This window comes from Calliphora vicina, chromosome X (genome assembly GCF_958450345.1).
Source record: "Calliphora vicina chromosome X, idCalVici1.1, whole genome shotgun sequence".
NCBI lineage: Eukaryota > Metazoa > Arthropoda > Insecta > Diptera > Calliphoridae > Calliphora > Calliphora vicina.
The window spans coordinates 1,409,083-1,553,261 of NC_088785.1; the positions used below are offsets into that span (position 1 = coordinate 1,409,083).

A 144,179-nucleotide genomic window follows, 5' to 3' on the forward strand; every position below is an offset into this window, starting at 1 on the left:
GACTTATTTCATTTTAAAAATTGGTGTCCAATTTATATGAAATAAGACCCCAATAATGGGGTGTTATTTCATTTCGTTGGGGTCTTATTTCATTTTCAAAATTGGGGTTTTATTGCATATGAAATAATACGCCAAATTTTGGGGGGTTATTTCATTTTATTTTTGGGGGGTTATTTCATGCCGCCAATAAGTTACATGGATGAGAAAAACACCTGTTTGGCCAAAATGTAAAATGTTTACTAACTCAGAGAGTGCTTCACCGATTTTGTTGAAAAATTGTGTCTAAACTATTATCCAATACGAGTAACCTGGTGCAAAGTACTGTTGAAATTAATTCAATTAATTGCTACAGTAAAACCAGGATATTGCTTCAAAATCTTCAATGTTCTCTTAAATAAATGTTCTCCTAAATATTTAAAATTAGCAACAAGTGTAACAAAATTATGTTTTTTTTCTTTTTTATAGATACTTTAAGTTATATAAACAACTAGTTGACAATGCTTTCACCGAAAGCCAATCAAAATAGCTCAAGTTTGAGCAACTGCGAAACGGACCTACCAGATCAACAACAACATAACCACAGACACCCAACAGTAAACGGAAATAGTCACTTGCGGACGCACAATGAACAGAAATTTCAACAGTCACAATCACAGCAACATTTGTCTTCGAACATCAATCGACGAGGAAGTTCGAGCAATGTCTTACCGCCACACATGACAACTTTGTCAAGCAGTGGTGGTAGTGTTACGAATTCAACACTGCGTCGCAAATCATCATCGTGTTATCAACAACAATTACTTGGCAGTAATGCAATTAATTGCAGTACAGATACATTGAACGACTGCAACAATGACACTTCACTAACACGTTATAGCCCACACCCAAATGATTTATTTCTACAACATCAACTTTATCATCACCATAGGAAGCCGAGTTTACAGCCTATTGAACGGTTTGAAGATTCTCTGGCATGTTGTTTACCACCACCATCACCGGCGCCTAACAGTGACCGTTTTATTGAGGGCACATGTGTAATAATACCACCAAGTAGCGGTGGTACGGGACAAGTGGAAACACAAAACGCATCCCAAAATCATCAGCAACAAACAATTTCGTCTTCAACATCTAATTCTTCGATGTCTACGGGCGTCGGTAGTTCGTCGTCTTCGACAGCATCCGCTTTTCAACCAGCGCCTAGTCATCATAGTTTAAAATACAGTGCAAACCAATCAATAAATGCTATGCAACGTTCAATTTCGCCCAGTACAACACGTTTTCGAATAAATAATGATCGCTATCGTGACATAAATTCAGCAAATTCCTCGCCATCTGTAAACACTGCCCCGGGTTCAAGTTCGGTTGTATTGCCTTCATCGACTAGGTTTGTGAATTTATCTTCACATTTTCCCTATCAAAACTGTACTACGCCTTCGTTAGTGTCAACAGACACCTATTCCTATTTGACCTCAACTGTTCATACACCTGTCAAGCGCTATGTGCCAACTCCACCACCCCCAAATCAGTTATATGTTTCTGATCAACATCATGTGCATCATCAAATGAACATGCAAACCCCGACTCAAATACCAGCAAATTCAGGCGCAACTACAACAAAAAATAGTAGTTCAATGAACACAAGCTCAGGATCATCAGTAGGGACTTCCACTTCCGCTGCTATACCATATCGTGTACACACTATTAAATGTTGTGCACCAGACCAGGTGAATGATCAGCAGGCTACGTTAAATTTAAATCAGCCAAATGAATTTTACAGCTCATCGCCTCGATTGCGCAATTCGTATAATTGTAGCAAAACAGCTGCTAAAGATCCCCCTATGATTGTAAACTTTAATGAATCACAAACAGCTCAGCCATCCCTTAGCAAAAGTTCGAATATGATGGCTTCACAGAACTGCTCAACTACACAAAAGCATATGATAGCGACTATAATGGGATGTGGTAATGGAAATGGCGGCGTAACTTCACCGTCAACAAATTTAAATTCATCGGTTGGATCAAGGTCACAAATGCCAACGTATACATCACGGAATGGTCTTTGTTCCCTTTTAAATGACTTGCAAGAGCCATTGAATTCAACAATTCAAAATATGAATGATGCAAGTCAAACTAACACCTGTACCAATGCATTAAGAAGTGAAGATATTTCAAATTCGACGGGTATTTCAATTGGATCGGGAACGTCATCAACGTGCCTGCATTGCAAAACCGTACGACGAACTACCGGCGTTCATCAGACTACACAAACAACAGGACCCATTAGCCCAGTGCCTCAAATGGCGCCACTAATTACTACCAACAATAATACCGCCAATCAAGGATTTAGCAATGAACGGATGACCAACATTACAATGACATTAGCCCCCACGCCAACGGAGACCTCAAACCATTTAACTCCTCCAACCACTTCTATGAGCCCATCAAATCGTTTACTTTACAAAAAGCTGGATATTTCGCCGGACCAAATATTTTCAAACCAATTGAAGTCCAACAGTAACAACAATCAAATAATACAGGCACATATAAGTGAACCAAATCAACCACAATCTTCGAATTTGGAACACTTTTTACCAACAGCACGCTCGTTAAACCAACAAATACTGCCATCAAATCAGCCAATATCTCAACCGCCAAACAATTCATTGCAACAGCAGCAGCAACAACAACAGCGATACTCCTGTAAAAAACGTTTTACTCAGTATATGCGCCGTGAAGTGTTGCGCTTCTTCGGTATCGAACAATCCACCGAGGCTGAAGACTACGGTGTATGGCAAGGACGACAAAGACGTCTGGCTATACGACGTTTTGGTAGCCTCAAAACTGAAAGTGAACTCCAGGTAATTGCAAAATTGATTATTGAAATCTAAAGACATTAATATTCGAAATACAAAAATACATATTCGACATATTTTACAAAAATATATTAAAAATTTTGAGAGGCAAACAAGAAAACAGCTGATTTTAGGCCAACAAAATTATTTGCATCAATCAAAAGTGTTCTCATTGTGAACATAGTGTGACCACTGAATGGCAAATATTTTCTTCATTTTTGGGCAAATAATTATTTGATGTTTACAAAATTTCTTATGATCAAATAATGGCAAACAAAATTTGATAAATATTAAACAAAATGGCATAATGAATGTTTTTAATAATATTATAGAATATTTTGACAATATTTATGGCTATAAAAAATTTTTAAAATTATTATAAATTATATAGATTAATATTTTATCAAATAATATAACGGTATAACAGTAATTTTAATATTATTTACATATATATGTAAAGAGTAACGTTACTGACTGACTGATTCATCATCGCATATCCCATACTGGCTGAAGCTAAAAGCATGATGTTCCTCCATCCCCAAAATGATCCACTAAGAAGGGAACGTTTATGGGTTAAAAACGGGTAAATTCGGTAACATTATATCTTCAAAACTTATAAATATACAAAAAAACTTAAAATTACATGTTACTCCATTAAAAAAAAAGCTGACAGGTAATTGTTACTTTTTCAAAATTCGAATCTTTTAGGGGAGAAAACGGATATAAACTGTATTTTGGTACTTTTTTGGCACTCTATGCATCTTTTAACCCACTAAACATGGAAACAAATTCAAATCGTATTCTTTACTTATCAAAGAATAACAAATATGAATTTGGCACTTTTTGAAAATTCGAACCTTTATTGTGTTTATTTTTGGTACATTTTTCATAAAATATGTTTTTCTATAAATTGACATAAATATACGAATATTTTATTATGAGATCCCACCACGAAATAGAAATTTATTTGAAAAAAGGGGATAAAACAGGAAAATACATTTTATTTGAAATTATAAAGCCAATTTTGATAATTTGTTTAACATTGGTTCCTGGATTCATACTAAAATTAACTAACAGGGTGTTATTTGGAACTCGGGTGCCAACATTTTTAAAACATTTTTTTTAATCGTTTGAGACATGTCTGTATCACAAACATTTTTGGCAAGATGGCGTATTTTTAAATTTCAAACTTGACAGGTGCTCAAGAAGGAAAAGGGAAGTTGGTACTTTTCTCCTTATGGTACTTTTTTAATAATATTTAGCTTATTGACATTAAAGTTAGCTGATATGTATCTGAGTAAAGATAGAGTGCATAGGTACCAAAATGTGAGAACTGAACTATAGGTATTTTTTCGTCCTTCTTTCTAATGGTACTTTTTCTTGAATAATGTACCTAGAAATATGAAATTAAGCATATATGGTACTGAGTGAATAAGAATCCAAGTGGGAGACTTTATTGTACTTTTTTATTCTAATGGTACTTTTTGAATACATTTATAATAATGAACCTGGAATTATGAAATTTGGCACATATGATCCTAAATGAGTTCTGAGTGAATGAAAATTCAATGAAGAGTCTTATTTATTCACTTATTTTGTTCACTAATGAAACTAGAAAATTAAATACAGCTTATAACGCTACACAAGTGGAAGCGTTATTTTCATCCTAGATAAGTTAGAATTCACAGCGGGGACTCTTTATTCGGATGTAACTTTTTGTATTTTCTTCAGCAATGATCATAGAAACTTAAGCTAGTGGCGAGTGGAAATCTAAGAAATTTTAATTTTATATAGACATTTTTCATCAAAATGTCATACAAGAGTGGTTTTAATTTGTTAAAAGCAGCTAAGCGATTAGAGAAAATTTGGCATAAATTTGCAATTTACAGAAAAAATAAGTCCAATTCGGAAGGCTCTGAAACGCGCAGTTCTACAAATTTTTAAATTTACTTTTATAGTACTCCCCAAAATGTTATCTTTGAGAAAAATAAAAACACATTATATATTTGGTTTTCCCTTTCGTTTAACTAAACATTAATGCAAGTACTTATTTCGAAAAAAATTGCGAAAGAACTATATTTTTAATTTAAATGCACATAACTTTTGATTTAGATTTTGAAATAATTATTTTTTCCTAATACTAATATACATATGTATATGTTGGTAATTCAAAAATATATATTTAAACAAAATCGGTAGAGATTTCGATCCGCTATTAGCAAAAATCCAGACTAAGGTAGGTAAAAAACTTGAAATTTTAATTTTCAAATGTGAATATCTCATAGTGCAAACCATGTTTTTTGTAGTTTTCTTCTTGTAAAAATCTTTTTAATCGGTTGAAGAACAAAAATTTGGCATCATTTTTAATTTTTCATATACCGGAGATACCCTACTTTGGGACCTTGTAGCTCCGCCCCACCTTCGAGTTTAAAGTCCAAATTCACAACTTAAACTTAGCTACATCACCTCTATAGTCGTTATTAACATCGGACTATTAGTTTAGAAGTTACAGATTTATTTCCAATTTTTTTTCATTTCCTCATATTCGTTTGAATTTTTATAAAAATAATTTTATATTTTCTGACAGTTTGAACAAATATTTTTATGAGGCAAATATTTGTGAATGTGTGACCACAAGTCATACATCCCAGCAAAAATTTTGTGAATTTTTGTAATGACAACTAGTTATTTCATGCATTCTTTTGTAAGGAGTGGTGGTTACCCAGCACATTTTTTTATTTACTAGAATAAGTACTTATTTTTATACAGGCTGGTAATGAAATTTTGCATTTACCTCAGCTATCTAGTGTGTTTGACTGGAAAACGGGAGGTTAGTGGTTCGCCACCTGTCAAAGCCATTAATTTTTTTGTTCATATCATATTCATTTATATGTTGATGTTAAAACTATTGTTAACTTCCATAAAAAATAACTCGTACATGGAGCAGTGAGTTAGCAGCTTGACTATCAAACACAAGCAAATAATGTGACTGTTCGATTCCCACACAAGGCAATATTTTTTGTGTTTTTTTTTAGCTACATATTCTTGTGAATTTACTACTTATTTCTCAACTGATTGTAAGTACATTTGTAAGCTTGACCCCTGAATTTTTTAAAAATCTCGAACAGTGGTAAGTAGTTTTTCAGTCAAATAATAAGTAGTTATCGCTTTGCTCCAATTATACTTGCTGGCTTACTAGGTAAGTAAAGTTTTTGCTGGGATGTTTTCCCATATGTGTATTTGACAATATTTAATGTCTGTTTTATCAAACAAAAATGGGCAAACAAAAGTGCGTAGTGTGACCAGAAAATAAAATTTGTATCTCCCATATAAGGACCACTTGCGAAAAACACATTAACCTACATAAATATCTAAAAAATATCAATATCAAAACAAAATTTTACACAAATCGTAATTTATATTTAGAAATCATACTACAGGATTTTTGAATATCGGTCCATATTTGACCATAGCTCCCATATAAGGTCCGAAAATCAGTTAAGTAGTCAAAAATATCTTATAAATACCTTTATCGTGCTAAAATTCGACATAAATAATACTCATATACATATAAATCACTGTACCAAATTTTACGCAGATTGGCCTATAATTGGTCATAGCTCCCCTATAAGGCCCATTTCCGAAAAAGATATAAAACTTAATTAATATTTAAAACAAATCGATATCAAAATGAAATTACGCACAGATCAGTAATTTTTATCCAACAATCATACTACTGGATTTTGTGAATATCGGTCCATATTTAATCATATCTCCCATATAAGGTCCACTCCCGTAAATCACTAAAATCCTTATAAATTTCTTACAAATAAAGTTATCAATTCAAAACAAATTTGTTCAATATATACAAAAATCGAAGTACCAAAAGTTGGGATGATAGGCCCATAATTGGTCATAGCCTACATACCAGCACAAATATCCAAAATAATCTGTACTGAACCAAAATTTTACACCAATCAGTAGTTTGTATCCAAGAATCGTACTACAAGACTTTTTAAATATTGGTCCATAAATCGGCATAGCTCCCATATAAGCTCCACTCTTGTTAATAGCGTTTTTTACGTGAAATTCTACAAGAATAGCCCTCAAATACTTAGGACCATAATAGCATCCATATATTGAACCAAAATAGTACACAGATCAGTAATTTGTATTCAAAAATCATAATACTGAATTATCGGTCCATAATTGGCCACAGTTCCCACATAAATACATAAAAATCACGTTAAAATATTTTATGACAATCGAATCATAATATGTAGGTCATAGCTCCCATATATGGCTCTTATATATAAGTCCCACAACAAAATATTTTGAAATTTGTCTAAATATATTTGTATACCCTTTTTATACCCTTTACCATTGTGAGAATATAAGTGTATATATAAGTTTGTCATTCCGTTTGTAATTTCTACATTTTCCATTTCCGACCCTATAAAGTATATATTGTTACGAAATTGTACTTGAATTCAAATATAACGATTTTAACGGCTGATTTAAAAGTAGCATAATGCTTTCAAGTAACAGTGCTGTAAAACTGTAACATATCTGTGGGCATTGTTAAATAAAAGCTTTCAGTTGATTTGATTGTAAGTTGGCAACGCTGTATTCGAGTTCGAATAATCAGTTAAAGAACATTGTAGAAAGTACACCACAGATGGCGTATGATCTAGAATATTCGAACTTTGACAGTTAAAGAGCTTTCTAGATGGTAATGCAGTGTTATAAATAGTGGCAGAGGTTGCAGCCGTTAGTGAGTTTATCAGAGACGCTTTTCGAATAAACATCATCTAAGTGCCTTAAAGTGTGTTGTGTTTTTCAAGTAAATTCGTGTACATTATAAATTGTGTCGGTAATTCTGAGAATTTATAAACCTGTATAAAAAAACATTGAGTGGCTATTTAATTACATTTTAAATAAATAAAGAGTTGTTTCAATTTTTAAACTACTAAACGGCTTTTATTTGCAATCAAAAGTATCCGGTTTATTTAAAGGAAATAAACCAGCGTTTTGAAAAGGTTAAAACGTAACAATTGGTGTCAGAAGTGGGATTGCAAATTAATAAGCATGAAGTTTGAGGAACTAAAAGTTGAACAACTCAAGAAAGAATTGAGTAAGTTGGTGTTACCAACAGCAGGTAATAATGCGGAATTGCAGAAGAGGCTGATAGACGAATTCAAGCGGCGTGATATTGACATCGGTGCTTACGAATTCGAGTATAAGGAAGAAATGGAAGTTTCTACACGTTCAGCAACAAGCAGCATGTATTTAAGCACAATGTTTGCGGCTATGATGGAAAAGATGGAGGGAATGCAAATGAAACTTCAAGAAACTTCTAAAGTAAACAACGAGAACCTGGAAGCGAAAATGAACGAAAATTCGAAACAGCTTGCGGAAGTTAAAACTGAACTTCTAGCTGAAGTCAAAGAAGAATTTCAAGAAACTTCTAGAGTCAACAATGAAAAATTATTAGCTGAAGTTCAAGTCGAGAAAATTCAGGAAATGTCTGAAGCTTTTAAGAGCAGAGTGGATGGTATTGACCAGAAGGTGTCAGATTTAGAAAATGGTGTTGATCAAAAATTGCATGACCTAGAAACAAAGGTTAATAATCTTCAATGCCAAGATGGACCGGTACGAATTATTCCAGAATCCTCTAGTAGAATAAAGGCCCCTAGTTTTGATGGCACCACACCATTTAATGTTTTCAAGTTCCAGTTTGATACTGTTGCCATTAGAAACATGTGGAACAATGAAGAAAAAGCTATAGAGTTGATATTGGCCTTAAAAGGGAATGCAGCAGTAGTTCTTGAAAGCGTGCCAGCAAGCAACAGAAATTGTTATGATGACATAATGGAGGCGCTACAACGTAAGTACTGTGGCGAACATAAAAAAGAATTATACCGAATGGAATTGCGTGGTAGAGTGCAGAAACCCAATGAGACGCTACAAGATTTTGCGTTGGAAATCGAGCGTTTGCTACAGCTTACTTATCCAGGGGAGAACAACCCATTTTTGGACAATATAAAGATAGAGGCATTCGTCAATGGCATTCGCGATCCTGAAATAAAACATGCGGTTTGTGCTACACCTAAACCATCATTTGCTGAAACAGTCTCATTTGCACTGGCGCAAGAAACGGCGAAAATAATTTCAAAGCCGCAAATATGCAAGGTGCGCAATATCGAGGTTGTTGCTGAAGACGAGAGAAATATAGTCGATGAATTAAAAAAGGTCTTGGAGGCGTTTAATGATAAGCATAGCAAAGCCAGAGTAAAATGTTATAATTGCGGTAAATCTGGTCATATTCAGCGAAACTGCAAAGCACCGAGAAAACGAACCAGATCTGTTTCGCCTCCAAGAAACAACCAGCCGGCAAATCATCAATCGTCATAAGAATCACCTTTAAACTAAAACGAGCTAGCACTATGGGGCAAGAGCTAGCTCCCACATCTGAGGGCCCCACAATCTCCATATCAGTAATGCAGCAGAAAAATAGCAATCTTACGGCTAGTGGATACATCAACGGTCAGAAGCACATTTTTACTATAGACACAGGAGCGTCGCAGTCCATAGTCAAGCCCGATTTAGTCAAAAACACAATTGAACCATTACGTGGGGTAAGTGGGGTACCGTCGAGCATCAGAGACTACCACCACAGTCAGAAACTTTAGTACGGGCCTGTATGGAGGGAGATTGTGAGGACAACAGTTTGTGGGTGGTAGAACCAACAGAAATAAAAAGTGATCTTATAACAGCAAAAGCCCTCGTTAAACACTGCAACAACAAAATAGTTCCTGTAAGAGTGCTTAACCTGTCCAGCTCTGTAAAAATCGTTAAGCCAAATTCCGAAATAGGTCGATGTACTTCAGCAGAGGCAGTAATCAATTGCGAGAAAAACCCGGAACATGCCAATAAATCCACCAAGGAACACGAGCTACTAGCGGAATATGTGGGGAAATGGGTAGGAGGATTAGCGCCGCCCGATAGAAATAAGGCCAAACAGCTTCTGAAGAAACATACCTCGGTCTTCGCCTTAAAAAGTCAAAGCCAAGGTAGAACGGCAATTGTAAAGCATCAAATAAATACTGGCGAAGCGAGGCCCATAAAGCAGGCGCCCAGAAGTATTCCTCTAGCAAAACGAAGTGAGGTGAAGGAGTTGGTTAACGAAATGGAGCGGGATGGAGTAATCGAACCATCTTCAAGTCCTTGGAGCTCGCCTGTTGTGTTAGTTAAAAAGAAAGACGGCAGCCCTAGGTTTTGCGTCGATTATAGAAAGCTGAACGACGTTACCAAAAAAGACAGCTACCCGCTTCCAAGAATTGACGACACCCTGGACACATTAGCTGGAACAAAATGGTTCTCCACATTGGACTTGCAAAGTGGTTATTGGCAGGTAGAGATTGCAGAAAAAGACAAAGAGAAAACTGCGTTTAGTGCTAGTGATGGATTATGGCAGCTTAATGTGATGCCCTTTTGACTCTGCAATGCTCCAGCCACATTCGAGCGTTTAATGGAACATGTGTTGAAAGGACTTCACTGGAAGACATGCTTGGTGTACCTCGATGACATAATTGTCATGGGGAAGTCTTTCGATGAACACTTGAAAAACCTTGAAGAAGTCTTTAAACGAATAGCAGCGGCTGGACTAAAACTTAGCGTAAAGAAATGTGCATTGTTCCAGAAAGAAGTTAAGTATTTAGGGCATCGCGTAACAGCAGACGGCATATCAACAGATGAGGATAAAATTCGAGCCGTAAAGGACTGGCCTCGTCCGAGAAATCTTCACGAATTGCGCAGTTTTCTAGGCCTTTGCACGTACTACCGACGATTTGTACCGAATTTTGCCAGTGTTGCCGCAAACCTACATGAGCTAACGCAGAAGTCGCGAGCGTTCCTGTGGAGTGAATCTCAAGAACAGGCATTCCTTCAGTTAAAGGAATTGTTGTGTACAGCACCAATTTTGGCATATCCCATCCCAGGGGCGAAGTTTGTGCTAGACAGCGATGCGAGTGGATACGGAATAGGCGGTGTGCTTTCGCATGTGATCAACGGGACGGAAAAGGTCATAGGCTACTACAGCCGAATACTTTCCAAGCCTGAGAGAAATTACTGCGTAACGCCACGTGACCTCCTAGCAGTATTAGAGTGTGTGAAGCATTTCCACAAGTATTTGTATGGTCAGCACTTCCAACTGAGAACCGATCATTTGCCCTCAGGTGGTTGTTGCAATTTAAACAACCTGAAGGGTAACTGGCTCGTTGGATTGAGCGGCTTCAGAGATATGACTTTAGCATCGAGCACCGGAAGGGTTTGAAACACGGCAATGCGGACGCGCTCTCAAGACGGCCTTGCAACGTGGAATGCAAGCATTGCACAAAAGCCGAGAGAAAGGAATGTGTAATTGACGTTCGACTAATGCATATAGAGTCCAGTGCAGATTGGTCTGTATCGCAGAGAAATGACCCCATACTGTCAAAAATAATATCGGCTTAAGAAGAAGGCAGAAGGCCAGCCCGCAATGAAATATCGGCCGAAAGTCCACTGATGAAATCATATTGGGCCCTATGGAATAGTCTACAATTGTTAAATGGCTGCTTATACCGCATATGGGAAAGTGCTGACGGTAAAACAGTGACAAATCTAATTGTTGTACCATCCTCTAAAATAAACGAAGTAATGAAAGAGTTTCATGACGGTACCAGTGGTGGTCATCTTGGTGTGACAAAAACCTTAGAGAAGCTAAAACAACGTTTTTATTGGGTGGGTTGTCAGCAAGCAGTAGCCGATTGGATTTGAATTGTCCACAATGCATAGCAGCGAAGGGCCCAGTAAGAAGAAGTCGTGGACAACTTCAGCAGTATAACTCAGGTGCGCCATTCGAGCGGATTGCGATGGATGTAGCAGGCCCTTTCCCTGTCAGTGATGCTGGAAACCGTTACGTTCTAGTGGTTATGGATTATTTCAGCAAATGGCCAGAGGTATATGCAATATCCAATCAGGAAGCTAAAACGGTTATAAGCGTATTTGTGAACAACTGGGTGTGTCGCTATGGTGTTCCACTGGAGTTGCACTCGGATCAGGGTAGAAATTTTGAATCCGCCGTATTCAAGGAAATGTGCGACTTATACGGAATAAGATAAACCAGAACAACGCCACTGCATCCTCAATCTGATGGCATGGTCGAAAGATTCAATCGCACCCTGGAGGAATATTTAAGAAAAGTGGTCAGTGCACACCAGAAGGACTGGGATGAACACATACCAAAATTTCTATTGGCATACAGGTCAGCTGTTCATGACTCAACCTCTCGAACACCTGCAAAAATTGTCTTCGGGACAGAACTTAAGTTACCTGGTGATTTAGAATTCGGTATTAAGCCCTCATCAAATAATGAAAACACTTCCCAAGAGCAAGATAACCTTAACGAACTTCACGAATTCGTACGCAGACGAATAAAAATGACCAGCGACAAAATAAAAGCCAGATACGATCGAGCAGCGAATTCTGAGGGATTTAATGAAGGCCAACTTGTACTGCTGTATAACCCACAACGCAAGAAAGGACTGTCTCCCAAACTACAAACCCATTGGAATGGACCATACAAGGTGATTAAGAAATTAAACGACGTGGTGTACAGAATACAGAAAGAAAAGAGCCCGAGATCTAAAATGAAAGTCGTACATCTAAAACGACTAGCTGCCTATGGGAGAAGTGAATCTATGCCTATTCGGGACGAACAGGCTTAAGCGGGGGCCAGTATTACGAAATTGTACTTGAATTCAAATATAACGATTTTAACGGCTGATTTAAAAGTAGCATAATGCTTTCAAGTAACAGTGCTGTAAAACTGTAACATATCTGTGGGCATTGTTAAATAAAAGCTTTCAGTTGATTTGATTGTAAGTTGGCAACGCTGTATTCGAGTTCGAATAATCAGTTAAAGAACATTGTAGAAAGTACACCACAGATGGCGTATGATCTAGAATATTCGAACTTTGACAGTTAAAGAGCTTTCTAGATGGTAATGCAGTGTTATAAATAGTGGCAGAGGTTGCAGTCGTTAGTGAGTTTATCAGAGACGCTTTTCGAATAAACATCATCTAAGTGCCTTAAAGTGTGTTGTGTTTTTCAAGTAAATTCGTGTACATTATAAATTGTGTCGGTAATTCTGAGAATTTATAAACCTGTATAAAAAAAACATTGAGTGGCTATTTAATTCTGTGGTTGTTGTACATTTTAAATAAATAAAGAGTTGTTACAATTTTTAAACTACTAAACGGCTTTTATTTGCAATCAAAAGTATCCGGTTTATTTAAAGGAAATAAACCAGCGTTTTGAAAAGGTTAAAACGTAACAATATATTCTGGATTCTTATAGATAGCGGAGTCGATTAAGCCATGTCCGTCTGTCTGTCTGTTGAAATCAATTTTCTGAAGACGACAGATATCTTCGGGATCCAAATCTTCAATAATTCTGTCAGACATGCTTTCGAGAAGCTTGCTATTTAAAATCTGCAAAATCGGTCCACAAATGGCTGAGATATGAGGAAAAAACCAGGACAAACTCGATTTTTGACCTATATCTGGATATAGATATAGATAATATAGACAATATGGATATCTAATGATAGATATTTCAAAGACTTTTGCAATGACGTATATAAAACCATAGTAAGTTGGACCTACAATGGCTCAAAATTGGAAAAATATTTTTTAACCCGATTTTTTTTCACCAAAATTTTTTTTTCGCTAAATATTAAAAAAAAAATTTTTAAATTTTAAAGAAATTTCAAAAAAACAATTCGAAATTTTTTTTTTCCAAAAACTGCAAAAAAAATTAATTTTGTTTACCTAAAAAATATTTAAAATTTTTATTTTGAAATATAAATTGGTGAAGGGTATATAAGATTCGGCACAGCCGAATATAGCTCTCTTACTTGTTTTACACTCTGTTTCTTCACTTGAGGTTAAAAATGAAAAATGTTGATCCAAACGTATTAACTAATTATAAAGTATATACATTGTTCTAATAGGAATTTCAATTATAACTTGCTGAATTAGATAAAAGTTTTTTGTACATTTGAAATACAATTTCTTCTGCGTAAACTAGTCTTTCTAACAATTGTTAAGTATATTATTTCAGTTCTTATACCATCATATTTAGGTGGAGGGTATTTAAGATTAGTCACGGCTTCTCACATTCCCTTTTGCTTTTGTACTAAAAATATCTCACCTTAGCTTATAATAACTCACAAGATCACTCTAGTTTGAATATTAAACAGTGTAACATTAAAACATAAGTTGTAACTCCTACAAAAAACAAAAATTGTGACCCTATAAATCAAAACAATAAAATAGTGAATAACACAAAAAACATTAAACAAACACAATTGTATTAAGTAAAAAACAAAAATATTAAAAAAAAACAAATAATACAAATTAAAATCAAAAACGAACAAAAAGTGTTCTATTTAAAACGAAAGACAAACAACAAAAAGAACCAGCAAACAAACATCCAACAACAAACATTTGGTCCTTCGAACCGGATATAGTGGAAAAACAAAAGTGTAGTGCTAGTGCAAGTGAAGTGTAATTTTTGCCAATCAATCCTACCTATAGAGAATGATGCTTCATTCATAAGGTTGAAACCATGTGCCACCGACGCATTTTTTGGGGATTATAAAGTATGACCCAGCGTTTCGTTTGACCCAAAAAACTGGTTGCGATGCCAGATATGTAATTTATCACGTCCCTTTAACGAAAAATTTAGTTGACCGTTAGGAAAACAAATGGATGCAAGTTAATGAGCAATACAAAATTATTTTGGATTTACCCTATACCACTATAGATTCAGGAGCCTCAATTAAAAAATTGCATCGGACAATAAATGATTGCAGACAGACAGACTCTAGGAACATTAGGCATTGACACGTCAAAATGGGAATCATTTTTCATTAATATCTGCTCACAAAAACTTCCCAGCCCCTCCTTCAAGAGTTTGAAAAACATTTACACTCTTTTGAAACTACTACCACAAATCCTCAAAATGGGTCACAATATAAACGACACTCCAAATTCAATAAGGCTAATGAAAATGACTCGAATTACATATGTCAACATTGTAAAGAGTCTCACCACTTGTGGTCTTGTCCAAAATTTCTCGAACAAAATGTTAATTACAGAATTAATATAGTAAGGGTTACAAACAGGGTTTCGAAGAACTACTAAAAGCAGTCGCATTTTACTGAATAGTTAACTTTTTACAGTCTCATGCTTAAAAAAAAGTAACTAGTTTCAGTTTTTGATCACATGGTTACTGAAAACAGTTGACTGTGCACACACATTACAACAGCAAGCAGCAATCGATTTTGTTTTTTTCCAGCAGCCAAACGAATCAGCAGCCGCCATGTTTCAGTTTTCAACTCTACCGAACTGATTACACGACTTCAGCAGCAAAAACATTTCTGTGTGTGCTGCTTACGCATTGTCAGTTTCGAGTTTTGTTTTTCGTACTACGCAGCGCACAGTGGGGTCAAATGCCCCTTTTTTACGGATTTATTAATAGCTCAACAACAATAATAGCGACACTCGCAAAATTTTACGTGGGTAACCCTTAGACCAATCCGCATATTGTAACAAAATTTTAGGGATATAGGAGGGGGAAGTCAATTACCCACCATATAAACTAATTATTAACTGTGCTATATCTATAGAACTACAATAGTTATGCACACTAAATTTACTGAGGAGAACTCTAAAAACAAACTGCACGTTCCGCCAAAATCGGAAGGGTATACAAGGGTGGAATCGGGTTCCCCCCATACAAATGAATTATTAATTCTCCTATATCTATAGAACTACATCAGTGAGACACACTAAATTTATGCATGTTATTGATAAAAAGACTACCATATTGTTTTAAAATGATATCATTATATTAATTTGTAATGGGAGGTTGAATAATAGAGATCTTTCCCAACTCCTGCCACTAAAAGACTTGCAAAGTTTAAATGCACTGCTTTGCAATTTATACAACACAATATTTGAAATGAGACAATACTGCAGATCTGAACGTGAGTGATATAAAACTTAAAAATTCTCGCGATCGCGCTCACTAACATGATTTTTTTATTAATCTAAATTGCCTGCTATCGGATGACTTCGTATTAACCACAAGAAAAAGCTTCGAATTAATCAAAAAAAAAACTTTTAAACAAGCATATACAAGCGTGAGTGCATGAGAGTTAAATTGTTAAAATTCCGCGTGCTATTCATTCACGATTAGAAAATCAATGGATGGAAAACTAAACTGAAATAAAGGAAAGTAATTGGTAAAAGTTTATTATTATTTATCTCATTATAATACAAGAATATAGCCACGTCCAGGCCTGACTCACACGTGACTCTCGTATTATTAATCACAACACTTGCACATCTCTTATAAAACAAAAAAAAACAATGATAATAACAACAACAACGACAGCAATAAAACGTTTATCAGAATCGCAAAGTGCTTTTTGATGGTAGACTTAAAGGGTGAAGCTTTTACTAATTTACATATAACTTATGAGGCGCAGCGATGCGCAACCTAATTTTTTCTGAAACAACGCCTAACTGTCCAGGCTTTTAAATTATATTAAATTCTTTGCCCAGCTGAGCCCAGCTAATAACTTTATGTCCATTTTAACTGACAAAATCCTTTTTTTTTTGCACTTCCAATATAAAAACTAATATCAAAGCCACTTCCACAAATAATTCAAATTTAAATTTAACCAAAACATATCAATAAATGCCTGAACTTGATGTTTGCATAATTAGATTTGTTAATTTTTTTAAATTACCTATCACAAATAGTATTTATTTGCGTAATTTTTTATTTTTTTTTTTATCAATTTTTTAGGTTTTTTTCTCACAATATGTAATTTCAACACGTGACTATAAAAATACCTTTTAATATTTCACATTAAGTTTTTGCCTGCTGATGTAGAATTTTGTGCTCTTTAAGCTGGCACTTTCAGTTTTCACGATACTTGAAATTTGTTTTTTCAATTAATCCGCAAAATTAGTATGTTTGGCCCCTCTGTGCAGCGTAACAAAAACTGCTAGCTCGACTGAATAGTACGACTGGCTAGTTTGGCTGGTTGGTTAGAATTTTGTGTTGTATACACTTTGTGAAGATAGGTAGAATCGTAAGATTTTTTGGTTTTTTGTGTTTACATATCACAGAGGAAATTTAAATGTTATTATTTTCAATAGAAATAAATGGGAAATACTTATATTTTCTCTTAATTAAAAATACTGCTTATTAAAAAATAATTTAATAAAATTATTAATTAACAAATTGTAATAAAAAAATATTGATATTTTTTTTATTATATTTTATATTGAGCAATAACTTGATGTGATCTGAGGAAAACATAAGTTTTAAAGTAATGGAAAATCGAAAAATAGCTCTTCATTATTTTTTCACTTACTTTGTGATTTTTGGAATATATTTCCTAAATGATACATGATAAATATGCTAACATCTTCCATTTGGAAAAGTAAGCCGACATATCTAATAAAATGTAATGCCTTATTTTCATTAAAAACTGAAATATCATTTACATATTTAGTACATAGATACCAGATATGGTGGATAAAAAATCACTTAAATTTACATTAAAATGTGCCAAAATTGTTTTAATAACTCGACTGACCAAAAAATAACAAATTTTTCTATTTTTTTTTACTTTTTAACAATGTTTCCTTATTTTCGTATCTACATTTTTTAGCGATGTTTAAAATATTTTTGTGAAATAAAATGTAAAGGTAGGGTCACACACGGCAAATATTTGCTCAAAAAAGCGTAACCACTTTTTTTAGCACAAATTAGTTTGACGTGTTTACTCTTACAAATGTTTTGTAAGATCAAACAGCATCAAATAAAATAAAACTATTTTTTTTTTGTTTTGAATTATCATCATGGGATGTATCAAAAACTAGCTTCGCTCTCAAACGACTTTTTGCAGATAGGTTTTAAAATATTTCAAAAAGCCGATTTTCATTTCAAACCAGAGTAGAAAATTGTTGCGACCTGGCAAAGGTCGACAATTCAAAAATAATCTTTTCTGAGCGAAACCGTTTTTTGATACACCCATTGCCATAGGCCGGCAATGCAAAAAAATAGTTTGGCAAGCGAAGCCGATTTTTGATACACCTCAAAGAGAAAACATTTCCGTTCACCCAAAGACCGACAATGGTACACATATTTTCTGAGCTACTTTAAATTTGTGGGAGTTTTTAGTATGCGAAGCCGGTTTTTAATACACTTCAAAGGAGAACACCATTGCAAACAAATTTTAGTAAAGCCGGTCTTCGAAGAAATAACCCAAAGTAGAACCCAACAAAAATTAAATAACTCCTAATATGTAGATATTTTCTCTTTGATGAAATAACTCCCAATGCAGTGAAATAAATCATAATTGCCAAAATAAAATAAAAACCAACAAAAATTTCATTGGAAGTTATTTCATTATGAAATAATATTAAAACTTTCAAAAATACCAAATACGTCTTTGTAATTTGTTAAATTCAAATGCGCCTCCTTTATGACTTATTTCTTAATGGTTTTATAACATAATTGCTTCTCTATTAAAGTTATTTGTCAATACTGAATATAACCAAATATCAATAATTGAATATTTCAATTATTTTAAAAGAATTTTTAATAAACGTTATTAATCTAATATGATTTTCAATGTATTAGGGTTATTTTACATTAAAGTCAAATTAATTGTTCAAGGAAACTTTAAGAAATTTATTAACAAAAAAAAAAAATATATACATATGTATGTAATTTTAATAATTTATTTTATTAATACTATGTACATATACTTTAATTTTTTCTGAAAATATAAGAATTTCCCATTTATTTCTATTAACAATAATAACATTTAAATTTCCTCTGTGATATGTAAACACAAAAACCAAAAAATCATACGATTGAACCTAGCTTCATAAAGTGTATACAACAACACATTCTAACCAACCAGTCAAACTATCCAGTAGGACTATCCAGTCGTACTATTCAGTCGAGATAGCAGTTTTTGTTACGCTGCGTAGTAGGAAAAACAAAACTCGAAACTGACAATGCGTAAGCAGCACACACAGAAATGTTTTTGCTGCTGAAGTCGTGTAATCAGTTCGGTAGAGTTGAAAACTGAAACATGGCGGCTGCTGATTCGTTTGGCTGCTGGAAAAAAACAAAATCGATTGCTGCTTACTGTTGTAATGTGTGTGCACAGTCAACTGTTTTCAGTAAGCAAATTGTTGAAATTGAAGACTTAAACTTTTTTCAGTTCAGTCGTTACATGCGACTATTTATTTTGGTGCTGAATATTAAACCCTGGTTACAAATTCATGTTACAATTGCCTCTCTATTGACCACAGTGTCAGGGACTGTAAAAGTAAATACAGTTGTAGATTATGCAATCAAAGACACAACACTTTATTACATAAGGGATCAGAAACCCAATCCACAGTTCAAAATTGTGATGCGACACGTTCAAGTACAAGCTCAGCAGCACAAAACCACAACATACAGTCCACACCCAATTGAAATGTTTCTATCCCAAATATCACATCCTTGACACTACAAGAGAGCAAACAGTTCAACCAATTTCACAACGAGATAGAGACTTATGTGCTGTTTTTCTATAGCGAACGAGTGCTTTGAGTGGAAATTTTACGCGTATTTTGTTTTTGTTTCCACTCAACGTACTCGTTCACTATAGAAAAACAGCACATTAATTATTTACTGCAATAGTAGAGATCGAAACTAGAGGCGAAATGTAAGAGTAATCATCGACCCTGGTTCACAATCAACTTTTATGACGGAAAAGTTAAAAATAAATTTAACCAACCAAACGGAATTTAGTTCACGTCACAGACTTAAGCCAAACAGTTTCAGAGACATCAACAAAATCCTGTTTATTCAATCTTTGCTCTAAGGTGGATTCACAGTTTAAATTAGAAGTATGGGCACCAGTCCTGAAGACATTTCTGTCTAATTTACCACCCCAGTCTTTGGATTTGCATCATTTCAATGAGAATGCTAAATTAGAACTTGCAGATCCTCAATTCAATCAAAGCAGACCCATCGACCTACTTATATGCCTCGACCTAGGCCCCTCAATATATTGCATGGACACACCGATTAGGTCTATTGGATCCCTTTTGGCACAAAATACAGTATTTGGCTGGATTGTGGGGGACCAATATCAACAACAACAAAACCTAGAACAGTGTCACTAGTCAACACTCCATCCCTTGATCAAATCCTCACACGCTTTTGGGAGGTGGAGGAAACCCCAAAACAGATTTTGAGGTCAGATGAGGCCACATTTTGCCAAAAAACAACGATAAAGGAAGGTATATAGTTACCCTACCCTTCAAAAAAAGTGAAGAAATTGGAACTACAAGCAACATAACGATGCCCAGTTCTTGAGAATGGGGCGTATGCTTAGCCATAAACCCGAACTCAAAAAATAATACGACAAAGTAATTGTTGAGTACATCGAGTTAGGACATATGAGGAAAGTTTCTTCCCTGGAAATCAACCCAAATTGTATGTGGAGATTCATTGCTTCAGTAACGTTTCAGAAAAAGCCTATTCAACTACCCTTTATGTCCGAATAGAATCAGAAAACTCAGTGTTTACATTTCCTCTGGCTTCAAAGGCCCGTGTAGCTCCCATCAAGCAAATATCTTTGCCCCGCTTAGAACTGTGTGGATCTGTATTATTGGACTTATGCCAAATCTACATATAACTTACAAATGTATCAAAAGATGCACGTCATTTTAAAGCGTGATCTTTCCAAAAGTAGACGAACATCACCCTCAAACTGAATTTGAGGGTGTTTCTGAAATTTTTTGACACAATTTGTAATGTTCTCAGCAATACCTATAATCAACGCTAGTTTTTTTTTTCACTGTAGCGCCGTGCTATTTTACAGTTTAGAAGCTTCTCCCGTGTGATACTCTAAAGCTAATTAAAATTTCTATAACTAATTCCTTGTAATTTTTAGCCTTCTGTTTTCCTAAGAAATTTCTTACAACGGCAACAAAAGATTTCCAATCCGCTGCTTCTAAATCATTAATTGAAAGTATGCAATCGTTGTCTTTAATTTGTGGACCATCAACAATATCAGCTTTTAGCTTTTCTATACTCAAACCTGGAAACTTTCTTGAAAGAGAGACCAAACATATACCGGTTTTATCATTATAATACCTTTACATACTGCTTCATAAGTCCCAATTTGAGGTGTAATGTTTTCTCTCAGAGGCCAGTATTTTTTAATCGAATGACCATGTTTAGTGTACCCACTTTGTTGACCTAATAAGAAATTAAACACTTTTAAATCGAGGAAATATCAATACTCCTCTTTTTATTTCGTAGAATGAGCAATAAGCACCAATCAATAGTAAAAAACATTTTTAACTTCATTTTGAGTTATCCATAAACAATCTGCATTCATCAGCTTTGTAAATTGAGTGTCCCATTTTCGTTAAAAAGCAACGAATACCATTACAAAAGACTGAGCAAAAAAAAATCATTCTTTTTCGCAAACGTGATTAAATCAAACTTTCCTAACTTGAGTTAAAAGGTTTCTTTATTTGAGTTTATATGCTAGCAGCTAAGATCTCTCTTTCGAAAGGTCAAGATCTCTTATCAAGTCACTTAAGACATCTTGTGAAAAAGTGAAGGCGTTGTTAACACTTCAAAATTGCTGTCTTGTTTATCCGAAAAAATGTCCAATATCTCAGTGTCCGACAAATCTGATAGATGTTGATTCATAGGAGATGGTACGTGGTCTGAGTACAGTGGAGGTTTTCTGCAAACGGTAACTCTGGATATGTCATTTTCCTTTTATTAATATAATGTGATTTAACAATACAAAAATAGCGTTCATCAATATATCCAAATCATTGCTACACTAAACTTTAAAAGACAACATTTATTGTTTTCCCACTGTCTTAAATGATCACTACACACTTTACACAAAACAATGTTTGGAACTCACGACTTTTTCAGGGCCTTAATCTTTAGCTTAAAGTAAGGGTGAATTCCAAAACGTCTGTATGCAATGCAACCTTAAAAAGTCGAGCGATTCTTAACGCAACCGTGTAAACTTTGATAATGTTTCATATCGCAAAATGTATGAAAAAGTAAAAACAGGCAGTATGCAAATTTTTTTTTTTAAATTTTAACTACGCGTTTGCTAGCTTTGTTTTGATAAAGATATGACTGCATTGCATACAGACATTTTGGAATTCACCCTAATTGAAATACATGTTTCTTACTAAGTCTGTTATAGGTTTGCTAAACTTTTTGACTGTATATTCAATGTAACAAAACAAAGATTATGAGTATTTAAAAAAAATAATAAGTTCTTTCCCAACATTGTTGTCCAAAATATCGAGCTAAATAAAGGTACATATATCGTATGTGACAAAAAACGGAATTAATTTTGAGTTACATGTAGAAATATGCGAAAATTTGGGAATCGTGAGAGGCGTTATGTTTTTGTTTAATTTCTTACACTAAACCAAATATTTTTCCTTTACAATCCATCATTTTGGGTTCCCCGATAGACTAGTCGATAGTGTGGACTATTAATCTGAGGTTTACGGGTTCGATTCCCGCCACAGACTCTTGGTGTTTGCAAAGGCTTAGCAGTTTGTGTTTGTTTAAAAAAAAAATAATAAAAACAATCATTGGATGATTTTATAATAAATAAAATTTAATATCGTACGTGACATACCGTACGTGACAGATTTTTCACTTATAGTAAAACAATATACATATATTCTGTAAATGTATACAAAAACTAAAAAATAAATAGAAAATATACATACATAGAGTAAGTTCTGGTAATATGGTATACCTATTTTATATTTTACTATAATTTTTATACCCTTCAGCTTCGTGAGAAGGGTATATATAAGTTTGTCATTCCGTTTGTAATTTCTACATTTTTCATTTCCGACCCTATAAAGTATATAAATTCTGGATCCTTATAGATAGCGGAGTCGATTAAGCCATGTCCGTCTGTCTGTCTGTCTGTCTGTCTGTCTGTCTGTCTGTCTGTCTGTCTGTCTGTGTCTGTCTGTCTGTCTGTCTGTTGAAATCAATTTTCTGAAGGCCCCAGATATCTCCGGGATCCAAATCTTCAACAATTCTGTCAGACATGCTTTCGAGAATTTTGCTATTTAAAATCAGCAAAATCCGTCCATAAATAACGGAGATATGAGCAAAAATCCGAGACAACCTCTGAAAATTTCATCAAAAAACACAATGTATTGCATGCTTTGACAAAAAAGCAACAAAACGTATGTTTTTGGATGTGCATGCTTTGCGTATTTTGTTTTTTTTTTGTGTTTTGTTTCTTTTGGCGTTGTTGTTGTTTTTTATACAACTAAACGTTTGTTTGGTTGTGTGTTGGTTTTTTTGACAAAAAGCAACAAAACGTATGTTTTTGGATGTGCATGCTTTGCGTATTTTGTTTTTTTTTGTGTTTTGTTTCTTTTGGCGTTGTTGTTGTTTTTCATACAACTAAACGTTTGTTTGGTTGTGTGTTGGTTTTTTTGACAAAACAGCAACAAATCGTATGTTTGGATGTGCATGCCTTGCGTATTTTGTTTTTCTTTTGTGTTTTGTTTCTTTTGGCGTTGTTGTTTTTTATACAATTAAACGTATGTTTGGATGTGTGTTGGTTTCATTGGCTTGCGTATTTTGTTTTTGTTTTTTCTTTTGGTGTTTTGTTTCGTTTGGCGTTGTTGTTTTTTATGTTCTTGATAAATTTAGGATGCTGTACGCTGAAAGTGGGCAATGTACATACATATATAATAATTATAAAAATAATAATGCATCCACAACAAAGGTGAAGGGTATATAAGATTCGGCATAGCCGAATATAGCACTCTTACTTGTTAAAATCTTAATTCGATTGGAACAGTTCTCAGCTGTAGAACACCAGCTGAGAACTGTTCCAAGTGTTAGGTTTACATCCATGAAAGTAAAAAAGTTTTTTATATTCAAGTTTCAGAGAAATTTGGGAAAAAGAGTTTCAGAGAAATTTGGGAAAAAGTGGCTGTCAACACATATTACTGGACCGACTCAACAATTGTGCTCTCCTGGTTAAAGAAACCCCCTTGCTCATGGAACACTTTCGTAGGAAATCGTGTCTCAGAAATCCTAGATAAGGTTGGAAATTGGCAACACATCGAATCAAAAGAAAACCCAGCTGATGTAGCAAGACGAGGATGGACTCCCCAAGAATTAGAAAAACACAGCCTATGGTGGTTTGGATCCTCCTGGCTAAAATTGTATAAAAATCAATGGCCGATACCAACACAAACAGGTGAAACCAACTTAGAAGCTAAAACTGTAAAAGTAGTTGCAACCACAACTCGCGAATACCTATTGAATCGCTTATCAGACCTATCACGCGCATATCGAGTACTTGCATATGTCATGCGACTCTGGAGAAATAACCAACCGAACCCATCTTCGCGTATCTTCAACAGAAATCACACGAGAAAAAATAGAATCCGTCAAAAATCGACTCATTATATGGACTCAACAAAACTATTTCCCCGATGAGTACACAAATTTGAAACTCAAGCAGAAAATCGCATCAAACAGCAGTCTTATGACCTCAAATCCATTCTGGATCGCAATGGCATTAAAGATCCTATGGTCGACTCGCCCAATCACCAGCGTTAATGTACAATGAACGCTACCAAATGTTGCTTATAATTCAAAGCTGTTACGACTACTAGTTGAATTTACGCATAAAATTCAATCAACTTATGACTAGAGTTCTACGCGCAGAATATTGGATATTCAGATTGAAATTACTGGTCAAAAGCGTAATTCACAACTGTAAAACTTGTGTTTTGTACAAAAAACAGACACAAAATCGAATCATTACAACCAGAACGCACAGGACCCTTTGCTACAACCGGAGTAGACTTCGCACGACCCTTTGAGATCAAAAAATTCACAGGCCGATCGTATCTTATCACCAAAGGGTATATTTCCATATCTGTATGCTTCGCCACAAAAGCCGTACATCTTGAAACAGCTAGTGACTTATCAACGCAATCGTTTCTAGCTACAATTTCCCGCTTCATTGGAAGACGTGGATGCCCCGCACTTATTTACTCAGACAATGGGAAAAATTTCGTCGGAGCTGCAGAACTCATCAGAAAAGACCGTCTAGATTTCATAAAGACTCTTCAAAATCAAGTCACTCAACACTTTAGTCATCAAAACATCGACTGGAAGTTTATTCCCCTAGGAGCCCCACACATGGGCGGACTTATGAAAGCCGGTGTAAAATCATTCAAAACTCACCACAAAAAGATGATACCACAAGATCACTCTACTTTGAACATTAAACAGTGTAACATTTTTGTTTTTGTATTAAATAAAAAGTGAACTAAACCAAAAAACAAATAATACAAATTAAAATCAAAAACAAACAAAAAGTGTTTTATTTAAAACGAAAGACAAAGAATCAGTCTCCTTTAAATAAACCGTATTCATTTAATGGTAAATAAAAGCAATCATTAGTTTAAAATTTGTAATAACTCTTTATTTAAATTTACACAATAATTTAAATAGCCACAGTCTTTTAATGCACACATACTGCATTACATACTGAGAATGTACAAGAATACACTGGTAATACAATTAATGTTAATTCTAACAGCGACTATGATCAACTGACTGACTGCAATTTGCTACGAAATTGCATTATCGATTTGAATTTAACGGTCTGTAACAACATTAAACATTTCCATTAGTAGGAACTTCTACTTATCAACAATGTTGATAACACGCTGTTTATAAGTATAATAACATTAACTGCTAATGCTTCTAACATTAACATTAAAGCTGCTAAAAGCTCTAGAACAGAGCTAGGCATTTCCTATGCACGCGTGCTTTTCGGCCATTACTAAATTTACAACAACGAACTCACACATATTAAAAACTCATTCAGTCTCGTTTGAGCGTTCATTGAAGAAGGTTGTGTTGTCGCACGTTTCTTGCTTTTGTACATGAAGATTACTAATGCAGGGATGAAAAACTTAATATTTTTAACATCAACGTATGGTGTACGTTTTTAGAATTATAAACTTTTGCTAAATAAACTTATTTTTAACGAATTTTAATCTAAAATGCTTTCTTAAATCGATATAAGTAAAGAAGTCTAACAGAAATTTTAAATTTGAAAATATTATTTTTAATTAAAATACCACCATTTCAAAATTAAAATTTCCATGCCTGTGTTGTAGTGATTCTGAGAGTATACATTTTTCTCTTTTCTTATTTTTCACTCTTGCAACAACTGACCAATCGCATGTGTTGCCGGGCTCTGGTTTAAATCAATATTAAATATATTTATAAGTATTTAATAAGCGTCCATTCGCTGTTACTTATCTTTGTATATATTTTTTTTTTGTATTTATCTTCACAATTATTTTATTTATTTGTGAGAGCGATGTAAAACACGTCTATCCACTGTAAACGACAGGTCTGTCTTTTCATTATTAATTCCAAATATTGAAACATTTGACCTTTGACCTTCACGATTTAAAGGTTAACGTTTTTTTTTCCTAAATTTCTTGTTCAATTGGCCTGAGACACGTTAATGGTCTGGCGAATTTGTAATAACTTCAACATTTTTTAACCAAATTTTGCCATTTATATTTCATTACACATTTTATTACGTACAGTAGCAAAATTTTTACAAAAACTGAAGAATTTGATTTTTTTTCGAATTTTGGCGATAATACAGTTTTTGGGTCAGTTTTGACCCAAAGGAGATACTGGGTTAATTTCAAAAATTTTTTTTTAATGTAATATTCATTAATATAAATAAATCTACATATTTCTAGAAAACAATGCAGAAAGTTAACGAGTTTCACCTATTTATTCCATATAAATAGTAAAATTTTGCATATATCTGAACTTTGACCTCGAGCGCGTCCAGAAATCGTAGTCCGATTTGGCTCAAATTTTTTCACCAAATCTGAAATCAGGACAATAATTTAGAGAAACAGTTTCTTAGAATTTTAAATTAAACTTTTATTTTAGTTGGGAACATCCACAATACTTTGTTTGAGGCCACCCTAATTTACTCTGCTAAATAAGACGACATGACTGTTTAATCAAAAATATGTTTTGTTTTTATAAATTTATTTTAAGGCTGAACTTAGCGATGTTTGTTCGAACGATAATACCAGTGGTTCTATGCCACGCAATGGTATTCACTGTTCTGCTTTTAACAGTGAGAATCAACAGCATCACTATCATCATCATCACCATAATCACCAGCGGCATACTACTGAGAGGCCAGATATATTGCCCATTCAAGACACCGAAGGTGACGATACAATGTTAAATAATGGTGGTGGTGATAGTACTGGAAACAGTGGTGTAAACGTTGGCAATAATATTCATGTAAGGGGACGGTGTCAGCGTGACCAATATCATCATCCGCATTACAATGTTGACTTTCAAGTGGGGGATCATGTTGAGCGAAAAGCTTCTGTAGCTAGTATGTTAGTGCAAAGCTTTAGTTTTATAAAGCATACTCTTAACAAACACCAAACGTCTCGATACAAACGACGCCAGTGGTCTCGTAGTTTTGCACCTGCTCATGTTCAGTACCACATGAATAACGGTGGTCACGTAACGAGAAATGAGTTCTATGAAGGCTTGTCTGCTTTACAGGATGACGAAGTGTTTTTCGATTCTCCTCCTGGAGTGGACACAAGCGGTGTGATGGGATCGGGATCAGGTCCTGCGAATACAGGCAATAATGCTACCAATATTTCCAATTCATCCATTAATTCATCAATGCGAGTAACTAGTGTGGAACGCCAGATGTTTATAAGCGGCGAGCGCAGTCAGCAAGGTTGGCGCACAAGTAATATCATTGGTCAGAATGACGGATCTCTGACAGTGCATCAACCGATAGTGGTTCACGCCAGCGCAGAACAACAAATCTCCCACCAACAGCAGCATCAACAGCAGTTACACGGCATACGAGGTAATCGTATATCGGCTCAACTTTTAGATGGCGTCTTAGAAAATTCCCAACGTCCCGTTGCAAAAAGAATAAAACTATTCTGTGCGAACGATTTAGATGATCGGACCGACCATCGGCCTTTCTTTACATACTGGATTAACACCGTCCAGATAATCGTCCTGTTTTTCTCCCTTCTATGCTATGGCATTGGACCGATAGGTTTCGGCGTTGAACAGCGAACTGGCCAAGTATTGGTTACTAGTCTAAGCTTACAAACTGTAGAACACTCAGAGCAGCGCAATGTGTGGATTGGTCCACGAAATCAAGACTTGGTGCATATGGGTGCCAAATTTGCAACGTGCATGAGAAGGGACGTGAAAATAATTGACGTAGTAATGAAAACAAGGCGTCAGGAACGAGAAACCGCATGTTGTATTCGTAACGATGATTCAGGATGTGTACAAAGTTCACAAGCAGACTGCTCTGTACGAGGTCTATTTCCAACTGTAAGACATTTTTAAAAATGTTTACTACGTATTATATTAATATTGCTTTTTTACATAGAAATCTATATCAACGTGGAAAAAATGGTCACCCGGTGAATCTGGACCGGGTGGCCGAATTTCCGGCTCAGTATGCGGTTTAGATCCAAAGTATTGCGATGCCCCCGCATCTATTGCTCCCTACGAATGGCCAGATGATATCACCAAATGGCCAATTTGTCGCAAAACGAATTCCTTTTCACAACGCTTTCGATTTAAAGATCATACCGCCGAGCATATGGTATGTGAAGTCATCGGCCACCCCTGTTGCACTGGCATATACGGTGAATGTCAAATTACCACCAGAGAATATTGTGACTTTGTCAATGGGTATTTTCACGAGGAAGCATCACTGTGTTCACAGGTATGTATGTCACTCAAAAATATCTAAATAAATCGAATTAAAGTTATATGATTTTTCTCTAGATTTCATGTCTCAGCAATGTTTGTGGCATGTTTCCATTTGTTAATGTTGAAGTGCCTGATCAATTTTATCGCCTTTTAACATCACTATGTATGCATGCTGGCATACTGCATTTAGTAATAACAGTGGTATTCCAACATATATTCCTGGCTGACTTAGAACGTCTAATAGGACCCATACGAACGGCGATTTTGTACATTGGTACAGGCCTAGCTGGTAATTTGACAAGCGCCGTATTAGTGCCGTATAAACCCGAGGTAAGTTTACTTAGACAGTTTAGGAATTTGTTGGTAAATTGTTGCTTTCAAAACAATGAACAAAATGCAAATTGAAAACTGAAACAAGTTAGCTGTGCCGAATAAAAAGTTTATACCCATCGCAACCAGCATCCCATAATCTTCGCCGTGTCTCAACTTTCTCGATAAGTTTGATAATATTTTCGTGTGACCACACGGATTCCACATTTCTTTTACTTAAATTTGTTTTCCAATTTTGATTCACTTTTGTTTTTTAATACTATTAATACGAACTTTTGTTTGTTTTCGAATGGTCTGGCAATGATGCCATTGTCAGATGCACAAACTTCGCACATCTGACAATAAAAAGTGACGATTATCTTACAATAATCTGACAATGACAACGTAATATGTTCACACTATTGTCAGATGTCTGCATTCTCATTTGGACAACTTTGTATGAAAAAAAGTAACTCAAAATCTATAAATCCTACAAAGCAGAAGTGTGTATGACAAAGATCTATCTCGATATCTAACATGGTTTCTGTACAATTCACGCACTGGTTTCTGTACAATTTCAGCTGTAGTTTACAAAATAGCTCTTATACATGAAAGCCTGGTCTCCCCTGTTCAGAGAGAACAAACAAAAAAAATTGCACCTATGTACAGTGGTAAATTCCGGCCAAAATTTTTATAAAATTTTGAGGTCATTTTTTACTAACACTTCAAAATATACTACATCATTATTTTGGTTATAAAGTAACTATATGGTTATTTACAGTGCCGTAAAATCAAAGGTTTTTGTTTGTTATTTTAATATTTGAAAAATGTGATTTTTTACTTATGAATAGAATTAGGATGTGCTTTTTTCTTAATAGCACTTGGGGTCCAAATGACCCTCAAATTTTAAAATAACGAAAAACACAGTAATTTTCACCCCAAGTGCTATTAAGGGTTAATTTTAAATTTTTTGTTGTTATTTTAAATTCTGGACTTTATGTTATATTTGCCCCAAATTTAATTAAAATCGTCCCAAAAATATATAATATTTCGAAATCTTTCATTTAGATATTCCAAATATTGCAAAATTTTACCTTTGATCTTCACCATTTAAGGGTTAAAGTTGTCCGTTTTTAGTAAAACTTTCAGAATATATTTAAAATTATCTGAACTATAAGATTCTGTATAGGTTTTTACAACATCTGCAGCTAGTAAGTTTTTTTTTTCATGTGTGAAACTCGTCGTCAAATGTAGTATTTATTTGTACCCATAATCAGAGCACAAGTAGGGAAGTGAAGAGAATGTTTACTTATTAAATACGAACAAGTAAGTAGACGAAGTTTATAGAGTACCGAAAAAAAAGAACACATGAAATGTGAACAGTGTTACCAGATTAGGTGATTTATCCCCAAATGGAGGATTTTTTTAGCCAATGGGGATAAAATTTTCGGTTAGGGGATCTGGGGATAAACCAAATCTGTTGGGGAATTTTGGAGGATAAAAATCTGTAAATTTGTATTTTTTACATTTAACAAGTAAGAGTGCTATATTCGGCTGTGCGAATCTTATATACCCTTCACCAAATTATACTTCAAAATTTTAAATATTTTTAAGTAAACAAAATTTAATTTTTTTCCAGTTGTTTTTTGGAAAAAAAATTTTTCGATTGTTATTTTAAATTTTCAATTTTTTTTTGGTTTTTTCAATTTTTTTTTTTGAAAAAAATTTTTTTTTCCCGATTTTGACCCATTGTAGGTCCAACTTACTATGGTCTTATATACGTCGTTGCAATGTCTTTGAAATATCTATCATTAGATATCCATATTGTCTATATTAATGTCTTAGTAATCCAGTTATAGGTAAAAAATAGGTCAAAAATCGAGGTTGTCTTGGTTTTTTCCTCATATCTCAGCCATTTGTGGACCGATTTTGCTGATTTTAAATAGCAAAATTCTCGAAAGCATGTCTGACAGAATTATTGAAGATTTGGATCCCGAAGATATCTGTCGTCTTCAGAAAACTGATTTCAACAGACAGACGGACATGGCTTAATCGACTCCGCTATCTATAAGGATCTATAATATATATACTTTATAGGGTCGGAAATGAAAAATGTAGAAATTACAAACGGAATGAGAAACTTATATATACCCTTCTCACGAAGGTGAAGGGTATAACAAACTTATATATACCCTTCTCACGAAGGTGAAGGGTATAAAAATGGATTTGCTAACATTATGGATAATATTGAAAAACATTTTTTCATACAATTTATACTTTGACAATTCGAAAGTTGTGCTAATTTTGTGTTATTATTCTTATTATGAAAGAAGAAGAATATAAAAAAGCAAAATTAAAAGTCGTTAAAACATATAAGCAATTGTCTCCAAGTGTATGCTGTAATTCAATGGATCAACCAAGTTTTAGTTCTATTGCTAAATGTTAAATCCTGTATTAAACACAAATATCCCAAAAGATTTATATGAAGAACAATGGAGAAAAATGCCATTTGTAAAATGGAAAGATTGTTATGGAGAAGAGTCTGGAAAAAATTTAAATGTATTTTGGTGTAATGTTTATTCCTACAAAGATTCTGCTGATTCAAACACATTCAAGGAGCTTTCTGAACTAGTTTTAAATATTCTTTGTGTACCAACAAGTAATGCTTGCGTGGATATTTTATTTTTTACCCAAAAGAGCACACAAATTAAATGCCTCTTTTTGCCTACCAATGGACTAAACACATACATTTCAAATAACACTGTGCATCAAATTTCGGGTCATTAAATCTTTCCCGAATGAGACCAACGGGAAGTGATAGTAGAACATCAGTAGACCAAAACCCCCAAAGGGTTTTAAAAAGTTAGCTCGTATTTTAAAGTGATGCGCCTAAAGTTCAGCTTTTTTGAGTAAAAATTTTTCATATATATTTAATTTATATTTTTTTTTACATAGTTTATATAAAAATGAACTACATTATATAGTTCGAGGTATTTTCTGCTCTGGTGGATGCATAGTAACCAATGTCCATTTGGCTCATTAGTTTGTCCACATCCTTGCAGTAAGCAGATGTTTGCTCGTTATTGGCAAAAAAACATTCTTGAAATTCACACATGCGCAATTTGAAGTGTTATGCCCATTAGGATCTAACCAGATCATAGGCACATCAAACGGCAACTTTGTAATCCTTTTGCTCATCCAGCTCATTAGATTAGTATAACACTTTTTGCAAACAATCTTTGGAGCCCATGGCACTTTTGATATAACTGGATGATTGAAATATGTCTCATAAGCAGATATAAATTCTTCTGTAAACGAACCATGTTTTAACATTTGTGGTGTGAAATTGCCACAAACGTAACAAAAATTGTTTATATTGCAAGACATTTCACAAACTTTATTAAATTAAAAATATTTATTTTAGTAATTAACTTTATTTAAAAACTTCTTTTCACTTTATTAATAAATAATGGTTCACAAATTCACAAAAAGTTGCACTATTATAACAGGTAACTAAGATTTGATTTCAAAAAATTAAAACATCTTAATACTTTGTTCAGCAATAGTGCTGTAACATTCTACTACTTTTGATTACTCAATACTACTCAACACTTTTCGTTTGGGTACTCAATACTATTCGATACTTTTAACGGATTTTTTTAAATTTAAAAACGATATATTTTTCAGCTTTTCGGTAATGTATTAGCAGACATCACTCCTTTTTAGAAATATTTTAGGTTTACAAGATCATATCAATAAATATTTTGAACTTTTTAACTATTATTCCAGTTTTTTTAATAATATTTTATTCTGATTTGAAAATTGTTTACGCTAAGAGTTGCATTTCTAATATTGATTTGAGTTGTATTTATAGTAGAGATGCATTTTTTGCACCATAACCGTTAAATTTAAATAAATTAAATTGTAAAAATACAAGTCTAAAAGTATTGAGTAACTACTTTTGAGTATTGAGTACTCAAACAATATGGCAAATACTCGATACACGATACCCACTACTCAATACTTTTACAGCAATATTCAGCAATTGTCCAAAAATTGGTAATTGCGTATCTAAGTACCAAAAACTATAAAAATAAATCTGCAAAAAGTGTTAAAATTAATGAATTTTAAGTATATTAGGAGGAGAACATTCAACTAAAATTAATTTGTATAAATATTGACTTACTTCAATAGATTATTCATAAAATATATATGAACAATTTTTACTCAAAAAAGCTGAACTTTAAAGGTGAATAACTTTAAAACACGAGCTATCTTTTAAAAACCCTTTGGGGTTTTGGTATACTAATTATCTACTTTCATTTCCCGTTGGTCTCATTCGGGAAAGATTTTCTTGTTGCACAGTGTAATTCAATTTGCTGTGGAAAGTTCAAACCATCTCCTGAAATGTTAAAACTTTTTAACTCAAATACAATGTACAATAAAATTTCTGAACCTAATAATTCGGAAGACTTTGATACCGAAATTTTTGACATAGTTAATATTGGCTTATAGTATTTAAATAACGCATTTTGTAATATTATTAAATATTGTATTAATCTAATTAATTTTTACTTTTGACTAAATGGAATAACAATTGTTCAATTCACAACTGACGTTGTACAGTCGTATGAGTTGTAAGTCGTCTGAATGTACAATAGTTGTACAAATGTTGTTGATAATTTCTATATAAATGTTTTGTACAACACCTACAACATTTTTACATATGTTTTTCGAATGTTGTATGAAAATTTAAGTGTTACCAAAAGTTCATATTTATACATAAACAAAAAAATTCAAATATTTTAGTGAAAAATAATAGCCAAACGGTAACACAGAAATCAGTAAATTTATTTAATTTATGAAAAACGATAATTTGTTTTAAATATTTGTCAATTGTTTGCATTTTTTACACAATGCACACATTAGTTCGCTTTCATTATTAATTTTACATATTAATAGATGTTGGAATGTTTTTTGTTATCATCTTCGTTTGGAATTGTCAAGGCTTGGCAGGGTAAGCTTACGACTTGGCGAAATTTGTGTTCACAACCACAATAGTTGTAACATACAACGTACAACATACAACTAGGTTGTGAATTGGACAAATGAATTTAAATTTTGAATTAAAGTATTATGTGGGTCGATTTTTTTCATAAAAAATCGTATAGCAGAAACGCATTCTACGGAAAATTCTAAGAAAGTTTCCTCAAGAAACCATAGGTCTAAAATGAAATCCTATCTTGCGCATTTCGACTTTTATCCAATAAAATAACTATTAAAAAAAATATATACTGAAATATCATTGGATAAAAGTCGAAATGCGCAAGATAGGATTTCATTTTAGACCTATGGTTTCTTGAGGAAACTGTCTTAGAATTTTCCGTAGATTACGTTTCTGCTATACGATTTTTTACTTTTTTATCGTCCAGTTAAGCATATAATAATATTTCATTCAACAATAATTTGTAATTTTAAATTAAACAAGTAAGAGTGCTATATTCGGCTATGCCGAATCTTATATACCCTTCACCTTTGTTGTGGATGCATTATTATTTTTTATAATTAGTATATATGTATGTACATTGCCCACTTTCAGCCAGGGTTGTCAGATTTTTTTTACCTCCATCGCCAAAAGCTAAACGAAAAATCGCCAAAAGTCGCCAAAAATTTTTTTTTGGGAATTCTACATACATATTTTATGAATTATAAAGTCAATTTATTTCGGTTTAAATCTAGTACATTAGTTATTTATATTAAATTGATATCAAAAGTTTTTTTTTTTTCAAAAATTAATTGCAGTTTCATTATCACTGCATTTTATCTGAAGGCTGAAATCAATTGCAACACAATTTATTAACATTCATACCTATAACTTATTATTCTTATCAATGAATCTAAAAGTTCGTATTGAATTTTATTACGTAAGCGTTGCTGGTTGGTAAAATTAACATGTTTAGAATGCTAAGCCTTTAACAATTCCAGCTGCATCGCAATAATTGTAAACTTGTGGCCAAAAATCTAACAAATTTGTTGAAATTTCACCTTTAAAGATTTAAGTTTAATTGATATATGCTAATTTTGACCATTACAATTCATATTCCCCTGCAGATACTTTTGGATTTAAATTAAGTTAATAAATTTTGAACTACACATTTTAATATTGAAAATTCATTATATACTTTAAAAAGAGTTATATTTTTTGGTAACTGTTTAAGCATTTCTTTTAAAAGTTTTTTAAGTACAAAAAACAATTTTCTTTTAAAATTTCTGCATCATATTCCTCCATTTTTATATTTTGTAATTCCGTTCCAAATTCTGTGCCAAAATCGATAGATTCCAATGGCAGAAAAGAACCCGGCGAACCAATAGCCAATTTTAATGAGCATATTAAGTTATCAATATTTCCATTATTATTTAAAAATGAAGGCTTAAATATTTTAGAAGAAAAAAATAATATTGTTCAAACTATTTGATCGTGTATGCTACCTGCATCCATATGATCAGATAATACGTGATTAATTTTAATTATTAATTATTGGGTTAATAAATATCAAAGAAATTATTTCAAGAAAAACAAATAATTTGTTAAAAATCACAAAATAAATCGCCAACTAGTCTGTAAATCGCCAAAAAATCGCCATGTCGCCAATTGTAAATTTTGGTCGCCAAAGGCAATGAAAAATCGCCACGTTTGGCGAGAAATCGCCACATCTGACAGCCCTGCTTTCAGCGTACAGCATCCTAAATTTATCAAGAACACAAAAAACTACAACAACGGCAAACGAAACAAAACACCAAAACAAAAAACAAAATACGCAAGCCAATGAACCAACACACATCCAAACATACGTTTAATTGTATAAAAAACAACAACGCCAAAAGAAACAAAACACAAAAGAAAAACAAAATACGCAAAGCATGCACATCCAAGCATACGTTTTGTTGCTTTTTTGTCAAAAAAAACCAACACACAACCAAACAAACGTTTGGTTGTATAAAAAACAACAACAACGCCAAAAGAAACAAAACACAAAAAAAAAAACAAAATACGCAAAGCATGCACATCCAAAAACATACGTTTTGTTGCTTTTTTGTCAAAGCATGCAATACATTGTGTTTTTTGATGAAATTTTCAGAGGTTGTCTCGGGTTTTTGCTCATATCTCCGTTATTTATAGACGGATTTTGCTGATTTTAAATAGCAAAATTCTCGAAAGTATGTCTGACAGAATTGTTGAAGATTTGGATCCCGGAGATATCTGGGGCTTCAGAAAATTGATTTCAACAGACAGACAGACGGATAGACAGACAGACAGACGGACATGGCTTAATCGACACCGCTATCTATAAGGATCCAGAATATATATACTTTATAGGGTCGGAAATGAAAAATGTAGAAATTACAAACGGAATGACAAACTTATATATACCCTTCTCACGAAGGTGAAGGTTATAAAAAGAAATATTTTTTTTAGAGTATTTGTGGATTTTTGGGGATAACAAAAATGGAAATGGGGATGAGGGCTGGAACAAATCTGGCAGCAGTGAATGTGAACAAGAATAAAGGAAGTACCTTAAAATTCATGTTCTCTTCATGTGGTACTGCAAATATATGCAAATAAAAAATAATACAGATTTAATATCAGATTTAAGAATATATTTCTATAAAATTAATAAATAACAATTTTAAAATATGCATAAGTAAATAAATAACAAAATATGTATATTATAAACTTGCCTCATTTATTTCCATTTCTTATTAAGAAGAAAATATTAAATTTAAATTGTTTTTGCCAAACTTCACGTAGTACTGCAAGTACCTCTTGAAATTTGGTTGTCGCTTGATACTCGATATGTTCTCTTCATGTATGTTGAGGTGCGAGCGCACAGTGGGGCAGAATCGAAATTTGTTGGAAATAAATCTGGCATTTCTAAACGGCTGGTCCGATCGGGATAAAAATTACGTGGGCGTAGCCAAGGAGCATTCGAGTTTAAGTTATTAAAATGGGCCATACAAATGCTCCAGGGGCGTCGATATGGGGCCCAAAGTAGGGTACCTTCGACATGTAAAATTTTCTTCAATTTATATTTATCTCTTCTAATTTTCGAGTTATAGACATTTAAAAAATTAAGTTTTAAAATTTATTACCTTTGTTAGTTAGACAACTAAATTAGCAATAATATACAAAAGATTTGAGGTCAATATCTATTATGGATCCAAAAATAAATGATTTTCAATTTAAATATTAAAAAAATAGGATTTTGCTGTTTTTAAGCGAAAAGGTGACGTAACTCTTTTTTTTATTAAAAAAAAAACTTTCTTTAAGAACATATAACAATTTTATGTTTTTCTGTAAGGTGTCTTCACGGAGAACATTTTGTTATAAAAGCCATGTCCTATTCTTCGAATATGTCGCCCCTATGCCCTTCGGAATTTGACCTATTTTTTATCAAAAATTCAAAAAAAAAAATCCCAAAGCTGGGATCAGAAAACAAAAAGCAGAATCGATTTTTTATCCATAGATATACACTTAAAATAGTAAAACCAAAAAAATATATTATGTCATATTGATAGTGAAATTACGAATATTAAGGCTCAGGGCAGAATATTTTTAACTACAAATGGACAAATATAGAAAAAACAATATCTATTTTCTGACATGGTTAAACTAGTATTTAAATTTTTAGTACTACCTTTAAGTAATGTGACTTTTTAGTACAATGAAAATTGTAAAGTTAAAAAATGTTTAATGCATTATTGAATATTAGATTATCATCCAAAAAATTAAATAAATATTATTTATATTTACGCAAATTCTAGTTATGATTCTTCCGATTATGATAAAACTATTATACCTGTTTATATTTATTAACAGTGTACCGTTTTAATTTTATTTACTTTTATTAATTTTATGAATATATTTTGTTGGCATACGTTTTGTTATATAAAAAACAACAACAACGTCAAACAAAACACCAAAAGAAAAACAAAAACAAAATACGCAAAGCAATGAAACCCACCAATTTCATCTTTTTTTGATGAAATTTTCAGAGGTTGTCTCGGATTTTTGCTCATATCTCCGTTATTTATGGACGGATTTTGCTGATTTTAAATGGTAAACTTCTCGAAAGCATGTCTGACAGAATTATTGAAGATTTGGATCTCGAAGATAACAGGGGCCTATTTCACTAAGCTACAAGTTCGCAATTACAAGTGTTTTTGCCTGTAAAATTGTGAACTTGTGAATAATTGTGTTTCATCAAAATACAATTACAAGTTTGTAGCTACAAGTGAATTTTACAAGTCACAAGTCTACAAGTCATACTTCTACAAGTGGTTTTGTTTCACTAAACTAAATTTGCACTTGTAAACTTGTAGAATTGTAGAAAAAAGCTTAGGGTCGACGGAGACCCTCAGACAATTTTTTACAAGTTACAAGTGAATTATAAATTGAAATAAAATTTGATTTTTAACTATTTTTTAATAAAAATTAGTTAAAATAAACACAAAATCCAAAATTTTTAATATTAATTAGCATTTGGTTACCTTAATATAGAAAGACCCTAACTCGTGTTTTTTTTAAGTCGAAATTTTTTTGCTAAATATGATATATGAAGTGACCATTTATCGAAATAATCGAAAATCTGGGCTTATAAAAAACACGAGTTAGGGCCTTTTTATATTAAAGTAACGATTTATTTATTTTTAAATAGGTTTCATATATACAGAAGTTATGCCACCTAATTTAAAGGCGATTGATGTAGGGTATCATATGGTCGGGCTTCAACGACTATACTTTCTTATTTTTTGTTTGCATTTGGGAATAGCCACTTTGAAAATCTAAACGTATGTAGACAATTCTAAATTAGTACGCAAAATTGCAAAAGTATTTATTTTTATCTGTCCCGCACATTTTCCGATAGATTGGGTATAAACAAGTAAGAGCTATATTTGGCTGTGCCGAATCTTATATACCCTTCACCATGTTATACTTCAAAATACAAATTTTAAATATTTTTAAGTAAACAAAATTTGTTGTTTGTTTTAATTTTTTGTAAAAAAATATTTTTCGAATTTTTTTTTTTTAAATTTTAAAATTTTTTTGTTTTTTTTTTAAATTTTTAAAAAAAATTTTGGTTTTTAAATATTTTTTTTTGGTGAAAAAAAAATTCGGATTAAAAAATATTTTTTATATAAGAAATATTATTGAAATATGTTATATTGCGTTTTATAGGATATTTCAGCATTTTGAGCAATAATAAGAAATAAGAATTGTAAAATTAATATCACAATATATAGGTACAAGAACTTGTAATTGTAGAAATTGTAGTTTACAAGTGCAAAAAGCTACAAGTGTTGTGAAAATTTTAATGAAACACAATTCATCAGCACTTGTAAGAATTAGACTTGTAATTGTAACTTGTAAACTTGTAGAATTGTAGAATTGTAGTTTAGTGAAATATTCCCCTGGGGTCTTCAGAAAATTGATTTCAACAGACAGACGGACGGACATGGCTTAATCGACTCCGCTATCTTTAAGGATCCAGAATATATGTATGTGGGATTAGGACATTAACTGACCTTACGCTAACCCTATATTGCAATTATGACATTGATTGATGATACGGTAACCCTATGCAATTTGACATTTTACAAAAGAAAAGGAATGTCAATAAACATTTTGGACTAACACATTCACCCCTATCGCGAATCAATATTTCACATGAAATATTTTCCCTTTTCCTTTTTTCGTTCATCAACTTTGTTCACGTGAATCACATGTTATTGCCGATAGGGGTGATAGTTTTTAAGCAGACAGACAAGTCAGAGTAAAAATAGAAGTCGAAGAAGCTGGATAGAAGTGAACAGTTACTGAGTAGACTTTAAATAATAATACACTTTGTGAATTTAATCTAATGAATGAATTTAAATAAAAAATACAAAACTTTACTATAAGTTAATACGAATTTAATACAATAAATGAGGGTGCTGTGGCTTAATTGGTTAGCGCGTTTGATCATTAAGCATGATATGGTATTTGTGGCCTGAGTTCGATTCCCAGCCGATGCCAATCAACAACATCAGTTTATAATAATTATTAGTTTACTAATAAGTAATATTTATCACAGCGCCCTTATTCGGTGGTATAACACTAAAACGCCACCGAAGTAAACTAATTAAATAAAGGTTGTTGGCTTGACTAATGCGCCATCTCACCACCACAAGCGCTGCAACCTGCACTAATAACAAACATAACGCGCAATTGCAGAGTTGTCAATTAAAAAAAAAAAAAGCTTTTCTCCTCCTTTCACCATATTTTCTTATACACTCTATCCCCTTTCCAAAGAAAGTAACACAATTATATATAGGCATATTAATTGCCTGAGTGTTACTTCTCTTTACAAAAAAAAAAAAAAACAAGGCCAAAGCCAAATGACACCACATGTATATACACTTTATAGGGTCGGAAAATTATATTGTGGAAAATACAAACGGAATGACAAACTTATATATACCCTTCTCACGAAGGTGAATGGTATAAAAATGTGTATAAATTATCTTAATGTGACTGAGTCAGAACCAATGACTTGTGTTGAATAAAATATTCATGGCTATTCCTGTTCTCACTTTCACCATTCACCCTATTTTTGAAAGCATAATACAACAATATAATATAAAATAAGATTTCGAAAATTATATAAATAAGGTTAAAAAAATCACTTGTAAACATTTATAATTAGAAATGCTGAGAAAATTTTATACTATTGTTGTAATTATGCTTCCAAAAATAAGGTGAATCGTGAAAGTGAGAACAGGAATAACACTGATTAAGAAAATGTATAAAAATTTTTTAGTATGAAAAAGTGCAATTTTTTTGATAGACTTAATTTTAAAGTTGTATATTTTCGAATCTAATTGAGATATTGACTTGAAATTTTTTTTGTAAGACCAAAAATTAATTTATCTAAACAAAAAAATATAGCTCGGAATAAATGTGGATCACATTGTTCCTAATATTTGCAATCCTAGTAAAATTTTGATATAAATTTTATACATGAAAAAAATATAAAACAACAAATACTATTCAATAACTATACATTTTTACAAGTTATTACAAATTGTTATTGGAAAAACGTTAATTTTCAAGATAACCCAAAATCGAAAATTTGTATTTTTATAATTTTAAATTGTTTATAGAATAAGGGTAACGGTATTTACAGATAATGGTATAAACTATTATATCGGTAACGATAATTGTAGTTATTTCGGGGTAACATTAGCCAATCTTAAGAGAAAACAGTAGTGTTCGCGTACTTGATAATTTGTAATAATTTGTACAAATTATCACTGGAAGTTACGGGATTCCGTTCGTTTACTTTCAAAAACTTGTAACGAGAGAGCAAGAGTGTGTTAAAAGTGACAGTTCGTAGCTAGAGAACATGATATTTTTTACTGGTAATTTTTTGTCCAGTAAAAACTATCAACATAAAAATATGTGGAAAATTAATACAATTTACAAGTTTCCAAAGAAAATATGTAAAATAACACAAAACTAACGTTTTGAATTGATTTATAATAAAATACAACTTATTTTTACAAATTGTTGTTCGCGTACTTTATTTGTAATTTTTCAGATTGAGAGTAGTTTATTTTTACTCTCTTTTTGTAAGACCAAAAATTAACTTATCTAAACAAAAAATATAGCTCGGAATAAATGTGGATCAAATTGTTCCTAATATTTGCAATCCTAGTACAATTTTGATATAAATTTTAGTTTTAGAAAATCAATGAATATGTAATAAATTCTTTATTTATTAACGAAACTCACTGAAATTTTCAACGCTTTTTAAGTTTGTCATTCTAAATAACAAGGTGTAAAAAAACTTGTCAGAAGGTCAAAGGGAATCCCGAAATTTCTAAAAATTGGAGCAAAAATCCCAAAAATTGTATTTTTTACAATTTTGCCTATAGGGTCCACATTTCCTTCGGGGCTGGGAAAATACTTTGGCGATAAATAGGGAACACATCAGTTTTCAAAGCTGCTTTTTTCATTTCGCTATCTTTCCATTAGAAATTCTAAATATTGAAAAATTTTACCTTTGACCTTCACGATTTAAGGAACTATATTTAAAATTACCTGGACTATAATATTCTGAACAGATTTTACTTAAAATTAATAACAGTAAGGAAATTTGGCTCATTCGCCAAAAATATGGGCAACAAATTAGTTTTTCTCGAAAATCACAAAATTTATATCGCAGGTACGGAAAAACTATAGGACATAGTATTGACATATTATTTTCACATTTTTATTTCCTATTATGTTGTAAATAAATCCACATGTGATGATCAAAACATTTTTAAAATTTGAAATTGGAGTTTTGAAACTGCCGTTAAAAAAAATATTTTTTTTTGTTATACCTGCGAATAGGTTAACTGTATCCTATGAAGATAAAAACTCATATACAAGTAAATATGGATATATTTTAAGTAAGAATAAACTATTGTTTTAATATTTCTCAAAATATGTTGATTTTGTTCCTACATTTCTTGTTCTAGTGGCCTGAGGCACGTTAATGGCCTGGCGATTTTTTAATAACTTTAACATTTTTTAACCAATTTTTGTCATTTATATACCATTACGACAATTACGTACACATTTCGATTCTTTTAAATTGCAAAAGTAATTACTTAATAGGAAAATTTCAACAAAAAAAACTGAAAAAAATGCATTTTTTCCCTTGTAAATGCACCTCAAAACTAAATCGAAAGTCGGCACGGGTTGCCGTTCATAGAACAAGCTAAAAAAAAATTTTGGCATGACGAAAGTTTTCAGGGGGTACCGTTTCAACATTTCAAAACATTTAATTCTAAGGGACACTCTACTATGTATGTCCGCTACAGACTCTGAAACCATCCAACTGATTAGCTCCAAACCATTTTCATTGGAAAGGAAATTTTATGAAGATGGTTTTAGACACCCAAAAGAACGCATTTAGTCCATTCGCTCTATTCCTGAAGCCGATTTTCGAATTCTCCCATACAAACATTTTTCCTAATTTAGAACATTTGTGTGTCTTAAAATGTTGTATGTAGGCAATTCTCCCGATTTATAGATCTACTAAAGGTACGGTCAGATTAGTCAAACATTTGACTAAATTTGTCAAATATTTATTTGCCGTAATCTGACCACAAAATAATTTTGAGAGGCAAACAAGAAAACAGCTGATTTTAGGCAAACAAAATTATTTGCCATCAATCAAAAGTATTCTCAATGTGAACATAGTGTGACCACTGAATATCAAATATTTTCTTCATTTTTGGGCAAATAATTATTTGATGTTTACAAAATTTCTTATGATTAAATAATGGCAAACAAAATTTGATAAATATTAAACAAAATGGCAAAATGAATGGCCCATAATCATAGTCAAACACTAAAGTCGGTTCTTTTTAGAAACAACTTTAAAATAAAAACCTGCTTTTAATTATTTTGCAACTATAGTCAAAATTAAAGTATGTTTTAAATTGAACCGACTTTAACTGGGTGCCACCGCAAATGTAGAAAATGTTTTCATACAATATACAACAAAATACAGACAAGTGTCAACGCTGAACAGCTGACATACAAAATTAAAAAAAAACAAAAAAGGTAAACAATAAAAGTAACCGGGACAACTAAAGAAAAAAAGTTGTTTGTTGTGGAAAAATGAAATATATAAGATGAATATCATAATTAGAATATTTTGGTACTAATTTTATTGATAATTGCAAAATCTCTACCAATATCTTGTAACTTAAACATTTTTTACTTTCTGCCGAACTTTTTTACTTGGTGAAGAACAGCTGATGCTGTTGTAAACGAGTTAATAACAGCTTCAGCTAGTTTTATATGTATTTAAAGTCGACTTCAACGTCAGAAGTATACTTTAACTTGTCTATGATAGACCTAAAGTCCACTCTTGAGTAAAGTCGAGTTTAATTCTCTTAAAGTATTCTTTATTTCTGACTATGATTATGGGCCAATGTTTTTAATAATATTATAGCACATTTTGACAATATTTATGGCTATAAAAAATTATTATATATTATATAGATTAATATTTTATCAAATATATAACGGTATAACAGTAATTTTAATATTATCTACATATATATGTAAAAGAGTAACGTTACCAGTGTTGGCACTTCGTGTGTAATTACTAGGGTATTCAATCGATTAACCGTTAATCGGTTAACCGATTAATTTTGGACGGTTAACTGTTCGAATAATTTAAAATTGCCGATTTTCAAATAACAAATAAACCGATTAATTTGTTTCGATTAACCGATTAACCGAAATTTCTTTTTTTTGCACTTTAACATATTTTTTTGTATTTATTTTTCCAATTCAATTACAAATTTCAAATTAAAATCATATATTTTTTTCGAACATCCAAGAAAAATGTTTAGTGAGAATAACAACTGACATATTTAATTTACATGTATTTAAAACTTTGTTTGCACTTAAGGCCAAACTATAATATGCATACACTAGTTTAAGTCACCGTCTAAAGAAAGTGTACAACTTGTTTTTACATTTAAAACATTTTATTTACATATTAAAAAACTATTTGTTCTCCAGTTGTAGTATATTTAACAAAACATTTAATTGTTCTCTTGCAATATATAAACAAAAAACTAAACTAGTTCAACTGCAACAAAAACAGTAACAACAAAACCAAAAATACTCCATTTTTAACGCGTCAAAAGAAAGTGTACAGTTTAGGGAAATTAGAAGAAAAAACGTGTTTAGTATTTTAATTGACATCTTTTGGGTTTTAAAACAGTTTCAAGCCTCCTTGGCATTGTTTCTACCAATTTTGATGTCACCGATGTTGGGATGTTGAACCACTCTTCCTGCAGGATTTCGTGTAGAGAGTCATTGCTGGTAATATTTCATTTTCTGATCTGTCTGTCCAAATGCTACCACAGATGTTCAATGGGATTAATGTTCGGTGACTGTGGGGGTTGTTCCAGTTGTTTCGGTGTATGATACAACAACTATTCTTTAACAAGTTAAGAAGTATGCTTCGGATAGTTGTCCTGTTGGAAGATCCAGGTTCGGTCTAGATTTAATTTTCTAATGATGCGTTCCATATTTTCTATAAGAATGTTTAGGTAATCGGTTTTGCTCATCAAACTATCAATAAATATGAGTTTTCCCATGCCACTTGCCGCCATACACCCCCACACCATCACCTAACCACCACCATGCTTTACGGTGGATAGTACATTTTTGGTCGAACTCTTGATTTTTGCTTCTCCAAATTTTACTCCTTTTTTTACTTCCGAAAATCTCAAACTTGCTTTCATCCGTAAACAGCACATTATTCCAAAACAATTTTCTTGGTTTTTATACCTGTTTGCGAATTCTCGAAGTCGTTCTTTATTTCGTTTGGAAATGTGGGGTTATTCTCTCGGAACTCCACCATATAGAGCATTTGGGTGTAGCGCTCGGCGAACCGTACTGTTACTAACTCTCACTCCAGACGAATCTGTTAATTCTTCGCATAATTTTACTGCACTTACTGTGAATACTTTCTTCACTGCTCTCACAATCGATCTTATTTCAAGGTTGTTAAGGCGTTTTGGTGTTCCGGCACGTTGCTGATCTTCTAAAATTCTAAATTTGTTTGTTTGTCTATAATTTTTTTTACAGTATTATGGCTTCTTCCTATTATAGAGGAGATTTCACGTGACGATTTGCCTTCATTTTTAAATTTTATGACTTACTTTCTTGTTTCAATTGCAGTTTGTTTTCCCATTTTGGTTTTAAAGTTCTCGCGATCAAACAAGAAAAGCTACTATCTTAAAATCTCATGAGACTAGCAGCAAGATCCACAAAAAATTATAATCTAGGCAAAAATAAAGAATAACAATATATTTTTCTATGTAACTAGAAAAATCTTATTGCAATTCTAAATGTGTACACTTTTTTCTGACGCGTTAAAAATGGAGTATTTTTGGTTTTGTTGTTACTGTTTTTGTTGCAGTTGAAATAGTTTAGTTTTTTGTTTATATATTGCAAGAGAACAATTAAGTGTTTTGTTAAATATACTAGAACTGGAGAAATAATTGTTTTTTAATATGTAAATACAACGTTTTAAATGTAAAAACAAGTTGTACACTTTCTTTTGAAGCTGACTGTATAAAACGTATGTGACAAACTATAATGTACTTAAGAGAGTTTCGTCAAATTTTATTTGCTTAAGCAAAGAGCGAAGCTGGTCGCACATTCCGTTTGTTTATTTTATACAAAGAAAAAAAGAAAAGGATGAAGAAAATTAATTTATTTTCATAAAATAATAAGAAATACGATTGTTTTTAATTACGTGTTGCACATAAATGTGCAAATGGGGCTAAATTGTTTTAAATGCACATAAGTTCATTATGGCCACCTAAAAGTTTCTTCGGATTTTCTTAAGCATTTGACAGTCTTTTCTTTCGGTTTTGACATTAACTTAAGCTAGCTTATGCATATTACCCCCTGTCTATACTTGACAAATATTTATCATAACAATAAATGACATTTGTTGTCAAGACAAAGTTGTCTTAGCAAAATCAATAATAATTTTGTCATAACGAAGCAATAATACTAATAAATGGAGACTATACCTGATAATTTTTTATCTTGACAACCATTTTGACGTTTATCATGATAAAAATTTGTCAAGTATAGACAGGGGCTTATAGTTGGGCCTTTACATGTACATAACTTAACGAAACTAAACGAAACTATTAAAAGTATTCAATATCTAGGGTCGGAAATAAAAAATGTAGAAATTACAAACGGAATGACAAACTTATATATACCATTCTCACGAAGGTGAAGGGTATAAAAATCATTTAAAAAGAAAAAAATAAATTATATTCCTTTTTATAAAAGATTATTTCGGAAGATCTCCCTAAAATCCTAAAAAAACACAAATGTGTATACAAAAAGGATCTCAAATACATTATTTGCTATTATTTTTTTGTTGAATTGTTATGTTTTGTTTGTCTTTTATGTTTTTGTACACAAAATTCGTGGTTGTATTTTCAATTTAAAATTAAAATAGATATTATTCGGTTAATCGAATAAATTTAAATTAACCTATTATTAACCGAATAAATCTAAACCTCGATTAATTATTTGCTCGGATAACCGATTAAACCAGAAACCCGATTAATTGAATACCGTAGTAATTACACATATTGTGTGTAATTTTAACTTGGATGTGTAGCCCATGTGTAATTGAGTGAATGTGTAATTCATGTGTAATTTTAAATTCCAATTATATCCAAAATATATTGTCAATGTATGTCTTTTATCTATATCTATATGGATTTTAATTGAATGAATGAATTATGGATTGTTCAGATTTCAAAACCGACTGAAATAAATATGTACATTTACATATATGAGGAAAAGTAGCTATATCCTCTATTTTAGTTGATAAATAAAAATACAGTATCTCTAAATGTATTCATATTTATTATATTGTACTCGTTTATTACTCAGTATAATGGAATTATATGTACTAGGATCGCCCGGTGGTCGAAATTCGAAAACCATTTATGTTTTATTAATATTGGTGGACAATAACATATTTAAAAGTGTACCACAAAAAACCGTGTGGTCTATTTATATATAAAATGAAGATATGAATAAAGTTTGAACTAAATTAACATTAAGGTTTGCAGAAAAATACGATTTGGAGATTGCTATGTTTGGTTTTCCAGGTGGACATTTCGCCGTTTGTGATAGATTTGTTTGCGTAATATTGGTAATAGAAACTAAATTTTAGTTTATATACATATAAGACTTTTAATTCCAATATGAAAAAAATATAAAACAACAAATACTATTCAATAACTATAGATTTTTACAAGTTATTACAAATTGTTATTGGAAAAACGTTAATTTTCAAGATAACCCAAAATCGAAGATTTGTATTTTTATAATTTTAAATTGTTTATAGAATAAGGGTAACAAGTTTCCAAAGAAAAGATGTAAAATAACACAAAACTAACGTTTTGAATTGATTTATAATAAAATACAACTTATTTTTACAAATTGTTGTTCGCGTACTTTATTTGTAATTTTTCAGATTGAGAGTAATTTATTTTTACTCTCTAAAATAAAGTTACTGGATATTTTTTACTGGAAAGTATGCGAACACACCTAACAAGTAAGAAAGTATGGTCGGTCAAGCCCGACCATATAATACCCTACACTGAGTAAATGTGCAAAAACATTTTTCTTTTAAAATTGCAATAATTTATATTTTTGAGTGATTTTCGGAAGTGGGCCTTATGATCAATTATGGACCGATCACCATGAAATTATGTCGTGTGATTCATGTCTATATAAAAGTTTACTAATGTTGAATTTCGTGAGTATACCAAAATTTTTAAGCGATTTATGCACGTTAAAGTGATTTTCGGAAGCGGGTCTATATGGGAGCTATGACTAATTATGGACCGATCGTGACAAAATTTGGTGACATGAATTTTGTATATATAAAACTTATTTGGAGCGGAATTTGTGGATACATATATAAATTAAATATTTATGACCGATAAAGTCCAAATTCGGAAGGACATATGTATGGGGGCTAGGTGAAATAATGGACCGATTTCAGCCAGTTTCAATAGGCTTGATCGAAATATCTTCAAAATTGCGACCTGTACTCTGCGCACAAGGTTTACATTTAAATTGACTTACTATTTTGGAAGCTTTATTTCAAATTTAGAACTACATATTTACTTTACTTTAATGTCAGTAAGTTAAATAATATTAAAAAAAGTACCATAAGGAGAAAAGTACCAATTTCCCTTTTCCTTCTTGAACACCTGTCAAGTTTGAAATTTAAAAATACACCATCTTGCCAAAAAATTTTGTGCTACAGACATGTCTCAAACGATTAAAAAATATGTTTTAAAAAAAGTACCAAACTTTTTACCCGGATTTGGCCCAATATACACATTGGCACTCGAGTTCCAAATAACACCCTGTTAGTTAATTTTAGTATGAATCCAGGAACCAATGTTAAACAAATTATCAAAATTGGCTTAATAATTTCAAATAAAATGAATTTTCCTGTTTTTATCCCCTTTTAGATAAATTTTATTCAAATAAATTTCTATTTCGTGGTGGGATCTCGTAATAAAATATTCGTATATTTATGTCAATTTATAGAAAAACATATTTTATGAAAAAAGAACCAAAAATAAACACAATAAAGGTTCGAATTTCCAAAAAGTGCCAATTTCATATTTGTTATTTTTCGATAAGTAAAGAATACGATTTGAAATTTGTTTCTATGTTTAGTGGTTTAAAAGAAGCATAGTGTGCCAAAAAAGTACCAAAATACAGGTTTCTCCCCTTAAAAGATTCGAATATTTAATTTTAAGTTTTTTTTTGTTGTATATTTATAAGTTTTGAAGATATAATGTTACCGAATTTACCTGTTTTTACCCCATAAAGCCACCAAGAAAATTATAAACTTCACATGCCTCATGCCTAAATTACACATACGAGAAAAAATTACACATGTAAATAAATTTTCGTGATTTCAATAGGAGAAATTGTCTAAAATTGTCATGAATATAAAAGTTATGTCACAGTGGACTCTGGGATGTTTGGACCAAATACGATCACTTTATTGTCAATGGACAATTTTCACTTGCGATGATTTTTATTTATCCAGGAATTGGATATATGAGGGGTATTAATGAATTCTTGAGATCCGTCAAATATGTCAATCCCAAATACGCTTTTAACAAATATTAATCAATGTCCATTCGGAGATTGTTTCATTGGAAATTGTTACATTTCTATTAAAAATTTACCAATATTTAAAAAATAGCACACTGTTTGCTTAGTCGACTCAGAAAGTGATCCTGAGCAGATTGGTATACTTTAAGGTGGGTGTTTGGACATATTTTTGTATGTTGTAAACAACAGCCCTAACCCATTATACCTCCCCCACTATGGCGGTGTAGTTTATAAACATGCACTTTTCTTAATAAAACTTTTTTGTATACTAATAATTTTTTTTTATATTTTAATTTGACCTTTATAGATATAAAGGATGAAATTTTGACATTTAGTATAGAATATTTGGGTCTTTAACGCACTATTTTTTTAAAAGGAATTTATTGGCAATCTTAAAGGATAAACATTTTAAAGGACATTTTTGACATCTTTTGATCCTTACAGGATAAAATAAAGATAATACAAAATATTTTACAACTCTTCTTGTTCTTTTGACATACAATTTGTCATTGTTGGAATAGCAGGAGTATTTTTAAATATTTTTTGAAAAATTTACTTCTTTGAAACATTGAAGTCCTTAAAAAAGGACACAGGATCGCGAAATGAAAAACTGAAAACACAGTTTTTCTCCATTAAATTTATAGTTTCAGACGTATATCATCCCGTTCGTGCCTAACGAATTTTTTCTCTATTTGTCGGACGGTGTATTAAGTGCTTTGAAATCAGTTTTGTTTTCAGTTTCAAAGATAAATATTTTTTACTATTTGTTTAAAAATTATAGCTCTGATCATTTTCCTTCCCAGTAAATACTTTACCAGTAAAATCTTGTAACGTTTATATTTCTAAAATTTGTAGTTAGAAATTTTAAATATAGCTTCCAAAATAGTAAGTCAATTTTATTGTTTACTAGCTGAACCCGGTCCGCGTTGCTGGCCTTTAGAAAACATCTGTTTTATATTGCATCTCGATCTCGATTTTAATATACAGTGTCGGAAAAAGTCGGTAATCCAACCTTCAATGTTACTGCATGTGGTGGCATTTCGGCTGGTTCCAATGAATTCAAAAATTCGGTAGGAGAATTGACGACTTGTTCTTCGTTCATTACTGTGTCAATCGATTTGTATTTTATTGTTTCGCCAGACACTTTCAATTGTATGTGGTCATCGAGCTTGTTAACATCATAATTTTTAGATTAAAAGTAGATTTCATATGGAAATTTCTTATTCATGCACCTAATATGCAAGAGTAAACAAAATTGTTTACCACAGACCGAAAATCAAAAATCTGACTATACACTGTTACCAAAAAGGCTTTTCTGAAGATTCCGTGAAAATTTTATCAAAATCGGTCCAGTCATTTTTGAGTCCATACGGAACATACATACACACATCCATTTTTATGAAATATATCGCTGGCTTAACATGCAAAGGCTCTAAGTCCACTTTTTTTTAGAAATTGAGATTTTAATGCAGTAATGTACAATAAGTAAAAATACATTGATTACAAAGAAAAAAATTGGAGTTATCTCGCTTTTTGTTGTTGTTTTGTAGTGATGAGCAAAAGCGCTTAGTCCAATTTATCACAAGAAAAAGCTCTAAGTCCCTATAAAAAGTACAGTTTAAACATTTCTGTCAAATTGTTCAATGACATGTATTAAAACAAGTTGGAAAAAATGGTCGGTCAAGCCCAACCATTTTTTTCTTTTAAAATTTAAAAAAGTTATTTTCGGAAGAGGGTCTTATTTGGGAGCTATGACTAATTATGTCAAAAAAAGACCAATAAGTCGATCGTATGTATACTTTTGTAACGATGTGTACTTGTATATCAGTTATTGTCTTCGTAGGATACAGTTAACATATTCGCACGTATAACCAAAAAAATTTAATTTTTTTGACCGGTAGTTTCAAAACTCCAATTTATAATTTTTAAAAATTTTCATGAGAAATTCCAAATATGGAAAAATTTGATCTTTGACATTCACGATTTAAGGGTTCCAGTTTAAGCATTTCTTTGCAATGTCATCGCCTGGTTTTCGGAGAGTGTGACCTATCCAGCTCCATTTCCGCTTTATTATTTCTGTTTTAATAGGCTGCTGGTTTGCCTCCACCCAGAGTTGGTTGTTGGATATTGTCACAGGCCAGAAAATCCGTAAAATCTTGCGGAGGCATTTGTTGAGAAACACTTTAAGATATTGTGTATCACGTGATGCCATGTTCCAGGTCTCACATCCATACAGAGTAGATTTTATGTTGGAGTTAAATATTTGGATTTTGGTTCATTTCGAAATTATAGATGATTTCCAAACCGGATTTATCTGGGCAAATGCACTCCGTGCCTTATTAATTCGACTGGATATATCTGCTGCTGAGCCAACAGTTGTATCAATTGTGCTTCCCAGGTAGCAGAAGGACATTACATCCTCATGATCTTGGTCGAATACAAAAAAATGGCGATCTGTATTACAATTGATTCGGAGCGATTTTGTTTTGGGTATATTTATTTTCAGCCCAACTAGAATGAGTGGCTAAGTAGACATATGTCATCGGCATAATCTAAGTCTTCCAACCGTCCTTGTAAGCCCCACATAATGCCTCTCCTCTGATGGCTTGTTGCTTTCAGCATCACAACATCGAGGACGCAGTTAAAAAGAAGAGATGATAATACACAGCCTTGTCTAACTCCAGTTTTGACTACGATCTTGTCGCTCAGCTGTTTTTTTGGGAGGATTGCTGTCGAGAGTCTTTTGTTTATGATATGTGCAATTACCTTATTTACCATGCTTAATAAGGTTATGCCTCTCCAATTCTTTCTATTGGTTAAGTCACCTTTCTTGGGAAGATTTATGATGACTCCATCAGACAAATCGGCAGGCAAAGATTCTTGAGCCCAAAATGCTCTAATAATGGGTTCCAGCAGTCGTGCACTGGTTATACTGTCGGCTGTAAGCAATTCTGGAGAGATATTATCCAAACCAGGTGATTATTTTGGTTTGAGAAATCTTATCGCTTCGCTAATTTCGCTTATTTCTGGACAATCAGATGTGAAGAACATCCACAAATGGGTTGACACTGAGCAGTAGATGTTGATAGCATACCGGAGTAAAAGCTTTCCCATAGTATAAATTGTTGAGATTTCGATGTTATAAGTTCTCCCACGTCGTTTTTTAAAGGCTTTCCGGTCGATGATTTCTTGTTTATCAGCTCGTTGACAGACATATACAGGTCCCTTACACGATGGGTTTCAGCCGCTGCTTGAAGTTCCTTTGCTATGTTGTTGACCCAATTGCGTTTATCTCTCCGGGCACTGCGTTTTACCTCAGAATTAAGGCGATTGCATAGCTCCTGTTGTCTGGCTTTATTCAAGCGTGCTTGTGTTAACAGCACTCTTTAAGACCTTCCTCTGTTGGATTAAGTTGAATCTTCTCGGTATTACAGTGTTGTTCGTCTTGATGGCGGTTATTTTTATTCGCACAGTGGCAACCAGTAAGTGGTGATCGCTAGCAATATCGGCACCACGTTTGTTGCGCACATCTAATAATGAGCCGCGCCATTTTTTGCTGATAGTTATGTGGTCTATTTGGTTTTCCCTGCGACTGTCAGTGATTTTGTGTATCCTTGGATGAGGGAATAGCGTGCCACCAATGACAAGATTATTAGTCCTGCAGGTGTCCAGAAACATTTTTCCGTTCTACGTTAGTCGTCCTAGTCCATGCCTGCCCATTGTGATCTCTACATTGGTATTTACGGGGCCTACTTGAGCGTTAAAATCACCCATCATTATGACAATGTCTCCCTTGTAAACTGTTGCGAGGACGCTATCGAGAAGGTCATAGAAAGATTCCTTTGTGGAGTTTTCAGAGGTTTCCGTGGGGCCGTAACATTGGACAAACGTAATATTTCGAGCTTTTCCATGCACTCTGGCAGTAATGATTCTATCGGAGTGAGGTTTCCAATCTATTAGGGCACGTTTTACCTGTTTTGATAGAACAGGTTCGACGCCACTTGATCGAGGCAAATCGTTTGCTGGTTTTCCGGAGAAAATAATTGTAATACCTTCTGCCGCACATGTTACATTTGTCACGCACAATTACACCGTATTTTTATAATACATACTAGGTTGTTTCGAACATCCTAAAAAATAAAATGCAATACAAAACAAAACAAGTAAGAAGTACACTAAGTAAATGAGCAAAATAATTTTTCTTTTAAAATTTCAATAATTTATTTTCATGAATGATTTTCGGAAGAGGGCCTTATATGGGAGCTATTTCGCATAACCCCAAGTAATGAGAGATTATAAGCCGTGAATTCTCTGCATAATTGAGCAAGCCTTGAAGTTTCCAAAAGAGTACGTATATTCCATGTTCCGATTCTAGTCCTAGATTTCATGCCAAATTCCGTCATCGTTTTATCGGGTTTATTAGTTATTCTTGATCTGGTTTCATTAATAAGATTGATATTTAAGACGTACGGCTTATTAGACCATAGCGTCCGACCCTGGTTTGGGGCTGCAAACATCGCCACCAGGCATGCAGAATTATGTAGGTATTTAGCCATACAAAATATTAGGGGTATCCCGCCCAAGGTCGGTCGTCAGAGCCTCGTTAGCGTGACAGGGGACACCAAGTCTTTTAGACAGTGGTTGAGGTTGACATTAAGAAAGGATTGGCTATGTAGACAAATTTAAGAATTTGTTTGCGCTTCACTTTCCCATTAGACCCCCGTATATACTTGTTTATATTATAATACATATGGGGAAATACATAGGATAAATAGATGGGCAAATAAATAGGAAAATAAAGGTCGTATTGCAAAACAAGCTATTTGTTGATTTTCTTAAATTTTCTGAAATAAAACGATTTATTCTAAAGAACATTTTTAATTTTTCTTTTCTTTGGTATTGAAAATTCTAACAAAATGAAGGAAATGTAGGAAGCAAGTACACGATTGCTTCAAAAAATGTTTAAAGATTTTAATTTGTTCCTTTCGTTTTCCTATTTTTCTTCCGTTTCTTTTTTCCATTCCTTTTTAATGTTAACATTTTCCATTTGGAACTTCTGGGTTTGGATGATAGTAGCATCTACTCTGACGGTATATCTTTTATAAGAAGCGTTATATGTATATGTCCAGTAATAGCTGATGATTTGTAGTACACAATACACCGTGATACAATTTTACATTTTTTTTGTTGGACTTGAACGACACTATACACATATGAAACCTGAGATCATATATAGTAGAACTGCGTTTTCAGTTTTTCATTTTGTGATCTTTTCTCGCTTTTAAAGGACTTCAAAGTTTTAAGGATATACAAATTTCAAAAAAATTATTTAAATAGTTCTGCTCATTAGTTTTTCTTTATATGGATATCAAATGAAAGGGGACAATTTCTAGAAGTAGATAATTTTTTTTATTTTTACTTTTCAGGACGAAAAGTTGTAAAAAATGTCCTTTGAAAAATGTATCCTTTTATATCCTTGAGAATTTCCAATATATTTTTCTAAAAAAATATATGTTGAAACCATATACTTTAACACATGCTTAAATTTCGTTCTTATAGCTTTATAAGTTAAGCCTAAACAGAAAAAAACATATTAAGTTCATTAAAAAAAAATACTTTTATCGATACAGCAATTAAGATTACAAAAATATTAGATAGTACTTTTTGGACTTGAACAAGTCCACATACACATGAAACTGGAGATCGTATATAGTAAATCTGCGTTCTCAGTTTTTAATTTTCTGATCCTTTCTTCTTTTTAAAGAACTTCAAAGTTTCAAGGATGTACAAATTTATAAAAAATTAAATAAATATTTTTATAAATGTTTGTCAAATAAAAGAAGACGGTCACCAGAAATGGAAACAATATTTTTTTAATTTTTCAGGACAACAAATTTCATAATTTTAAAAAAGGGTTGAGTCTATTAAAAGTTAATTCGTTTTTATTTATCAGGATACATTGTATATAAAAAGTTAAATATCTTATGTAACATCAAGCATCTAGTAGTTTTGAATTGACACGTCAAAATTCTTATAAATAATTTTTAATAAGTGGTCATTTTTAAAAAGTAATATGGAATGTCCTAATAAAAACAAATTTTGTGTTGTTTGTGGTTTATTTGTACCTTTTAATAAAGGAAAAAATGTAACAAAGGCTTTTGTGGATAAGTATGAACAATATTTTTTAATAAACATCGTTCCAAAGGCATGGTATATACCAGAAGTTGTGTGTAATTATTGTTACAAGGTGTTACTACGATCTAAGCAGTTCTCAATAAAATATGTGTACTAGGGTGTGTCAATTTTTTTGACTACTAAGCGTATAGCAAATTCCTAATCTACGGAAAATTCTAAGAACTTTTCCAGAAGAAACCATGGTTCTAAAATCAAAATCGAGCTTCCGGTTTTTTACGAAAAGATTTGGAGCTCAAGACCTCTTTTGCTAGGAGACCTCGGGTATGTTCAATTTTAAAAATAATAATATTTCTTCGTTTGTGTTCCGAAGATGTTATATGTAGTACTCGACGAGAAGATTCTATATATATGTAATTTTTTTGAAATCGGAACACAAACGAAGAAATATTATTATTTTTAAAATTGAACATACCCGAGGTCTCCTAGCAAAAGAGGTCTTGAGCTCCAAATCTTCTCGTAAAAAACCGGAAGCTCGATTTTGATTTTAGAACCATGGTTCTAAAACTTCTGAAAAAGTTCATAGAATTTTCCGTAGATTACGAATTTGCTATACGCTTTACCACGTTTTTTGGGCCCGAACAAATTGACCCACCCTAATGTGTACCCAGTAATTTGGTTGAAGCGGAGTGAGCATTCGCGCGATTTGTGTTACTTTTGCCGAAATCAGCCGAATACCATCAGGCTGAAGAATCAAGATAGGGAGAAAATCGTTTACCATAAATGTGATTCAGTGCAGCCCGCGGTACTACGTTCAACATCAAATCCAAAGGCTCCATCGGAAGAGGTTCGCACAATTCCATGTGATGATTTAGATGACTGAGTATCGGCTCTAGATCAAAACTTTATTCGGAATTTTTACCAATAGGAAATATGCTAGCCGATCCATCGCCGCATTTTATAACCCAAGCGGATTTTGATGATCTCGTGCGTGACACAAATATTTCGCAAAGAAGTGCTGACGTATTAGGTTCCCGATTACAACAGTGGAAATTGGTTTCTGAAGATTTTAGGGTAACATCAGTCCGAAAGCGTTCAAACGAGCAATCATTTGACGCATGTTTCAAAGTGGATGACCAAACTGGCATCACTTACGCAGATGATGTTGAAAAACTTTTCGAAACTATTGGCCAATCCTATGACCCAAATGAATGGCGCCTCTTTATAGATGAATCAACGAAGAGCCTCAAAGGTGTGTTGCTTCACGTAGGTAATGTGTATCCATCAGTGCCAATTATTTATGGTACAGATGTTAAAGAAAATTATGAAAATATAAGCGCTATTCTAAAATTAATAAATTATGACCGACATTGTTGGATGATTTGTTCTGACCTGAAAATAGTTGCCATTTTAATGGGTTTAAAAAAAGGGTTTGCCAAACACCAATGTTTTTTGTGTCTTTGGGAAGGTCGGCGCAAAGATCCTCATTACACCGACCACAAATGGCAGCCTCGTATTGTTCATCAGCATAGCATTGAGAATATTCCGCTCGTGCCGTCATCAAAAATAATACTTCCACCGCTACACATTAAATTGGGACTTATAAGAAATTTTGTTCGTGCACTCGACGTTGACAGTGCAGCTATGGTGCACTTGAAAATTTTTTTTCCCAAATTAAACGAAGCAAAGATTGACGCCGGTAGGTTCGATTGCTAAATACTTATATTATTGTATTACCCTAAGTAATCTTTTATACTTTAAGGTGTTTTTAATGGACCCCAACTAAAAAAATTTTTAAATTGCAAGGAATTTCCATACCTTCTATCACCTATTGAGAAAAATAGTTGGAGGAGTTTAGATGCCATAATAGAAAATTTCTTAGGTAATAGAAAATCTGAAAACTACGAAGAAATCGTCCGCAATCTCGTTCGCAACTTCGGTGAAATGGGTGTGAATATGTCACTGAAAATACACTTCTTAGATAGGCACATAGATTTTTCCCCGATAATTTGGGTCATTTTAGTGACGAACATGGGGAACGATTCCACCAGGACCTAGCAATTATTGAAAATCGCTTTAGAGGAAAGAGCACTTGTCGCATGCTCGCTAAATACTGTTGGTCGATATGTCGAGATTCACATACTCCATACAAGCGGCAGAGTAAACGTATTCATTTTTCTCCATAATATATATTTATATTTCTTCTTTCTTTTATATCTTTATTTAGTATAGCTTAAATAGTTTTTTTATTATATAAATTTAATTTTTTTATAATAATTGTTCCTGCTGGTACTAATTGGGAATTTGTTAGAATTATACTAAAATATGAAAGAATAGAATTTAAGTAACTCTTTTGTTTCATTTCTAATGATTGTCTTTTTTTATTTGATACACATATTGACAAACATTTATAAAAATATTTATTTGATTTTTTTATAAATTTGTACATCCTTGAAACTTTGAAGTCCTTTAAAAAGAAGAAAGGATCAGAAAATTAAAAACTGAGAACGCAGATTTACTATATACGATCTCCAGTTTCATGTGTATGTGGACTTGTTCAAGTCCAAAAAGTACTATCTAATATTTTTGTAATCTTAATTGCTGTATCGATAAAAGTATTTTTTTTTAATGAACTTAATAATATGTTTTTTTCTGTTTAGGCTTAACATATAAAGTTATAAGAACGAAATTTAAGCATGCGTTAAAGTATATGCATGGTTTCAACATATATTTTTTTTAGAAAAATATATTGGAAATTCTCAAGGATATAAAAGGATACATTTTTCAAAGGTCATTTTTTACAACTTTTCGTCCTGAAAAGTAAAAATAAAAAAAGTATCTACTTCTAGAAATTGTCCCCTTTCATTTGATATCCATATAAAGAATAACTAATGAGCAGAACTATTTAAATAAATTTTAAGAAATTTCTATATCCTTAAAACTTTGAAGTCCTTTAAAAAGGAGAAAAGATCACAAAATGAAAAAGTTATACTATATATGACATAAGGTTTCATATGTATATGGTCCCGTTCAAGTCCAATAATTGCTGTCGTACGGTGATATAGTTCATCGTTTAAATTTTAACTAATATGACCAGCGATCAACTCAATCGACCTAAATCTAGCAGTAAATTTGTTTAAGTTTAAAAGTTAATTTCATGTAAAACTTTTATTAATTATATTGTGATTTAGTTGCATAAGAAATCTTCCCAGAAGTTTCTTTGAGTCTGATATAGTTACCTTTAAAAGACGATATGTGTTTATCTATTTAATTAAATTAATAGCTTAAAGATAAATAATTAACAGTAAAATTAAATGCGACTATACATTTTAATCTATTAGATTGCAGTAAGTGTGGCTTATGGAACAATTAGCTCTCTGTAAATAATATTTTATCATTTGATAAATGAACCTGATCAGAAGTACATATCTGTAATGTAAAATTTAAATTCATGCAATGATCGAACTGTACTGGCTCAAAAAGCCAGAAGTCGAAAACTGATTTTATATGTTTATTTTATTGCTAATACATTTATTTTATAGACTTAATAATTTTCAGCAAACTTTCATAAATTTTTAAAAATTTTTAAAACTTTTAAGTTAATTTTTCAATATTTTGATTTTTTGGCTTATCGAGTTACTGCACCAAGCACTTCAATTGTATCCCATCTAATATAAATGTTTCCTGGAGTCAGTTAAATGAATTATAACGCCAGTTATAATTCAATTTCTATACATTAGCTTGACATGCAATCGTGTCTCTTCATGTTGAAATTTCGGATCAGCAATATGTCATCCCAATCTATTTTTTCAAAACAGAAATATATTTTTCCTCTCTGGTATTAGCTTTATGCTCGAAGATAAAATACACAGTGCAACAAAATCGAAAAAAAATTATTTTGTTCCTATTACATGGGGCTTTGCGATAAAGCAATAAATCTAAACAATTTCGGCCGTTTTCGATTATTCATGATTTTTTTAAAACAAAAAAAAATTTAAATTTTCACATAAAAAATATATTTTTTGCTTCAATTTGTTATAACTTATAAAAAATGAAGCAACAAATATATGTTTTACGTTTTCACTTGGTTATTTTTTATTTTACTGATAGAGAACATCCAAGGCATCTAGACATAAGGAGGGCATTGGGGACTTCTACTCCCCCCGTTTTCTAGAGCCATTTATTTTTGTATTATTATAATGATGTGGGGCAGTGTTGCCAATTTAGCCCTTTGTGGGCTAAATTTAGCCCTTTTCAATCTTGTTTAGCCACAAAAAAAATAGTTTAGCCTTTAGCCATTTTTTTTTAGCTTTTTTTATTTTCATTTAACCATTTTTATGACTAAACTAAATCTTATATATTTACTCAAATTTTTTTTTTCAGTATCTTTTTAGAAATTTACAAATAAGTATTCAAATCTTAACCTAAACTAAAACTAAAGTTGTTATTGCCGCTGCAATGTTCAACATGAGTGCTCGTTAAATGATTATCTGGCCAGATCCAGTGTTTCCAATCGCCTCAGTCGTCTATGACCCTCAAATGACAGCAACTCCCTGGCGAGGGGGTTTGGATGATCCATTAGTTTTGAAATGTATTTTAGACTGGAGAGTTTGATCTCCTAGCGTATTATGGGGACATTGAGATCCCTATGGATATTACTATTGCGAATGTACCATGGGGCACCTGTTATTGTCCTTAACAGTGCTGACTGCTTTCTTTGCAATTTTTCAACGTTAGATAAGGAGGCTGTTCCCCATAGCTGAATGCCGTATAGCCATATCGGTTTTATAATTGTTTTGTACAAAAGCACTTTGTATTCCAAGTCTAGAACAGACCGTGGGCCAATTAACCAGTACAGTTGGACTGACTTTAATTTTATTTGCGTAACCTTGGCTTCAATATGGTGGGACCATGTTAAACGGCGATCAAGATGGATACCGAGATATCGCACATGGCTCTGTTCTGGGATTTTGATATTATTTATCTGTATGGAAGGGCAAATTTCTCGTCTTAAAGTAAATGTAACGTGAATACATTTTGTTGCATTGACCTTAATTTTCCATTTGTCCAGCCATTTTTCCAAATCGCCGATTTGAGACTGGAGTTGTTCAGAAGCTATTACGGGGTTTTCATGTGTACTTAAAAAAGCGGTATCATCCGCAAATGTAGATGTGTGAGTCAGTATGCTATATATGCTATATATAAAATATATAGGATCGGCCCTAGAATACTTCCCTGTGGTACACCAGCGGATATTTTTCGACGTATTGAGATCACATCCTTTGATCTGATTTAGAAAGATCTTTCTTGTATGTAATTTTTAAGCAGTTTATGTACGTTCTAGTAATTTTGTGTATTAGTCCATCGTTCCAGACTTTATCGAAGGCTTGAGATATGTCAATAAATAATGCGGAACAATACTGCTTGCTCTCGAAGGTTTTCCGAATAAGTGTAGTTATCCGATGTACCTGTTCGATAGTACTATGTTTCCTTCTGAAACCAAATTGATGGTCAGGAATAATGCAATTTTCGTCAAGGTGCACTATAAGTCTCTCAAGTAACAACTTTTCAAAAAGTTTCGAGAATATTGACAATAGGCTAATGGGACGGTATGTCACTTGAGTGACATCTTTTCCCGGTTTCGGTATCATAACTATATCAGATATTTTCCATGAGGATGGGAAATATCCAATACGTAGTATTGAGTTAAATATGAACAAAATAATTCTCAGTGCTGAGTTGGGCAGATTACTTATCATCGTGGTAGTAATTTTATCTATACCAGGTGATTTTCCAGTCTTAAGACCTTTGACCGTCGTCCTCACGGCAGAGAACCGGAATTTTAGTGGGGCTGGTACCACATTATTTATGACATTATCTCTAATATATGAATTTGTATCATTTGGGGTAAATACATTCTCCAAGTGATTGGCAAATGCTTCCATTTTTTCTGAAGTATTTTTTGCCCATTCTCCGTTCTGAAGGCGTATGGGCGACTCATATACAATAGGGCATTGCATATTTTTCACAGCTTTCCAGAGACTATATTCTGTCTTCTTAGTAGGGTTTAAGTTTCTAAGATAATTTCTCAGGTTAGATTCTTTATTAATCTTTATGGCGACTGATTAAGTTTATCCTTTACGTTCGCAGATCGCGATTGTTGCCATTGACGTCTGAGTGTTCTCTTTTCTTTGATAGGAGACTCAATGTTTTTAGGACATTTTGAATGTCTGTAATTCCCCAGGGTGACTGTGGGCGTGGACACTTTAACGGCTTTTGTTAAAATGTCTGTAAATATATCGACAGCGGATTGTATATTATACTCATTTTTCAATGAGATGTTTTGTGGCAAGTGTGAGCTAACATACATTTTATACTTTAACCAGTTCGTTTTCTTGTTAGGGAAACAAGAGTAAGAGTTTTCCAATTTACTTGGAACTGCTAATAACGTTAAAACTGTAGGCGAGCGGTCTGACAAGAGGTCCAGCAAAGGGATCACTGAAATAAATTCTCGTTTTATATTCATGATTACAGCGAAGTCAATTAGATCGGGAATCTTATTCAGGTCTGTAGGCCAATAAGTAGGTTGGCCACTAGATATGGCATCTAGTCTGTTAGACGATATTGCTTCTAACAGTTGCCTCCCTCTAGGTGTAATAAGGCGAGAGCCCCAAAATGTATGTTTTGGATTGTAATCACCAGCTGCTATAAATCTTGGACCTAGAGTCCTAAAATATTCGAGAAACTGCTCTCGATTAATATTATACCTAGGAGGACAATATATTGATGATATTGTAACTCTACCATCAGGTATATTTATAGACGTGGCCTGGATGTGATCCGTTTTATATTCTGGCATTGGGAAATGCCTAATATCCTTTCTCACTAATATAGCTGTTCCACCACAAGCTCTACCACTTGGATGTTTTGTATCATAAGTATAGTATCCGTTAATTCTGAAACAGTTCTTTATGGTAAAGTGTGATTCAGAAACGAGTAGTACATCAATTTCCTGAAGGTTGAGAAATTGTTGTACTTCATTCTTATGTTGGCTAAGGCCGTTAGCATTCCAAAAACAAATTCTTAGAGAATTCATTTTTTATTTAGCAGGATCTGCATGAGCATGCTTTGATTCTGCATCAATTGTTGAAACATATTTTGCATGTTCGCCATGAAACTGTTCATGGTTTGAATTAGATTCTCAATAGAGCTTTGAGAGTTAGTGTCGGGTACTGGTACACCATCTTTTAATGCATGTGCATATGAAAATAATGGGGTATTATTTCCATTGCTTCTTTTCATTTGGGTAACTGAACCCTCATTTGTCGTATTGCCATACGATTTGTTTCGATAATTATCATTTATGATGCATCTATATTGAGCACTAGAAGCACCAGTATTTGTTTTCATTTGGGTAACTGAACCCTCATTTGTCGTATGGGCATACGATTTGTTTTGATTATTGTTTTTTATGATACTTCTATATTGAGCACTAGAAGCATCAGGAAGGCTTGGAAAGTTAGAAGCCGAATATTGAGCATATAAAGGTCTTCTTGCCTTCGTTGATTCCTGTATGCGTAGGAATACTGAGCATCCACGGTAGTTTGCGGTGTGATTTTGACCACAGTTACTACATTTTCTTATATTATCTATTTTTGAGTGGGGACATTCTTGACTTTTATGAACTCTTGGCAATTAAGGCACTGAGGTGGACCTTTGCGCTTAATTGGTTCTTCTACAATTATTTTACGATTAAGGAGATATCTTAAATCGTATATTGGATGAGTGTCACCCTTTTTCTTTAATTGAGAAGAGTTGAAAGTTATTTCAACTCTAAAAATTGGTTGAGGAATTTTATTCTTATTTATTATGTTGTGAATGGACTTCACTTCAAAGCCTTCAGACTCTAGCGCCTTTTTAATATCATCAGTTGGCTTAGAACTATCTATACCTTTGATGACTACTGTCAAACCTTTTGCACTTTTCAGTTGATATGTATAATAGTTTCTTTTCTCGGAATCGAAATTATCAACAATCATTCTGAAATTTTTTTCCGAATAAGTTTGTACCTTTGTCACTTGAATATTTCCTTTACGCAGAGAGACCACGTGGAAATTCTCCTTACACAGAAAAATTATTGCTTAATTTTTTTCAATTAATTTATTTTTAGTTTTATTTTGAACTTTAATTATTTTTTTTAATTAATTTAATTATTTTTTTAGTTGGCTGTAGTATATTTTTGAAAACAAAAATATTCTGACATTTTTAAAGAATTAAAATAGGAAAAGAAAAAATATTTTGAAAATGTGTATACTATATTTTATAAGTCAAACATACATAATAGTTTTATAAAAAAGTGAGCAATTTAGATTATTTTGAGAGCCGTTAATGCCAAATGATAGCAAGATATATTTCTGTTCTTCTTTGGATTATGTTAAGCTATTCGGTAAGTACGAACTGTTTTTTGTAAATTATATATAAATTTTGCGATAAGACATTTTCTTCATTTTGAAAAACAGCATTATGGATGTGTATATGCGGAAGATGATGCTTGAAATACATTTTCTTTTGGAGAAGACTTACGTTAGGTAAGTACGATTAAATTCCTTTTTCAAATATGCTTATATTAATGTGCTTTTTCTGTTATCATCCCTTAGATCTTGTTTTTTTAGGAATGTGTGCCGGGCACACATTCCTCGGGCACACTGTGCCCGAGCTGACCCTGTTGAAGTCTTATGGATTTTTTTATTATTAAGTAAACATATGTATATTTTTATAAATTACGTATGTTATACAAAATAAATTACATACATTACATACATTACATACATTACATACATTACATACATTACATACATTACATACATTACATACATTACATACATTACATACATTACATACATTACATACATTACATACATTACATACATTACATACATTACATACATTACATACATTACATACATTACATACATTACATACATTACATACATTACATACATTACATACATTACATACATTACATACATTACATACATTACATACATTACATACATTACATACATTACATACATTACATACATTACATACATTACATACATTACATACATTACATACATTACATACATTACATACATTACATACATTACATACATTACATACATTACATACATTACATACATTACATACATTACATACATTACATACATTACATACATTACATACATTACATACATTACATACATTACATACATTACATACATTACATACATTACATACATTACATACATTACATACATTACATACATTACATACATTACATACATTACATACATTACATACATTACATACATTACATACATTACATACATTACATACATTACATACATTACATACATTACATACATTACATACATTACATACATTACATACATTACATACATTACATACATTACATACATTACATACATTACATACATTACATACATTACATACATTACATACATTACATACATTACATACATTACATACATTACATACATTACATACATTACATACATTACATACATTACATACATTACATACATTACATACATTACATACATTACATACATTACATACATTACATACATTACATACATTACATACATTACATACATTACATACATTACATACATTACATACATTACATACATTACATACATTACATACATTACATACATTACATACATTACATACATTACATACATTACATACATTACATACATTACATACATTACATACATTACATACATTACATACATTACATACATTACATACATTACATACATTACATACATTACATACATTACATACATTACATACATTACATACATTACATACATTACATACATTACATACATTACATACATTACATACATTACATACATTACATACATTACATACATTACATACATTACATACATTACATACATTACATACATTACATACATTACATACATTACATACATTACATACATTACATACATTACATACATTACATACATTACATACATTACATACATTACATACATTACATACATTACATACATTACATACATTACATACATTACATACATTACATACATTACATACATTACATACATTACATACATTACATACATTACATACATTACATACATTACATACATTACATACATTACATACATTACATACATTACATACATTACATACATTACATACATTACATACATTACATACATTACATACATTACATACATTACATACATTACATACATTACATACATTACATACATTACATACATTACATACATTACATACATTACATACATTACATACATTACATACATTACATACATTACATACATTACATACATTACATACATTACATACATTACATACATTACATACATTACATACATTACATACATTACATACATTACATACATTACATACATTACATACATTACATACATTACATACATTACATACATTACATACATTACATACATTACATACATTACATACATTACATACATTACATACATTACATACATTACATACATTACATACATTACATACATTACATACATTACATACATTACATACATTACATACATTACATACATTACATACATTACATACATTACATACATTACATACATTACATACATTACATACATTACATACATTACATACATTACATACATTACATACATTACATACATTACATACATTACATACATTACATACATTACATACATTACATACATTACATACATTACATACATTACATACATTACATACATTACATACATTACATACATTACATACATTACATACATTACATACATTACATACATTACATACATTACATACATTACATACATTACATACATTACATACATTACATACATTACATACATTACATACATTACATACATTACATACATTACATACATTACATACATTACATACATTACATACATTACATACATTACATACATTACATACATTACATACATTACATACATTACATACATTACATACATTACATACATTACATACATTACATACATTACATACATTACATACATTACATACATTACATACATTACATACATTACATACATTACATACATTACATACATTACATACATTACATACATTACATACATTACATACATTACATACATTACATACATTACATACATTACATACATTACATACATTACATACATTACATACATTACATACATTACATACATTACATACATTACATACATTACATACATTACATACATTACATACATTACATACATTACATACATTACATACATTACATACATTACATACATTACATACATTACATACATTACATACATTACATACATTACATACATTACATACATTACATACATTACATACATTACATACATTACATACATTACATACATTACATACATTACATACATTACATACATTACATACATTACATACATTACATACATTACATACATTACATACATTACATACATTACATACATTACATACATTACATACATTACATACATTACATACATTACATACATTACATACATTACATACATTACATACATTACATACATTACATACATTACATACATTACATACATTACATACATTACATACATTACATACATTACATACATTACATACATTACATACATTACATACATTACATACATTACATACATTACATACATTACATACATTACATACATTACATACATTACATACATTACATACATTACATACATTACATACATTACATACATTACATACATTACATACATTACATACATTACATACATTACATACATTACATACATTACATACATTACATACATTACATACATTACATACATTACATACATTACATACATTACATACATTACATACATTACATACATTACATACATTACATACATTACATACATTACATACATTACATACATTACATACATTACATACATTACATACATTACATACATTACATACATTACATACATTACATACATTACATACATTACATACATTACATACATTACATACATTACATACATTACATACATTACATACATTACATACATTACATACATTACATACATTACATACATTACATACATTACATACATTACATACATTACATACATTACATACATTACATACATTACATACATTACATACATTACATACATTACATACATTACATACATTACATACATTACATACATTACATACATTACATACATTACATACATTACATACATTACATACATTACATACATTACATACATTACATACATTACATACATTACATACATTACATACATTACATACATTACATACATTACATACATTACATACATTACATACATTACATACATTACATACATTACATACATTACATACATTACATACATTACATACATTACATACATTACATACATTACATACATTACATACATTACATACATTACATACATTACATACATTACATACATTACATACATTACATACATTACATACATTACATACATTACATACATTACATACATTACATACATTACATACATTACATACATTACATACATTACATACATTACATACATTACATACATTACATACATTACATACATTACATACATTACATACATTACATACATTACATACATTACATACATTACATACATTACATACATTACATACATTACATACATTACATACATTACATACATTACATACATTACATACATTACATACATTACATACATTACATACATTACATACATTACATACATTACATACATTACATACATTACATACATTACATACATTACATACATTACATACATTACATACATTACATACATTACATACATTACATACATTACATACATTACATACATTACATACATTACATACATTACATACATTACATACATTACATACATTACATACATTACATACATTACATACATTACATACATTACATACATTACATACATTACATACATTACATACATTACATACATTACATACATTACATACATTACATACATTACATACATTACATACATTACATACATTACATACATTACATACATTACATACATTACATACATTACATACATTACATACATTACATACATTACATACATTACATACATTACATACATTACATACATTACATACATTACATACATTACATACATTACATACATTACATACATTACATACATTACATACATTACATACATTACATACATTACATACATTACATACATTACATACATTACATACATTACATACATTACATACATTACATACATTACATACATTACATACATTACATACATTACATACATTACATACATTACATACATTACATACATTACATACATTACATACATTACATACATTACATACATTACATACATTACATACATTACATACATTACATACATTACATACATTACATACATTACATACATTACATACATTACATACATTACATACATTACATACATTACATACATTACATACATTACATACATTACATACATTACATACATTACATACATTACATACATTACATACATTACATACATTACATACATTACATACATTACATACATTACATACATTACATACATTACATACATTACATACATTACATACATTACATACATTACATACATTACATACATTACATACATTACATACATTACATACATTACATACATTACATACATTACATACATTACATACATTACATACATTACATACATTACATACATTACATACATTACATACATTACATACATTACATACATTACATACATTACATACATTACATACATTACATACATTACATACATTACATACATTACATACATTACATACATTACATACATTACATACATTACATACATTACATACATTACATACATTACATACATTACATACATTACATACATTACATACATTACATACATTACATACATTACATACATTACATACATTACATACATTACATACATTACATACATTACATACATTACATACATTACATACATTACATACATTACATACATTACATACATTACATACATTACATACATTACATACATTACATACATTACATACATTACATACATTACATACATTACATACATTACATACATTACATACATTACATACATTACATACATTACATACATTACATACATTACATACATTACATACATTACATACATTACATACATTACATACATTACATACATTACATACATTACATACATTACATACATTACATACATTACATACATTACATACATTACATACATTACATACATTACATACATTACATACATTACATACATTACATACATTACATACATTACATACATTACATACATTACATACATTACATACATTACATACATTACATACATTACATACATTACATACATTACATACATTACATACATTACATACATTACATACATTACATACATTACATACATTACATACATTACATACATTACATACATTACATACATTACATACATTACATACATTACATACATTACATACATTACATACATTACATACATTACATACATTACATACATTACATACATTACATACATTACATACATTACATACATTACATACATTACATACATTACATACATTACATACATTACATACATTACATACATTACATACATTACATACATTACATACATTACATACATTACATACATTACATACATTACATACATTACATACATTACATACATTACATACATTACATACATTACATACATTACATACATTACATACATTACATACATTACATACATTACATACATTACATACATTACATACATTACATACATTACATACATTACATACATTACATACATTACATACATTACATACATTACATACATTACATACATTACATACATTACATACATTACATACATTACATACATTACATACATTACATACATTACATACATTACATACATTACATACATTACATACATTACATACATTACATACATTACATACATTACATACATTACATACATTACATACATTACATACATTACATACATTACATACATTACATACATTACATACATTACATACATTACATACATTACATACATTACATACATTACATACATTACATACATTACATACATTACATACATTACATACATTACATACATTACATACATTACATACATTACATACATTACATACATTACATACATTACATACATTACATACATTACATACATTACATACATTACATACATTACATACATTACATACATTACATACATTACATACATTACATACATTACATACATTACATACATTACATACATTACATACATTACATACATTACATACATTACATACATTACATACATTACATACATTACATACATTACATACATTACATACATTACATACATTACATACATTACATACATTACATACATTACATACATTACATACATTACATACATTACATACATTACATACATTACATACATTACATACATTACATACATTACATACATTACATACATTACATACATTACATACATTACATACATTACATACATTACATACATTACATACATTACATACATTACATACATTACATACATTACATACATTACATACATTACATACATTACATACATTACATACATTACATACATTACATACATTACATACATTACATACATTACATACATTACATACATTACATACATTACATACATTACATACATTACATACATTACATACATTACATACATTACATACATTACATACATTACATACATTACATACATTACATACATTACATACATTACATACATTACATACATTACATACATTACATACATTACATACATTACATACATTACATACATTACATACATTACATACATTACATACATTACATACATTACATACATTACATACATTACATACATTACATACATTACATACATTACATACATTACATACATTACATACATTACATACATTACATACATTACATACATTACATACATTACATACATTACATACATTACATACATTACATACATTACATACATTACATACATTACATACATTACATACATTACATACATTACATACATTACATACATTACATACATTACATACATTACATACATTACATACATTACATACATTACATACATTACATACATTACATACATTACATACATTACATACATTACATACATTACATACATTACATACATTACATACATTACATACATTACATACATTACATACATTACATACATTACATACATTACATACATTACATACATTACATACATTACATACATTACATACATTACATACATTACATACATTACATACATTACATACATTACATACATTACATACATTACATACATTACATACATTACATACATTACATACATTACATACATTACATACATTACATACATTACATACATTACATACATTACATACATTACATACATTACATACATTACATACATTACATACATTACATACATTACATACATTACATACATTACATACATTACATACATTACATACATTACATACATTACATACATTACATACATTACATACATTACATACATTACATACATTACATACATTACATACATTACATACATTACATACATTACATACATTACATACATTACATACATTACATACATTACATACATTACATACATTACATACATTACATACATTACATACATTACATACATTACATACATTACATACATTACATACATTACATACATTACATACATTACATACATTACATACATTACATACATTACATACATTACATACATTACATACATTACATACATTACATACATTACATACATTACATACATTACATACATTACATACATTACATACATTACATACATTACATACATTACATACATTACATACATTACATACATTACATACATTACATACATTACATACATTACATACATTACATACATTACATACATTACATACATTACATACATTACATACATTACATACATTACATACATTACATACATTACATACATTACATACATTACATACATTACATACATTACATACATTACATACATTACATACATTACATACATTACATACATTACATACATTACATACATTACATACATTACATACATTACATACATTACATACATTACATACATTACATACATTACATACATTACATACATTACATACATTACATACATTACATACATTACATACATTACATACATTACATACATTACATACATTACATACATTACATACATTACATACATTACATACATTACATACATTACATACATTACATACATTACATACATTACATACATTACATACATTACATACATTACATACATTACATACATTACATACATTACATACATTACATACATTACATACATTACATACATTACATACATTACATACATTACATACATTACATACATTACATACATTACATACATTACATACATTACATACATTACATACATTACATACATTACATACATTACATACATTACATACATTACATACATTACATACATTACATACATTACATACATTACATACATTACATACATTACATACATTACATACATTACATACATTACATACATTACATACATTACATACATTACATACATTACATACATTACATACATTACATACATTACATACATTACATACATTACATACATTACATACATTACATACATTACATACATTACATACATTACATACATTACATACATTACATACATTACATACATTACATACATTACATACATTACATACATTACATACATTACATACATTACATACATTACATACATTACATACATTACATACATTACATACATTACATACATTACATACATTACATACATTACATACATTACATACATTACATACATTACATACATTACATACATTACATACATTACATACATTACATACATTACATACATTACATACATTACATACATTACATACATTACATACATTACATACATTACATACATTACATACATTACATACATTACATACATTACATACATTACATACATTACATACATTACATACATTACATACATTACATACATTACATACATTACATACATTACATACATTACATACATTACATACATTACATACATTACATACATTACATACATTACATACATTACATACATTACATACATTACATACATTACATACATTACATACATTACATACATTACATACATTACATACATTACATACATTACATACATTACATACATTACATACATTACATACATTACATACATTACATACATTACATACATTACATACATTACATACATTACATACATTACATACATTACATACATTACATACATTACATACATTACATACATTACATACATTACATACATTACATACATTACATACATTACATACATTACATACATTACATACATTACATACATTACATACATTACATACATTACATACATTACATACATTACATACATTACATACATTACATACATTACATACATTACATACATTACATACATTACATACATTACATACATTACATACATTACATACATTACATACATTACATACATTACATACATTACATACATTACATACATTACATACATTACATACATTACATACATTACATACATTACATACATTACATACATTACATACATTACATACATTACATACATTACATACATTACATACATTACATACATTACATACATTACATACATTACATACATTACATACATTACATACATTACATACATTACATACATTACATACATTACATACATTACATACATTACATACATTACATACATTACATACATTACATACATTACATACATTACATACATTACATACATTACATACATTACATACATTACATACATTACATACATTACATACATTACATACATTACATACATTACATACATTACATACATTACATACATTACATACATTACATACATTACATACATTACATACATTACATACATTACATACATTACATACATTACATACATTACATACATTACATACATTACATACATTACATACATTACATACATTACATACATTACATACATTACATACATTACATACATTACATACATTACATACATTACATACATTACATACATTACATACATTACATACATTACATACATTACATACATTACATACATTACATACATTACATACATTACATACATTACATACATTACATACATTACATACATTACATACATTACATACATTACATACATTACATACATTACATACATTACATACATTACATACATTACATACATTACATACATTACATACATTACATACATTACATACATTACATACATTACATACATTACATACATTACATACATTACATACATTACATACATTACATACATTACATACATTACATACATTACATACATTACATACATTACATACATTACATACATTACATACATTACATACATTACATACATTACATACATTACATACATTACATACATTACATACATTACATACATTACATACATTACATACATTACATACATTACATACATTACATACATTACATACATTACATACATTACATACATTACATACATTACATACATTACATACATTACATACATTACATACATTACATACATTACATACATTACATACATTACATACATTACATACATTACATACATTACATACATTACATACATTACATACATTACATACATTACATACATTACATACATTACATACATTACATACATTACATACATTACATACATTACATACATTACATACATTACATACATTACATACATTACATACATTACATACATTACATACATTACATACATTACATACATTACATACATTACATACATTACATACATTACATACATTACATACATTACATACATTACATACATTACATACATTACATACATTACATACATTACATACATTACATACATTACATACATTACATACATTACATACATTACATACATTACATACATTACATACATTACATACATTACATACATTACATACATTACATACATTACATACATTACATACATTACATACATTACATACATTACATACATTACATACATTACATACATTACATACATTACATACATTACATACATTACATACATTACATACATTACATACATTACATACATTACATACATTACATACATTACATACATTACATACATTACATACATTACATACATTACATACATTACATACATTACATACATTACATACATTACATACATTACATACATTACATACATTACATACATTACATACATTACATACATTACATACATTACATACATTACATACATTACATACATTACATACATTACATACATTACATACATTACATACATTACATACATTACATACATTACATACATTACATACATTACATACATTACATACATTACATACATTACATACATTACATACATTACATACATTACATACATTACATACATTACATACATTACATACATTACATACATTACATACATTACATACATTACATACATTACATACATTACATACATTACATACATTACATACATTACATACATTACATACATTACATACATTACATACATTACATACATTACATACATTACATACATTACATACATTACATACATTACATACATTACATACATTACATACATTACATACATTACATACATTACATACATTACATACATTACATACATTACATACATTACATACATTACATACATTACATACATTACATACATTACATACATTACATACATTACATACATTACATACATTACATACATTACATACATTACATACATTACATACATTACATACATTACATACATTACATACATTACATACATTACATACATTACATACATTACATACATTACATACATTACATACATTACATACATTACATACATTACATACATTACATACATTACATACATTACATACATTACATACATTACATACATTACATACATTACATACATTACATACATTACATACATTACATACATTACATACATTACATACATTACATACATTACATACATTACATACATTACATACATTACATACATTACATACATTACATACATTACATACATTACATACATTACATACATTACATACATTACATACATTACATACATTACATACATTACATACATTACATACATTACATACATTACATACATTACATACATTACATACATTACATACATTACATACATTACATACATTACATACATTACATACATTACATACATTACATACATTACATACATTACATACATTACATACATTACATACATTACATACATTACATACATTACATACATTACATACATTACATACATTACATACATTACATACATTACATACATTACATACATTACATACATTACATACATTACATACATTACATACATTACATACATTACATACATTACATACATTACATACATTACATACATTACATACATTACATACATTACATACATTACATACATTACATACATTACATACATTACATACATTACATACATTACATACATTACATACATTACATACATTACATACATTACATACATTACATACATTACATACATTACATACATTACATACATTACATACATTACATACATTACATACATTACATACATTACATACATTACATACATTACATACATTACATACATTACATACATTACATACATTACATACATTACATACATTACATACATTACATACATTACATACATTACATACATTACATACATTACATACATTACATACATTACATACATTACATACATTACATACATTACATACATTACATACATTACATACATTACATACATTACATACATTACATACATTACATACATTACATACATTACATACATTACATACATTACATACATTACATACATTACATACATTACATACACTACATATATTACATGTAAATTAATTTTAAGCTTTTAAATGTATATGTTTATACAATATGTAAAATAATTATAATTATAATAATAAAATAAAATTAAACAAGTAAGAGTGCTATATTCGGCCGTGCCGAATCTTATATACCCTTCACCAAATTATACTTCAAAATTTTAAATATTTTTAGGTAAACAAAATTTAACTTTTTTTCCAGTTGTTTTTTGAATTTTTTGGAAAAAAAAATTTTTCGATTGTTATTTTAAATTTTTTTTTTTAAATTTAAAATTTTTTTTTTTTTTTAAATTTTAAAATTTTTTTTTTTTTAAATTTAAAAAAATTTTTTTTTTTAAATTTTAAAATTTTTTTTTTTTTAAATTTTAAATTTTTTTTTTTTTAAATTTAAAAAAATTTTTTTTTTTTAAATTTTAAAATTTTTTTTTTTTTTAAATTTTAAAAAATTTTTTTTTGTTTTTTAAATTTTTTTTTTTTTTAAAAAAAATTCGGGTTCAAAATTTTTTTTCCCGATTTTGACCCATTGTAGGTCCAACTTACTATGGTCTTATATACGTCGTTGCAAATGTCTTTGAAATATCTATCATTAGATATCCATATTGTCTATATTAATGTCTTAGTAATCCAGATATAGGTAAAAAAATAGGTCAAAAATCGAGGTTGTCTTGGTTTTTTCCTCATATCTCAGCCATTTGTGGACCGATTTTGCTGATTTTAAATAGCAAAATTCTCGAAAGCATGTCTGACAGAATTATTGAAGATTTGGATCCCGAAGATATCTGGGGTCTTCAGAAAACTGATTTCAACAGACAGACAGACAGACGGACAGACAGACAGACAGACAGACAGACAGACAGACAGACAGACAGACAGACAGACAGACAGACAGACAGACAGACAGACAGACAGACAGACAGACAGACAGACAGACAGACAGACAGACAGACAGACAGACAGACAGACGGACATGGCTTAATCGACTCCGCTATCTATAAGGATCCAGAATATATATACTTTATAGGGTCGGAAATGAAAAATGTAGAAATTACAAACGGAATGACAAACTTATATATACCCTTCTCACGAAGGTGAAGGGTATAAAAATTGCTAATTAATTTCAGAATTGTGTTAATTAATATTTTAATAAAATTTAGTGCAAAATTGCAATTATAAACATAATTGATTCAATTAAAAATTTTATTGAATTTTGTCCAGGAATTCAATTACTATATTTAATACTATTTTAATTGGATTTTTTTTTAATTAAAATTTTTAATTTCAATTTAATTAATAGTATCATTTTGATGATTGGAGCAAAATCAAATATTTTTTTAATTAATATAATCAATTTCGTAATTGAAACTCATTTTTATTTTTTTCTGTGTACCTACAAGTTGGGACAATTTGTTCACCAAAACATTTGTAGTAGGTTCGCGCAAATATAGGGGAGGTGGCTTATAGTCTTTTACAGGCTTTGCGAGTTTTTCTTTACTTTCTTGATTGTCAAGAATTGCAAAACGATTTTGACTTACCGGATTTTTCTTCGCCTGTTTTGGATTTGGTTCCAATTTTGATGTCCTAGGACTGGAATTGCGTTTAGTTATAGTGATGTAACGGTCCATTCCTGTTAGGATTTTTCCCGTATTTTTCACTATACTTCGAGTATTTTTTGGTATGGCACCAGTATTTTTTAATGTAAAACTCGATTGATTTTGCTTATCATCACCGGTTTTTATAGAGTTAATATTTTCATTACTACTATTTGTGACATTGATCACAGTAGCATTACTATTTTCAGCAACCATTTGAGTTGTTGTTTGTTTTTCTATAATTTCTTTTATGTTGTCTTCTACACAATTGTTTTGTTTTGGCGCATTAGAGAGTGGAGATCTCTCGTTTGTTGTTGTTCTTAAGGCTCCATTAGTCTTTGCGTTCTGTAACGTTTCTATTCTGTGCCGTTCTGAATGCTGTTATATTGTAGTTAGTTTTTCCGTAAGATCGTATCAGCTGTTAAAATAATAACCAAAAAACCATCTTGGTGATTTTGTTACTATTTTTAGTGTTTTTTATATTTAGACCTTCAACATATTATTGTGAACATTTTTATAAATACATACATATATTTTTTGTTAATGATTTAATTTAAACTAATTTTTTTACATACATAGTACATATATTAAAAGAAATTTATTTTATTAAATTTCCATGTTTTTTTGAAAATATTATATTTTTTATTCTTTCGTTAATAATAAATATTTCCCTTTCAAAAATGTTGGCACCACTCATATTGGTGGCATTTTTGTGTATATATGATATCAGCTGTTTTAGCTGTCACTTAACGTTGCGGACAAAATTCTGTTTTCAACAGATTCATCCGCAACAGAACGGCAACGTTACAGAAAAACTAACGACATACACAACTTTCCCTATGCTAAAAACAAAACAGCTGATTCGGAACGGAACGTACAAACTAACAAGTGTGTCAAGATAGCAACGATATTTAGCAACGCCGGAAATGAAAATGAAAAATTTTATAGGAATTTACAAAAACTAAAATTAAAATTCCATGGAACGTGGCCAGTGCCACGGGAACACCTATATGGGAGATGGTAGTATACATACTATAGATTATTAAAAACTAACCGTGCAAGCAATTGGTGGTTCCATTCCTGAGAAAATTGAGTTCCTCCAGAGTGGTCAGAAAAATATAGAATTTAATATTCCATGGAACGTGGTCAGTGCCAAGAGGTTACCTATAGTAGAGATGAAAGTATACATGGTGTAGATTAAAAAACGCTTTCCGTGCAAAAAATCGGAAGACCCATTTCAGAGAAAATTAAGTTCCTCCAAATTGGTCAGAAATAAAATGGAATTTAATATTCCATGGAACGTGGTCAGTGCCACGAGATTACCTATAGTAGGGATGAAAGTATACATGCTATAGATTATAAAACGCTTTCCGTGCAAAAAATCGGAAGACCCATTTCAGAGAAAATCAAGTTCCTCCAAATTGGTCAGAAAAAAATGGAATTTAATATTCCATGGAACGTGGTTACCTATAGTAGAGATGAAAGTATACATGGTATAGATTAAAAAACGCTTTCCGTGCAAAAATCGGAAGACCCATTTCAGAGAAAATCAAGTTCCTCCAAATTGGTCAGAAAAAAATGGAATTTAATATTCCATGGAACGTGGTCAGTGCCACGAGGTTACCTATAGTAGGGATGAAAGTATACATGCTATAGATTATAAAACGCTTTCCATGCAAAAAATCGGAAGACCCATTTCAGAGAAAATCAAGTTCCTCCAAATTGGTCAGAAAAAAATGGAATTTAATATTCCATGGAACGTGGTCAGTGCCACGAGGTTACCTATTGTAGGGATGAAAGTATACATGCTATAGATTATAAAACGCTTTCCATGCAAAAAATAGGAAGACCCATTTCAGAGAAAATCAAGTTCCTCCAAATTGGTCAGAAAAAAATGGAATTTAATATTCCATGGAATGTGGTCAGTGCCACGAGGTTACCTATAGTAGAGATGAAAGTATACATGGTATAGATTAAAAAACGCTTTCTGTGCAAAAAATCGGAAGACCCATTTCAGAGAAAATCAAGTTCCTCCAAATTGGTCAGAAATAAAATGGAATTTAATATTCCATGGAATGTGGTCAGTGCCACGAGATTACCTATAGTAGGGAAGAAAGTATACATGCTATAGATTATAAAACGCTTTCCGTGCAAAAAATCGGAAGACCCATTCCATTCCATGGAATATTAAATTCCATTTTATTTCTGACCAATTTGGAGGAACTTGATTTTCTCTGAAATGGGTCTTCCTATTTTTTGCACGGAAAGCGTTTTTTAATCTATAGCATGTATACTTTCATCTCTACTATAGGTAACCTCGTGGCACTGACCACGTTCCATGGAATATTAAATTCCATTTTTTTTCTGACCAATTTGGAGGAACTTAATTTTCTCTGAAATGGGTCTTCCGATTTTTTGCACGGAAAGGGTTTTATAATCTATAGCATGTATACTTTCTTCCCTACTATAGGTAATCTCGTGGCACTGACCACATTCCATGGAATATTAAATTCCATTTTTTTTCTGTCCAATTTGGAGGAACTTGATTTTCTCTGAAATGGGTCTTCCGATTTTTTGCACGGAAAGCGTTTTTTAATCTATACCATGTATACTTTCATCTCTACTATAGGTAACCTCTTGGCACTGACCACGTTCCATGGAATATTAAATTCTATATTTTTCTGACCACTCTGGAGGAACTCAATTTTCTCAGGAATGGAACCACCAATTGCTTGCACGGTTAGTTTTTAATAATCTATAGTATGTATACTACCATCTCCCATATAGGTGTTCCCGTGGCACTGGCCACGTTCCATGGAATTTTAATTTTAGTTTTTGTAAATTCCTATAAAATTTTTCATTTTCATTTCCGGCGTTGCTAAATATCGTTGCTATCTTGACACACTTAGCATAGACTAACATAGACCCGAATCAGCTGTTTTTAGCAATATGGCGGAAGCAAACAAAAAAAATTTACGAAAAATTAACAAAAGAAAATGTATAATAAACCACGGTAGATTTAAAAGAGGGACAAACATATACATTTATCTTTCTATATCTCGTCTCACACACTCATCGATTTTTTACTACATTTTATTTTTTCTCTCGCTCTAAGATCTCCCTTAATGGCGGAATTGAAAAAATGGTAAAAAAAAATGTAAACAAAACCATACGGTTCGAAATTACTATTTTGACAGCTGTCAATGGTTTCTTATCTGGGTATCTGTGGAAAGCAGTTTGTTGTGGAAAAATGGAAAAGATAAGATTAATTAATAATTACGATATTTTGGTGCTAATTTTATTGATAACTGTTCAATATTTGCAAAATCTCTACCAATATCTTGTAACTTAAACATTTTTTACTTTGTGACGAACTTTTTACTCGGCGAAGAACAGCTGATGCTGTTGTTAAACGAGTTAAAAACAACTTCAGCTAGTTTTATATTTAGAGTCGACTTCAGCGTCTGAAGTATACTTTAACTTGTCTATGATAGACCTAAAGTCCACTCTTAAGTAAAGTCGAGTTTAATTCTCTTAAAATGTACTTTATTTTTGACTATGATTATGGTCCAATGTTTGTACTAATAAAATGCAAGCTAGGCGACAAAAAAAACTTCTTTTGAGTTATGAGCAACGAATAAAAAAATATTGTTAAGAATAACTCTTATTAGACAACTTAAAAACATATAAATTGAAAATAAAAGTTATGAGCAACTTAAAAAATATAAATCGAAAATAAAACTTATGAGCAACGAAAAAAAATATATATTATGAATAACTCCTATTAGGCAACGTAAAAAAATATAAATTGAAAATAAAAGTTATGAGCAACGAAAAAAAATAAATATTTTGAAACGTAAAAATTATTCATTGATTTATGCCTAACTTTTTCAGTCTCAAAAAATTTAATAATAGTTATTTTTGGTCTCTGGTTTTAAGCGCTTTAAATATGCAGTAAAAACTTTAAAATATGATCTTAAAATTTAAAAAATATGCTCTTAAAAAAACAAACTTTTACATAATTTTTAACCAAAAAATATACTTTTATTTAAAAAAAATCAATACAATTCATTTCTAAAAAGGTAAAGTAACATAAAATAAACAAAAATAACAAGAACTAAATCAAGTACAACAAAAAATAAATACAACATAAAAACAATAGGAACTTAAGTTATGAAAAGGCCTCGAGAGGTATTTTTTGATGATATTTTATATAAATATAAAGTCACTTCTTCAGTCAAAAAAATATTTACACGATTTTGTGGATGCAATAATATCCACAAAATCGTGTAAATATTGTAAACTTTTTTAACTTTTTGTTTCGTTAAACCACTGACACCGTCTATAGACGGTCTTTCTCTTTTTCGTCCTGGTGCTTTCCAGGAGCATTTTTTTGGCAATTAGACTTCAAATTCGTGCTTATCAGCCCAAAACATACTAGAACCAAAATTATTTTAGCATTATTACATGTATTTCAATTTCAGGTATTTAAGGGTTAATTTGGTGTCGATATGTTTGTGTGCCTAATTTTGTCGAATTATCTTTAAAATTGCGACCTGTAGTCAAAAATTTGTTGGCGCGAAATACCTGAACTCATGGTCAGTTTATGGATCGGCAAGTCGGGGCAGAATTTTTTTGATTGATTCTGTAAGAAGACAGATAAGGTTATCTAATGTAAATTATATTTATGTCCAATTAAAAAATACAAATTTTCAAATTTTTTTTTTTACAATTTTTTATTTTTTGTTAATAAAAAATGTATGAAATGAAATTACAAACTAGAAAAAATTTCAAGATATTGCATTTTAAAAAAAATTACAAACATTTAAACTTGAGCTTTAAAAACAAACAAACAAAAAATTGTATTTTGCTAAGCTAAATTGTTAACCTCACTGCAACACAGTGCAGCGTGAAAGTTATATCGTAGGTTTCAGGATGTGGCAATAAAATGCGATGGGTTTAATAGGACATTTAAATAAATTAATGAACATATACAAATAATATTAGGCACAGATATCTACTTGAATTTAGTAATGAAAAATGTTTTAAATAAATATATTGTTAAAAACAACAAACATATAAACTAATAGGGGGTCACACGGTATTTTATTGGTACATGTATTTGATACATATGGAACTCCATGTGTATGTAAAAATTGACGTTATACATACGATTCATAATTTCCACGTTCACACAAACATATGTATGTAATTGATCGTTCATACGTAAGAAGTTTTTGGTATAAATCCTAATATATTTGTTTAATGTGCTCCTTGGCGCTCAAAAAATGGATGTCTGGAAAATATGATAAACAAATTCACCCATTCTCCGTCCCAATGGTTTGGCATCGACAATTTGTCCATAATCGGGAGAATTGATACCTTTGCCGAACAAGTGTCTTTGGTCATAGCTACAAAACAGTATGTATTTCATTATGAACGTTTCATTGTTTAGAAAAACGACTATAACTTTGTCAATTTTTAACCGATTTAAACAAATGAAAGAAAAAAACAATCGTAATAGTTGAAAAGTTCAAAAAAAAAAAATCAGAAAATTTTATATTATTGGAAAAATCTCTACATATTTATAGCAATAGAATAGTGAAAATTTATATACTTGGAAAAACCTCGTTCGTACCTTTTTAATGCCGTTTAAAATTTTTTAAATCGGTTAAATAATGACTCAGTTAAAAATTGTTTAAATTTGCTGGTCGAAAAAAATATACTTTTGCTTATATCTCGGAAATAAACTCAGCTAAACCTACAATGTGCACTAGGTCATTTGTTGCACCGTGTTATCTATCCGAATCGCACATTTTGCTGTAAAATGGCATCGATTTGTTAGTGCATATTTTTTCATATTTTATTGTTAATGCATATTTTGTTGTGCGCATTTTGAGCACATTTTTCTGTAGACCAAAAATGGTTGAATATATTGCAAATCTGATTTTACCAGTCGATTGTGCATCAAAAATTAATACAATTGACGTTTTTTGAATCCTTAAAAATAGTTCCAAAAACCCACAACAGGAGGCGCAAATTTCATAAACAAAATAAAAAATATATTGTAACTCGCTAGTTTACTGTCTCTGTGGCAACATTGTATATTAACCGTTAATCGGTTAACCGATTAATTTTGGACGGTTAACTGTTCGAATAATTTAAAATTGCCGATTGCCTTTTTTTTGCACTTTAAACAATTTGTTTGTATTTATTTTTCCCTTTCAATTCAAATACAAATTAAAATTAGATATTTTTTGAACATCCAATAAACATGATTAGTGAGTATGTATAACAACTGACATATTTAATTTACATGCGTTTGAAACTTTTTTTTTTATTTACATGTATAGACGAAACTTTTTTTGAAATGAGTCTTTTATCATAACTAAACGAAACTATTAATTTAATCAAAATCTAAAACAATCCAAAAAGGAATATTCTTTATCATGATTTCTTAAACATATACTATCAGCGAGATAGTTTTTTTTTCCAAGAAAATTTTTATTAAATCTAAAGAAAAAATCGTTTAAATTAGGTATATTCTTTTTATAAAAGATTATTTCAGAATATCTCACTAAAACCATAAAAAACTCACACATCGCTCATTTGCTGCCACAACGTCATAATTCAAAAAAAGTCGTTTCGTGAAAAACGACTTTGAATGTTTTATCACATTTTATTATTTCTTAAATAAATTGTCAACAAATCATGAGATTTCAGAAATATAAATAGTAGATGTTAATATCTTACTAATCTGTATTTAACCCAAATTTTTACTTACAAATATACGAGAAAACATGAATTTTAATTTTGATGTTTACAACAACAAAACACTCTCACACAAAAAATAATTGACTTTTTTGAAAACTGATAAAACTATATGAACGATTATAGAACGGCGCATATTTTTTATTACTCAGTTCAAAAAACACGAATTTTGAGTTACGACGTTGTTGCAGCATATTGGCGATATGTTTACAAAAATGATCTCAAGTACCTTATTTGCCGTTTTTTATGTTTTTGTACACAAAATTCGTTGTTGTATTTTCAATTTAAAATTAAAATAGAAATTATTCGGTTAATCGAATAATTTTAAATTAACCGAATAAATCTAAACCTCGAGTAATTGTTTGCTCGATTAACCGATTAAACCAGAAACCCGATTAATTGAATACCCTAATATTAACTAGGGTATTCAAATTATTCAATTTTTCTTTTGTTCGAATAAGAGATTTTAACTTCATCAAATAATTCGATTACGTTTAAAATTTATCGAATTATTCGAATAATTTAAATTTTTTTAAAAGAATGAAGTTTTGATATAGGCTTTTCAATATTTTATTGTTAAAGAAAAACAAAAAATAATGTTAAAGTTAACAATTCAAGTACTGAACATTCGAAAACAAAGTCCATCATTAAATTTTCATCAGAAATATTCTGATCTAGCAAAAATTTTAGTTTCCGTTTTTTAGCTAAGCTATAAAAAATTTGAGCTAGTTGGACATGATCCTGAATTACAATATAAACTAGAGTTTCCAAAAAACCGAAGAATGTCAAAACCGCGGTTTCGGTTTTAAAAAATTGGAAACCGCTCGGTTTCGGTTTTGTGATAATTTGTTAAATATTAATGTTATAGAAACAAAATCAGTTAATAATATAGGAAATGCTATACAAATTTAAAATTCACGAGGATAAAGGTAAATTCGTACTCTTTCTTTTAATGGTACTTTCTTAAAATGTATTTTAAATTAGTTAGCTTATGTATATGAGGAGCCGCAGAACAAAAGGTACTTTTTTGCATCTTTTCAAAAATTGTTTTTTTTTGGTATTTTTATAATATTTGGGTTGAAATCTTCTAGAAACAATCAAGTCAGCATTTTTTTTAATTTGTTTACTAAGTAAATGTGTTCTAAAAAATTTGTGCTTAACAAAACATACAACACTAGTATAAAACGAAAAAATAAAAATTATTTAATTTCAATGTGTAATTTGTTTATATATTAGATCAGGATTAAAAGCATTCATTTAAAATATAATCGTTAAAAAAATGCATAAAAAACAATCTTTTTAATTTTGGTTTTTAACAAAACATAATTTTTTTCTTTATTTTTTAACAAAAGGTTCTTTTTCCGATATTAAAATCTTAGCATTTAATGTGGTGACTAGGGTTTTTATCCCAGGAATTCCCGGTACAAATTTCCCGGGAATTTTGCCAATTTTTCACTACCCGATTCCCGGGATTTTTAGTTGGGAATCTCGGGAATTAAAAACTGACGAAAATACATAGAAAACAATTTAGAACTATATTTTTTCACCAAAAACCATTAAAAAGTTTTTTACAGTTTTTTGCTTATATCTCGGCAATAATATATTCGTATGGAAATTTAGAAAAGTGAATTTATGTCTTAATGAATCATTCTAATTTCTTTAAATTTCTTCTTTAAATCCATAACTAAATAGCTTCACAAATTTATTAAATCATTAAATTTTTCTTCAATTCAAATCTAGTACAAAAAGGCTTAAGACAATTTTTTCAATTAATTTTGTAAATGATTTGATTTAACAAAAATTTAATCATTCAAAGTTTGAATAAATGCTGTTATTAATTAATTTTAAAATTAATTCAGTTTAAAAAAGACTTTGAAATGAATTTAAAAAATTCAATATTGTGAATGGATTTATGAAATGAAATGCTGACATTCTTTAATTATGGATTAAGATTTTAGTGAATTAAACTCAAATTTTATTAATTAATTCGAAGCTCTGATATTTAATAATTATAACAATAAGTTTTTATATAAATTTTTTTATATATATTTCGGGAATGGCCGGGTACCCGGGAATGTAAAAAAATTTTTCCCGGAATCAAAAAAGGTCGGGAAATTAAAAACCCTAGTGGTGACTTATAGCAGTTAGATGTATCTATTGATAAGTAAGAAACTTGTTACAATTTCCAGGTTAATGCAGTTTTTTAAGGGGGCGAAATAAATAAAACTCATTTTCTCAAAAATTTTAAATGTGCGAAAAAGTACCTTTTGTTCTGCGGCTCCTCATATAGAGTAACTTCGGGTATTGTGGACTATGCGTCTAATGTGGACCAGTGTCTTTTTTCAGAAACTATTGAAGGTATGATAAAACTGATTTGTCGTACATTTTACAATTTGTTTGAAACAACAATTACACATTTGCTTTCATGAGTTATTGATATGTTGACTTTTTATTCTTGTATTGAAATTAATGCGACAGCTCAACATTTTTTTCGGCTCAAGTAAGAAACAAAATTTGGTACAGTTACTTGGTAGAATTTAATGTTTGGTTGTTTTATATAGTTAAAGTGGACACGTAGTTTTGCATATATTTGGTAAGAATTTAAGCACATTTAGATTATTAGGTAAAAATAACTTTTTACCACTGTAACCCAAGTTCGTGTAATGTGGACCACTTAAATTACTTGATTATGTACTACTGGTCCATATTACCCGACAATAACTATGTACTTTGTAAGCAATCTATCTAAGCCACGAACGCGACTTTTTAGTTTGTATTAATAAAAATATATTGAAATTAAATTTTTTAATCATTCATGATTAGCTGGTTCATGAATTTTATGTATTAAATACTAGTCCACATTACCCTCATATAGTGGTCCATATTACCCTCCAATTTTTTTAATGCTGTTTTTTGGATTCCTTACAATATTTTCACATAAATTTTTTATCCTTTAACGGAAAAAATATTCAACTGCAAAAACCATTAGAAAATACATTAGCTAATTTATTGCTTCACAACTCTTTTAATATCCATATATATTGTGGCCAAAATTTAGAAAAAACAAAACGGTAGTCCACATTACCCGAAGTTACTCTACATTAACGTTGGCTAATATGCTTCTCAGTAATGAAATAATCAAGAATTGGTGACTCAGTGGTATTATGACTTCAAAACAGGAGAACTAAAACAAACCAAGGAGTACTTTTTCGTTCTTTTCTTTTTGAATGTTCTATAATATTGAACCTAGAATCAGTAAATTACTTTGATTTCAAACTTGACAGGGGTTCAAGTAAAATTGTTAAGCACACATGATTCTGAATGAGTTAAAATTCACCAAATGTGACTTTAGTGGTACCTTTCTTTAGCATTATCTATAATAGTGGACCCAGAATCATGATGCTGAGTCGGAATACAAAATGTGGGTATTTATGGTACTTTTTTTCATTCCAATATGAGATAGAATCCACTTTACAATGATTCAATTAACATGGAACTAGAGACATCTTTTCCTGAATTAGTATTAATTCACAAAGGGAGACAGATATTTGAAAATAACTACGTCTTTGTTACAAAAACTTTGCATTATTGTTTTTAAATTAAATAAATAATACAATTTCAAAAATTTAAAGAAATCTTAGATATTTTAATTGATTTGTTTTTAGAGAAATTAGAAGAATAATTGTCGGTTTCGGTTAAAACCGAACACGAAACTCTACTTTAAACAAACGGTTATTAATGTCATTAAATGTTCATTAATTTGTGTATGTACATTAGGGATATAACTATTGACATATTTTGCAAATTGGCATAGCATAGTCGAATAGAGCGTTAAAAAATATGACAATCCACAGTATAATTTTTTCGCGGTTGTTAAAAAAGTTCACGCACCAAACGCAATAAAGTTTTCCATTAAATATTTTCAATTATTTTATTTTAATACTTCAAAAGGCAATTTTAAATAAGGGAAGTATCTCTCACAATCGCAAAAAAAAAATGAAATTATTTATATAATTTTTCAGAGAGAAAAAAAATTTGTTTATTTTAGAAAATGTTGTTGGTGAGTGATGTTTTTGATTCCAAATGACCTAAAAAATTATTTTTATTACTTATACAACATTGGCCATCACGTAGTGGTATGCCAAAAATTTCGCCAAAACTAGTTATATCCCTAATGTACATGTACAGCTCGTTTAATATTGTTATTAACATGTTTGGGATTAATATGTACTAGAGTGTCCAAAAACCGGCAAATTTAAAAAACCGGTTTCCGGTTTAACCGAAAAAGTGTGTTTTTGAAAAAACCGGTTTCGATTATTGTCTTTAAAAAAACGGTTTATATTAAATTTTTATTAAATGGAAATTTAGCATATTGCATGAATTCTTTATGCAATTATTTTATATCTTTTGCAAAATATTGTCAAATGCTACAAATTTCTATAAAATAAATCAATATTTTTAAAAATGGTATCAAAGTTTTTCATAAATATGTTTGAATGAGCTTTAGAAAATATATTTCATTAAAACCGGTTAACCGTCTTACAAAAATCGGTTTGTCAAAAACCGAAAAGTTAAAAAAACCGAAACCGCTGGAGTTTACAAAGATAAAAACCCGGTTTCGGTTTTGGATACTCTAGTAAGAACGTATCGGCTGTTTTTGAAATAAGAACAAAAATCCAACTTGTTGTGATTTTGTTACTATTTTTAGTGTTTTTTTGTGTTTAGACCGTCAACATATTATTGTGAATTCATTTGCATTTGTTTTTCGGTTAAACCGGAAACTGGTTTTTCAAATTTGCCGGTTTTTTGGACACTCTAGTTCTTACGGAGAAACTAACTACAAAATAACAACCTAAGATATGTAAGTAAAATCTAAAAAACGGGAATTACAATTTCCTCGCATTACGCGTTATAACAAATGTTGGTGTTGAAAATGTTCCATTTTAAAACCAATAAACGTTTAAAAACAATTATAAAGATAGATATTTGATACAAATAGGTATTGCTAATAGTTAACCTTTGTATCCAAAAAAACTAGGTTGGAAAAACTTTGTTCGGACTGACTACTATACATATTTGGATCCCGATAACATTAAAAGTGCTTGAAATTAGCTAGGTGCAATTTACCACTGATATTTTCTAATAATAGAAAATGCACAACAATCAGTGCCCCATATTATTTTGGTGTTGGGTATATAAGAATCGACACAGCCGAATTACTTGCTTTTCTTGAGTTCAGTGATATTTTAGTTTAAAATGCGGATAACATTGCCCTTATTCATATTATATTGAAAGTGATTAAATTATATACATATTTATTAAATTGTTTCGATTACAGGTGGGTCCATTGGCTTCACTATCTGGTGTGATAGCATCATTAGTGGTACTTTTAATACATGCACATTGGCAACAGCTACACAAGCCCCATATAGCTTTGTTTAAATTAATAGTAATTGGAGCGGTGCTGTTTGCGATTGGAACGTTACCATGGCAACTTAACTTCGCCAGTTTATTTGCGGGTATATTCTGCGGAATTTTTCTAACTATTGCCCTGGTCCCATTTGTCAGCATTAATAAATATAAACGCAAGTCTAAGGTACATATCATTTTCACACCCATTAATTGAATTCTGGATAAAACTTAACATTTGAAATTCTCGTTGCAGATAAATCTTATTTGGACCTGCATAATTTTTCATATATTTGTTTATACAACAATGTTTATTATATTCTATATGTTTTCCACGGAACTAACGAAGCTTAGCTTCGGTGAGGTTTTTACAAATAGTTTTAACACAGGAGTTACAAGCAGTTCTGGAGGAGGTAGTGCAACTAGCTCACCCGGTATAACCACAACAGATATTATGCACACGGGGATTTCCAGCAACAATATTAATCGCCACTCATTTATGCAGCAGCAGCCACTGTATCATCGTTATCATCATATGTCAGATGATATAATAAAAAATAATGCTGCCGCAGCAGTAGATGTAGCTACTGCCACCTTAGCCGTAGGTGCTGATGGAGCAATCGGCATTGAAAATGTAGGCAGAGAGGGTAGTCAAGTAGTTATGATAAATTAAGTTATATAATATATATATATATTTTATTTTACCACTGAATGATTTCAGTAAACACAAATAGTTTATAACATAATAAAGATACAAAATAAATTGACGCTCTAAAATATATTACACATACATTAGTACATATGTATATTAGAGTGAAAATCAGTTGTATGGAAAAAAATTTTTGTTAAAATTTTGAAGAGTGCCGGGTGGATGGAATATTGTGACACTAGGCCTAAAAGTTAAGTGCTGAAAATTTTAGCTAAATCGGACAACGATTTCTGGACGCGCATCGATGTTAAAGTTCAGATATATGCAAAATGTTACTATTTATATGGAATAAATAGGTGAAACTCGTTAACTTTCTGCATTGTTTTCTAGAAATATGTAGATTTATTTATATTAATGAATATTACATTAAAAAGTTTTTTTTTGGAAATTAACCCTGTATCTCCTTTAGGTCAAAATGACCCAAAAACTGTATTATAGCCAAAATTAATCTGAGGGTTGCGGGTTCGATTCCCGCCAGAGACTCTGTGTGTAACTGCAGACAAGCAAAACGCTTCGCAGTTTGTATTTGTTATTTAACACGTTGACGTAAATGACGTCTATAGACGTCGTGTCCGAGTGCAAATAAATGCAAACGACGTCTATAACCGTCATAAATATTTAAAGTTATAAAACAATAGTTTAATTATAAATCTGTGCCATTTAGCTTTCTACCAATTCCTTCAATACTATTTTAAAAGGAAAATATTACAGTTATATTATTTCATTTATTTTTAGATTTATAATTTTGTTGCTATTAGAGTACTTGTAGATTTTAATGACGTGCATAGACGTCAATAATTTATTTATTATTTTTAGCCTCTCTTTGAGTCTGACTTACTTTTGGACAATGTAAATGTTTGTTTATGGTTTTGTTGATAATTCTAACTGTATTTTTTTAAATAACTGTATTTTTTTAAATAGAAAGATATAGAACTTAACTTTTTATTATACCCTTCACCATGAGTGGCAAGGGTACATATAAGTTTGTCATTCCGTTTGTAATTTCTACATTTTTCATTTGCGACCCCACAAAGTATATATATTCTGAATCGTTATAGATAGCGGAGTCGATATAGCCATGTCCGTCTGTCCGTCTGTGTGTTGAAATCAACTTTCTGAAGCCCCCAAATAACTTACATACACGAATGATACATCAATATCTCCGAAATTCTTCCGGCTCGGTTGCTATTTAAAATCGATAAAATCGGTCCACAAATGGCTGAGATATAAGGAAAAAACCAGGACAACCTCGATTTTTGACCCATATCTGGATTACTAAATCATTAATATAGACAATATGTATATTTAATGATAGATATTTCAAAGACCTGTGCAACGACGTATATAAGACCATAGTAAGTTGGACCTACAATGGGTCAAAATTGGAAAAAATATTTTTTAACCCGAAATTTTTTTTTTTCAAACTATTTTTTAAAAAAAAAATTTAAAAACTAAAAAAAAAATTTTTAAAATTAAAAAAAAAAATATTAAATTTAAAAAAAAAATTTTAAAAAACAACTGGAAAAAAAATTAAATTTTGTTTACCTAAAAATATTTAAAATTTTTATTTTAAAATATATTTTGGTGAAGGGTATATAAAATTCGGCACATCCGAATATAGCTCTCTTACTTGTTTTTTATGTAAAGATGAAATAACTTTAATTAAAATTAATAAAAATCATGAATTTTTTCAGTTATTTCAAAAAAATATTTTTGGATACCAGGACGTCTAATGCCGTCATTTGTATATCAGAGAAATGGTTATTATGAAAAACAAATGACGGCTATAGACGTCATCTTTTTTTATAAAAAAATTTTAGAAAATGCAAAATTTTAACATAAAATTATGAAATCTTCATCTAACACCTTTAAAATTAAATAATTAACCAAAAAAAGTTAAGTGTGTTTTTGGGTGGATTCGTCAATTTTGAGGTGAGCGTCAACGTGTTAAAAAAAATATATATCGTTGCAATGAGATATAAATTACAAAATTTGGTTAAAAATGTTAAAGTTATTACAAATTCGCGTGTTTCAGGCCACTTGAACAAGAAATTTAGGAAAAACAATTAAAATATTTCGAGAAAAATTAAAATAAAAGCTAATTTTTATTTAAAATATATACGTATTTACTTGTGTTTGAGTTTTTGTCTTCATAGGATACCGTTAAACTATTCGCATGTAATTATGTCAATACCTCACAAAAATGAAAATTAACCCTTAGCAGCACTTGGGGTCCAAATGTCCCTCAACTTTGCAAATAACGAGAAACACAGTCATTTTGACCCCAAGTGCTATTAAGGGTTAATTTGAATTTTTTGCTGTTATTTTAAATTCTGGCCTTTATGTTATATTTGTTCCAAATTTTATTTAAATCAGCAAAAAAATATATAACACTAGTTGACCACCCCGTTTTCGCCCGGTAGTATTTACTAATGTTAGTTCTTCAAGTTTCTCCAACCCACATACACATGCCTGTTCTTATTTATTTGCAAATAAAATATCTAAATTTGTACTGCATACTTTAGGGAACTTCTTTATTACAGTTGACTGGACTCAAAAAAAAATTCAGAGTTTTACCCGGAATTTTTGAATTTTTTTTTCTTTACATGCATGGACCATTTCATTTTTATATATGGGGCATTTCATGTCAAGTGAACCAACTTTTGAAATCGATGTCTTCCGATCGGGATTTGCACCAAGGTTAGTTCTATTGGATAGTAACTCAGACACAATTTTTCAACAAGATCGGTCGAGAACTCTCTGAAGAAAGAGCTATCTAAACTATTTGGGACACATTTTGCTAAGAACAATAGGTAATAAGTTACATGGATAAGAAAAAACAACTGTTTGACCAAAATGTCAAAATTTTACCCCCTATAACTCAGAGAGTTCTCGACAGAATTTTACCTTTGACCTTCACCATTTAAGTTGTCCGTTTTTAGTAAAACTTCTAGAATATATTTAAAATTATCTGAACTTTAAGATTCTGTATAGTAAGGAAATTGGTCTCATTCGCCAAAATATGTCCAAAAAAATGTCCCGAACATCACAAAATTTAAATCGTAGTTACGGAAATTGTAGGAGGTATTGACATAATTTGTATACCCTCCACCATAATTGGTGAATGAGGGTATATATAAGTTTGTCATTCCGTGTGTAACATTGAGAAATACTCATCTGATACCCAACAAAGTATATATATTATTGATCCTTATGAAATTCTAAGTCGATTGAGCCATGTCCGTCTGTCTGTCTGTGTAAAACACGCTCACGTCCAAAATAGACAAACAAAATTGGTAAACTTGAAAAAAAAATGTTTATTGTTCTCCTAAGCAGTTTGGTAAAGAAAATCAGCAAAATCGGTTCAGTGGAACCAGAGTTATGAACAAAAATGTGAGACAACCTAAAACAAACATGATAATTTTAAAATACAAAATTGGTAAACTTGCAAGAAAAATGTTTATTGTTCTCCTAAGCAGTTTGGTATTGAAAATCAGCAAAATCGGTTCAGTGGAACCAGAGTTATGAACCAAAATGTGAGACAACCTAAAAAAAAACATGATAATTTTAAAATAGTTTTTGTTATTTGTGCAAATATATTGCAGATAATACCATCAAATTTTACACACGTTATTTTTATGTCAAAAGGACTAACTCTGGTAAAAATTATAGGAATCGGTCCATGATTTCTCCTAGCCCCCATACAAATTTCTTCCCGAAATATGGTTCAATGGTCTGTAAATGCCTACAAAATTGCAGTATCCACACAAAATTCAGGAAAAATAAGTTTCGTACTTAAAAAAATCACAATACCAAATTTTTTGTGGATCGGCCCATATTTGACCATAGCCCCCATATAAAGTTCACTTCCGAAAATGATTTAAATAAGCATAAATGTCTAATAAATATCGGTATTAAGTTGAAATTCGTCATAAAAAGTCCCCATATATACCAAAATCACTGTACCTAATGCTATGAATATCGGCCCATAATTGGTTATAGCTCCCATATAAGGACCACTTCCAAAAATATATTAACCTACATAAATATCTAAAAACTATCAATATCAAAACAAAATTGTACACAGATCCGTAATTTATATTTAGAAATCATACTACAGGATTTTGTGAATATCGGTCCATATTTGACCATAGCTCTCATATAAGGTCCACTTACGAAAATCAGTTAAGTACTCATAAATCTCTTATAAATACCTTTAACATGCTAAAATTCGACACAAATAATACTCATATACGTATAAATCGCTGTACGCAGATTGACTGATAACACAGTGCAACAGTGAAAAAAACACACGATCATGACTATATAGGTTCGACTCTACTACCAAAGGGTAGTAAAACCCTATACTCAGTTTGTCCATTTTGGTGACTGATTTTTTTTTATGGGCCCCCAAATTTTCTGAAAATCAGTGGGGCCTCTAAAAAAGGTGTCATCAGTTTTTGGTTAACAGCTAATTCAGACTTTGTGATACGGCTTAACTTTATGTAGCAATAATATAGCTAAGAGTCCGCCAAATAAATTTTGTTAAAATTTGTTTCCGAAAAATAGCTTTTTCGTGCACTTTTGTTGAAAAAATATAGGAAGAAAAAATTTTTTTTTTACTTTTTTTAGAATAACTTCCAGGGTCTCCTAATTTTTCACTAACAATATTTAGCAAAGTTGTAGCTACGGTAAATCACGAACTAAAATAGATCAACAAATTATTGAAATGGAGAAATTAATTAAAAACTCATACAAATTTACTCACAGAAATAATGAAAAATTTAACAACGGCATGCATATATTTCTAATAGACAATACAAGTAAATGAAACAGACAAACAAAAAACACATGGAAAAATACCGTACATGTACTTTAAAATCTTCGCTACCTACATGTACCCTAAAAAGTTCACTACGTGTTCGCTAAAATCTTCCCTAAAAAGTTCACTACATGTACCCTAAAAAGAACACTAAACGTAGCGTAGATTTTGAAAAGTACATAAACGCTACGAGGTAGTGAATGTCTAGAATGTTCCGTACCTTCCCAGCAGTTCTAGGAGGCAATACCGAACTAGTGATTTTACCCATCTTTTAGGGTGGGAGCTAGTTACTTCGATAGCCACGTGACTAGTCATTTTAACACGGGCATGTCCTAGGCAGGGGGTCAATTGTCTCTTTTTGATTACAATGGGACTGTCTAATAGCTGGTCCAAAGTAGGCAACGCATTAGATTCACATACTGCTGGGTTATTCGAACACACACAAATGTAGTGTTCGGTATATTGTATATGTACATGTGCGAAAACACTAAAAACAAATGAAGGGAATGTGTTCTTTAAATGTACAGTACGAATTACGGTTTATTTTCGAACTCTGATACTACTATTTGTGACATTGATCAGAGTAGCATTACTATTTTCAGCAACCATTTGAGTTGTTGTTTGTTTTTCTATATTTTCTTTCTTTCGTTTGTTGTTGTTCTTACACTTAAATAGTTCTCGTGAACTATTGGATCATATGTATTTTTATTGTTGTATGGAGAGCTCAAAACAATGTATGTATGCATTTTTCCCATTGCTGCTGAGCATCGTTACCGCTTTGGTCCAATTGGACCAAAATTGGTAGTTTCAAGTTAACAAATTGACTTCTGGTAGTTTGGTTGGTTTGTTCCGATATTTGTCGTATTTTGGTAGGCTACGATATTTCTGAATACATAAGTATTTTTAAGAACAAAATAATTAAAATAATAACGAAAAAACTACTTATGTTAAGCCAAAATAATATTCTATAATATGAAGATAGCATTTTCTTAAATATTTAGTTTAGTCAGGTAAATGTGTATTTATTTAGTAGTGTTGAGTTCAAAAAATGCCAAAGGGCTCTCAAAACTTTTATTTTCTAATAATATGTGTTATTATTCAATATTTCAGTTTCATCTGACACTTTAAATGTCCAATTATGGAAATTAGGACGCGTAATTTATTTCTATATGAAACTTATTTGTGTTGAATTTTTTCGGGATACCAACACTTTTAGGAGTTTTATGCTCGTTTAAGTAATTTTCGGAAGCGGGACTTATATGGGAGCTATGGTCAATTATGAATTGAATTTTTAGGTGCAATTTATTTGTAAAAATGTTATTTAATATCTATATAAATCAAGCATTTATGACGGATAATGTCTTATTTCTGGAGGACATTTATATGGGGGCTATGTGAAATACATGGACAACCAGCCAGACAGACGTACGGAAGGACATCGTTAAATCGACTCAAAAATAAAATCTCGAAAACTGAACGATTTTAACATATTTATGATTGTAGTGTTATTAAATAACTTTCTTCCTCTGCACAGAGAAACAGATTCGTAGTAGCAACCGAATTTGGTTGCACACATAGAATTTTTCGGTTCTTTCAACAGAAAGTCAGTTAATAAAGAAGAAATTCGGTTGAAATAACCAAATTTTTGTTACTCCTTCTAAAATTTTTTACCCACAACTGTAAAATTCGGTTACTAAGGTAGAATCATTCGATTGGCAACAAATTCGGTTGCCATCACGAATTTGGTTTCTCTGTGTGGGTAATTTTATAGCAGCAATAATATAATTTTAAGTTAACTATTAATTTTGAAACGAATCCATATAGCATTTCTCAAATATTATAAATTTGGTAGGTTTTGGTAGTTTTTAATTAGAAATTTGGTAGGAAAAATATTTTATGAGTGGCAACGCTGCTGCTGAGCCTCCTTTCACTGGATGGAGAGTAAGAGAAACTCATACACAATAACACAAACACTACACTCTTTATTTAAGATTTTATTTCTGTTGTTGTTTTTATACCCTCCACCACCATAAGTGGTGAATGAGGGTATATATAAGTTTGTCATTCCGTGTGTAACATTGAGAAATATTCATCAGAGACCCAACAAAGTATATATATTATTGATCCTTATGAAATTCTAAGTCGATTTAGTCATGTCCGTCTGTGTAAAACACGCTCACGTCCAAAATACGCAAACAAACTTAGTAGAGTTTCAAGAAAAATGTTTATTATTGTCCTAAGCAGTTTGGTATTGAAAATCAGAGAAATCGGTACAGTGGAACCAAAGTTATGAATTAAAATGTGGGACAACCTAAAAAAAAATTGATAATTTTCACATATTTTTGGACATTTTTTGTAAATATATTGCAGCTAATATCATAAAATTTTGCACTCGTTACTTTTATGATAAAAGGAGTAACTCTGGTGAAAATTATAAGAATCGGTCCAAGATTTCTCCTAGCCCCCATACAAATTTCTTCCCGTAATATGGTTCTATGGTCTATAAATGCCTACAGAATAAGAATATCCATATAAAATTCAACAAAAATAAATTTCGTGGTAAAAAAAATTATATTACAAAATTTTTCGTGGATCGGCCCATATTTGACCATATCCCCATATAAAGTATACTTCCGAAAATCTCTTAAATAATCATAAATGTCGCTATCAAGTTCCAATTCGACATAAATAATCCCTATATATGTCAAAATCGCTGTACCTAATTCTATGAAGATCGGCCGATAATTGGTTATAGCTCCCATATAAGGTCCACTTCCAAAAATCAGTTAAGTACTCATAAATCTCTTATAAATACATTTATCATGCTAAAATTCGACAAAAACTATACTCCTATCTATAGATATCACTGTACCAAATTTTATGCAGATTGGCCGATAATTGGTCATAGCTCCCCTATAAGGCCCATTTCCGAAAAAAGATATTAACCTTAAAAAATATTAAAAACTATCGATATCAAAATGAAATTACGCACAGATCAGTAATTTGTATACAGTAATCATACTTCTGGATTTTGGTCCATATTTAACCATAGCTCCCATAAAAGGTCCACTCCCGAAAATCACTAAAATCTTCATAAATTTCTTACAAATATAGTTATCAGGTTGAAATTCAAAACAAATTTATTCAATATATACAAAAATCGATGTACCAAATTTTATGATGATAGGCCCATAATTGGTCATAACCTCCATATAAGAACCACTTCAGGAAAACACATTAACCTGCACAAATATCTAAAAAAAATCTATACTGAACCACAAGATTTTTTAAATATTGGTCCATAATTCGGCATAGCTCCCATATAAGATCCACTCTTGTTAATAGCGTTGTTTATATGAAATTCTACAAAAATAGCATTTAAATACTTAGGACCATAATAGGTCGTAGCATCCATATATTAAACCAAAATAGTACACAGATCAGTAATTTGTATTCAAAAATCATAATACTGATTTTTGTGTATATTGGTCCATAATTGGCCACAGCTCTCATATAAATGCATAAAAATCACGTAAAAATATTTTATGACAATCGAATCATATTAGGTCATAGCTCCCACATAAGTCCCACAACCAAATATTTTGAAATTTGTCTAAATATATTTGTATACCCTTTTTATACCCTTCACCTTCGTGAGAAGGGTATATATAAGTTTGTCATTCCGTTTGTAACTTCTACATTTTTCATTTCCGACCCTATAAAGTATATATATTCTGGATCCTTATAGATAGCGGAGTCGATTAAGCCATGTCCGTCTGTCTGTCTGTTGAAATCAATTTTCTGAAGGCCCAAGATATCTCCGGGATCCAAATCTTCAACAACTCTGTCAGACATAGTTTCGAGAATTTTGCTATTTAAAATCAGCAAAATCCGTCTATAAATAACGGAGATTTGAGCAAAAGCCCGAGACAACCTCTGAAAATTTCATCAAAAAACACAATGTATTGCATGCTTTGACAAAAAAGCAACAAATCGTATGTTTGGATGTGCATGCTTTGCGTATTTTGTTTTTCTTTTGTGTTTTGTTTCTTTTGGCTTTGTTGTTGTTTTTTGTGTTCTTGATAAATTTAGGATGCTGTACGCTGAAAGTGGGCGATGTACATACATATATACTAATTATAAAAAATAATAATGCATCCACAACAAAGGTGAAGGGTATATAAGATTCGGCATAGCCGAATATAGCACTCTTACTTGTTTTATACTCTGTTTCTTCACTTGAGGTTAAAAGGGAAAAATGTTGATCGAAACGTATTAACTAATTATTAACGGTCTAATACATAATAAAATCTTATTGTAGATTTAAAGCACAAATTTGTTAACAAACACTTTAGCTTTATAAACCTTTAATAAAAGTATTGTATTCATAAACGTTTGATAAAGGCACAATAACTAATGTACTGTTTTTTGTCTAAGCTGGCAATGCTTCTCAGTTATTTCCCCTTTTTCGTTGTTAGTGTTGCTTGTCATTAGGATAAAATATTCGTTAATTCTCATTTTTTTCATTGTTTGTAATAATAGTAATAATACATTTTTGATGATAAAAACAAATTTTTAGAGAAAATAATCTATATTTGATTCCTGTAAATTTATATTACGTTAAAATGTATTAATATACAAACGTTTTTATATATTTTATTATAATTATTATTAAAAGTATTCGAATGACGAATATTCTGTGATAAAATAAACATCACTGTTTTATAATTTGTTTTATTAATTTATTTTTATTGACATTTTGTTAAATTTTAACAAAATTTAATGGATTTCTATGTGGAAACACATTAATTTAATTCCGGAGTTGGTATATTAGATTGTGTGGACCTTCTTCAACAATGTTTACACATTGTATTATTACATGGCGTTACAGGTTAATAGACAATTACTAAAATGTCTATAAAACTCACTTGCGAACCTCATGAAGCTCACTGCCGGAGGAATATGAAACAAAATCATATATTATTAAAGTGTGATTTATTCCCCGGCGGAGTTAAAATTATGTTTAGCAATTGCAATAGTATCGTATATTATTGCAAATTTATAAACAATTACCTTTAAAATTCGCTTTTTTCCAGATAAGATAGAAAAATAATACCTTAAAGTAGGTTTAAAGTAGTGTCGAACCTACAATAAATATTTCAAATTTATGAATGGTTTATAACAGACTATAGACGCTTGTGAGAGCGATTTAAAACACGTCTATCCGTCTATCCACAGCTACGGTAAAAAAAAATTCAAGATAAATGATAAATATTCCAAAAAAATCACCATTTTACAACAAAAACTTTAAAATAACTGAAATTATCATTACCTTAATCAGAAAAGATTCCAAAGCTAAATTTACAAATAAAACCTTAGGGATCAACCACCAATATGAATCCTTCAAAAAAAGTATATTTAATTGCTCTTGTCGGTCAGTTTAAAGAAAATTTTCAAATTATAAAAAATTTTATATTTTTAGACAAATTAAAATCAAAGCTAACTGAACATAAAACATAAAAACTAAAACCAATTGATGTAATATTTTGTTCAAACAGTAGAATTGTAATACAGCCGAAGAAAAATTTAGTAAAACGTAATATTTTTCTAACTTCAGTCAGATACATATCAGCTAACTTTAATGTCGATAAGTAAAATAATTTAAAATATTAAAAAAAGTACCATTAGGAGAAAAGTACCAATTTTCATTTTCCTTCTTGAATACTCCATTTTGCCAAATATGTTTAAAATCTGGGTTCATGTGCTCACGAAAAACTATGTTTTAAAAAGTACTAAACTGTACTCGAGTTCCAAACAACACTCTGTTAGTTAATTTTTGTATGAATCAAGAACCAATGTTAAAAAAATTATCAAAATTGGCTTAATAAATTCAAATAAAATGCATTTTCCCGTTTTAACCCCTTTTTGGAACCTTTTGTATCCCCATTATGGTGGTAAAATTTTATTCAAATAAATTTCAGTATCGAGGTGGGAGCTCATAATAAAATATTCATATGTCTATGCCAATTTATAGAAAAACTTATTTTATGAAAAAAGTACCAAAAATAAATTTCGAAAAAGTACCTGTCAGTTTTTTCTTTAAATGGAGTAACATGCTATTTTATGTTTTCTCTATCTCTATTAGTTTTGAAGATATAAGGTTACCAAATTTACACGTTTTTACCCTTGTTTACCCCCTAAACGATCGTATTTCTAAAAATCCCTTCTTAGTGGATCGTTTGGGGAGGGAGAAACATACAATTAAAATTTGATGCTATGGCTTCAGTCGTTTGGGCTGTGCGATGATGAAGCAGTCCATTCTGTTTTGGAATGTAGTACTGTGGAAAATTGGTCTCAAATAATAATAATCGGAATTATTTGTGGAATAATCTTCAGCAATACGAAGATTAATTGGTAATCAGCATGAGAAAAACTTCGCATCTCTTGCTCCAATTATCATTTTGGAAATTTCCAACTCTCCAAAGAATTGGCATTGAAATGAATTAAAACTCCGACTAACTTTTCTCAGCTCTAATCTTAAACAACTAGCACTTAATAAAATTCCCACGCACAGTTTGTTCTGTCGTTAGCATTAATATTTGATACAAAATGAATTAAGGATTCCCTGACTTTTCTTTGAGTAAATTCATGTAAATGTACCACCTCTGTAAATGCACAATGTTAAAGAAATGTATTAAAAATAAAAAGGCAATAATGAGGGAATGAAACAAATTTGTATAAAATTGACAGACACAATGTGTGGAAAATTTCCGCAGTTTACCAAAATACAAAACAAAGCAGCAGTTATATACATACCTACCATTTGCACTTCCGTCCGTCGCATGTTTCAACAATTTTCTTTTTTTGTTTTGTTTTCTTGACTAATATGAATGTGAAATGATTGAAATAAATTGTTTACATTTGACTGCAGCACAACAATAGAGGTCCATCATCAAATTGTTGGTGGTGTGCGCATTAAAATGGAAAAAACGAAACAAAAGTAATGATGACGACGCACAGTGTAATTGCCATAAGAATAAATGGATATAAATCCGTAATTTCAAGTATGTTTATGTTTTACTGTTTGTAGGCCTAACTACTAGTAGATGCCATATATGTATATGTATTAGGGTGGAGCGATTTTTATTTTTTTTCGTAATCGCTTTGGAATACCTGTTAAAAATTGCTTGTTTAACTCCTAAATATACACAAAAAATTTCATTTGGTAGATCATACACTGGTGCATATTCCTATAAACGCACTTAATTTTGTTCTGTATTTTTATACCCTCCACCACCGTAAGTGGTGAATGAGGGTATACATATATAAGTTTGTCATTCCGTGTGTAACATTGAGAAATATTCATCTGAGACCCAACAAAGTATATGAAATTCTAAGTCGATTGAGCTATGTCCGTCTGTCTGTCTGTCTCTGTAAAACACGCTCACGTCCAAAATAGACAAACAAAATTGGTAAACTTGAAAGAAAAATGTTTATTATTCTCCTAAGCAGTTTGGTATTGAAAATCAGCAAAATCGGATCAGTGGAACCAGAGTTATGAACTAAAATGTGAGACAACCTAAAAAAAAACTTGATAATTTTAAAATAGTTTTTGTTATTTGTGCAAATATATTGCAGTTAATACCATCAAATTTTACACACGTTATTTTTATTTTAAAAAGTAGTGTTTATAAAAACCCGACTTTTTAAAAAACCGGTTTGTCGGTTAACCGAAAATTGGCCTTTTTTAAAAAACCGGTTTTTCGGTTAACCGACATTGAAAAAACCGGTTAAACCGGTTAACCGTCATATATGTGTAAAGATCATAAAATGTCCAATAAAGTATATAAAGCTTTAAAATTTGTAGTTTTTAGTAGTCAGGAATGGTTAATATTATAAAACTATAAATATACAAAAGTGCTAAGTGCATTTTATTTTGTAAAAATTTCAAAATTATTATCTCAGTCAAATGGAATTGAGTATAATTATGTTACTAAATATATAATACTTGTTTTAATTATTGGTTTATTCATTAAATTTCAACCAAAAAATGTAAATCAATTTTTTAATTAAATATTTGATAATTTTTAAATTTATTATCACCTCTACTTTCTGATATGAAACAGAAAATGTTACAAGTCCCAAAAAAAGACCTATAAAATGCAAACGCACTTCTTCTTAGCTGCAATTATTTGTCATTATAAAGCATACCAAATAATTAATAAAACTCCATTATCAGATTTCAAAAATATTTCAAATCAAATCAAATTAAATTTTGTCTCCCCTGTAATATTTCTGAAAAGCTAACGAAATGATTAATAAATTTTAAGAACAAAACACACTAATGAAGTCAAAATTATTGAAAGAATCTATGTACATCGAATTCAATTTAACATTTGGTAAAATCATCACTAAGTTTTTAATGAATCATTAGTAAGTTTTAGCCTAAACTTATACAGTCTTATGCAAAAAAACTTACAACAGGCTTATTAACCGTTGTTAGAAATTCATTAAATTTTGTTAAAATTTAACAAAATGTCAATAAAAATAAATTAATAAAATAAATTATATAACAGTGATGTTTATATTATCACAGAATATTCGTCATTCGAATACTTTTAATAATAATTGAAATAAACTATATAAAAAGTTTGTACATTAATACATTTTAGCTTAATATAAATTTACTAGAATCAGATATACATTTTTTCTCTAAAAATTATTTGGTATCTTCAAAAATTTATTATTACTAAAAACAATCAATGAAAAAAATAAAATTAACGAATATTTTATCCTAATTGAAAGCAACACTAACAACGAAAAAGGGGAAATAAATGGGAAGCATTGCCAGCTTAGACAAAAATCAGTACATTAGTTATTATGCCTTTAACAAACGTTTTTGCATACAATACTTTTATAAATGGGTTTTAAAGCTAAAGTGTTCGTTAACAAAATTGTGTTTTAAATCTACAATAAGGTTTATTTTGCATAAGACTGATAGAATTATGCGAAATTTAATTTAAATTTTTAATAGTTCCACTATTATTTATTATTTATTCTGAAATAGTTTTTAAGTAAACTCATCGTGTTCTCTTATGTAGATTCATTGTAATTCTTAAAAATATTAATCTAAAGAGGTTTGTATTATAAATCAGCAGTTTAGGTTTCAAATCAGACCAATAATGTGTATACAATGAATATTAAAAATGCACAAAAAAAATGAGATTTATTAATTTTAGTCACAAATTTTAAAAACCGGTTAACCGAGTGATAAAAACCGGATAAACCGGTTAACCGAAAATCAACATTTTAAATTAACCGGTTCGCAAAAAACCGAGATTTCGAAGAAAAACCGGTTTTTCGGTTAACCGGTTAACCGGTTTATAAACACTATTAAAAAGACTAACTCTGGTAAAAATTATAAGAATCGGTCCATAATTTCTCCTAGCCCCCATACAAATTTCTTCCCGAAATATGGTTCTATGGTCTGTAAATGCCTACAAAATTGCTGTATTCTTACCAAATTCAGGAAAACTAAGTTTCGTGTTTAAAAAAATCACAACACCAAATTTTTTGTGGATGGGCCAATATTTGACCATAGCCCTCATATAAAGTTCACTTCCGAAAGTCTTACAAATGTTATATATGATATTAAGTTTAAATTCGTCATAAATAGTCCCCATATATACCAAAATTGCTATACCTAATTCTATGAAGATCGGCCAATAATTGGTTATAGCTCCCATATAAGGACCACTTCCGAAAAACACATTAACCTACATAAATATCTAAAAAATATCAAAATCAAAACAAAATTTTACACAAATCTCTAATTTATATTTAGAAATCATACTACAGGATTTTATGAATATCGGTCCATATTTGACCATAGCTCCCATAAAGTCCACTTCCGAAAATCAGTTAAGTACTCATAAATCTCTTATAAATACCTTTATCATGCTAAAATTCGACACAAATAATACTCATAAAAATAGAAATCACTGTACCAAATTTTACGCAGATTGGCGGATAACACTATGCAACAAATGAAGAATTTTTGGAAAAACACAAGATCATGACAGTATAGGTTCGACTCTACTACCAAAGGGTAGTAAAACCCTATACTCAGTTTGTCCATTTTGGCTATATTATTGCCATATAAAGTTAAGCCGTATCACAAAGTCTGAATTAGCTGTTAACCGAAAACTGATGACACCTTTTTTAGAGGTCCCACTGATTTTCAGGAATTTTGGGGACCCATAATAAAAAATCGGTCACCAAAATGGACAAACTGAGTACAGGGTTTTACTACACTTTGGTAGTAGAGTCGAACCTATATAGTCATGATCTTGTGTTTTTTTCACTGTTGCACTGTGTAATTGGTTATAGCTCCCCTATAAGGCCCATTTCCGAAAAAGATATTAACCTTAATAAATATTTAAAACAAATTGATATTAAAATGAAATTACACACAGATCAGTAATTTTTATCCAGAAATCATACTACTGGATTTTGTGAATATCGATCCATATTTAACCAGAGCTCCCATATAAGGTCCACTTCCGAAAATCACTAAAACCCTAATAAATTATTTATAAATTTAGTAATCAGGTTGAAATTCGAAATAAATTTGTTCAATATATACAAAAATCGATGTACTAAATTTTACGATGATAGGTCCATAATTGGTCATAGCCTCCATATAAGAACCACTTCCGGAAAACACATTAACCTGCACAAATATCCAAAATAATCTGTACATAGTATATTTAGAATTGCCTGCACTATAATATTCTGAACAGATTTTACTTAAAATTAATAACAGTAAGGAAATAGGGCTCATTCGCCAAAAAATTGCCAAATAATTGGTTTTTCTCGAAAATTTCAAAATTTAAATCGCAGGTACGGAAAAACTATAAGAGATATTTTCATAATTTTTTCACATTTTTATTCCCTATTATTTTCTTAATAAATACCAATGAGATGATCAAAAAATTCTGAAATTTGTTTAACAAAATTTTTAAAAATTTGAAAATATAGTTTTGAAATTGCCGTTAAAAACATTTTATTTTTTGTTCATACCTAAGAATAGGTTAACGGTATCCTACGAAGACAAAAGCTCATATACAAGTAGATATGAACATATTTTAAGTAAAAATGAGCTTTTATTTTAATATTTATCAAAATATGTTAATTTTGTTCATACCTTTCTTGTTCTAGTTGCCTGATACACGTTAATGGCCTGGCGAATTTTTAATAACTTTAAAATTTTTGACCAATTTCTGTTTTTTATGTCACATTAGATCGACAATTACGTCCACATTTCAATTCTTTTAAATTAAATTGCAAAAGTAATTTTTTAATGGCAAATTTTTTACAAATACTGAAAGAAATGCATTTTTTCCCCTTGTAAATGCAGCTCAAAACTTCAGAGGGCTTGCGGCACGTCTTATCCCCTACCGATTTACCTAAAATTTTTTCAGGATGATTTTTTTACTAATGTTCACCAAACTGGAGGGTGAGAATGGCCAAAATCCAACTTTCGTTTATTAAGGGCCACCCTAATACAGGTGACCCCAAATCAGTATAATAATACAAAAATAAATGGCTCTAGAAAACGGGGGGAGTGGAAGTCCCCAATGCTGTCCTTATATATAGTAGCCTTGGATGTCCTCTATCAGTAAAAAAAATAACCATGTGATTAGGCCCACTTTCCTAAGCTACAAGTACGATTTTGTGGATTTGGTATAAAAATACCCATTTCGGCATATGTGGGTTGTAAAACGTATGAAATATGAATTAAGTTTTTCAAGTAAAAATGTGTTTTTTTTTAATTATTGGATATAATTATATTAACCTAACATTACATAAAAATATTTATATTCAACATAAACTAAAGTTAAATAAGGTTGCTTAATGGCCATATGAAAAATAGAAAATTTTTGGATTTTCAATTGTGTTGGGGCACCTCAAAACATTAAAATACGTAAGTAATCTTTCGTACGTTTAAATTACTCATTAAAAGGCAACTTTATATCGCTATTCCATTGGAAACAAAAAACAATCAAAAAATTTCATACAATATCGCTCCACCTTAATATGTATATATGTACAGTAGCGAGAATAAAAAAGCAACGCTATGCAATGTGATTTTCAACAGCACTGATTTTGCTCAAAAAGGTATCCAATTGTCCACATCTGCTGTTTTTATATTCATATTGATCATAGGCAATTATTGTATAACATTTTGTCCAATATTTTTGTACGTAAGGATAATTATAAAATTTTTAGTAAAAACAGTGGCAAAATTGTGCGAGCAAAAAAAAATGCAACTCCAAGGAAATTAACTTAATTTTTAAAATTATAAAAAATTGCTAAAATCTATAACAATGTTGCATTACCATCATTTACTATTAATACAAATAAATTTAAGGACATTAAAATTTCAAAGGATAAACATTTTATCCAAAAAACGCCATACTCCAATCTATATATATAAAAGAGTGTTGCAACTACTACTCTACCATAAAACTACTTGTTTTAAAAAATAAAATATAAAAATAGTTTCATTGAATTTATCAATAACTTTTTGTAGAAAATATGAAAAAATAAAAAAATATTTTTAGTTTTAAAAAATAAAATATAGAAAAAACATTTTTGTTAAATTGGTGACCCCGAATTCTTCACGCATGATGCCTAGACATGCTCAAGATTCCGCAGCAGAACCTGTTGTAACTACATCAACGGTAACACTTCGTATTCCACGATTTTGGAAAGAAAATCCAGCAATTTGGTTTGCCCAGTTGGAGGCACAATTTGAGAACCATAACATAGTCAATGAAAACTCGAAGTATTTTGCAGTTTTACCGGAACTAGATCCAGAAGTTCTCTCCCATGTCAGTGACATAATTACTGAACGCCCAAACGATGCCTACACCAAAATAAAACAGCTCCTCATTGACCATTTCTCAATTTCTGAAGAGAAGCGCATAAAAACTCTGCTAAATGAATTACCAATTGGTGACAAGAAACCAAGCTTTTTATTACGAGAAATGCGTAGTCTAGCCAACGGTGGTGTCAAAGACGAGTTCCTCCGCACTATGTGGCTTCAGCGTTTACCTCCTCAGACTCAAGCAATTTTAGCCACTTCCTCAGAACCCCTGGACAATTTAGCTACAATGGCTGACAAGATTGGAGATATTTCTTGTTCATCCTCAAACAATATTGCTGCCATTCAAGGTACAAATGAAATTGGTGAGTTACGTGAACAAATTTCAGACTCAAGCAATTTTAGCCACTTCCTCAGAACCCCTGGACAATTTAGCTACAATGGAGATATTGGAGATATTTCTTGTTCATCCTCAAACAATATTGTTGCCATTCAAGGTACAAATGAAATTGGTGAGTTACGTGAACCAATTTCAGCTCTAACGAATGCAGTAAAAAATCTACAAACTTCTCGAAACCGTCGTTTAAATGACGTTCGGGTTATGTAATGCCGGCCAAACCTTTCAAAGATTCATACATGAAGTATTGCGTGCCCTCGACTTTTGCTTTAGCTATTTGGATGATGTTCTTATCGCATCCAAGTCGGAAGAAGAAAATTACCATCACCTAGAATTAGTATTTCAACGATTCAACGAATATGGTATAGTGCTTAATCTATCAAAATGTCATTTTGGCCAATCTGAAATTCAGTTCCTTGGTCATATGGTTAACAAGGACGATATATCCGCTGCCTGATAAAGTAGCAGCGATTATAAATTACCCAAAACCCACAAATGTAAAAGAAGTTCGTCGTTTTGTTGCTATGATAAACTTTTATCGTAGATTTATTCACCATGCTGCTGAAACTCAAATACCGTTTCTTGAATATCAAAAAGGCAACAAGAAAAATGACAAAACTCCAATAGTTTGGACTCCTGAAGCTGACAACGCTTTTAACAAATGTAAAGCAGAATTAGCCAATGCTACACTCCTTTCACATCCAATGGATAACAAACCAATTTGTGTAATGGTAGACGCTTCCGATCATGCTATTGGTGGAGTATTACAACAACAATCCGATGATGGCTGGCTTCCTCTTAGCTTTTTTTCAAGAAAGCTCACAGAAACCCAAAGAAAATACTGCACCTATGATAGAGAGCTTTTGGCTATCTACACTGTAGTCAAATATTTTCGACATATGCTGGAAGCCCGTCATTTCATCATATTCACGGATCACAAGCCCCTAACTTTTGCATTTAAGCAAAATCCTGAGAAAGCTTCTCCCCGACAGTTTCGTCAACTCGATTTTATATCACAGTTTTCAACAGACATTCGTCATATTAGTGGTCATGCAAACACAATTGCAAATACACTTTCACGGATTTCTACCATCGATGTCCCAACATCTATTGATTACGATCAATTAAGCAAGAGTCAAGAAGATGATACAGAGCTTCAATCGCTCTTGAAAGATAATTCAACTTCGCTTATTTTAAAGTCCATAATAATTCTACAGGATAAACCAGCAGTTATTTGTGACATTTCAACAAATAAAGCAAGACCGTTTGTGCCGTCAAATTTTCGCAAAATCATATTCAATTCCCTTCATGGCTTGTCACATGGTGGCATTAAAGTAATTACAAAACTAATACAAGATCGTTTTGTTTGGCCGAATATGAAGAAAGACATACACACTTGGACCCAAAATTGTATAGAGTGTCAGCGTTCCAAAGTAACTCGACACACACATAGTCAGGTCGGTACGTATCCCACAACTTCTGAACGTTTTTCCCATATCAATATAGATTTGGTTGGTCCATTACCGTCTGTCAATGGTTATACGTACTTGTTAACATGCATCGACAGATATACTAGATGGCCTGAGGCCATTCCATTGGAGAATATGACTGCTCGAAAAGTGGCCGAAGCTTTATACAACGGTTGGATATCTCGTTTTGGTGACCCCGAATTCTTCACGAATTCACGAATTCGAATTCTTCACGCAAGATGCCTAGACATGCTCAAGATTCCGCAGCAGAACCTGTTGTAACTACATCAACGGTAACACTCCGTATTCCACGATTTTGGAAAGAAAATCCAGCAATTTGGTTTGCCCAGTTGGAGGCACAATTTGAGAACCATAACATAGTCAATGAAAACTCGAAGTATTTTGCAGTTTTACCGGAACTAGATCCAGAAGATCTCAATAAACAACTGTAGCAACTACTACTCTACCATAAAACTACTTGTTTTAAAGAATCTAATATATAAAAATCTCGTGTCACAATGTTAGTGTTTGAACTCCTCCGAAACGGCTCAACCGATTTTTATGAAATTTTGTATGTATGTTTGGTTGGTATGAGAATAGGTCATAAAGTATATTTCATACCGCTAGGTTATTAGGGTGACCCTATCCAGAATTTATTTTTACCATTTTTTGGCCAAAAGCTTTTTTTTGCATTTTATTTATTTGGCATTAAAAAATACATATAACCCCAAATTTTCATCAACCTACCCTCACCCAGCCGTTTTAGTGTTTTGTATGAGCAATATCAAAATATCAATATTTAACTATTTTTATGAAATTTTGTATATATTTTTGGTAGGTACGAGAATATTATATATCATACCGCTAGGACATTAGGATGTCCCTATCCACCCATTTTTTAAAATATTTTTCGCCAAAAAATTTTGTTTGTATTTCTCTTCATTTGGCATCAAAAATACCTATAATGCCAACTTCACTTAGAATACATTCGCTATTTTTTATTTAACAACCAAAATATTCAATAGAAATAATTTGTATGGCAGAACAACGTTTGCCGGATCAGCTAGTAATATATAAAAACATTGAATTTATTAATAACTTTTTGTAGAAAATATGAAAAAATAAAAAAATATTTTTAGTTTTAAAAAATAAAATATAGAAAAAACATTTTTTTTTAATTGGTTACTCCAATCTATATATATATATATAAAAGAGTAACGTTACTGACTGACTGACTGATTCATCATCGCACAGCCCAAACGGCTGAAGCTAGAATCATGAAATTTTAACTGTGGGTTCCCCCCACCGCAAAACGATCCGATAAGAAAGGATTTTTGGAAATTCGAACGTTTAGGGGGTAAAAAGGGTAAAAACGGGTAAATTCGGTAACCTTATATCTTAAAAACTAATAAAGATACAAAAAAACTTAATGCATGTTACTCCATTCAAAAAATAAGCTGACAGGTGTTTCGTACTTTTTTGAAATTCGAAACTTTTAGGGGTGAAAACGGGTAAAAACTGTATTTTGGTACTTTTTTGCCACCCTATGTATATTTTAAACCAATAGACATAGAATCAAATTTTAAATCGTATTCTTTACTTATCAAAAAATAAAAAATATACAATTTTTATCCCTTAAGGGATAAAAATTGTGTTTATTTTTGGTACTTTTTCATAAAATATGTTTTTCTATAATTTGACATAGACATACGAATATTTTATTATGAGCTCCCACCTCGATACAGAAATTTATTTGAATAAAATTGTACCACCTCAATGGGGATAAAAAAGGTACCAAAAAGGGGATAAAATCGGGAAAATACATTATATTTGAAATTATTAAGCCAATTTTGATAATTTTTTTAACGTTGGTTCCTGGATTCATACAAAAATTAACTAACAGGGTGTTATTTGGAACTCGAGTACCAAGGTGTATATTGGGCCAAATCCGCGTAAACAGTTTGGTACTTTTTTTAAAACATATTTATTCTTGGGCACATTAACACAGATTTTAATATTTTGAGACATGCCTATAGCATAAACAATTTTGGCAAAATGGAATATTTTTAAATTTCAACATTTTAAATTATTTCAGTTATCGACATTAAAGTTAGCTGATAAGTTAGTGTTAGGAATAGGGGATAATATTTAGGTACCAAAATGTGTGAACTGAACTATAGGTACTTTTTTGTTCTTCTAATGGTACTTTTTTGAATTTTCTATAACAATGAACTTAGAAACATGAAATTAAGCATATATGGTCCTAAGTAAGTCAGAATTCTAGGGGGAGACTTTTTGGTACTTTTTCTTTATTCGAATGGTACTTTTTGTAATTTCTTCACCAATGAACCCAAAAACATGAAATTAAGCTTATATGGACAGAAGTGAGTGGGAATCTACAAGTGACTGCTTTTTGGTACTTTTTCTATATTCTAATGGTACTTTTTGAATTTTCTGTAATAATGGACATAGAAATATGTAGTTATGCATATACATATGGTCCTAAGTGAGTGAGAATTCTAGGGGGAGACTTTTTGGTACTTTTTGTTTATTCTAATGGTACTTTTTTTGAATTTTCTATAACAATGGACTTAGAAACACGAAATTAAACATATATGGTCCTAAGTGAGTGAGAGACTTTTTGGTACTTTTTCTTTATTCAAATGGTACTTTTTGTAATTTCTTCACCAATGAACATAGAAACATGAAATAAAGGTTATATGGACCCGAGTGGGTGGGCAACTACAAGTGGGTGCTTTTTTGTACTTTTTCTATATTCTAATGGTACTTTTTGAATTTTCTATAATATAATGGACCTAGAAATATGAAATTAAGCGTATATGGTCCTAAGTGATTGAAAATTCAAGCGGATACCCCGTAGTACTTTTTGTTTATTCTAATGGTACTTTTTTTTAATTTTCTATAGCAATGGACTTAAAAACATGAAATTAAGCATACATGGTCCTAAGTGAGTTAGAATTCTAGGGGGAGAGTTTTTGGTACTTTTTCTTTATTCGAATGGTACTTTTTGTAATTTCTTCACCAATGAACCTAAAGCCATGAAATTAAGCTTATATGGACCGGAGTGAGTTGGAAACTACAAGTGGGGGGTTTTTGGTACTTTTTATATATTCTAATGGTACTTTTTTGAATTTCCTTAATAATGGACCAAAAAATCAAAGAATTTCAAAACCACGGTTTCGGTTTTAAAAAATTAAAAACACATTTTGCATTTTCTATAATAATAACCCAGAAATATGAAATTAGACATTTACAATTAGATTCACAAAGTGAGACTTGATAGTACTATTTCCTTCTTCTAATTGGGGTGGCGAAGCGCACCGGGTCAGCTAGTTACGTTATAAAAATTTAGATATAATTAAGAATTCTGTTATGATTAGAGTGCCGAAATAATTTTGTTGGATAGTTTTGAATTGCATTTTATTGAAATAAAACTAAAATGTTAGACATTGAAGTAATCAAGGCTGTGTTATCTGATCCATGGAAGCTGACATCATATATTTGATGCTACCCAAACGAACACATGTGGACATTTATGACTATTGCAACCTCCAAAAGATAATTTTAATGATGCTTATATAATAAGGAGAAACCAATTCAATAAATCATATATTATTTACAAAAATAAATTAATCGCCTATGCTTTTCGAAGCAGGTCCTTTATGCTTAAAATGGTACAGTCGTATGATATGGAAGGTCAATTAACGTAATTTTAATTTATTCGTGTCTGATAGTTTTGATCTATTACTCAGGCCGTCTAGTCACAGACATTCCCTTAAATATTAAATTAAAATAGTAAAAAATTGCGATAGCTTAGTAATCACGTAAGCTAAATATAGTATTCTATGAAATAGGAACAAAGTCAAATTTAATATTATTTGCAATTGTCTTTCTCTGTGTTGGAATTCGTTTACTTACCAAAATAAATGGATAATTGAATATGATTTCATTATTTGTAATTTTTAAAGACCACATGATGTCATATGATTGTGAAAATATTATTTTAGCATTAAATTTCAGCACATTTCTAATATTAATTAGTCATATCCTTTTGATCCTAAGCTCTTATACACTCAGTTTTAGGCACACCACCACAATTATTTGATTTCCGCTTCATAGAGAATATCCTCAAGATTTTAAATTGGTAAAGAAATAAATACAAATTCTTAAAATTTGTTTGGTTTTCGAAAAATTCACCATATTGAACAGAAAATGCATCATTCGTTAATTCTGTTATCCTTTGTAGATTTCATATCCTTGAATTTATTAGTAGCAACAATTAATTACTGTGTTGTAACAGTATTATAGTATTTAGCAATTTTTTATAATTATTTTTTTTTAAATTTTAAAAATCAAGTAAATTTTCTTAGAGTTGCATTTTTTTTTGCTCACAAAATTTTACCACAGTTTTTAATAAAAATTTTATAATTATCCTTACGTACAAAAATATTGGACAAATTGTCATACAATAATTGCCTATGATCAATATGAATATAAAAACAGCAGATGTGGGCAATTGGATACCTTTTGAGCAAAATCAGTGCTGTTGAAAATCGCATTGCATAGCATTGAATTTTTTGCTCGCTACTGTATATAACAAGTAAGAAAGTATAGTCGAGCAAGCCCGACCATTTGATATCCTACACCGAGTATAAGATTATAAAAAGTAGTCTTTTATTTGTATTGAATCTTATTTGAATACCAAAATTTTTGAGATATTTATGCGTAAGTGGGATATTTATATGGGAGCTATGGCTATAATTATATTTATGGACCGATCGTCACAAAATTTGGTGGAATGATTTGCGTATACACATTAGAGTGACAGCCGATTTTTTTAGATTTCAAAGAGTGCCGGGTGGAATATTGTAACACTAGGCCTAAAAGTTAAGTGCTAAAATTTTGAGCCAAATCGGACAACGATTTCTGGACGCGCATCGAGGTCAAAGTTCAGATATATGCAAAATTTTACTATTTATATGAAATAAATAGGACAAACTCGTTAACTTTCTGCATTGTTTTCTAGAAATATGTATATTTATTTATATTAATGAATATTACATAAAAAACTTTTTTTTTGGAAATTAAATTTTTCAGTTTTTGTAAAAATTTTGCTGCTAAATAAATACTTTTGCAATTGAATGCAAAAGAATAGAAACGTGTTCGTAATTATCGTTGCAATGAGATATAAATGACAAAATTTGGTTAAAAAATGTTAAAGTTATTATAAATTCGCCAGACCATTAACGTGTCTCAGGCCACTTGAACAAGAAATTTTTGGAAAAAAAATATTTCGAGAAAAATTAAAATAAAAGCTAATTTTTATTTAAAATATATTCGTATTTACTTGTGTATGAGTTTTTGTCTTCGTAGGATACTGTTAACCTATTCGCAGGTATAGGTTAATTTCCAAAAAAAATTTAATGTAATATTCAGTAATCATAATATTAATAGGCAAGTCGATTTCACAGATGTGCAGAATATATATGTCCAATGCATGTTTGTCCAATTTGTTGTTGTAAATAAATAAGAGAAACAATTAAACAGTTTTGATTTCGCTCTGTTTTAAGTGAGAGTTGTTATAGAAAACAAAGAAGAAGACTTTAGTAATTTAAAGTCACTTAAAAAAATATATTTTGAAGGTGTTTTTTTTATTTTCTAACACCCATATGCATAAGCAATTTTTAAATTTATCAAAGGTTTATAAAACAAAATTTCCATTCAAAATTGTTCTTATAAAGCTTTGACAAATTTAAAAACTGCATATGAGGGTAAATATGTAATTGTACATAAGTAAATAGTTATTTTATAATATTTGCTGAACTATTATTGTGACGGTTTTCAAACTTCATAGGAATAAATTTCTTATCACTGCATGAAGTTTAATCAAAAATGGTACGGGTACAAATGGTGAGTCGCCTCCCATACAAAGTAAATTGTTATTTCTAAATATTTTGTGAACTATAATTGCAAGATTTTTAAAATAGCTCTTTTTTTTATCATTTTGCATAGTTTCACTGAAAATGTTCGGGATTGGAATAGTGGGCGTGGCACACCCAATACAAAATAAATATTTAATTTCGAATATCTGGAGAACTATAATTGTAAAATTACGAATTAATTTCTTATTAATGTGCGGAGTTTAGCTAAATATAGACGGAATAAGATTAGAGGGCGTAGCACCTCCTATACAGAGTAAATATTGATTTCGAATATATGGGGAACCAAAATGGAAGGTTTCGGAAAAGGAGGTGAGTCAACTATCATACAAAGTAATAATTGCAAGGTTCTTCAAACTTTGTCTGCATAGCTCTCTTACCATTTTACATAGATTGGCTGAAAATGGTCGGGATTGCATTAGTGGTCGTGGGGCAAAGTAAATAATTAATGTTGAATATCTGGAGAACTATAATTCTAAAAGTATTTAAACTCTGGTGAGCTAAAAATGAATTTATTCCTGATTCCTGTTCGAAGTTTAGCTAAGCATGATCGGCTTAGTAGGAATTAACCCTCCCTTGTAAAGGAAAGTTAAAGTAAAGCTTCATGTTTACATAAAATGTTTAAAAATGGGTGGGATCAGAGCAGTGGAGGGGTATCTCCCATACCAAATTAGTTAGTTATTTTCGAATATCAAGTGAACTGTAATTGAGAGATTCTCAATATTTTGTATATGTAGTTACGTTTTATCAGAAATCCATTCATATTTTTTTTAATTTTACTAGGGTAGAGGTAGCGAAGTGCACCGGGTTATACTAGTATAAATAAATCCACATATTTCTAGAAAACAATGCAGAAAGTTAACGAGTTTCACTCGGTACTAAATTTGGTAGTACGTGTTCAGCTTATATAAAACTTATTTGTGCTGAATTTGGTTTTGGATATGTTTATAATTAAGATATTTATTAGAGCTTAACTATTATCAGATAAGGCAGTTGTATTGGGCTAGGAGAAAGTTTGTAAAAGTTTGTGCCAATTTTTTTGTCGAATTGTCTTTAAAATTGCGACCTGTACTTTGATTACAAGGTTTGGACGGACGGACGGACATCGCTTAATCGACTCAGAAAGTGATCTTGAGCAGATTATTACTTTAAGGTGGGTATTAGGACAATATTTTTGCATGTTACAGACATCAGCACAAACCTAATATATGGTGTAGGGTATTAAAAGGTATGTATGTCTGTTTATTTGTTTGTCTGTGACTTACAGGAGCCTAAACCACTGAACCAATCCTCTTGAAATTTTTATTGTATGTTTCTCTATATCTAGAAGGAACAATAGGATACTTTTTGTTTTGAAATTTCAAGTGGTACCTCCCATACAAAGTTAATTTTAAAAATCAAATATCTAGGAAATTATAATAGATATGGTCCTCAAATTTTACACGAACAATTCCACCGTTAGTATAAATATTTGAAGCAAAAACGGGAGTAGTAGCCAATGAGGGCGTAGGCACCTCCCATATGATGTTAATTGAATATATAGGATATGTATTATAAGAGATAGAGTCTATACGTTTTGTACCAGTATTATGAATATTTAGGACAAGAATGGGCGGACTATTAAAAGTGGGCGTGGCACCTAACATACTAACTAAATATGAAAATTCATATCTTTCGGTATAATTGTAATATGTAAAGCCTTGAAACTTTATATGAATTACTTATTTAGGCCAAAAATGGACAAACTAGCAATAGTGGTCGTGGAATATATAGCAGCTATCAATATTAATATTTAGTATAGAATCGACAACAAACTCATAATTTTTTTTGGAATCTCCCGTTGGAACTTGAGTTGTGTAGCTTATGAACTATTCAATTGAACTATTCACTCAACTGAGCGAAGTGAATCATTCATCACTTCATCTGACGATTATTTTGACGACAGGCTACACGACTACACGAACACAAATTCTGCTGGAATCAGTTGTAGTCGTGTGGCAGCTACTGAATTATTTTTCAGTTATGCCACTTTAATAAAAAATAACCGCACAAAATTCCAAAGTAATTAAGATTTAAACAACTATTTTGAGTAAAAATATATATGTGCTGTATTTTCAAGTGAATTCGTGTACATTATAAAGTGTGTCAGTATATCTGCGAATTTATAAACGTGTATAAAAAACATTGAGTGACTATTTAATTCTGTGGTTGTTGTACATTTTAAATAAATAAAGAGTTGTTACAATTTTCAAACTACTAAACGGCTTTTATTTGCAATCAAAAGTATCCGGTTTATTTAAGGGAAATAAACCAACGTTTTGAAAAGGTTAAAACGTAACAATATGGTTATAATTAATTATGTACCTGTTATTAATTTATTTCAATATGGTTATCAGATACTTCTCTTATTAAGTAAAAAAAAATGCATCATACTGAGCGTTTTCAGCTGAGAGGTTTTGTTTTATGATCATGTTTCTTTCAGTACTCATGCATTAAACACATTCAAGACAGCAGGATACCAACTTCAATCTGTCAAAAATAAAATGCACACGTTTATATGAAGACGATCATTAGCCGAATTAAGGCTCCATTAGTCTTTGCGTTCTGTAACGTTTCTGTTCTGTGCCGTTCTGAATGCTGTTATATTGTAGTTAGTTTTTCCGTAAGATCGTATCAGCTGTTTTTAAAATAATAACCAAAAAACCATCTTGGTGATTTTGTTACTATTTTTAGTGTTTTTTGTATTTAGACCTTCAACATATTATTGTGAACATTTTTATAAATACATACATGGGGCATTTCACGTCAAGTGAACCAACTTTTGAAATCGATGTCTTCCGATCGCGATGAAATTTGCACCAATGTTAGTTCAATTGGATAGTAATTCGGACACCATTTTTCAACAAGATCGGTCAAGAACTCTCTGAGTTATAAATTTGAGATTTTGGCCAAACAGGTGTTTTTTTTTATCCATATAACTTATTACCTATTGTTCTTAGCAAAATGTGTCCCAAATAGTTTAGATAGCTATTTATGCAATCTTTCGAAAAAAAAAATTAAAAAAATTTAATAAAATATTTTTGATTTTTTTTTTAAATCAAAAATATTTTTGACTTTTTTTTTCAAAATTTTATTTTCTTTTTTTTTTAAGAAAGCTTAGGTCTTTTCCTATGCGACCTATATGGTCGCTTAGTGGGATGCGAGTGGGATATCTATCAAAAAAAATATTTTGTAACTCAAGATTTAAAATTTTTGAATTATTTTGCAAAATCAAAAACTTTGTTGACTTTTTTTAAAAAAATGAACCCATTTTTTAATTTTTTTTGCTCAGAAGAAAGCTTATGTGTTTTCCTTTAACACCCTTTTTGTCGCTTAGTGGGATGCGAGTGGGATATCTATAAAAAAAATGTTTTGTAACTCAAGACATACAATTTTTTACTTTTTTTTGAAAAATCAAAAACCTTTTTGACTTTTTTTTTCCAAAATGGACTCTTTTTTTATTAATTTTTTTTCTCAAAAGAAAGCTTAGGTATTTTCCTTTAAAACCTTTTTGGTCGCTTAGTGGGATGCGAGTGGGATATCTATCAAAATAAATGTTTTGTAACTCAAGACAAAGGTTTTTAAATTTGCACTATTTTAATTTTTTTCATATTTGTGTGTAAACCTTAAAAATTAAACTTACGCAGAGAAACTAGACACATTAGCCTTTCCGATGGTATGTAACATACCCAACTAAAATTTCATAGCCTCGATACTGTAATACCCATAATATGTTAACCTCAGGAATAAAAATCCCTTTTTTTCTATGGAAATGTTGAATAATTTAATTTTGTTATTTATTTGTAATAATAATTAATTTAATATAAAATAATAATAAAAAGATGAATAATTTAGTAAAATTTAATCTTAATCACAATAGATCAATTTATATAATAACTATTTTTACACTTAATTTATGAAGTTCCTTATTTGTCACCTTTGTTAGCTGCTTTTTTTTGTCAATCCTTTCTTGGCGTTATTAGATTCAGCTACTGATTTCGCTGCTGGCTTCTTTTTGGCTTTGGAAAGAAATCGCATTGAGTAGATGCAGAAAACTTTTTTAATTTGAGTCTTCCATCGACAAGCGGTATGAAAGCATGTTATTGAGCAGTGCCATCGATTGTTACCGCAGCATCGAATCTGCTCTTTAGTGTTTTCAATGTTTCCTCATGATCCTCTTTGCTACTAAAAACTATTTTAGTTTCTTTACAATAATTCTTTGCCCAATGGAATAAAGCAGTCGCATCTAAGATGCGATCTTGATGAGAGCACTGGAGGCTATACTTCGCTGCATTTCTTTTGAGGTTTGCTCCAATACCATCACATGCTCCTTTACCATGAGCAGTAGGATGAAAATGCCACTCAGCTGGCATTCCAAAATCTTTTTCATGAGCTGTAAGATTTGCGAAGCTACTTTTGTTTTTAAAATGTTGACGAGCTCCGTCCGAAACGTAGTATACCTTTTCTACTGTAAATTTTGATTTTAGATAATTTAGTATTATCTTCTGGTACTCATAAACTGCAACGGTGTCATGTTTTAAATCGTCGGATATGATTGCCATACTTTTGTGTTCCAGGTTTTCTTCTTTCATGTAGTAAATAACTACTGTGAATATAGTTGCTTGGTCGTTATTGAAGTGGAATGCTTGTATGGAATCCTGAAGAACATATTTATAGTTCTCTGCGAAATCAAATGAAATAATGAATTCACCAGACTTCAAATGTGTTTTCAAGTCCTTGAAGAATGACCACTGCTCTTTGACTAAAAAGTCATGGGTTCTCAAATTTAGCAATCCTCTACACAGTTCTTCCACAAAATCATCCACATTTAAAATTATGGTTTTCAGTGTGCATCTTTCAGTCTGAAGCCAAGATTCAAATTTTAACTCCTCAATACATTCTCGATCAAAAGAGTTGATTAAATTTTCTTTGATGGATGTGGTTTCCGGGCAATTCGAACATTCACCTAAGTGGCAAGAAGTTGTAGCATTAGGGCACATAGTCAATTTAAGGCAATCGCAGTAATGGTGTAAATCTTCTGATGAATCATCTTTTAAGTAATTTAAGTTGATTTCCTTCAACATCAATTTAACATTTTCATGGTAAATACAAACACATACTGTGTGAGTTCCGCTGCTTCCTGCCAAAACGCAATGTTTTGGCCTCAGTTGTGTAAATTTTGTGAATCCAATTTTGACATCCTCGTATTCAGATTGAAATGTTGCGAATAATTCATTCAGGTTACAGAGAACCATTCTCTTCTGCATTCGAACTTCCTTGCCATCGATTCGTACAGACATCCAGTCTTTCATCCCTGGCATTCTTTCAGCTTCACTCTGTGACGTTTTGTATTTATCTTTTATTTGTTCAAGAACTTCTACTGCATCCTTATGGTATTGGTTTCGACACTCATTCGTTGAATTTGAAAAGTTAGAATAACCATCATCATCAACAGTTCTGTCTTCATTCTCGGAATTACTTTTGTCTTCATCTGGAATAACTTCAACGCAAGGCTCATTACTATTCAAATTCGGTAATTCGTTCAACTTTCCGAGCTCTTTCCTGCATGATCCACAAATTTTCAATCGTTTTGACAGCGTAGGGAATTTTTTTAATAAGCCGTCGGAAATATTTCGCATATCTGATGAACTGTGCTTCATTTTGTTAAAGGGATTAAAACAAAAAGACGAATAAATTTCATTTTCAACCTTAGCCTTTTTAGAAGTCGTAGACATTTTGAATTTTGTAAGTATTTATGTAAATAACACACGTCTTAACTTTAACGCTGTTTCTAAAAAAGATCATATCGGTAGTACGTTTTAATGAATGAGTCTAAAATCTTTTATTAGGGTCAAGAAGGGCTTACATACTAAAGTACCTAGTTTAACCAAATGTTACAAATAATAATAAAAATAAACCACCATATAAATAACCTACCTGTCAACTTCTACCTCTCCACCCACTTCTTAAAGTCAAATGTCATAAAATAATAAATAAACTGGTACTTCGGAGAAGGGCCATAAAATATTTCCACTGGATTCCAAAAATTTGTTTCTGGGGCACCTGATATTTTAACAATGAAAATCACGTGCGCTGAAAACTACCTCTAGGATTGACTAAAAAAGCCGCAAGATACAAAACTCAGACAAATTTTGGGGGTGGAAAATTAATAGTGGTCGGCCTCATATTGCACCCCTCCAGTGGCTATTATCGGTCAGTTGTTGTGGTTTTTATTTTTAAGGTTTTAGAAACACTTACACACAAATATGAAAAAATCAATTTAAAAACATTTGTCTTGAGTTACAAAACATTTATTTTGATAGATATCCCACTCGCATCCCACTAAGCGACCAAAAAGGTTTTAAAGGAAAAGACCTAAGCTTTCTTTTGAGAAAAAAAAATTAATAAAAACAGAGTCCATTTTGGAAAAAAAAGTCAAAAAGGTTTTTGATTTTTCAAAAAAAAGTAAAAAATTGTATATCTTGAGTTACAAAACATTTTTTTTTATAGATATCCCACTCGCATCCCACTAAGCGACAAAAAGGGTGTTAAAGGAAAACACATAAGCTTTCTTCTGAGCAAAAAAAAAATAAAAAATGGGTCCATTTTTTTAAAAAAGTCAAAGTTTTTGATTTTGCAAAAAAATTCAAAAATTTTAAATCTTGAGTTACAAAATATTTTTTTTGATAGATATCCCACTCGCATCCCACTAAGCGACCATATAGGTCGCTTAGGAAAAGACCTAAGCTTTCTTAAAAAAAATAAAAAGGGCCCATTTTGAAAAAAAAAATCAAAAATATTTTTGATTTAAAAAAAAAAAATCAAAAATATTTTATTAAATTTTTTTAATTTTTTTTTTCGAAAGATTGCATAAATAGCTATCTAAACTATTTGGGACACATTTTGCTAAGAACAATAGGTAATAAGTTATATGGATAAAAAAAAACACCTGTTTGGCCAAAATGTCAAATTTTGACCTCCTATAACTCAGAGAGTTCTTGACCGATCTTGTTGAAAAATGGTGTCCGAATTACTATCCAATAGAACTAACATTGGTGCAAATTTCATCGCGATCGGAAGACATCGATTTCAAAAGTTGGTTCACTTGACGTGAAATGCCCCACATATATTTTTTGTTAATGATTTAATTTAAACTAATTTTTTTACATACATTAAAAGAAATTTATATTTATTTTATTAAATTTCAGTGTTTTTTGAAAATAATATATTTTTTATTCTTTTGTTAATAATAAATATTTCCCTTTCAAACATGTTCATATTGTTGGCATTTTTTTGTATATATGATATCAGCTGTTTTAGCTGTCACTTAACGTTGCGGACAAAATTCAGTTTTCAACAGATTCATCCGCAACAGAACGGCAACGTTACAGAAAAACTAACGACATACACAACTTTCCCTATGCTAAAAACAAAACAGCTGATTCGGAACGGAACGAAACGTACAAACTAACTAGGCCTTTAGACTAATTTCTATTTTTGTCAACTACAAAACAGAAATAGTGTTGCTAATATAATAAAAAATGTAAATCAAATTAGTGCTTAAAAAGAATATATTTTTTTTTACTTAATTGAGAGAAGTTTCTGATAACCATATTGAAATAAATTAATAACAGGTACATAATTATTTATAACCATATACATATTAGGGATGCCAATCCCGAAATCCCGATCCCGAAAATCCCGGGATTTTTCGGGATCGGGATTTCCCGAATCCCGGGATTTGTGAAAAAGAATCCCGGGATTTTTCGGGATTAATAAATCCCGAAATATTATGAGATTTTTGATATTTTAGGAAGATTTTTGAAGCACCCAAAATACTTAGAAAGCTAAATTTCAGAATATTTAAAATACTAATCTCGCTTCGAATCCAAACGCAGCCAGATTTTTTCATTTGAATCAGGGGGCAGCACGTCTCCCTTGCATTGGCAGGCTTTTACAAAATTTACATTTTTACAAAATTTATGTTCTAGTTATTTTCTGAAGGGGACTAGGGGCAAATGTAGTCCGATTTCCGCAGTACTCTACAGTATAATTTCAGAGTACTTACAACTTATTTTGTGCAAAGGATTTCCGCATAATCAAGATATTTATGACTGCTCAAACAGTACTCCGGGGGACAATTGTATGGAGCTAGGGGAAATCATGGACCATTTTATTTTAATTTAATGCATTAGTTTTTGATTTGTTATATTTTTACTTAAATATACATATTAATGAAATTAATAGTTTTTATTGTTGAATTTGATGTTTTTGACGTTTAACTAAAATCCCGAAGTCCCGAAAAATCCCGAAATCCCGAAAAATCCCGGGATCCCGAAAAATCCCGGGGTCCCGAAAAATCCCGGGATTTACATTTCGAAAATCCCGAATCCCGGGATTTGTAAAACCCAGTCCCGTTTGGCATCCCTAATACATATATATATTTTTACTCAAAGTAATTGTTTCAATCTTCATTACTTTGGAATTTTGTACTGTTATTTTTTTATTAAAGTGGCTGTTTACCTTGTAGCTGTCGTCTTTAAAATAATTCAGTAGCTGCCACACGACTACAACTTCAGCCAGCAGAATTTGTGTTCGTGTAGCCTGTTGTCTTGAATGTGTTTAAAGTCAGTCAAACAGCTTATAATTTTCTTTTTCGCTTTTCGGTTCTCACAATTGTCAAGGCCAGGGCTGTCAGATGTGGCGATTTCTCGCCAAACGTGGCGATTTTTCATTGCATTTGGCGACTAAAATTTCCGATTGGCGACATGGCGATTTTTTAACAAATTATTTGTTTTTCTTGAAATATTTTTGTTGGTATTTATTAACCATTATGTCAACGGCAACATACCTGGGTATGTCATTTTTAAAATGCTGTAACTCTGAATTGGATAATCGGATCGACTTGAAGTTTCTTGATATCCTAGCCAAAACTGTTTTCCGCAATTGTCCCAAGTTTGGTTAAGATAGGATCACCCGTTTGGAAGATATAGCCCATTTACAAAGTTGCACCCTTCCGTCAACAGCATACATACTGGGTGTCCATAGTAAAACGCATGCAAATATAATGATAAAATTGAAAAGTATAGTCAACATTTTTGATAACAGCGGGACCGAAAAATATATCTCGATTGTCTTCATTTTACAACAAATGTATATGTCAAACAAAAAAAGAGTTATTTAAAAATCGTGACTGACTCCAATGTTATATGAATTTGAATTTAAAAAAAAATTAAAAAACGATTTTTCTCTAGTTTTTGGGAAAAAAGTACTTTTTTATTTTTACGTTATCTAAAAAGTTTCAAAGATGATGTATTAAGAATTTATATTTTTTAAAAAGTTAAATGTTCTAAATGATAATAAATTTAAAAATTCTTGATACGGAGAGGACCAGGTCCATTCAAACAGCGCCTATTTTTATACCCTTCACCTTCGTGAGAAGGGTATATATAAGTTTGTCATTCCGTTTGTAATTTCTATATTTTTCATTTCCGACCCTATAAAGTATATATATTCTGGATCCTTATAGATAGCGGAGTCGATTAAGCCATGTCCGTCTGTCTGTCTGTCTGTCTGTCTGTCTGTCTGTCCGTCTGTCTGTCTGTTGAAATCAGTTTTCTGAAGACCCCAGATATCTTCGGGATCCAAATCTTCAATAATTCTGTCAGACATGCTTTCGAGAATTTTGCTATTTAAAATCAGCAAAATCGGTCCACAAATGGCTGAGATATGAGGAAAAAACCAAGACAACCTCGATTTTTAACCTATTTTTTTACCTATATCTGGATTACTAAGACATTAATATAGACAATATGGATATCTAATGATAGATATTTCAAAGACATTTTCAACGACGTATATAAGACCATAGTAAGTTGTACCTACAATGGGTCAAAATCGGGAAAAAAAATTTTGAACCCGAATTTTTTTTTTCAAAAAAAAATTGAAAAAACAAAAAAAAAATTTAAAATTTAAAAAAAAAAATTTTTTTAAATTTAAAAAAAAAATTTTAAATAACAATCGAAAAATTTTTTTTTCAAAAAAATTCAAAAAACAACTGGAAAAAAAATTAAATTTTGTTTACATAAAAATATTTAAAATTTTGAAGTATAATTTGGTGAAGGGTATATAAGATTCGGCACAGCCGAATATAGCACTCTTACTTGTTTTATGTAAAATTCAAATTTAGGGCAAAAATTCTCAAATCGCATAGTCGATACCAAAATAAAGTAACATATTTTAGATGGCCAAATATGTTCTTAATTATTTTGTAAAGGGTTCCGATAATCCCGCTCATGGTGTGTATATTATAGCAAAAAAATCCCATTTTTGTTATTTTTCAAAACTTTTTGGGAAATACGAGATTCCTGATTATACATTTCAAAATATGTTTTTATTTTTGTATATCTAATAGAAAAGTATATATAACTGTACAATTTCATTAAAAACTATTAATAAATAAAAAAAATATTTTAATTTGAAAAATTTGTATCTTTGCAAAAACTTAATAAAAAGCATTTTGTGATACACAACCACTTTTTTCAAAAAACAATGACTAAATGTAAGGGTAAAACTGGTTATCATAAAATTTTTGAATCTTTTGTCTATTTTTTAACAAAATAAAAAAAATAATACAGATATTCCAACAAACGAGTTAGATATTAGTATTTTAATGCTAACGGCAGCCATTCACCATACAAAACGTATGAACATACCCAGGTATGTTGCTGTTGACGTGCGTAAAGCAGTTCTTCTGTTGACATAAAGGTTAACCCAATAGTTAATAAAATTAATATCATTCATAATCTGATAGTATGGATGTAGGTAGCATTAGAGTGCTCCAAGATTGTATGGACGAAAAAAACTTTCTAGGTACAGGCCGTCCCCCCCTCTAGAATTGTTCTATGTATTGTAGAAATACGTTGTGTAAAATATTAGGATGATAGGATAACGTTAACTGGTGGCGCAACGACGTTGAAGTTTTGAGGTGCATTTACAAGGGGAAAATATGCAATTTTTTCAGTTTTTGTAAAAATTTTGCCATTAAATAATGACTTTTACAATTTAATTTAAAAGAATCGAAATGTGTACGTAATTGTCGTTATAATAAGATATAAAAGACAAAAATTGGTGAAAAAATGTTAAAGTTATTAAAAAATCGCCAGGCCATTAACGTGTCTCAGGCCACTAGTACAAGAAATTTATGAACAAAATTAACATATTTTCAGAAACATTAAAATAAAATCTCATTTTTACTTAAAATATATCCATATTTACTTGTATATGAGTTTTTGTCCTCGTAGGATACCGTTAACCTATTCGCAGGTATGACCAAAAAAATTAAATTTTTTAACGGCAGTTTCAAAACTCCAATTTCAAATTTTTAAAAATTTTGTTAAACAAATTTCAGAATTTTTTGATCATCACATGGGGATTTATTGACAACATAATAGGGAATAAAAATGTGAAAAAAGTATGTCAATACCTCCTATAGTTTTTCCGTACCTGCGATATCAATTTTGCGATTTTCTAGAAAAACTAATTTGTTGGCCATATTTTGGGGAATGACCAGAATTTCCTTACTGTAATGATTTTTAAGTAAAAGCTATTCAGAATAATATAGTCCAGGTAATTTTAAATATAGTCTGAAAGTTTTACTAAAATCCGAAAACTTTAACCCTTAAATCGTGAAGGTCAAAGGTCAATTTTTTCAATATTTGGAATTTCTCATGGAAAGATAGCGAAATATTATATATTTTTGGGCCGATTTTAATGAAACTTAAGAAAAATATAAAATGAAGTCTAGTATTCACAATAACAATACAAAAATGGAAATTAACCCTTAATAGCAAATATTATAAAATAACTATTTACTTATGTACAATTACATATTTACCCTCATATGCAGTTTTTAAATTTGTCAAAGCTTTATAAGAACAATTTTGAATGGAAATTTTGTTTTATAAACCTTTGATAAATTTAAAAATTGCTTATACATATGGGTGTTAGAAAATAAAAAAAACACCTTCAAAATATATTTTTTTAAGTGACTTTAAATTACTAAAGTCTTCTTCTTTGTTTTCTATAACAACTCTCACTTAAAACAGAGTGAAATCAAAACTGTTTAATTGTTTCTCTTATTTATTTACAACAACAAATTGGACAAACATGCATTGCTTTGTTTACATTTTAAAATGTAAAATGTCCTCAAATTTCTAGACAAACTGATTAAAAATATAAACAAAACAAATATATACAGTTTTAACTGTCATGATCATGAAGAAAAAAAATATAGAACATATTTTTTCTTATTTGCTTTTTACTCTCTTTAATGCTTGTTTATTTCTGCATCAGCTTTGAGTGAGTCAAAAGTTAGCTTAATACTTATCGAGATGAAGTCAGTTGTTATAATAAAATAGCTCATCTATGCACAATTTTGCAGTTATGTTGCTATTTAATCTCGCTACTCTCTTTAATGTTTGTTGATTTCTGCATCAGCTTTGAGGGAGTCAAAAGTTAGTTGAATACTTATCGAGAAGAAGTCAGATGTTTTAAAAAACAAATAGCTCATCTCTGCATCAATATTGAGTTACTTCAGAAGTTAGTTGTAAATGAGTTAGCAATAAGTCAACTTGATTTTGAGTCAGCTCATAAAAGTCCGACAGGGTTAGCTTAAGGTTCACATGTACACGTTTTTGCATATGTGTTAGTATCATATTTAAACACTTACAACTCCTAAAAAACTGAACCGATTTCAATAAAATACGTGCTCTGCACATCTGTGAATAAATCCCTTTAAAATGGTATATTTTTTGCCCAAATTGAATGTATAATATGAGCGTAAAAGGGGTCTAAAGAAATCGACTTGCCTATTAATATTATGATGATGATGATAATGAATTTTCAATATTGAAATGAAATGGAAATTTTCGGTAGTTCAAAATTAATTAACTTTATTTTTTAATCCAAAAGTATCTGCAGGGGAATATGAACTGCAATGGTCAAAATTAGCATATCGCTGGCTTAACATGCAAAGGCTCTAAGTCCACTTTTTTTAGAAATTGTGATTTTAATGCAGTATGTACAATAAGTAAAAATACATCGATTACAAAGAAAAAAATTGCAGTTATCTCGATTTTTGTTGTTGTTTTGTAGTGATGAGCAAAAGCGCTTAAGGTACGGTCACACACAGCTAATATTTGACGTTTGTCGTCAAATATTTCATTGACTGAATCTGACCACAAATAAAATTAAGAGCAAACAACAAAACAGATGATGTTAGTCAAACAAAATTATTTGTCGGCAAACAAAATATTTTCTTAATGTGAACAAAGTGTGACCACTAGCTACATAAATACCTAAAAAATATATAATTTGATCTTGCAAATATTTTTAAGGTTAAAGCACTTATTTCTAATTGTAAAGTAATCATTTTATTAGAGATTTATTGAATTTTGTTATCATATATTGAATTTAATTTTTCACTTTTTGTTTGACCAAACTGCTGCGAAAAAGAATCAGTAAATATATTTGCCGTGTGGTCACACTATATCAAACACTTTCATAAAATAATTGTTTGATCAAATAGAAAAAAACAGAAAATTATTTGCTCAGCATGGCGGAAAAATAAGAGGAGATTATTTAAATATTTTTCGTACTAAATTAAAGACACAAATTCACTATTTTTATTTTAAACATAAATACATATTCAATATTTGTTATTTAAATTATTTTCACTAAATAATTGCATCAATAAATGAAGTCTTCTTCTTCACATAAAAGTCATTCAGCCTAGGATGACATACTGGGAGAAAAACTAATTGAAGACATGAAGTCTATGTTGCGATTTTTGCAATTTTATGCGATTTATATTTTTATACGTTTAACTATTTTTTTTATTTATACATGGAGTTTGTCTATTTTCAAAATTTAAAATTGCTCATATGTACATATGGAATATTAACTGAAATTTTATACAGATTGAATTTAAAATCAAAGACAATTTTTTATACATACATAAATAGTATGAATTGATTGTAATTAAAAAATAATTCTTAAACAGTATGATCTGTTTAATTTTTTTCTACTGCAGAAGAAGAATATCTCTAATAGCATATTTTACTATTCTGATTTTGGTATCATATAAAAATTTTTATTATAAATTTTTAGATAGTGCGATTGAATTGGAATTAATTAAAAATTTATGTAAAAAAGGTAAACATTTCCGTAAAATTTTATAATATTTGTAAACATGTTCTTATTCTGAATGAAAAAAGTTTGGAAAAAGTCGTGTTCGATTAATAATATTTATTAAAAAAACAATAAGCATTTTTACTGGAATTCAAGTTGATAGCAAGTGTAATTCAAGCCTTGAATCATAGTCAAGAAATTGAATTAAAGTTGTATTACACTTTATTTCAGTAGCATTCTCCAGTAAAAAGGAAACATTAATTCAAGCCATATGTTTTTTGTTTGAATGATATTTAATTTTTCAAGTTTAAAACTTAATTACATCTGCATTCAAGTCAAATTCCAACAAAATGTTCAAGTGCTTGAATTTTTGGGTGTTTGGTGCTTACTGGGATAAAACATAATTACATTTCCATTCAATTTCAAATATGAATTGTGATAGTAATATAATTTAATAAATAAACATTTAATAATTATATTATTAAATTGTTCAAGCTTGTGTTCTTTTCGCGATTTGTTTTCTTTTGCGATAATACATGATGCAACAGCTGTTATTTGATGCTGTTTGATCTTGCAAATGAATTGCAAGATCAAATAAAAAAATACCCAAAATGCAGGAAAATATTTGCTGTTTAGTGATCACACATTGGTCACATTACAAGAATGTTTTCATATTGGCAAATAAATTTGTTTGACCAAATTCAGCTGTTTTCTTGTTTGCAGTGCAAAAATATTTTGTGTTCAAACTAGAAACATAAAATATTTGACGCTTAAATAAAAGTACTGAAATTTCATAATTCTTCAAATGTAAAGCAAAATCTGGTAATATTTTACTTTCTAGAAATGTCTTTTTTATTGATGAAAGAAATTAAAGTTGTTTTGCAGCTTTATATAATAATTATTTAGAACAAATATTACCATAAATGTGACCACAAGTCAAATATATTTTCCCCTTTGTGTGTTTGATAGTATTTCGGTGTAGTTTGATTAAACAAATATGGCAAATAAATGTGTACAGTGTGAACACAAAATCAAGCCATGAATTATTTGATGTAGTTTTGATCAAACACATGAAACATCTTGTGTCAAATAATTTGCGTAGTCTGACCTTACCTTTAGTCCAATTTATCACAGTTTATCACAAGAAAAAGCTCTAAAGGTAAGGTCAGACTACGCAAATATTTGACACAAAATGTTTCATGTGTTTGATCAAAACTACATCATATAATCCATAGGTTGATTTTGTGTTCACACTGTACACATTTATTTGCCATATTTGTTTAATCAAACTGCACAAAAATACTATCAAACACACGAAGGGGAAAATATATTTGTCTTGTGGTCACATTAATGGTAATATTTTTTCTAAATAATTATTAAATAAAGCTTCAAAAAAACTTTTATTCCGTTCATCAATAAAGAAAACATTTCTAGAAATTAAAATATTACTAGATTTTTCTTTACAATTAAAAGAATTGTGAAATTTCAGTACTTTTATTTCTACGTCAAATATTTTATGTTTCTAGTTTGAACAGAAAATATTTTTCACGGCTAACAAGAAAACAGCTGAATTTGGTCAAACAAATTTATTTGCCGACAACAAAACTTTCTTGTAATGTGACCAATGTGTGACCACTAATCAGCAATTATTTCCCTGCATTTTGGGTAATTTTTTATATGATCTTGAAATTCATTTGCAAGATCAAACAGCGTCAAATAACAGCTGTTGCATCATGTGTTATCGCAAAAGTAGTGTTGCAATATGTTAAATTAAAAATCGCTACATAATGAAAACAAATCGTGGAAAAGAACTCAAGCTTGAACAATTTAATAATATAATTATTAATTGTTTATTTATTAAACTATATCACTATCAACGTAATAAAATTAGTGCATATGTAGGTATAATTTTACTTAAAGTCTGCAAAATATCCCTAATACATATGTATGTATAATAAACAATTTTGGAATTTTATTGTATTTGTTTTGGCTTTGTTTGTTACTATGATAAAATTAACAATAATCAAATAAGTGAACTGTGAAAAAGAAAAAAATATATTTTTAAAATGTTGAAACCAAAGTATATACAAGTAGACCGACTCTTTGACAGCAGTACCTAACTATATATTTGTGTTAGTAACAAAAATGTATATTTTTTACCAGCGACACAGAGCTTAGAAATGTTTTAAACTGTAATTTGTTTGAATTTTATATGATTTTCAATACAGAAAATTGAAACCCTGTTAAATAGTTAAAATTCTACCACAAACACAATAAAATTAATAAAAAAAATGTTTTTTTTTAGATTCTGCAAATTGGACGTGTTTCAGAAATGAAAATGCACTAGAAGTGTAAAACAAAATTATAACATTTTGTGTGTTAAAGAATTAAAAAGAAAATCATAATTGAAATGATTTTTTTTTAAATATTATTAATCGAACATGAGTTTTTCCAAACTTTATTCATTCAGAATAGGAACATGTTCACAAATATTATACAATTTTACGGAAATATTTACCTTTATTACATAAATTTTTAATTAATTGCAATTCAATTGTATTATACAAAGATTTAATACATTTGAGCAGACTATGTGAAACGTATAAAAATATAAATCGCTTAAAAATACAAAAATCGCAACATAGACTTCATGTCTTCAATTATTTTTTCTCCCAGTATCTCATTCTAGGCTGAATGACTTTTATGTTAAGAAGAAGACTTCATTTATTGATGCATTTCTTTAGTGAAAATAGTTTAAATAACAAATGTTCAAGAAATATTGAATATGTATTTATGTTTAAAAAAAAAAATAGTGAAATTGTCTCTTTAATTTAGTACCAAAAATACTTAAATATTCTCCTTTCTGCCATGCTGAGCAAAAAATTTCTCTATTTGATCAAACAATTATTTGATGAAAATATTTGATATAGTGTCACCACACGGCAAATATATTTAATGATTCTTTTTCGCAGCAGTTTGGTCAAACAAAAATTGAAAAATTAAATTGAGTATATGACAACAAAATTCAACAAAACTTTATTCAAATAATAGCTTTACAATTCGAAATAACTGTTTTAACCTTAAAAAGATATGCAAGATCAAATTATATATTTTTTATGTATTTATATAGCTAGTGGTCACACTATGTTCACATTCAGAAAATATTTGGTTTGCCGACAAATAATTTTGTTTGACTAAAATCATCTGTTTTGTTGTTTGCTCTAAATTTTATTTGTGGTCAGATTCAAGCAATGAAATATTTGACGAAAACCTTCAAATATTAGCTGTGTCTGACCGTACCTTAAGTCCCTATAAAAAGTACAGTTTATGTAAAATTGTTCAATGACACGTATTAAAACAAGTAAGTAAATGAGCAAAATCATTTATCTTTTAAAATTTCAAAAATTTATTTTCGGAAGAGGGTCTTATTTAAGAGCTATGACTAATTATGGACCGATCGCCATGAGTTATTTGCGTTGCATTTTTAAGAGATTTTTCGGCTGTGCCGAATCTAAAATTAAAAAAGTTTTTTTTCCAATTTTTTTTGGAAAAATAATTTATGTCAAAAAAATTTTTTTGATGAAAAAAAATCGGGTTAAAAAATATTTTTCCCGATTTTTACCCATTGTAGGTCCAACTTACTATAGCCTTATATACATCGTTGTAATGGACTTTGAAATATCTATCATTAGATATCCATATTGTCTATATCTATGACTTAGTAATCCAGATATAATTCAAAATAGGGCAAAAATCGAGGTTGTCCCGGTTTTTTCTTTATATCTCAGTCATTTGTGGGCCGATGTTGTCGATTTTAATAGCAACCGAGCCGGAAGAATTCCCGATATATAGATGTATGAATCATATGTATATGTAAGTAATTTGAGGGCTACGGAAAGTTGATTTCAACATACAGACGGACATGGCTATATCGACTTCGCTATCTATAACGATCCAGAATATATGTATATAGTTTGTGGGGTCGCAAATGAAAAATGTAGAAATTACAAACAGAATGACAAACTTATATATACCCTTGCCACTCATTGTGAAGTGGAAAAGTAGAATACTTTCATTGTAGTAAATAAGAAATGAAAGACAGGTTCTAAGAAAATAATCTAAGTCCATCAAAAAATACAAACTAAGCAATAGAAAAAGCTCTAAGTCCAAAAAAGCTTTTATCTCGGCAAATACTTATTTTATCATTTTGCTTTTACTCACATAGTAAACAAAGAAAAATGCAAAAAAAAATGCGTTTACAGAATTCAAAAATGTTTACGGAAAAAAAAGTTTGAATGTTTTTTGTCTCTCCTCTAAAATTTTAAAATATGGACTTAGAGCCTTTGCATGTTAAGCCAGCGATATATAAATTGTACTCAGATCTTTAAAGGTGAAATTCCAACAAAATTTGTTAGATTTTTGGGCACAAGTTTACACTTTAAAGACTTAGCATTGGCCGTTCTTAATATGTTAATTTTACCAACCAGCAACGCTTGCGTAGAAAGGGAATTTCAATATGAACTTTTAGATTCATTGATAATAATAGTAAGTTATATGAATGTTATAAATTTTGTTGCAATTCATTTCAGCCTACAGATAAAATGTTAAAAAAGTCTAATACAATGTATACTTTTGATATCAATTTAATATAAATAACTAATGCACTAGATTTAAACCGAAATAAAAATGTATGTATTTTACAATAAAAAACTTAAAAAAAATATTTTGGCGATTTATCGTTTAGCTTTTGGCGATGGAGGTAAAAAAAATCTGACAATCCTGTTCACATTGTTCATTTTTCGCCGTGGTGTAGAATAAATGTCAAACTTTGTTTACATTTTGTAAATGTCAAACTTTGTTTTCATTTTGTTAATGTCAAACTTTGGTTTCATTTTGTATATGTGAAATTTGTGATTAAAGTGAAATTGTGTGATTAATTAAATTACAAACAGATTCAAATTTATAAACATTTTTTGTTTAACAAAAATTCGCATTGATTTATTTGTCAGCTGTTTTTAACATTTTTCCCTGACAGCCAATTCGCCTTCAAGTGCAGGCACAATGTCAAACTACATATAAAAAAAAATATAACCAATTCGCTCGGTATTCTGAATTCGCCGATGACACTACCTTATAAAATTAATATACCTTGCTTATTAACAAAATATTTATTTTTTACATAAATAAGTAAAGCCCTCACCAAGGCAAATCTAATAAGATGACAGCGCCACTTGTAAACAAATTGTTTTATAATTATTTTCAAAGTTTTATCAGAACCAAAAGAAGAAAATTATCAATAAAATCAAGTTTAAATTGAAATTGAACTGGTCATTGAACAACTTGTACTTCATATAATTCACATAATGCTATAAAATTTCGGCATTTGGATGTTGTTTCAATTAGAAAAAAATACCATATAATTCTTGTATGTATGTACACCCGGCAATGACACGTAAAATACATGTGTCATTGGAAAGATGTTTTTCATTTCCGCCAACTTTGTACTGTATATAATCCAAGTTTCTGTATATTTCAATGAAATTTTTAGTATTAAAGATGTGCGTCCGGCCAAAGGCTGCCAATACATGCAAGTTATTAACAGTAAAAACAAATTAAAACTAAAACTGTGCTAAAGAAATTTATACATATGTATATGTATTCTATAATACTTCAATTTGTTAGTGATAAATTAATCGTTTTGATACATTATTGTACAAAAACAAAAATTTCACAAACCAAAACTAAAATTATAGTTTAATGACAGCTAACAACAAGCAGGAGGAGTTTTAGGGAAACCTAAAACATCTGAATGCGCAAAGACTGCATCCTCTAAAAAATGATGCAAGAGTAAAAACAGCGAGGTGCCTCTGAATTTCAACCCAAGCACCTCGAAAGCTGCCTTGGCCCGTACCGACAGAGGATCGGTAAAAACCCCTGTTTTGGGAGCTGCTAGCTTGAAAACTCAGGCTGTAGCTAACCCAGTGCCGATTGTGTGCAAGGGTGCTGCGAACAAGATTTCGGGTACCCAAGCTACACCTCTCCCTGCCAGTAAAGGAACTGCGAACAAGTTTTCGGGTTCCCAAGCTGTGCCTCCTGCCCAACAGGGCGACAACAACCCCACAAGGCACGTAACACCAGCCAGAAGGGCTTTTTTGAGACGGCGAGCCGCCGAAAAAATTATCGACCGGTTAGGCAACAAACCTGCCGAGTCACTCTCGTCTGATGATTTATCATCACTCAACTGGGCAAGGAACATCCTAGCTGACCTGCAGAATCCTCCTCATGCGTCTAAGGACGCGCCTAAACGGCAACGTTCCGAGGAGGAGGCGCAATCGCAGAGCCAGCAGCCCGCGACGAAACGTCCCAAGTCTCACCGATCGTTTGACAAATCCTTCAGCGAGGTGGCTAAAGGTCATCTTGTTCGGGCTGTCATCGATCGGAGTGACTCTGACTGCTCTATATCCCATGCAAATTGGGATATGGTGCGCAGAAAACTGATGGGAGTGTTCTGGCGAGTTCTCAAAGAGAACCCGGGACCCCCCCTCAGTGTGATGATGCCGGTTGGTATCGCGGTCGGGTTAAACTAATGGCTTGTTCAAACGAGCGATCAGCCATGCTTTTTAAGCAGGCTGTCGCTCTGTTGGACGGCCTTTGGGAAGGAGCTAGACTGGATGTGGTCTCTGTTGACGAGATACCACGCCGGCCTAGATCCACAGCCCGAGTTCCCGACGAACCGGCGAAACCGGAGGAAATCCTGGAGCTCCTTCGGATCGGAAATCCTGACATCCCTACACATGATTGGATGGTTGCCAGGGTCTCCGAATCTGAAGGGGGATACAGGAGGATCACGGTCATCATGAACCAGGAGTCCCTAGCGCCTCTTCGGAAAAATCTAGGAAAGGTCTACTACGGTTTCGAGTCGATCTTTCTTAGAGTTTACCGAGGAGACGATAGGGGTAAACTGGTTCAGGATGACATTGAACCTACCCCCGATGACATGTCTTGAGATGAGACTACTAGTTCTGTTGCTCAAGAGGACACCCATTCCAACTCTGAAATGGTGGGTGAATTTTTTGGGCCATTGGACGATGTAGTTGACGAGGACGCCCTCTTGGACTCGAGTCCCTCGGACCAAGAAGACGTCAACGTCACAATCGTACAAAAACACGGAGATGGTGAAGGTAACTCAAATTAATCTTCACCACTCCAAAGCAGCTTCGGCTGCCCTTCTCCTCCGGATGTCCGAGAGAGGGGAGGAGCTAGCACTCATCCAAGAACCCTGGATCCATCGAGAAGGGGTTCGCGGACTAGGTGCCAAAGGCCATAAGCTACTATACATGAAAGGCTCAGGTAACATTAGATCATGTATAGTAGCTAGCAACAAACTCAATATCTTCATTCTTTCTGATTACAGCGATGAAGATACTGTGGTAGCGGCCTGGGAAACTGGTGTAGGAACTATACTAGTTATCTCAAGCTACATGGCACATGACCACAGCGAACCACCACCAAACAGCAAGGTTCGCGACATAATTGAAAGGGCAAGAGTTGAGAATCTGCCGGTTATTATTGGAGCTGATGCCAATGCACATCATATTGTATGGGGCAGCTCGGACACCAACGCAAGGGGTGAGTCAATTTTCGAATTCATTCTTTGTAATAACATAGACATAGTCAACACTGGTTCAGAACCAACCTTTGTAGTTACTAACAGAAGGGAGGTTCTTGATTTAACGCTAGTTAGTTCTAAGCACTCAGATCTTATCAGTGGATGGAGAGTTTCGAATGACTGTTCATTCTCTGATCATATGTACATAGACTTTGTTATTGAAGTTCGTGAAAAGGGGGCTATGCCCATCCGAAACAGGAGAAGGACTGATTGGGTTGGGCAACATGCTATTCTCTCTCGCCTTCTCCCTGACCCTCCGATCATTAGTGATCGGAATGATATTGAAATTGCGGTCAACAATTTGACTAATGCGTTTGACAGAGCGATATCAGATTCATGCAGACCTAGTATCTGCAGAGGTAGGAAAAAACCACCTTGGTGGACTTCCGAGATAGCGAACACTCGTAGAGAGTGTCGCAAACTTTTCAATGAGGCCAAGAGACTGGGCAACTGGTCTGTTTACAAGTCCTCTGTGAATAAATTCAAGAACCTGGTTAGGAATGCGAAGCGCAAATCCTGGAGGTCCTTCTGTAGCGGCGTGGAAGGTTCATCTGAGACGAGTCGCTTGCGCAGGATCTTGTCATCTTCGGCCGCTGTCCCGAGTTATATTCAGAAATCGAGCGACAGCTGGACTACTAGCGGAAAGGAAACCCTAGAGGTTTTGATGGACGCTCATTTCCCTGGGCCTTTTGAAGTCACAATTCTCATAAATGAGGAGAGACTAAAATGGGCCCTGCGTAGCTTTGACCCATATAAATCTCCGGGTCCTGATGGCATCATTCCGGCGGATCTGCAACGGAATGAGGATTTAATTATTCCCTGGTTGACTTGTATATACTCGGCCTGCTTGGCTTGGTCATATATTCCGGAGTCGTGGACCAGATGTACTGTGGCCTTCATTCCCAAGGGAGGGAAGGCATCTCATACTAGACCCAAGGACTTTAGGCCTATTAGCCTATCGTCCTTCCTCTTGAAAACTATGGAAATGTTGATTGATCTACACCTTCGTTCATCGATTAACCCGAACCGACTATCCTTGTCTCAACATGCCTATATGAAGGGTAGATCTGTTGAGACTGCTTTACATTCGCTTGTGGGATTCGTAGAAAAATCACTCGAGCATAAGGAATATGCATTGGTGGCCTTCTTGGATATTGAGGGGGCCTTTAACAATGTGATGCCAGAGACGATCCTTTCGGCTCTAGGCGGTCTGGATATAGATCAATCTATTATCTGCTTCATAGGTAGACTTCTGACTAATAGAGTCATTATTTCTTCTATGGGAACTGCTACTATTTTTAGATTAGCGAACCGGGGCACTCCATAGGGAGGGGTTTTATCTCCACTCTTGTGGAATCTTGCCATTAATATGTTACTCATGAAATTAGATTCCATGATGTGCAAAACTGTTGCATATGCTGATGATGTTACCGTAGCTGTTTCTGGGAAACACTTGGACACATTATCACAATGCCTGCAAACTTCACTTAGTGCCAGTGGAGCACTGCAACTGGACTAGGTGTGAACCCTGGGAAAATGGAGCTTGTGCTGTTCTCCAGAAGGTACAAAATCCCTCCGTTCCCATTAACGCGCCTTAACGGTGTGGAACTTAAACTCTCGGACAGTGCTAAGTATCTGGGAATTATACTAGACTCTAAGCTATCCTGGAGCCTTAATATTCATGCGAGAGCGTCCAAGGCGGCTGTCGCTATCTATGCCTGCAGAAGGGCCATTGGGAGTACCTGGGGAATAAGCCCTAGGAATGCGAAATGGTTTTTCGATATGGTGGTTAAGCCCATACTAATGTATGGAGCACTAGTTTGGTGGAAGGCTCTAAGTAAATCCACCTACTGTGGGATAATTGAGAGAATCCTGCGAATATCCGCACTAATGATCACGGGTGCGCTGCGCAGTACTCCGTCTCGTGCTCTGTTTGTAATGATGCACTGGCTACCGGCTGATCTGATGGCAAAACAATTGGCCATAAATTCGGCGGTTAGGTTAAGTACTGTTAGAGCATGGAGGTCTAGTTGTACTGGCCATGCGTCTATTTTGGGCAGTATATCTTATCTCCCTGCTAATATTAACTACTGCACTCCCTTACCCTTTATTGACAGACGCTTCTCTGTGTCATTGACAGGCGGGTCTCATTCTTCCATGGACACGTTTGTCATATACACAGATGGCTCTAAGTCTGCGGATGGGGTGGGTGGAGGCTTCTATATTCCCCATCTTCAGAAGAGGGTGTGTTTCAGGCTACATGATCAATGTAGTGTAATTCAAGCTGAGATTTCAGCGATCAAAAGGGCGGTACACTGGATGAAGTACTATAGGCTATTTGGTGTGAATATCCGAATCTGTACCGACAGTAAGCCTACTATCAAATCCCTATCTGGCGTCTACTCGACATCCAGATTGGTACATGAATGCCGGGTGTCACTTAATGAGATGGCGAGACATTCTAACCTGGAGTTATTCTGGGTGCCTGGTCACTCTGGTGTACCTGGCAATGCTATTGCGGATGAACTGGCCAAAAGAGGCTCTCGTCTACAAATTGACGAGATCGATAACTTGGTCGGTTCACCGCTGTCTTGCTGTAAGTCAATCATACAGCGTAAATTATTTGAGTCTGCTCAACTCAGATGGTCTAACTCGACAAACTGCACGATATCGAGACTCACCTGGCCCGTTTATGACCATCGTAGGTCAATGTCCCTCACGGGGCTACCTCGGGCTAGGCTTCGAGCTCTGATGTCAGTGCTCACGGGGCATTGCTTGATAGGTGAGCATGCTAGGAGAATGAATACTCCATATAATGACTTCTGTAGAAGTTGCCATCTTTGCCCTGCCTTAGCAGGGGTGCGGACTGCGACAATAGGTAGTCCATTTTTGCACGGCCTAGCGGATCTATCTACTCTGGATATCAGGAGGATGGATTCGTTCATTCGTGCGTCAGGTTGGTTCGGCATTGAACCCAGTTCTGACATGTGAAGGATCTCTTGAGGTCCTGAGCATGATCTTTGAGGGTAACACAAAGGGACCAATTTCATGGACCCAAGTGAGCTGGCTGATAACTAGCTGCCTTCATAACCTATTCTAACAGCTAACAATTGTAAACAAATAAGGAATTTTGACAGTTGAACGAATTCGGCGAATTCAAGAATAAAAGTCAGCTGTTCTTGTGAGGTCACCTTATTATGGCGTTTTCTTTTCTGACACAAAATGTTGCCATAGTACATATTTTGTACCATTTATTAAATATTACCCATACCCTCATAATGTTTTACATTTTTAACGATCACAATAGAACAAAAACCATTACCATTTATGCAATTTTCTTTTATGTACCTTCTAAATGTTGTAAAACTATACATTTTGCTGTTTAAAAAAGTGCTGCATTTCTAACCCTTTGATAAAATTGAGGGTGAAACGTGTAGCATATCATCGGGGTTTTAGGGCAACATTATTTGAAAATAACACGTTATACACTACCAAACTACATTTATTTTAGAAAAGAACACAGAAAAGGGTAAAAGGTAGAATAAAGGCATCATTTATGCCAGAAAAGAAAACGCCATTAGGTTCGCCTTGATCTACACTATATTAACCTTTAACTGTTGAGGTGGTGGTAAATTTTACACTCTCTTTACATTTTTTAAAATACTCTCTTCCATTCAGTGTTGCCGTTTTGATTATTTATAACCAAAATTGGTTATTTTTTCCTCATGTGTAGATGTGTATTTATTTTTCATTTTGGTTACTATTTTCAAAACATTTTGTTATATAAAGATTTTTCAATATTTAATGGTGTATAATAGTGTGTCCCAAAAAAAGTTTTTTTTCTTATTTTCATGGATGCTCAAGCATAATCTGAAAGCTTATGGGGTAAAGTATTTT

General features: G+C 30.8%; 1 protein-coding gene across 1 annotated transcript; it reads left to right on the forward strand.

Moving 5' to 3' along the window:
• The first annotated feature begins 471 nt into the window (after positions 1-471).
• Positions 472-92,935, forward strand: LOC135962817 (inactive rhomboid protein 1). The gene is made up of 6 exons (XM_065514713.1): positions 472-2,858; positions 27,132-28,463; positions 28,522-28,863; positions 28,926-29,180; positions 92,068-92,325; positions 92,395-92,935. The coding sequence occupies exons 1-6, from the start codon at positions 498-500 to the stop codon at positions 92,809-92,811; spliced, it is 4,965 nt and encodes a 1,654-aa protein (XP_065370785.1). The 5' UTR covers positions 472-497; the 3' UTR covers positions 92,812-92,935.
• Positions 92,936-144,179: the final 51,244 nt, after the last annotated feature.

What these genes read in the sequence shown, in the direction of transcription:
- LOC135962817 (XM_065514713.1), top strand. Translation starts at nt 498, where the DNA reads ATGCTTTCACCGAAAGCCAATCAAAATAGCTCAAGTTTGAGCAACTGC. An exon ending in TACGAGGTCTATTTCCAACT is followed by an intron (nt 28,464 to 28,521) that starts GTAAGACATTTT and finishes TTTTTTACATAG; the next exon opens with AAATCTATATCAACGTGGAA. An exon ending in TAGTGCCGTATAAACCCGAG is followed by an intron (nt 29,181 to 92,067) that starts GTAAGTTTACTT and finishes TTTCGATTACAG; the next exon opens with GTGGGTCCATTGGCTTCACT.